Here is a 122,695-nt window from a genome sequence, read left to right on the forward strand (position 1 = left end):
CAGAGGGAAGGCAGGGGAAGGGGCCGCGGGGGGGGGGGGGGGGGGCGGGGATGTAAGAGATAAACCAAAGGACTTGTATGCATGCATACTAGTACACTTGTATGCATGCATAGGACACAGACAGTAGGGGGGTGAGGACATGTGCTGGAGGGTGGGAACGGCCGGGAAGAGGTCAATGGGGGGAAAAGGAGACATGTAATACTTTAAACTATAAAGAATTTAAATTTAAAAAAAGTCAGCTAGATCTTTTTTTATTGAAATTGGGCTGAATTTATCATCAATTTAGGAAAAATAGACATCTTAACATATTGAGTCTCCCAATTTATAATGATGGTATTTATCCTATTTGTATAGTTTTAGATTCTTGTAATGTTTGTGGTTTTCAATACAAAGACCTTTGCACATATTTCACTATACTAATATCTAGTTATTTAATATTTTGGTGATGCTATTATAAGTAATGTTTTAAAATTTTCTTTGTTAATTTTTCATTGCCAGTGTATAATGTATACTGACTTTGTATACTGAAGCTATGATAGATCCACTTTTTAGTTCTAATAAAATTTGTGTAGATTTAAAAAAAACAAACCTAAATAAAGTAATTTAAGAGCAGACAAAAAAGGGGAGAGGAATTATCGAATATCTGGAACACATGGAAAAGTACTAGTAAGATGGTAGAGTTAAATGCAATCACATCAGAAATCACATTAAGGATTTGATGATAAGATTAATACCCAGAATTTTTTAAAAACACCTGTAGCCCAGATGGTGTGGCTCAGTGGTTGAGCGTTGACCTATAAAACCAGGAGGTGACGGTTTAATTCCTGGTCAGGGCACATGCCCAGGTTTTGGGCTCAATCCCCAACCTTGAGTGTGCAGGAGGCAGCCAATCAATGATTCTCTGTCAACACTGATGTTTGTATCTCTTCCTCTCTGAAATCAATAAAACTATATTTTTTAAAAATAAAAACACCTATACATCGCCCTGGCCCATGTGGTTAAGTGGTTAGAGCATCGGCTTGCACACCGAAGGATCTTAGGTTCAATTCCCAGTCAAGGACAGGTTGCAGGTTTGATCCCCGGCTCCAGTTGGGGTACGTGTGGAAAACAACCAATCGATGAGTCTCTCTCACATCAATGTTTCTCTCTCACACACACCCATTTCTTCCACTCTCTAAAAACCAATGGAAAAATATCCTCAAGTGAGGATTAACAAAAACAAAACAAAAAACACCTACAAACCTATAAGAAAGACTTCACAACAGAAATATTGACAGAGGATATGAAGAGGAAATTCAGGGGAAGAAACCGAATGCCTAGTAAATATGAAAAGATCTTCAGCTCTCTTAATGATCAGGGAAATACTAATATAGATACCAAGGAAAGTCACTACCATTTCACATAGTGCTGGCAAGGCTTCTGGGTCCATAATCAGAGAGTGCTGGCAAAGGTGTGAAAACAGGACCCCACCCAGGGCTGGTGGGAGTGTCACCAGGCAGGAGCTTGCTGGGGAGCTGTGTGGTGAGCCTAGGGAAGGTGGAGGTGCCCCTGTCACCCAGGGTGCTGCGGCGGTGTCTCTCCCAGAGCAACTGCGTCACCGTGCACAGAGACACGCAGGCGGATGTTCCCAGCAGCAGGTCTGTTTTCATTGCCCTCAGGGGCATTGAAAGTAAACTGGACTTTACTTATTCAAGGAAATACTATATAGTGGTTAAAATGAACGAACCAGACATGCTTGTTTAAACATAATGTGTCTCAGAAACATGACAGATGAAGGGGGGGAAGCAAATTTCAACAAGATGTAGACTGAATTTCATCATTCACACAAAACTGTAAAATACCAATACTAATGGAATGCACTGTTTATTGATGGAGGGTAGGAAACGCAGCAAGGCAAGTGCTAAGTCTGATCTCTGGGAAGGGAAGGCAAAGGGCTGGATGGCCCTGGCCCTATCTCTACCCCTAAGTTTCCATGTTGAAAGAGGGATCTGAGCCAACAGCACACGGAGCCCTGCTCCTGTCGCCTTTCATGCAGGCTCCACACCTGACCTCCCTGGGGTCCCCTTGGGTGAACGCATATGACCCCCTCCCTTTCAGTGAGCTCCAGTTGTATTCTCATCCCTTGTAACCACAAGGCCTGCCTATACTTTTTCTTTTTTTTTTTCTTCATTTCAACGCCAGTGCTTGCTCCCTTGTAGGTAGCTATTCCATAAATATGTGAGTGAACCTGTCCAGGTAAAGGAGTCGCCAACTCCAAGCTCTACCATGGTTTGGGGGGTCCTTGCTCACGTGTAGAAAGAGCATTCACACAGGGGACCTAGGCTGCAGCTCCCGGTACACAAGTTCCTTCCCACTCGGCCTCAGTTTCCTCCCACAGGACGGGTCTGGCCCCTGCCGGCCCCATCACCCTATGCTTCTCGGAATTCTGTCCTTTCAGGTCACAAACCGCACTCGAGCATTTGGCTCCAGCACCCAACCCCCTGGCTACCCTTGGAACCACAGCCCGCTTCCCCGGAGCTGCCCTGGAACCCGGGCCGCACCGAGCTGGTCACATGAACTGGGGCTGTCTCTGGTGTGACGGGTTTCTTAGATCCCTTTGTGAGCGCAGGTTTGAAAGGGTTCTGGGTTTGAGAGGAGCAGGGGAGCCGGCGGGGGGAAGGCTGTCGGAGCCAATCAAGCCGCCTCCAGACCCCACCACGTCGCCCGGGCTGCGCGCTCCTCTTTTTCCTCTGCGTTCCCGCCTCCCGGTCTCGCCGTAGGGTGCCGGGCAGGCGAGGACCCCAGGTGAGCGGCCGGGGCCCGAGGGGGGGAGGCCCGGGCGGCTCGGCCCGGGCTGCACGACGGGCTGGCCCGGGGCTCAGGGCGTGTCCGTCGCCGCCTGGCTGCTCGCTCGACACTGTTCGCTCCTACCGGCTGTAGATGGAGCTGTCTGGGTTCCTGCAGCCTCCGACGAGCCTCGGAGTGTTTCTCTTTAAACGGCCTGAGAGGGACATGCCTCCCAGGATGCAGTTTGTATCAACATGGCAGCTGCGGTGCAGCTCCCCTGCTGAAGAGGCGCCGGGACGGCAGCGCAGCTCGCAGCCGGGGCCGGGGCCGCAGCCGGGGTCGCAGCCGCGGCCGCACGGGGGCCGCGCGCGGGCCTGGGGCCGGTGCTGAGGGCCGGGCCCAGCTCGAGGCCGGACGCAGCCTGCCGGGCCGCCCGCCCCGCCGCGCGCCCTGCTCCGACGCCGCCGCCGGGCTCGGCCGCTCCGTCCCCGCCCGCCCTGAGCAGGCCGGGCCCGACGGCCGCGCGAGCCCGGGCGGGGGAGGAAGGCCGGGCGGGCGGGCGGCGCCCGAGGCGAGGCCGGGGCCGGCCTGCGTGGGGCCGCGCGGCGGCGGCGGTGGCGGCGACTCCGGGCCGGGCCGGACCGCGCAGGGCCATGGCCGAAGCGGTGAGGGCGGCCCGCGCGCGCACGGACACGCGGACTCGGGGCCCCGGGGACGGCCTGCGCGTCCCGGGCTCGGCGGCCCGGCCTGGGGTCTCGGTAAGGGATGGGAACGCTGCGACGTTGCGGGGGTGGGGGGCAGGGCTCGCGCGCCCCTGTACGGGGCGGGGGGGCTGCGGGACGGAGCGGGGCCGAGGAGCCGGCCGCCGTCCGGGCGAGGCTGCGGGGACGCGCCGGGCCTGGCACGCACGCGGGCCCGCCGGTGGGCGCCGGGGCGGCGCGCTTCGCTCCCTGCGGAGCCGGCGCTGCGTCCGTCGGGGTTGCCGCCGCACGTTTTCCGCAGAGCTCGGCCCCGCGGAGCCTCGCGCGGCGCTGACGCGGCTCTCCCCATTTCGCAGAGCGGAGATACTGAGGCACAGACACCTGGCGGCGACCTGCCCTACCTGCCCCAAGGTCACGTAGCGAGTCATCGTGGCTCGGTGCCCGCGTCCCCAGAAATGCTTGCCTTCCGGGCTGCGGGCCTGGACGGGGTGGGGGCGGCTCTGGCGGCGGCCCCCCCTGGGTGACGGGCCTGGGCCCGGCGCTGGGTGGACGCGGCCCGTCGGGGGTGGGGGAGGGGTGGCGGCCGGGCCGGGGGCTGGCGGCGCCCAGCGGAGCGTCTCCGTCACGGGCGGTCGGGGCGGGGGAGGGGGAGGAGGAGGTGTTGTGACCCTCGGGCTCGGCGTCTTGGCCTCCAGCCCCTGCGTGTGGAGGGCCCCAGGACGAACTTCGGGTGTCCAGACGGATGGGGTCTGGGGAGCGAGCTCCTAAGGGTTTGGGGGCTGATGTGACTCCTCCGGTGGCCGGTCACACAAAAATCTGTCCGAAAATCTCCCCGTAGACCTGCTCTTGGAGGTGCAGCAGCGGTTCTGGGAGGATTGCTGCATGGGTGTCTGTGCCTCTGAGCCTCAGTTTCCCGTTGTGCACAGGAAGGGGTCAGGATACATGGCTTTCTACAGAGCCTCTCGGTTCTTAAATAATGATAATAAAACTCTTTGTAAAATAACATAAAATGAAGATTTAAAAATGTCTACTTCCAGGCGTAGGTCTGCAGGGCCCTATATAATTCTGGGTGAATCACACTGGGTCATACTAGAAAACGGCACAGCTTTCTTTAGAAATCAGACATGTATGGTTATGTCTTTTTCTGCTAACATGGCATGAATCCTAAAGACCCCATTCACTTAGGAGACATGGGGTAGGGAGGGACAGTGAAATCCTATACAATACAGTTCAGAAGAATTCTGTCTCCCCTACAGTTGGAGAATACAGTTTATTAATCTTAGAGATAATATTTGCATCCCTCTCTCGGGCCACTTCTCTCTGCTTAAGGTAATATAAAGCCATTATGGGAAGATAGCAAGGGGCTTTATTTTGGGGCTGGGGAGGGGACATGCTCCTGTGGCCCCCTCATCCCACCATAGTCTTCCGAATCCGGAAAGGGAGAGAGACAGTCTAATAATAGAAAGCAAAGAAATGGCATTTTCCTTTGAGCTCTGATTAGACTAGTTGGTAAAGATGTCTTACCCTGCTGGATTTATTTACTGTACTGGGCTTGTTTTCATTGTTTTGGTTAAACCCCTGAATTACTCAGGGAGACTAACTTGGCCCCCAGGGGATTTTCCCTTCTTCCTACTACTTGTAGGCAAATGCCCTAATCCCCTCTGAGGATGGGGCCATAATGTGCCTATTGTATTGCATTATGCTAGTCACTTTCCCTGTGCCTGAGGTTCCCATCCCAGAGGGCCGTCCAGTCTTGCCCTCACCTGTGAAGAGTGAAGAGTTGAGAGGTGGCTTAGTTGTTGACGAGCCTTCAGCTTTAGGGGTCTGTGAACCCCTTGAAAATGTTTGCAGAATTTTGTGTATGTGCCCATGAACATTTTTTGAGGGGGAGAATCCGCAACTTTCATTAGGTTTTCAAAGGGATCCCTGACCCCAGCTTTAAATGGAAATGTCTTTTCCAGAAGGGCCATCCACCTCCCCCACCATAGAACCTCCCACAGATCTTTGTTTAATCTCCAAGCTTCTGAATTGCAGAGGTAAAAAGGATTCAGAGCACCAACCAGCTGCCTCCGTTGATCAGGCCTCCTGGAGGTGACCTACAGTGTGAACTGAGACCTGGGCCCAGGAGTCAGATCACTTTTTGTGACCTTGGGCAATTACTTATGCTCTTCTGCCTCAGGGTCTTCATGTGCAAAGTGTGGATAACAATTCTAGTAGTCCCTGTTTCATAGGGCTTCATGAAGATTAAATGAGATAACCCTTAAAAATGTTTAACACAATTCATGGAACATAAATGTGGAGTAATTGTTAGGCATCTCCTGACTAGCTGTCACGTCTGTCTGGTTAGCTGTAGAGCTGTTGTATCATACTACCTCCGAATTCTCTTGTCGGAATGAAGTCTTAAGCCTTTCATCCTTGGCTTAAAAATGTAATAGTGTCTTAGTTAAGTGACTCATAAGTGAATGAATGAACAGAGAAAAGAAAGATGGTAATAGAAGTATAAATAGGTTTAGATGATCTTTGATAAAAGACTGAAGGAACTTGATTTACCTTAATATTTTTTTCATAACTCAACAGTTTATACTCTTCATTCATTCAGCAGCCATTTATTAAGCACATACTCTATCTCAGACTGGACACAAGGGATATGTTAATTTTCAAACAAAGAAAATGGGATTTCAGTTACTTTAAAGATCCCCAGTATTTGGTGCATAGGAATTGGCATTTGGTAGGTTAATTGAAGGAAGCTGATGAGGACATGGGCAAACGTTATAGGAGAGATTCTGTTCAGTTTCAGTAAAGCTATTGGTTGTCTGGATAGGTAAATGGGGAACTCACCATGCAGATGTTGGCTTCACATCCCTGATGACAAAAGAATTCCCTCAACATGGACGTGTCAAGGTGGGGAACAGAGAGAGTATGACTAATTGAAATCCCAAAAGGAATCGGTCTTTATTTGGGTTCTCATCCCCTCCAATCTTGACATGCGTAACAAAACGGACAGACTTCAGCTCTGCTTCTAGCCCTGGCAGGCCTCTTCCTCGTTCCCCACCTCACAAACCATAGGGAGGAACCCAGACCACGAAGTAAACCACCTGCCCAAGGGACCTCCCTAGGAGCCATTGAAATGCCATGCCTCTGCCTGTCTCCTTGCTTAGAACAGAAGTCAGCTTGGAATGTCCACAAGGCCAGTCAGCCTCCAATAGGGGCTGTGTCCATATAACATGTCAAAGCCAACCCACACCACAAAACTCTGAGGAATTTTATTGATAAGTCAACAATTCAGCTTTGATCAAATAGTCGGTAAAACTTAAGGTCATTGTGTGTCTTCACTATTGGACAAAGTGGGAAAAAGAACATGGGTACCATGACTGCCTGACAATTCGAGTAGAAGCAGGGGGCCAGATGACTTACCTGTGAGGTAGGTCAGTTAACAGCACTGGCCCCCACCTGAGATCACCTCCACCTTCCTGGAAGACTGGGCATAGGAACAATGCCTGACATTGACAAAATTCTGCTCTGTCGTTTTCCAGGGTTTTATTTTATTAAAGAATGCTCAACTCAGTGAGGTAGCAGGGTGTGTCACATTTTATGGATGAGGACACTGAGAACAGAGGGGTAAAATGACTGGGCCAGAGTGCCATTGGCAGCAATAGGTGTGCACAGGCCTGAGAGCCAAGTGTTCTAATTCAAGACCAGTACCCTTTCTCCTCTCCAACACTACAACTCCTAAGATGGTACCCATGAAAAGTATATTGTGAAGAAGGAACTGGCTCTATGAAGAGAAGGCGGCATAACCATCTTCTATTTGTTGTTAGTGGTTTTGTAATTGACGTCTGAATGAGTGCTAGGTTTTCAGGAAGATTCATATCCACAGAACACATTGCTATCAGTGCCCTATTAATGTGTGTATCTTTGGCATTTATTTTGCTAGCTGTAGCCTGGCCTTTACTCCTGCCCTTTCCTTGAACAGGTCCAACAGCTGGACATGGAGACCCAACGCTCATCACCTCTGTCATTCCCCAATGTCCTGCCAGAAGAAACGCCGCGGCAGGCCCCTGCTGGACTCCCCCGAGAAGCCCTGTTCCAGTCCCGTGTTCTTCCCCCCAAAGAAATGCCTTCTTTGTCTCCCGCTGTTCCCCGGCAAGGCTCCTTACCCCTCACTCCCAAGCAAGAGACCTCCAGCCGCATGCCGCACATCCTCCAGAAGGGACCCTCACTCCTGTACCCTGCAGCCTCTGAGCAAGAGACACAGCTCCAGGGTCCCCTGACTTCCCAGGAAGAGACCCGGTATCCACCCCCATGTGCTGCTGAACAAGAAATCTCACTTCTCTCTCACTCCACCCACCACCAAGAAGCCTCGCTCCACTCCCCTGAAGTTCCTGAGAAAGACCCCCTCCCCCTCTCCCCCACAGTTCCCGAGGCCGACATGGACCCCTTGCTCCAGAGCCCAGTTTCCCAAAAGGAAACCCCCTTCCATATTTCTGCAGCCCAGAAGGACACGCCACTCCCGACAGCGGAGATCACCCGCTTGGCCGTGTGGGCTGCGGTCCAAGCGGTGGAGAGGAAACTAGAGGCCCAGGCCATGCGGCTACTGACGCTGGAGGGACGGACAGGGACAAATGAGAAAAAGATAGCTGACTGTGAGAAGACGGCTGTGGAGTTTGCAAACCACTTGGAGAGCAAATGGGTTGTGCTGGGGACCCTGCTGCAGGAGTACGGGCTGCTGCAGAGGCGGCTGGAGAACATGGAGAACCTGCTGAAAAACAGAAATTTCTGGATCCTGCGGCTGCCCCCGGGCAACAATGGAGAAGTTCCCAAGGTAACCCTGTCCCAACTGGGGCTCCCAAGGAGTGATCTGAATTAGAATATGTTTTAGGAATGTAGTTAAATATAAAAGAAGGGGAAAGCGATGGTTGAGAAGGAAAAATATAATGATACCTGGTTGGTTGTCAGCATCGCTTTTCTAAGAACACCACCCTTAAATTATTTCTCCTGTTGATAAAAGCATCGGTTAATAGATCAGAGGAGGGTCCTAGTGATCAGGAAGTGTTGATTTAGAAGGGTGTTCAGTCCATGATGTCTGAGAGGATGAGCACGCAGAGCAAACCTCGTGAGTGTGAATTAGCCATTCACCACTGGGGAGGGAGAACTTGGGAAATAGTATGGGGCTTGGTTAGGCTCAATGTTTTTTGGTTTTTTTCTCTCCATCCTCATGTGAGGTTATGTTTTCGCTGATTTTTAGAGAGAGGAACATCGATTGGTTGCCTCCCATACTTGCCCCAACCCGGGAATCAAATCTGCAACCTAGGCATGTGTCCAGACCAGGAATCGCACCTCAACCCCCTGGTGCACTAACTAGCTGAGCCACACACAGTAAGGCGGAACTCAGCATTTTTATCAGTTGACTTCTAAAGCATGGTAATGCCAGTAATAATAGGATTTCTAGAGGGAGCCTAAAAACACTAGAGAACATTAGGTTTTTTGTTTGTTTTTTTTATATATTTTTATTGATTTCAGAGAGGAAGGCAGGGGAGGGAGAGTGGGAAGAGAGAGAGAGAAAGAGAGAGAGAGAGAGAAACATCAATGATGAGAGAAGCATTGATGGGCTGCCTTCTGCACGCCCCCTACGGGGGATCGAGCCCGCAACCCGGGTATATGCCCTTGACCAGAATCGACCCTGGGACCCTTCAGTCCGCAGGCCAACATTCCATCCACTGAGCCAAACCAGCTAGGGCAAACATTAGGTTTTAATATTATTTTCCATAAGATTCTGTAAGAACTTGAATGTGGACCAGATTTCTTTTTTTTTCTTTTCTTTTTTTAAACATATTTTATTGATTTTTTACAGAGAGGAAGGGGAGAGAGAGAGAGAGTTAGAAACATCGATGAGAGACAAACATCAATCAGCTGCCTCCTGCACACTCCCCACTGGGGATGTCCCCGCAACAGAGGTACATGCCCTTGACCGGAATTGAACCTGGGACCCCTCAGTCCGCAGGCCAACACTCCATCCACTGAGCCAAACCGGTTAGGGCTGGACCAGATTTCTTGACAGTCTTTTGTGCTGCTGCCGCTTTTCCCAGCCTTTAGGAAAGAACTTGGACTGTATTCTCTAGGCCAGCACTTGTCCAATTTTATTGTGCATGTGAATCACCTGTGTTGCTTACTAAAAGCAGAATCTGATTAGTGGGCTTACAGTGGGGACTGAGAGCCTGCATTTCTAGCAAGTTCTCTAGCTCTTGCTGCTGGTCTGCAAACCAGGCTTCACAGCAGTGAGGGTTATCCTGTTGAGAAGAAAAGAACCAGACAAGACAAGGTCCTTACTCTGGTGTCAGAACAGTGGCCCAAGCCTGGCCAGACCCCTTGGTGACATCCCAGGGCCGTGCTTTTGGACCTTTCCCACTCTGGTCCTAAGAAGAGGTGCTTGAACCAGGCCAGGGCGCCGCGGCCATTTGCTTCCTTGGGATTTGGCAGTCGAGGACCTGTGACAACCCTCCAGTGGGTCCCAGCTGAGCTTGTCCTGTGGTTTCAGGTTCCTGTCACGTTTGATGATGTCGCCGTCCATTTCTCGGAGCAGGAGTGGGGGAACCTGTCCGAGTGGCAGAAGGAGCTATACAAGAACGTGATGAGGGGCAACTACGAGTCTCTGGTTTCCATGGGTAAGGAGAGGGCTTCACTCACTGGGGCTGCCTTGACACAAGCTTGAGGTTCATTTGGAACCGTTGGGATTTCTGAACTCCAGTACTACCAGTAGTTGAGAACAAGGGAAACTGAATGTTAGAGAACACAAGAGATTAGAAAAAACGGTGCTCGTATACGTAAGTATATCAGTGCATCCCAGATCAGGACAGCTCATGAAGTGGTCCTGGCGGAGCCACTGGGGCAAGGGGAGAAGGCTGACTCAGATATCAGGGGTCTCTCACCTTATATTATTTTCCCCATGGGCCCTATATGTATATTTTAAAGTTAGTTTGTCCAGCAAATTGTTACTAAGCAAATGTGAGGTGCTTTACAAGAATCATATTACTTAATCCTCACTCCTCTCAATAAGGGAGCTAGGGATAGAGGTGAGCACTCCTGTTTTACTGTTCAGGTGACTGAACACTCATCTGTTGAGGGCTTATGTCCCCTAGGTTCCATCCCCCTATGTAGAGAGGGGCTGTGACCCAGGGAGGTCCTAGGTCCCCATCAGGAAGTCACAGTTTCACTGAGCTCTCTCTTACCCCAAAGTCTAGGGATTATTGTTGTCTTCATTAAATAAGAGTATTTAAAGATGAATACCTAGGACAACTATAGTTTTATGTGTATCCTTTTCTCTGATATGGAGAACTTTTGGGGCACACAAAAAAGTTTAAAAATATTAAATACATTGTTGTATAGAAATGTTGATTCTTGCTAGAGTTGGTGATTTCATACATACATATCTCTTCATAGGATAACTTCTCTTTTTAATTTGCTTTTTCTTTTTAAAAGTACATACATAATTGTGAAAAATCAGCAATTTAGATTTATATAATAAAGAGCATCCTCATCCTCCCACCACTACCACTCCCCAGAGGTAACCACCTCAAACCCACTGGCCTGCGTGGTTTCCCATATTTTTTGTGCACATGCAAACATAACACACGATGCTTGCACTCATGCACATGCAGTTTGTGGTTTGCACCAATGGGATCCTTCACTCATTTCACCTAATGGCAGGTCACAGACAGCTTTTCATGTCAACACGCATAGGCTTGGGAAGATGAACACTGGGCATTTAATGGGCAACCCCTGGATTCTGTCTTCTCCCTCTTAGAGTGTTGCCATAAAACACCTCTGTGTGTCTGTGCACTTATGAGTATTTCAGTGGCACAGATTCCTAGAAGTGGGTTTTGGAGTTAAGAGGGTGCACATTTACAATATCACTGTCACTGCTATAGTGCCCTCCAGAGGCCCTGTATGTTTATGCAATGTGTGTGACAATGCCTTTTCTTTACACCCTGGCCCAACTGATGTTCTATTTTAAATATTTGTCTTTTCTGATGGGTGAAAAATGACACCTCATTATCTTAATCTATATTTCTTAGATGATTAGTGAACTTGTTTATCATTTCATGTGTTTACTGGCCATTTGCATTCTATGAATTACCTATTCTTTTCTTTGCTTTTTTATTTTTCACTAATTATAGAGACTGTTTATATGTAATTATGGATATTAGCCATTTGCTTTACAAATGGCAAATGTATATGTATAATGATATTTCCTCCATGTTTCTTCATCTTTTAACTTTATTTCCAAATAACTTGAAGCTTTTTTAATGTAAGGAAATCTATCAGTATTTTATGTTATGGCTTCTAGAGTTTATCAGGATAGTTTTGTACTTTATAAAAACTTAAATATCTTGTGCCTTTGTCATGAAAAACCTGAACAGCAGGTGTGACAATGACAAAAGAGCCAGTTTGTGTTGGTGGCAGGTGGAGCCCTACTGCCAGACCCCGCATGGGAGGACATAGTACATGGCTAACACACACATCCACGTGCACATGCGCACACACAGTGGGTCCCAAGAAAAGGGCTAGAAACTTGGCTCATTTCTTTTCCAACATTGTTAGCTGCAAATTAGGGGAGCTGCCATGGTGTCACACTCACACAGGTGACACATTTGCAGCATCCAGTGCAACCTCACCCATATTATATCTTCTTTCCTTCCTTCTTCCCAGACTATGCAATTTCCAAACCAGACCTCATGTCACAGATGGAGCGTGGAGAGAGGCCAACCATGCAGGAGCAAGAAGACTCAGAGGAAGGCGAACCACCTGCAGACCCCAGTGCTGGTGAGTGGCTGCCCGGCAGCCCAGAGATCTGCCTTCTAGATCTTTCAGAGTTACAATCCAGAGTAAACCCTGGTCAGATATGTTAGCCAGCTATGTGCAGGTAGGAGGTCCATCTGCAGGTGCTGGGTCTCCTTGATCACCAGGCTGATAAGTAGGTCTGCTGTTGGGTTCCTTGTCTCAGGGAATTTTGTCATAACCGAGTGTCACCTCAGTTTACAGGAAACAAAACAAGAACTGAAAGAAAGATGGTCACTTGTCAGGGTGCTCATACATGCTAGAGCTCCCTGGAGAAGGGCCACGTCCGGATCCTGTATCTGGTCAGTGGACTAGGGACAGACGTGGCTTTACCAGAAACATCCTCCAATGTGCAGGGCAGTGTCTACACAAGGCGTTAGATGGAGGCAGCAGAGAGGACTGGCCATGTGGCTCAAGTGTCTGGCTGCCTTTGTTTAAATCCCAGCTTGTCTGCTATCAGCAGTGTGAGTTTAGTTACTTGGCCTTTTTGGAGGCCTCATTTCTTCATATATTAAATAGGACTGGTACTAATATGTAGGGCCTGTGTGGTGACGCGTGTAAACACCAGCTGTTGTCATTCTGTGGGGTGTTGTCCCTTCCACACTGGGCCTTCAGTAGCTTGCGCACTTACCCTGTGGTGCTTTCATGGTGTGTAGTTCACTTTGGGAGCTTCTAGTTTGGAGTTACCTTTGGACTTGCATGACTTACCTTGAAGGTCTTCAGTGGAAGCAGGTCCTTGTCCTTCGTGACCAACTGTCATAGGTGATCGTGGAAGGTAATCTCTTTGGGGCCAACGGTCAGGTTTTATTTTGAGGAAATGTCATTGATTCTAGGACCTATAAACTGGCTCTAAAGATGAAACATGAAGGGATGTCATCCCCATGGACTAAGAGCAAAGGTAACTTATGGAAATGACAGAACCCTGTGGAAAAATAAGTGCTGGCAAGTTTCAGAGAAATCAGTGTCATTACTCTCTCAAGACTTGCCTGGAGATTTGAATCAAAGGGAGTGGCTGATCCTGAATTAATCCGGCAGACAACAAAGATGAATTAAAAAGTAGATGAGAATGGGGGGGTTGGGGCAAAGTGTGGCATGTGACAGAGTGATCTTTTGCTTGGAGGAAAGTAAGTATATATATGAAATGTTTGGTCACATCCAAAAACAAGGACTGCGTGGAAATAGATTCAGAGTAGAAGAAATAAGGAAAAAGACTTGTAAGGCCAAGAATGAGAGTATGGGAGAGGTGATTTGTGGTTAAAATCCTAAAATCCAGCCTGATGTTCCAGTGTGGTCTTGTGGTCCAGGTGCCGCTCTTCTAGCATCCAGTTGCAAGGGCTGGAATGAGAGTATCGCTCCCCTTCCTCTGTCCTCTTGTCGTACCCTTTTCACAGGTGAGCCTCCTACAGACTGGGGCCAGAATTGAAAAAGCAAAGAACCCCAACCTACTGTGCTCTGGGCGGTTTGTTCTGGCACATGCACATCCACGGCTGGCGCTTATGTGGGAAGTTGCGGCCTCCCAGAGGCTGCCTTGTACGGCTGGAATGTGCCATTTGTCCCACTAACCATCTCTAGCCACTTGGAGCCTGGACCCGGAGGGAGGAGGGGAGAGGATATGGGAACCGTGCTCCAGGGTTGGCCTTGATCTCACACCTCTGTGTGAAGCCAGAGGCCCTGGCCTCTGGATAGAAGAGTTGTTCTGAGAATCTGCAGTTACCAGAGCCCAAACACGCCCATAACCTGTCTGTTCGAGTGTCTTCTCCCTTACAAGAGGGACTGCAAAGCCAGCCCTGAGCTAGACCCAGCAGTATGATACCAAGGAGGAAAAGTCTAGAAAATTGAGAATGTTCATAGTTCCATAGTTGTTTGCTTAAGGTGGAGATCGCTAAAGCCTGTTGGAAATTTTGATGGGAAAGTTAATGATGTAGAATTGGAAAATGTCAATAACATGAAGTCAGTGATGTAAACAAAAGGGAAAAATATTGGATGCAACCATACCAAAATCATATTTCTCGGTGCTTTGCAGAATTTTCTGAAGTGAGCATGTATTCTTTTTTATTTTTTTTTAATATGTTTTATTGATTTTTTACAGAGAGGAAGAGAGAGGGATAGAGAGTTAGAAACATCGATGAGAGAGAAACATCGATCAGCTGCCTCTTGTACACCCCCTACTGGGGATGTGCCCGCAACCAAGGTACATGCCCTTGACCGGAATCGAACCTGGGACCCTTGAGTCCGAAGGTCGACGCTCTATCCACTGAGCCAAACCGGCTTCGGCATATTCTTATTCAGTAAAAAATTAAAAAAACAAAACAATGCTTGAAGAATGACTGATTTAACAGTGGCAGATTGAACATGTGTTTACCCCATCTTCCCCCAAATCTTACTAAAACAAGAGTGAAGGGACTTTCAAACGAATGGACAAGGAGACAACAGCAACTAGATTTTGGAAGCCTGAAAGCAAATGGCTAGATGATGACTGATTTAGAAAGCTGCATCCAAAATTGGTACTGGGGAAAGCTGAGCAAAAACCTGATTTGCACTCCACCCCACCACAATCAGGACTCAGGAATTAGTACCAGAGACTTCAGGTATCTTTGGAGATGGGATAAAGGTCAGGCTAAAATAGGATTTGTGAAACTGCTGGAGGCGGTCATAAATGCAAGAAGTTCATCAAAAGGTTGATGAACTTCTTGCATTTATGACCTACTAGAATTAGCCTCCAGCATGAAACAGCTTTTACTTCTTTTTTTATGTTTTATATTTTTATTGATTTCAGAGAGGAAGGGAGAGGGAGAGAGACAGAAACATCAATGATGAGAGAGAATCATTGATCAGCTGCCTCCTGCACATGTGTCCTGACTGGGAATTAAACCATGATTTCCTGGTTCATAGGTCAACGCTCACTGGCTGGGCAATGTGAAACAGCTTTTAAAGAGGCCTTTAAGGCACTACCCCTTCATTGCTTCCCCCAAATTCTGTTCTCTGCCTCTCCCAGCCCTGGTAGACGACCAAAAGTAATTCTCTGAGAGGATGAACAAGAGGGTCTTGACATGAGCACTAGGCACAATTTCCCATGTTGAAAATAAGGGAATAAGTAAGAGATGACATCCAGATGTTGAGATCACCATCCTTCTTCTCTAACTTCTCTCCCAAAATAACGCTCCCTCCAATATCCTCAGGTTGGGATATTGGAAGAGTTTTATAGAGAGACTTTTGGGACCATCCAAGAAATTTCCCATTGAAATGACCCAAAGAAATCATCCTACTTGGAGGTGAACGCTACCTGCATGTACCGAACTTTCAGTTCCCTTCTGAGTGTTCCACTTTAATAGAAATGGAAAGCCAAGAACCACAAGACACTCGAGAAAAGCCTCTCATATACAGAGACCAAAGGGGAAAAAGCCAGAAAAAATAAATTTTGAGACAACAGAGACCATGCAGAGAGGGGGAAAAGAGTGTTTAAGTACATACAGGCATATATAATCCTAAGAGAGTTAAAGTGAATGCATCTGTGTCATTCCCTTTTATGACACAAAAGTAGAATGCTTATTTTTTTTAAAAAAAGAATAGGAAGGAGCTATTCAGAATTAAAAATATAATAGCCCTAGTCGGTTTGGCTCAGTGAATAGAGCGTCGGCCTGTGGAGTGAAGGGTCCAGGGTTTGATTCTGGTCAAGGGCATGTACCTCGGTTGCAGGCTTGAGGGGCCACGTGCAGGAGGCAACCAATCAATGAGTCTCTCTCACATCAATGTTTCTCTCCCCCTCCCTTCCACTCTTTCTAAAAATTAATGGAAAAATATCCTCAGGTAAGGATCAATAACAACAATAACAATAAAAGCTCAGTAACAGTGTTGGTATATAACGTTGAGTGCACATCTCAGAAAATAAAGCAAAAAGGCAAAAAAAGAAAATAGGAAAAGAATAAGAAAATGAAAGGATGAAAGTCGAATTTCCAGACATTGGGAATACCAGAAAAAAGAATAGCAGAACCAGAAATAAGGGAATTAGCAACAAAATAGATCAACAAAAATTTCCAGCTACAACTGAAACTGTGTCAACTATAATTGAAAAATAAATTTTACACAAACAAAAAAGAAAGAAAAATTCCCAGCATTGAAAGACATGGTTTTCCAAATTGAAAAAGGGCTCACCAACTGTCCAGAACAATGGATGGAAATAGACCCACACCTTAGATACTGCAGCAAAACATTTCACAGCCACTGAGGATAAAGGAAACCCTGCAAGTTTGTGGAGAGAAAAAACGGGTTCTCACAAAGGAACAAGATAGAATGGCTCTGGACTTTTAAGTAGTATTGGAAGCTACAAGACAGTAAAGCAATGCCTTTAAATTCCTTTAAATTTTAAAATTGGAAAATATCATCCAACTGTTCTAGAATGTGATATCTAGCTAGACTGTTGTAATTTATTATGGGAGTGAAATTGAGACATTTTGAGGTGTTCACAGTCTCCTATGCCTCCATTCTCAGAATGGGGAAGTAAACCCAGAAAGGCTAGGAGCTCCCATATAAGAGAGATGAAGGGAATCCTGGGTGCTGTGGAAACCCTAAAAGACAGCTGTGCACCTGGAGGCAACCAGGCCAGACTGGAGCACATCAGGAGGTTTCAGAAGTTTTTTCTTGAAGTAGCTGAAATTGAGAAATACCCCCCCCCCTTTTTTTTTTTTTTTTTTTTTTGCATTATTTGAGAAGAGAGTTATCAAGCAGGTTTGGGGGGAGAGTTCATGACAATAGTAAGCCAAGCAAAAAAAAAAAATTATTAGCTCCAGGGAAAAGCAAAAAGGATATTGAACAGTGCTTATAGTAGACTGTTGATCCAGTCAGAATTATAAGCTAAACTGGAAGGATCAGGGTCTTGGAAGAATATAGCTGGATGGGGAAGAGACGGTCCTTACCTACAGCTCTTGGAAGTCAATAGATTACACTTAAAATCTAAAATCTAAAATCCTCAATAAAATTCTAGCAAATCAGATCCAGCATTACATTAGAAAGATCATACACCATGACCAAGTGGAATTTATTCCAGGTATGCAAGGCTGATACAATATCAGCAAATCAATAATCATGATACATCCCATAAGTAAATTGAGAGACAAAAATCACATAATCATATCAATTGATTCAGAAAAGGCATTTGACAAAATCCAACACTCTTTCCTGATAAAATTGAAAATTCAAGGAGTAGCAACCTAAGTATGTTACTTAGAGTTATAAAAGTATGTGACAAAACATCAGCTAAAAGAATTGAAAGTGATCGTCTCTGGGGAGCTGGTAATAAGGAGTTGGGGTGGAGGAAAGCTTATTTTTTTTAATTCTTACCTGAGGATATGTTTTCATTTATTTTAGAGAGAAAGTGGGTGGGGAGGGGGAGAAAGAAAGACATCAATCGGATGCCTCCCATAGGCACCCTGACTGACCCTGAAACCTGGGTATATGCCCTTGACCGGACTCAAACCCATGGCCTTTCTGTGTATGGTACCACACTCCAGCCAACTGAAAGACACTGGCCAGAGCGAGGAGAGCTTTCTAAGAACAAGTTTTGAAGAACTGTTCAATCTTCTGACCTGTATACATGTATAACTTTTTTAAAAAGATTTAAAAAGCTAATATACCAAAAATTTAAAAATCTAACAGGAAGTGCAGTCATGAGAAGATTGGAGAGCCAGTGTGAACTGTCATTTCTTTGCTTAGAGCTGGTAGAGGAGGTGAAACAAAGTTTCATCAAAAAGAAAAAAATAACAGTGCTCACTTGGGCAGCACATATACTAAAATTGGAATGATACACAGATGATTAGCATGTCCCTTGCTCAAGGATGAAATGAAAATTCATGAAGCATTCCATATTTAAAAAAAAAAACACTAGAAAAGAAAATTTAGAGAGTGAAAGTCCCACATAATTCTCCCACAAGTCAACAGTTTATGCCATCCAATTTATGTGCAAACTAAAGGCCCAGTGCATGAAATTTGTGCACGGCGGGGGGAGGGGGCCCTCAGCCCAGCCTGCACCCTCTCCAATCCGGAGCCCCTCAGCGGATGTACGACTGCCTCTCGCAATCTGGGACCACTGGCTCCTAACCGCTCGCCTGCCTGCCTGCCTGCCTGATTGCCCCTAACCACCTCTGTCTGCCTGATTGCCCATAACCACCTCTGCCTGCCTGCCTGATTGCCCCTAACTGCTCCCCTACTACCTGATCTCCCCTAACTGCTCCCCTGCTGGCCTGATCACCCCTAACTGCCTCTGCCTCTGCCTCACCCTGCACCCGGGACCCAGGATTCCCTCCTCTGGCCAGTTGCAGGCACCTGGGACCCGGGCTGGCTTCGCCCGGGCCAGCTGCAGCCACAGGGGACCATGTTGCCCGGGCTGCATCCACGGCCGCTGGTGCCCAGGACCTCAGGGCAGGCAGCTTGTCCCTCTCCCAGGCCGCAGCCTGGCTGGTGCCCATTCCCCTCTCGCAAGCTCATTTGTGCCTGGCTGGTCCCCATTCCTCTCTCGTGAGCTCATTTGTGCCTGGCTGGTCCCCATTCCTCTCTCGTGAGCTCATTTGTGCATGGCTGGTCCCCATTCCTCTCTCCCCAGTGTTGAGTGTCTGAGCCATGATGGTGTGAGGGCGTGATGACCATTTGCATATTAGTTCTTTATTATATAGGATAGTAACACACACACACACACACACACACACACACACACACACAGCCTTAATTTTATAAGTGATACATAATTACATACCCATTGTAAAAAATATCCAAACGGGCATAGAAGTATATTATTGTTTGGCAGCTTGTTTGTTTCAATACTATATCTTTGACATCTTTACATGTCAGAACATACAAATCTATCTTGTTATTTTAAGATAGCAGACTAGAGCATTCTGTGCATTGCTTTCATAATTTATTTAAATAAACTTCCATCCTTGTACACTTAGAATGGTTACAAGTTTCAGTGCTTTATTAAATGTTCTTTATAGCCGAAACCGGTTTGGCTCAGTGGATAAGCGTCGGCCTGCGGACTAAAGGTCCCGGGTTTGATTCCGGTCAAGGGCATGTACCTTGTTGTGGGCACATCCCCAGTCGGGGGTGTGCAGGAGGCAGCTGATGTTTCTCTCTCATCGATGTTTCAACTCTCTATCCCTCTCTCTTCCTCTCTGTAAAAAATCAATTTATTAAAAAAAAATGTTCTTTATAAATATACTAGAGGCCCGATGCACAAAATTCGTGCAAGGGCCTTGGCCATGGCCCCCGCCTGCCGCGGCAGCGGCTTTGTCTGGAAGGATGTCTGAAAGGACATTGGTCTAATTAGCATATTATGCTTTTATTATTATAGATTTTGTGCACTTGTCTGAAACTTACTTAGAAGTATATTTTTTGGGTCAAAGGCTATACCCATTTAAAAATTTAATAGATAGTAGCAAATGCCCTTCAAAACAATTGTTCCAATTTATAGACCTTCATCTATGCATGAAACTACCTGTTTCCCCACATCCTTGGCAATAGTAGGTATTATTTATCCTTTTATTATTTGCTAAAGTGATGAGTAGAAAGGACAGTATTTTGATGTTTTCATTCCAATTCTGTAAAAGTGAAGTTGAGTGTATTTTTAGACCTTTATTAACCATTAGTATGTCTTACTTTATGAATTGCCTTTTGCTCATTGTTCTTTTGAACTATTGATTTTTTTTATTATTGATTTGTAAAAGCTTCTTAAATATTAAAGATAGTAGCTCTACTCTTTTAAAATATGTTTTTATTGATTTTAGAGAGAGGAAGGGAGGGGGAGAGAGAAACTTTGATGAGTGAGAGAAGCATCAATCAGTTGCCTCCTACACAGCCCCTATTGGGGATTGAGCCCGCAACCTGGGCATGTGCCATAACCTGGAATGGAACCAGCAACCTCTCAGTGCCTGGGATGACATTCAACTAATTGAGCCACACCAGCCAGGGCAGCTCTTCTTGTTTTATGTATTTGAACATGCTCCCAAGTTTATGCTTTAACTTTGTATAGTATTTGTGTGTAGTATAGCTGTCTTACATTTTTATGTGTTCAAATTTATCAATTTTAAGTTTCTATGTATTCAGATTTACCAGTAATTTTCTTTATCGTGTCTGGGTTTTGTATCAAATGTAGAAATACTTACGTGGCCCATTTTACTCAGTAAACATTACGATCACAGGCCTTGCACCTATGTGCTTTTCAAATTCTATAAAGATATTTGAAACATGGAATAAAATATATTTTGTTCCAGAAAACAAAAATAAAATTGCAAACTATAAATTACTGTTTAATTAAATGTTTACAACTTGAACCATATACCAGATTCATTAATTATTAAATTTAGTGTTCACAAATATTTAATGCATTTGAAAACAATTTATCAGATTTTTCCCATCTCATGAAAGTTCTTATGAAGAAATGTGATTACAGATAAATCATAAATTAAATGTTTCCTATAGCCAAACAATATCAAGGCAAAACTACAAAAATAGTTTCCAAAAAATTACAGTTAATATGGGTTGGGTACATCAAATATGTTTGGATGACTGACTAGACAGCTTCCAGAACGGATAACTGAGGTCCCTGATGTCTAGGAATAGCCGGTTCCTCAGCTCAAGTCAAAAAAAAGAAAGGAAGGAAGAAAAAAAAGAAGGAGGGGAAGAGAGAGAAAGGGCTGTGCTTTTTTCTAATACTAGTAGATTTTATTATTTATGTTTAAATTTTGGATTCATTAGTAATTAATTTTGATATGAAATATATGAAGCTTTTTTTCTTCTAGGAAGCCAGTTGTCTCTAATCCATTTGTTTGTTTATGTATTTATTTATTTATTTATTAATATGTTTGTATTGATTTCAGAGAGAAGGAGGAGAGAGAGAATCATCAATGGTGAGGGAGAATCATTGATTGGCTGCCTCCTGCACGCCCCTACAGGGAATCAAGCCCACAACCCAGGCAAATGCTCTGACTGGGAATCGAACTGTGACCTCCTGGTTCATAGATCAACGCTCAACCACTGAGCAACACCAGCCGGGCTTTAAAACTTTTTGAAAAGCTACCTTTGGATAAACTATATTCCCACAATGTATGTGTCTTCAGTTCATTTTTTCAGTAGGAGAACAAATTACTACTTATAATTGCAAGTTGGTTATCAATACTCTTTCAAAAGTTGTTTGGGTGGGAGACCTTTTGGGGGAGAAACAACTGGTTTCTCTACTACCTACCAAATGGGAGGGGGTGAAAATGTATAAATACATGTTTTGAGAGGAAAAGAATTAAAGATCATACTGAGGAATAGAAGAGTACTAGGAGTTCAGAGAAGAGCACCCCTGTGCTCCCTGAAAGCACTGTGAGAGGTTTGGTAGAGAAGGAAACGTTGGAGGAGGGTCTTGAAGTGGGGGCAGGTGTTGGAAGGCAGTGATCTTCAAGCTGGGATACCCATGCCCTGATGGTACAAGGTCCAAAAGAGACATAACAGATGGCATTGAAGGTTCAATTTCTGGGTCTTTAGTCCATCTGTTCTCATTCATAAAACCCATCAGCTAGAGTGCACAGCACAGGCAACCCCTGAAATGCTGGTCCTTGTCTACTGTATCCCCCGCAATTAAAAAAAACACACAGGTACCTTCCACCCATCTCTACCTTATTATGGAGCATTTCACTTAAGTATCAAAAGCCCTCTGGGTCACAAAACAAAGAAACAATCCTAAATGTTGGGTACATGACTAGAAGTTCATGCTTTGGCGCCTAGGTGGCAAATTCTCTTGCAAGTGAGATCATTTCCAATACTTTGCTTTTAACAAAATTGAGAGAGAAACTAAGTTGTCAGCTAATAGGTCATTGAAAACAATTTTTGATATGTTCACCAGGTGCTTTCATAGAATTATAATTCAGAAATTCAAAGAAGAGAGTGATGATTCCCTAACAAAGTTCCTGCCAGCCCATCTATGTATCTATCTAAATGAACTTTCCCAGAACTTTTATATATAGAAATGAAAAATTGAAATAGCTTGGATTCTGAACTCGGTCTCATTCGAACAATGAGAATATTCATTCTCAGATAAATTAACTAATTGGAGAAAAAAATCCCTATCCATCCTTATAAGATACTTTTCCAACCAGTTTTTTTTTTATTGTTTTCTATCTTGAATAATTGTTTATCTTCCTACTGTTGTAATAAGTAAAGGTAACTTAAGCCAGGGAGAAAAAAAATGAACACTTAGAGCCCTGTGGTTATTAGAAATAAAAGCAAAATTAATCTTTCAATTTACATACACATTTTTGTGGCAGAGTGGTAGATGAGGTGATCAGTAAAAGGCTTCTAAGCATGAAAATGTTTTCTATTAGGATGAAATTCTGTGGGTAAAGTGGGAATGGAAATAGAAGTTCAAGGTGGAAAGGAATGATATATAAAAATTGCAACTATCAAAGAAGAACTTGTTGGTGTGTTTTTTAAGTGAAGAATGGTGGGTTTTAAATTGCTGGAATTCTTAGATTCCATTGGTGACATTAAAGGGTGATAGAAGAGTTTATTTTAAAATATCAATATTTACATTACTCCAGAAATGACATCTTTTGCAGTTACTGAAGCATTTCATATGTTTATTCAAAAAGATGCAGAGGATACATAGTTTTAAAAACATTTAGGGAGGAGGCTAGCAGCAAAAATATTTTAAGGAGTTTGCCAGGAAGATCTTTTTCTAATGCTGGAGTCATGCTGGATTTACTGCAGAGAGGAGGATTGAGGACAGAGAAGAAAGGGACACAGCTCATGCAGCACACACAGTTCCAGGGGAAAACATGGGCAGAACTAAGGAAGCAAGAAGAGGACTTAGGAGAGAGGAGAGACACTGCTTTATCTGAGATTGCGGGGGCAGGGGGTGGGTTCGAGATGGTGACCTTGAGCTAGATCAGGGGGAAGTCCAAGAGGTAAGTTTGGATAGAGAATAGGACACTGATGACTTTGGACAGTGAGAAGAGATCTTTGGAAACTCAGTTCTGGAGGAAAGAAGCCACAGTCTACATTTAAGGCTGGGGGACGGCATGCAACCTGGGAATATTAGAGCTGCTTTATATTCTGTCTACTCCCAAATGGACTTAGTTGGTCAATCAGAGGGGAAGCAAAGGATTTCCAAACATCAGAAGGAACCCAGTTTGAGTTCATAAGGTATGGTTAAGAGTATACTTGGTTGGTCCGCTTTCTCAGTGATGTGGTCCACTTGACCTGGGAGTGATGAGAGCATTTGGCAGAAGAATAAAGAGGAGGCTTCGGGGAGACAGGGACTATCAGCCTTGTCCACTGGTTTTCTGGCTTTCTTTCTTTCTTTCTTTCTTTCTTTCTTACTTTCTTTCTTTCTTTCTGTCTGTCTGTCTGTCTGTCTGTCTGTCTGTCTGTCTTTCTTTCTTTCTTTCTTCTTTCTGTCTTTCTGTCTTTCTGTCTTTCTGTCTTTCTCCTCATCCGAGGATATTTTCCTATTGATTTTTAGAGAGAGTGGAAGAGAGAGGGAAATAGAGGAATATCAATGTGAGAGAAACACATCAATTGGTTGCCTCCTGCACATGTCCCCACCAGGGCCCGGGCCCGGAAGGAGCCTGCAACCGAGGTACGTGCCCTTGACCGGAATTGAACCTGGGACCTTTCTGTCTGCAGGCGATGCTCTATCCACTGAGCCAGACGGGCTGTGGCATAAATTCTTCTCTTTTTTTCCACAGTACTTACCACCTTCTAACATACCATAGAACTTATTGGTTATTTTTATTGCCTTATGTAGGTTATATGATGCAGGGAGCTCTGCTTTGTTCACCAGTGTATCCCAAGTCACTAGAACACTGCATAGTTTGTGCTCAATAAATATCTGTTGAGTAAACATTCAATGAAAGAACAGATATGTTTATGCATTATACATTTATAATTTCCTCAATTAACAAAGTGATGTTCAGCCTGTAAGGGGGTTTATGTTGGCACAACTCAGAGGGAAGAAAATAAAGTGGAACCTCTACCTCACACCATACACAAAACAAAAATAAATTTCAGGTGCAGTAAAGACTTAAGTGTATATAGTTAAACAACAGAAACCTTGGAATAAAATCTAGGAGACCAGCCCGGCAGCATGGCTCAGTGGTTGAGCATCGACCTACGAACCAGGAGGTCACGGTTCGATTCCTGGTCAAGGCACATGCCCAGATTGCGGGCTTGATCCCCAGGGGGGTGTGCAGGAGGCAACCAATCGATTCTCTCTCATCATTGATGTTTCTATCTCTCCCTCTCCCTTCCTCTCTGAAATCAATAAAACTATATTTTTTTTAAAAAAAGAAGAAACTTGGAAATAAAAATAATTTAAAACAAAATCTAGGAGACCAGATGAACCATCTAGGATAGGGCAGACCCTCTTAACTAATGCAAAAAACTCAGGAGCCATAAAGAGAAAGAGGGACACATTCGACAATATGAAAACTTTAAGGAATATGTGTGGTAGAAGGCAACAGAGTCAGCAGACAAATGATAGATTTAGAGGAAGTATTTGAAATGTGATAAGAGCAAATGGGTTATCTTTAACACAGAAATCTAAGAACTCTTAAAAATTGAGCAGAACACGATTGGCATAGAATCAAATCTAAAAGGCTAATAAATGATATTTAGATAAACTTAGGGACATGGAATTAAAGTATCAAAAGTTATCACTTTAGACCCATCTGAGGAAAGTTAAAAGTTCATGGTGTCTGTTGCTGGCAGGGACGTGGGAAAGTATGTTCTCTTGCTGGGCTGGTAGAAATCTGAATTGTCACAGCCTTGTTGAAAAGCAGTCTGATGACATTCATCAGAATTAAAAATACACCTCTTGGCTTTGCATTACACTCCTGCGACTCTCATAGAAATAAAATGCAATTTTGTAGTTAGAGATATAAATAAATGTTTATTGCAGTATGGTTCATCATGGCAAAAGACTGGGAAGAAAAAGTGAATGTTCTTCAGTAAGGGACTAGTTGAAGACATTACAGTATCATTCTCATGATAGTGTGTTTGCAATATTCAAAAGGAATGCATTAGCCTACCTGTAAAGAAAGGTACTAGGTTAGTTACAGGGTTACCTGGGAAGGTCATAACTATGAAATGGGAAATGAGGGGAAGAGGAAAGCAAATTAAAAGGAAAAAAATACTGTACTAAAGGACAAAAAAGTATGCCATAATCCTCTTTATGTAAAATGATGCCTGTGTAGGTAATGACATTTGAAATTAGTCTTCAGACTTATAGGCAAGTTTTAAAAAGAGTCAGGGCAATGTGTCCAGAAATTTCTATGTCTAATCAATGCCAACTTAGTATTACATTTCTTCAGGAAATACAAGAGTTTTTGAAATGTAAATTCTAGGGCAGGTAGAATGAACGTGTTCTGGGTTCTTCTGTCCTCCTTCCCCACCACTCCACCTTCTCTCAGCCCATGACGGCATCGTGATTAAGATTGAGGTGCAGACCAACGACGAGGGCTCAGAGAGCTTGGAGACACCGGAGCCCCTGATGGGACAGGTGGAAGAACATGGCTTCCAGGACTCGGAGCTGGGTGACCCGTGTGGAGAGCAGCCAGATCTGGACATGCAGGAGCAGGAAAACATGTTGGAGGAGTCCACAGAAGGCTCCGGCGAGTTCAGCGAGCTCAAGCAGATGCTGGTGCAGCAGAGAAACTGCACAGGTCAGTCGGGGTAGGGACACTGATGGTTCGACAGGTGTGACAGAAACCAAGCACAATATCAGGTACAAGCTTCCTGCCTCAGGGTTTATGAGCATCTGTCTCTGGGCTAGGGAAGAGGTGTTAAAGCCAAATACTAGGGCAGGCAGGATCCCTCCTTCTACAGGCAGGAGAAGGTCAAATGAATTGGCCAAGATAGTGGCAAAGCTAAAACTTCCCTGTGCTGACATGTCCTTGATTGTTCTTATGTCACACTAGATCTCTCACCTGACTTGAAAATTTCAACCCTTGGAGAGTACTTTTTTTGTTTTGTTTTGTTAATCCTCACCTCAAGATCTTTTTTTCATTGGTTTTTAGAGAGAGTGTAAGGAAGGGGAAGAGAGAGAAATATCGATGTGAGAGAGACACATCAATTGGCTGCCTTCTGCATGTGCCCAGGACCCTTTAGTCCAAGGACCGACTCTCTAAACACTGAACCAAACTGTCTAGGGCCAGAGCACATTTTATATATATACTAGAGGCCCGGTGCACGGATTCATGCACCGGTGGGGTCCCCCAGCCTGGCCTGCGCCCTCTCACAATCCGGGACCCCTCAGGGGATGTCAGGCTGCTGGTTTCCACCCGATTCCGCAGGAGGCCTGGCCTGTGGGGATCAGGCCGAAACTGGCAGTCCGACATCCCCCGAGGGATGTAGTAGTGCGTGAAGCGGCAGGCAGCTGGGGAGGAGCCGCTCCCACTTATCCTGGCCCCGCTGCGCATGCTGCCGCCAGTAGTGCTGCCGCGGAGGCGGGAGAGGCTTGCACCGCAGCAGCTGCGCTTGTCAGACGTGAGCCTGGCGTCTGGCGCCCATCAGTCAGCTGAGCGGCGCTCCCACTGTGGGAGCACACTGACCACCAGGGGGCAGCTCCTACGTTGAGTGTCTGCCCCCTGGTAGTCAGTGCATATCATAGCGATTGGTCGACTGGTGGTTCGGTGATTCGGTTGTTCGGTCACTTAGGTTTTATATGTATAGACTAGAGGCCCGGTGCACAAAATTCATGCACTGGCGGGCGGAGGGGTCCCTCAGCCCGGCCTGCACCCTCTTGCAGTCCGGGAGCCCTGAGGGGGATGTCCACCTATGAAATTTGTGCACTCGTGGGGGGGGGGGGTCCCTCAGCCCAGTCTGCACCCTCTCACAATCTGGGATCCCTGGGGGGATGTCCAACTGCCGCGGAGGCAAGAGAGGCTCCCAACACTGCCGCTGTGCTCACTAGCTGTGAGCCTGGTGTCTAGCTCCGGGGGCAGCTCCTGCATTGAGCATCTGCCCCCTGGTGGTCAGTGCACATCATAGCGACCAGTTGTTCTGCCGTTTGGTCAATTTGCATATTAGCCTTTTATTATATAGGATATTTTATTTCAGAGAGGAAGGGAGAGAGAGAATCATCAATGATGAGAATCATTGATTGGCTGCCTCCTGCACGCCCCCTACAGGAGGTCAAGCCCGCAACCTGGGCATGTACCCTGAATGGGAATTGAACTGAGAACTCCTGGTTCATAGGTAGACGCTCAACCACAGAGCGACACTGGCTGGGCGAGAGCACGTGTTTTAAAACAACTGACTGTGCTTTTTGTAGTAGAATCTAGGCATCATTTTTGTTTAATTATAAAATTTCAGGGTCACTGTTCTGCAAACTTGTGAGTCCAAGGAGAACAGTAGAGAAGTGGGCTTGCACAGCCTCATCCCAGGACATCTTTTGTGGTCATTTTCTGATGCTGAACCAACCATCCATGCATTCCTAAGAAGAAGCCCTACCTGATCATGATGGTGTCTTTCTTAAACACATTATTAGACCTAGTTAGCTATTTTATACAGGAGCTTTATAACTACATTCATAAATAAAATGAACCTGAAGTTTTCTTGAATCATTTTCATCTATATTAGAAACAGTATTGTAGTAGACTTAACAAATGATCTGGAAAGCTTTTGCTCTTTTCTCTATATTCTGAAAGTAATGTATAAGATAGGAAATAAGTATGTTCCTTGAATTTTTGGTAGAACTCACTTAGGTTTGGATAATTTGATTATGTGTGAAAGTCAACCATCATAGCAATTTACATATTCTTTATATTTAGAAATATGTCCACATCCATTTTCTATTTATTTATTTTCCAGTTTTTATTCATTGAGTTGAGAGAGAGAGAGAGAGAGAGAGAGAGAGAGAAACATTGATTTGTTGTTCCCCTATTCATGCATTAATTGGTTGCTTCTCATATGTGCCCTGACCGGAGATCAAACCCACAACTTTGACATATCGGATGACACTAACCAACTGAGTTACCTGGCCAGGGCTTTTTAGTTAGGTTTTTTAAAGTATTATGTTGATTTTTAAAAGTTTTTTCATTTTATCTGTAGATGATTCCTCTGCAGTTTGCCTTTTTGCACCTAATAAAATGTGGACATCCTTGGTCAAAAAATGTGGATCTAGTTCCTTATTTTTATTTTTTAAACATTTTTTATTATCCTCACCCAAAGATATACGTATATATTTTTTTAATTGTAGAGAGAGGAAGGGGGAAGGAGAGAAAAAGAGAGCAACATCAATGTGAAAGAGAAAAATTGATTGGTTGCCTCCCATACATGCCCCAATTGGAGATCAAACCTGCTACCTAGGTATGTGCCCTGACCAGGAATCGAACCTGCAACCTTTTGGTGTATAAGAGGATGCTCCAACCAACTGAGCCACACCAGCCAGGGCTAGCTCCTTATCCTATACTAGAGGCCCGGTGCACAAAATTCGTGCACTCGGGGGGGATCCCTCAGCCTGGCCTGCACCCTCTCACAGTCCAGAAGCCATTGGGGGATGTCAGACTGCTGGCTTAACGCTGCTGCAGAGGCGGGAGAGGCTCCCGCCACTGCGCTCGCCAGCCATGAGCCTGGCTTCTGGCTGAGCAGCGCTCCCCATAAAAGGCTAATATGCAAATCGACCGATCCATGAAAGGACTGGTCGCTATGACACGCACTAACCACCAGGGGGAAGACGCTCAATGCAGGAGCTGCCCCCTGGTGGTCAGTATGCTCCCACAGGGGGAGTGTCACTCAGCCAGAACCTGGGCTCATGGCTGGTGAGTGCAGCAGTGGCGGGAGCCTCTCTTGCCTCTGCAGCAGCACTAAGGTCCCCTTGGGGGATGTCAGACTGCCGGCCACGGGGAGTGGGCCTAAGCTAGAAGTAAGACATCCCCCGAAGGGTCCTGGACTGCGAGAGGGCACAGGCCAGGCTAAGGGACACCCCCCCACCCAGTGCACAAATGTCATGCACTGGGCCTCTAGTTTTTAAATAACTGCATGCTATTTCAGAAGTCTTTTTAATATACCGTGTTGTCTTTCACAAAAGAATAGTGAAAGACACAAAGCAAATTGTGAGTAGATACTAAATTAGATCTTCATAATAAAAATTCCAGATTGTCCTTTGAACAGTCCCCACTAATTCTAGTAGAACCTTAGAAAATTACTAAGTAGTCCTTTTGGGATTTTGAGCCATGAATTTTAGGGCCAGATGTTCCATTCTTATTTCATTAAGAAAAAACAACTCTGATGCTGAATCATTGAGATTCTCTCCCTCTCCCTTCCTCTCTGAAATAAAATATGTAAATATAAAATGTGCTGGAGAGTCTGAATCCTCCAAGGCCCACACTTCCCTCTCTTTCACAAACAACCCTGGATAAACACCAGGGCAACTAGTTACCAACCTCGAAAGCTGTTTCCTCCTTCCCTGTCTTTTAAGCATTGTGTTCCTAGGACCTTCTAGGTTACTTCCTGTCAAGAATCCTGACAGTACTGAGGCAGTGTTGTCTTATGGAGCTCAGTACATCTGTGTTCTGACTATTACACTGCATTTTTTTGGCTTCAGAGGAGTAGTAGGAAGTGCTATGGCCTAGCAGTCACTAATAAACTTACAAGACCTTGCCAGTCAGACACTGCCAGCTTCAGTTTCTCTGTCAGTTGAGGGGATTGAGTAGGTGGATCCCAAACTGCAAGCTCTGGAAGTTCTGACTTTATATACTTCACTTGGGAACACAGCTTGATATCTACAGTCTTGGATGCCCCATGTCTGTGAAATGGGGATAAGATATTGTGAATATGGAAAGAGAATAGGTATGAAGTGCTTTGAAAAAGTTCTCTGTTTGCTTTTAAGAATTCCATAAATGCAGACTGTTATTGCATCTTCCATCTCACAGGTGGGATTAGAAAAGTGAGTGACTTTCTCAGGTCACACAAAGTCGGTCAGTGTGACTAAAAATAGAATCCCCCATTAACCGTGTTTAGGGAGTACCAAATAAGTACAAGGCACTTGAGAAAACTCAAACAGGTGTGGGAGACCACTCCTTTTCTCTAGGACTTACATTCTCGTGGGCCACAGGAACACAGCCTTACTGAGGTCCTAAAGGACCAGACGGGGTGGGAGTGGGGGACGTCCATTAGTGGGAGTGTTTGTGGCACTCACACCAGGGCTTGTGGGAAAGGCAGAGGAAACCCCCTACCCCAGCTTCAGGGTTTGTAGAGCCTGACTGTGCAGGTGAGTCATCCACCCACCTGTGCAGGTGAGATGCTGCAGGGGAAGGCCAAGTTCTCGGTCCTGGGAAGGTGCACCAGCACATGCTGAGGGCTGCAGGCTGGGATGATCAGGGAAGGTTTTAGGGAGAAGAGAGGATTGAAGCTGCGTGTTAATTGATGGGCACGATTTGGAGACATGGGAAGGGCATGGCGGGGGGGCGGGGGGTTGAGTAAAGGCACCTGAGGAGCAATCTCCAGTTGAGTCAGAAAAGATGTAGCCAGTGGGGCTGAGCTGAGTTCAGGTAAAAGAGACCCAGTGACAACTTGATGAGTCAAGACCCTTCGGATACAGGGGGAAGAAACCCAGTCCTTAAGTAGCTTAAATGGAAAATTAGTTTATGTGCTTGAATAACTGGTAGGTTCACATGTATGCCAACCTCAGCACCTGGATCTGGGGGCCCTCTCAACAGGACTCATACTGGTGTTCTTCCCTGCTGATTACTAGCAATGTGGGAAATGGGCACCAGCAACTCGATCTTCCCTGCTTCCCCTACGTAAAGTTCCAAGAGAAGTTCTGGGCTCATTCCTGAACCAAATGGGTATATTGGTTAATTATCCAACCCTGTGGCTGTGGGGATCACAGGTGACGGGCATTGGAAAGTCTTGTCCCAAAGGAAGGAATTAGGGCGACAATATTTGTGCCATGCTTGTTGGTGAGGATGGAGTGATGCTTACCTAGATTCGTGTTACCAGCGCTAGGCAGCAGCTAATGTCTTCTTGCTGTCTCTCCCTCCCTGTGTCTGGAGCAGAGGGGATCGTGATCAAAACCGAGGAACAGGAAGAGGAAGAGGAGGAGGAGGACGATGACGAGCTGCCGCAGCACTTGCAGGACCTCGGGGAGCTGTCCGGGAGATACAGCGCCAGCATGTACCAGACCCCGCTGCCAGGAGAGCTGTCCCCTGAGGGCGAGGAGAGCCCCCCACCCCTGCAGCTAGGAAACCCTGTGAAGAGGCTGGCGCCCGTGTCCCACGGTGACCGGCACATGAGCGACAATCGGAGCTCCTCAAGCCAGCAGCAGCGGAACCGGCGTGGAGAGCGGCCCTTCACCTGCATGGAGTGCGGCAAGAGCTTCCGGCTGAAGATCAACCTCATCATCCACCAGCGCAACCACATCAAGGAGGGGCCCTACCAGTGCTCCGAGTGCGAGATCAGCTTTCGGCACAAGCAGCAGCTCACGCTGCACCAGCGCATCCATCGCGTCCGTGGAGGCTACGTGTCGCCTGAGCGTGGGCCAGGCTTCGCTTCCAAACACACGCTCAAGCCACGCCCCAAGTCGCCCAGCTCGGGCAGTGGCGGCGGCCCCAAACCCTACAAATGCCCCGAGTGCGACAGCAGCTTCAGCCACAAGTCGAGCCTGACCAAGCACCAGATCACGCACACGGGCGAGCGGCCCTATACATGCCCGGAGTGCAAGAAGAGCTTCCGCCTGCACATCAGCCTGGTCATCCACCAGCGTGTGCATGCGGGCAAACACGAAGTCTCCTTCATCTGCAGTCTGTGCGGCAAGAGCTTCAGCCGCCCTTCTCACCTGCTGCGCCACCAGCGGACTCACACGGGCGAGCGGCCCTTCAAGTGCCCCGAGTGCGAGAAGAGCTTCAGCGAGAAGTCCAAGCTCACCAACCACTGTCGCGTGCACTCCCGGGAGCGCCCGCACTCCTGTCCAGAGTGTGGCAAGAGCTTCATCCGCAAGCACCACCTGCTGGAGCACCGGCGCATCCACACGGGCGAACGGCCCTACCACTGCGCAGAGTGTGGCAAGCGCTTCACGCAGAAGCATCACCTGCTGGAGCACCAGCGCGCCCACACAGGCGAGCGGCCCTATCCCTGCACGCACTGCGCAAAGTGCTTCCGCTACAAGCAGTCGCTCAAGTACCACCTGCGGACCCACACAGGCGAATGAGCCGCCGCCCAGCCTGCCTGCCCAGAGGCCTGAACCCAGCGGGCAGGGCACTCCCCGAAGCCCCCAGCCCCTTTGCTGTTGAGCCCCCCTCTCCTTTCATCCCTCCTCCCAAGGACACAGGAGTCCTGAGACCAGGTCGCTTGCCGCCGTGTTTACCGGGGCTCCAGGGGTGGGGAGAGCTTGGACCTGGGGGAACCCCTTCGGGCTGTTAATTTCCTTGACAATAAAATGGATGAAACCAATCAGCACGGGGGGAGTGATTTGGCCGCCTGCCACTGGGAGGGGCGGTGCAGGGGCACTTAGTTGGGGATAGAACTTTATAATTACCTTTTGGATACTGTGGTTCTATTTGATAATAATAGAGTAATTTTTAAAAGATGAGTGTTTCCTGTTTGCCGTTTTTGTTTGGTTTTGAAGGGGAGGGTTTGAGAAGTGGCCAAGGGACATCATATGCCTAGTGTCAGTTCTCTTGAGTCCCTTTTTTGTGCTTATCCCCTATGTTGGATGGCGAAGGGGATGCAGATCCCACTGATTATAAAATCGAAGAGAGACAGGGCTAAGGAGCTTGACACAGTGAATGGGCCTGTGGAAGTATAGAAGCTCCTGGAGCCCTGATGTTGGCGGACAAGTGGGAGTTCAGGGGGAGGCAGGAAGAGTGACAGGTTTAGGAAAGGTGGTCCTACGGCTGAAGCTGGGTGCTTCCCTCAGGACCAGGCAGCCTGCTGAGCTTGAAATATAGCTGGAGGGTGGTGTGGCTGGTGGCAGGGAGGCATAGGGAAAGGGGAGCAGAGGCCCCTGGTGCCAGTCTTAGGGGAAACCACAAAAGAAGACACCATTCTGAACGGGTTTTTTTGTTTGTATGTTGCCCCAAAACTACTCTCTCTAGATTTGTTACATGCATGAATGCACCCTGGTTTCGCTAGGTATTCATTACCAACTGCCATCCAGCGAGGCCTAGAGAAAATGCAGGCATGTTCCATTGCCCGCAGAGCAAATGACTCATTCTGCTCCTGGGTTTGGCAGTGACCCAGAGAGAATTCAGGTAATATGGGCCGGTTCGTGGAGGCTAGCAGAGTGCCCCAATCCTCCATGAGAACTGGGGAGGCCAGACTTCTGCTGAAGGCAGAAAGACTGACTTGAGAGACAAGAAGTAGGCGGACTAAGTCGTGAGTCTGGGAGTGGGGAGGGAGGCCAACACACAGGAGAATTAGAGGGAGGAGATGCTACACTATTATCTGAAAGGACCATAGCCTCCTCTCCTTGTAAAGAGGCATAAACTGAAGCACGGAAAGGTGAAGTGATGCCCCAAAGCTGATACTTGAAAGGATATGACTTCTTTGTTTACACTGCAAATTTGTAAATGGATGGTAGGACATCAGGGCAGGCAGCCAGAGGAGGGGCAGAGGCTGGGTTGGCACAAAGAGCTGGAGAAGTGGCCAGTCTCAACCCGGGTCTCCAGAACCAGCTGGAGAGGAATCACATCCAGAAGCAGGGACTTACATGCAGGAAACAGAGTGCCAAGCACACAGCCGACTACAGGAGCTGGAGAAGTCAGAACAGCTTCTCCATGGAGGGGGATCTGTGGGCTGGGAGGATTCCATAGATGAGGAAAATGAGGAAGGCCTTTGGGTGGGGGTATTTCGAAGTGTGGAAGTGTGGAAAGTGGGCTCCAATTGATGAGAAAACAGTGATTGATTTGGGTGAGAACTTGTGGAGAGAGAACAGGGTCAACAAGGTTGGCTTGGAGTAGACCTGGGGTGCAGAGGGATCTCAGCCTTCAAGACTGGAGTTTGAATTGACCTTTTATGAGAAATCATTGAAGACTGCTGAGCAGGAGAGAACATTGATGCAAATAGATGGCAAAAGACTAAACCTGAAGAAGGAATCCTATCATAGTCAGACATGGGAGAACCAGCTGTATTCAATGGACGGGTCATGACGATGTTGAAGGATGGCTGAGGAAATGGCTCTTTTGAACACCAGCGTATTTGAAGCCTTGAAGAGGTGTTAGCAGAGATTTTTTGAAATATTTAGTGGAGGGCACTGCTGCTCCAAATCTTGACTAGTCCTGGAATTTGAGGACCAAAGAGTGCTGGAAATGTTCTGACTCGAGTGAAAGACCATGATGCTTTGGGATGAAATCCAGGGTAGAAACTCAGAGAGTAACTTCATTTGTTATGCATTTACCAAGAATGGTGCTTACAAGCTTTCTTTTTCTAGGCATCTGGTGTAAAGGATTCAGTATAGTCAAAGACTGGTACTTCTTATGTGGAGCTGGGCTGTCAGGGGATCTCTGTGTCCCTATCTCCCTTTCCTGGGCCTTAACCCTCTCTTCAGGCCTCTTCCTTCTAAGCATCCAGCACCCTGTACTCCAGTGGTCCCTCTCCTCATCCTGACACCTTGATACCATCATGATTCTCACTTTCCACCTGGCATAAGTTCCATAGTGGTCCGAGGCCGACATCTACAGAGATGGTCACTAAAGTGTGGACAGCCTCTGGGGTCAAGCAGATACAGATTTTAATTTAGTTGTGTGAACTTGCACAAATTAACAGAATATCAACTTCCGCATCTGTTCAGGGGGATAACAAAGTTCCATTGTTCTGAGGCTTAAATAACTAAAGAATAAATACATAGCAAAGCATTCGCACCTACTAAAGTTTTTTTTTTTATTATATATTTTATTGATTTTTTTTTACAGAGAGGAAGGGAGAGAGTTAGAAACATCAATGAGAGAAACATCGATCAGCCACCTCCTGCACACCCCCCACTGGGGATGTGCCCACAACCAAGGTACATGCCCTTGATCGGAATCGAACCTGGGACCTTTCAGTCCGCAGGCCGACGCTCTATCCACTGAGCCAAACTGGTTTCGGCACCTACTAAAGTTTTGATAGAAGTTGGCTAGAAGCTAAAATTTCATTATGAGCTTCTAGCTAATAATGCCAGCTTAATTTCGTAAAAACAGAAGTTCTTGTAGGTGGTGGGCTGGCGGTGTATTTTAAAAGAATGAATCTCTGAAAAGGAAATTTCCCCAGCAGGCAGAAGCGGAAAATTATTTTCATGTGAGGAAGTTCAAATCAAACCACATAGGCAACTACACTGGGTCATGGTGTCATGGTGGTGGTGGTGGGGGGTGGGGGGGTCAACTCACCTTGCAGCCACACGCCAGAGTTCGCAGTGGGTAATACCCTCCTTACTGGGTATCTGGTACTCTTTCATAGTGCTTCCCAAGAGTGCCCTTAATTTAATTAGAAAGCCAGACTTTCAAACTCCTAAATTGCCACTTGCCACTGGCCCCATGGGGTTCTGTACCAGAAAGAATAATTGCCACTAATTGAGCACATCTTACTTTAGAAGACTTTGCCTTCTAAACAATGCATCATTCTGCTGTATGCATCATTTTACTTGTTTTATAAGCGAGGAGCTTGAGGTTCAGAGAGATTAAATAGGCCCAAAGTCACACAGCAATCAAATGGTAGAGCCAGGATTTGAACCTGTGTCTTTTTTATTCCAAAGTCCATGTGCTTGGCCACAAAGTTCTTTCCCTGGGACCTGAATGATTATTGAAAAAAGGAAAGCCAGCGCCTCTTTTAAATTATTCCATTTTATTCTTAGATTAAATGAAGGAAAACAACATATCAAGCAGAAGATGCTCTGTGCCATATGTTTGTCAAAATTATGAATGTAGTAAGAAAATAAAACTTTTAGAGGCAAAAATGGCCTTGGTGTCCAGCCTATGGTTTTCCAACTGGAGAAGCTGAGACAAAGGAGCAGGTTGCCTGTGCTGCTTGGTCACTCATGGGGGTCAGCAAATGGAGCAGGGCCAGGGCCTGGCACCTTAGGGATGCTCATTGTCACACAGCCCCCATTTTTATTAATATATGTGTGCAAAGCATTGTGCTGACCTTCATGGAGAAACACAAAAGGATCGGGAGGCCATCCACTGCCATGACCACACGTAGAACCTGGTGGAGATTCTGTGGCCTAATTCTCTAGACTCAGCCTTTGGGAGTCTGGAGAGCTGAGACCATCATGGAGACCTGTAGGCGGCTGTCTTTGCAGAAAGAGCCACACCTCCATCTTTTCTCTGTCCCTCCTGTTAGGGTAGCTTTATCTAGCCAGGTGTCTGTGGGGACCTTTCCTGAGGCAATGTGGTAGTGGCTCTTCAGATTAAGGAATCAGGGCCAGAGGCCTCTGGGCCCTACTGTTGCCGGGGCAACGGTGAGTCAGGCCAAGGCCTCTCCTCCAGCTTTCTGGAAAGAGTTTTGGTGCTGAGGCCTCTTGCTGCTTCCCAGGCACAGTGGGAATCTCTAGATTTAAGTTTAAAAATCGATTCTGCATTGGCCAGTTCTAGTTAGGTTCCTTGAAGTGAGTATTTTTTGTTAAAACATAACAGAATCTAACCTTTTTATTTCTATTTTCTACAAAGGGTAACTCCAGCCTAAAAGTATTTTTTTAAAAAGGAAGGAAGGGAGAGAGAGGGAAAGGGCGGGGGGGGGGGGGGGGGGGCGAAAGGGAGGAAGAAGAAAAAGTGGGGGGGGAGGGGGGGAGGAAGGGAGAGGGGGGAGAGAGAGAGAAAGAAAGGAAGAGAAAGAGAAAAGAAAGAAGGAAGAAAGAGGAAAGAAAATTTAAGTAGTACTGATAGTGAGTGGCATCACGTGAAAACTTCCAGGAAGCAGTCAGACCCTACCCTTGAGTTTGTTAGGGATAATAATCACATCACTGGTTCTTACCATGTTCCAGGCACTGTAAGTGCTGTCATAGTTTATCTTGTGACAACCTGTGAAATCATATTCGTATCCCCTTTTACAGATGAAGTTCAGAGAGATTAAGCATTTAACTCAAGGCCACATAGCCAGAATTTAAACCTAAGTATGTGCTGTTAATTGCTCTTATATACTGCCTCCCAATTTCTTCAACATGGATCTTTAATAAAAAGGCAAGACAGTACTATTTCTCTCTGATTTGCAGCTCTGCCTGTCCTGTGTAAGTACCAGACCTGGCTGAAAGCAGATAGCTCGCTGGCTGGCCAGTCCAGCAACCCTGGGACTGGGACCCAGCTCACCTAACTAGGATAGGATGGATGTGGCTGGACGCCAAGCTAGCCCCCATTTTAAACTGATCCCCCCTCTTCCGGAGGAACTTTGGGAAGAGGCTATCAATCAAGGCAAAGGCTCCCTTTTTGTTTGTCTCTGATGTTGGGACCTAAGAAGCCATTTGTTTAACACTCAGAGAAGGAGTTGAGGGAAGTAGAGTATAAGGAAAATGCACCCATATCCTAATAAAATAGCACTCACACCCTGAGTCTAATCTTTTGGGCTTATACTACCTCTTGGGGTTCTCACCATTCCTTCCCCTACTATTACATGAATGAAATGCACTGCTTCTCTATAAAATAATGGCCAAGTTCTCAAACTAAAACTGCAAGACAGAAGTACCACAACTGTCTATTAACTAGGGTTAATAGAAGGTTAAATTTTAATGACAAAATGTACCAGTGAAAATTACCCTCACAAGTAATGTTATTTAAATAATGAATTTCAGGATAACAAACTGTTTCCTTCTAGGATCAGTATAGTCAAATAACTATACAATCTTTTAAAGGACCATATTCAATCAGTTCTTTATTTTCAGGATACACAAATACTAAAGTTATGCCCTCCAAGGATTGAAATGGATTGGATTTAAGCTAAATTCAATCAAGGAAATTAAACAGGTTATGAAATGTGACATTTACAATTCATTCTCCTACTGAAGGTTTGATCTAAGAACCACAAGATTCCATGATCAAATTTTCTGCATGTAAATTATTTATGCAAATTCTAAGTTTTAAGATAAAAAATTTATCTCTCTATTATCTTCATTGCATGGATGGTCATCACTGAATGTCACATTAATTTTGTCCAAAAGTAAAAGCCGTAAGTTGGTTGGCATAGTTACCCCCTGAGCAGTTTAATAACAAATGTCCCACTAAAATTATTATTATTCCTTTCCCATTTTAACCCAGCGGTTTCCTTTGTTTATTTTGAAGTATTGATGCCTTACCAAGCCAAAGGTTGTAATACATTTTGAAATAAAGCTAGAAAAAATTAAATCCCAAACATTTCAGAGTACCATTAAAAAAGCAAGTCAATATCCAGACCCAATCACACCAATCTCCAGTATATTTGATGCAAACAGTAGACATAGTGAGAAGAAATAGACATGTTTTTCTTGCCCAAATCTCTGCCACTTCTTCAATCGTGGAACAGCATAAACTGCATACAAACTTGCTTGGGTGTTCATTTTACCAAAAAGATTAAGTCAGGTAATAATCGCCTAACAAAATTAATTTAACCCCCCTTCCAATAAAAAGGCCATTGTTAGGTTTTTTCACGCTTTAAAGGGATTTCTGAGTTCCGAACAATAAAAACTTATCTTAGAATTGAATGATCCCCTTATTTCTCCAAGAGAAGGTATCACTTTTCATCCATAAAAGTAACAGAAGAAATCATTTTATTTCCCACCCAATAAGAGGACTTTTAACCATCTCCACACCTTCGAAATTAAGTGGATTACTTAGACTAAGTCTTAGAGTTCATCCCCTCCCTATAGAAACTAAATCTTTCATATATTTTTCAGATTCAGGACACAAAATCTTTATCAGGTTTATAATGATTAGCCAAATTTTCTAGGCTTTATGTGTGTTTTCAAGCTGTTGTTTTTTAGCCTCAGAATCCCTTGTTCAAATAGAACCATTTCCAGAAGCTACATATGTAAAATAATTGGAGGCAGAGGAGCTGGAATTGGAGTGGGTGGTAGCCAAACCCACCTGCTTGGCCCTCTCTGGGGCCTGGAGGCTGCTCTGAGGGGTCTCGGAGGAGGAAGTTGCTTCAAACCCCTGCCCTGGGCAAATCCTGCCCATCCTTCTCCCTTGCTTTAACTTTTCCCAGTCTCAAGCCAAACTCCATATGTTTAATTTATCCAGTGACACATGCCATGCTTACTTAATTCTTTGCTAGGACACAGGATTTCTTAAGTTTATTTCTTCCTTTAAGGGTATACCTGCATTTCTACTCTCTATAATCTCTACTTGACTGAGCAGATGGTCTCAGCAGACAGTGCGGAGTCCCTACAACCTCATCCAGGAATCTAGCGAGCTGACACCTACCAAGAATCCCTGGAAGGCAGGGGAAATGGCAGCACAGATGTCCAGAAAAGCCCTGTCAGAAGCTACAAGGATCCCCAAAGTTATTTTTGCAGCAAACGCCTACACTGTGAAGGCAAGGGAAGATTCAGACGCAAGTTACAGCCCTGCAGGACCCTGGGCCACACAGCCTGACTGCGGGCAGCTCTGACGGCCCCCTCCCTGCTTCCCTGGGCTCAGTGGGCACACCCAGTGGCAGGTGTGCTCAATGTTCCCATGGACGGGCTTCTGTTTCCCTGCTTTCTCCCGGGGCTGGCCCTGCAAAGCACTCCGTAAATGTTAAATGAGTGGGCACAAAAGCCACAGATAACAGTGCAGGAAAAAACACAGGTGAAATCCTAAATCTTCGTCCTGTTGGGATGCAGATAACTTTCTTCATTAAAGGTAACACAAAACCTTTAAAATATATAGTAAACATGTCTTGTATTATTTCCTCTGCTCTTAGGTAGAGCCCCCATCACTACCAAATCCTCTTACCACAGTCGCAAGGTGCCTCCGGCGATGACAGAAGTCCTCTGGGCTGCTGGGCCTTTGAAGGAAGGTCCCCCAGCCCCCTGAGGAGGAGTCAGGGGCAGGCAGCAGAGCTAGACTGCAGGGAGATGGAGCTTCCTGGGCATCTCCCTGGCATCCAGGCGCCCTCCCACCCTTCCTCTGCTGGCTGTGAGCTGTCACGTAGTCACTGGTCTGTTTGCACAGGCTTTCTCTGGCAAAGTCAGCCTCGCTCTGCTGTGAGCTCCTGCTCTCTGCAGCAGCGGCATATACATACACATAGGGCACAACAGGGAGGCGTCGGCACCCCCAGGAAGCGGCCTCTCCCAATCCCAGGTTCCCAACCCCTTGAAGACGTCCCTGGAGTCCCGCAGAGCCAGGTCCCCACTGGGACAGCCCTGTCCTGTCCTCAGCCTCCCTCGTCGACCTCCTGGCTCCATCTCTTCCTGTCTGAGACTCCATGCACCCCTCCGTCTGGGCCCGAGTGAGCACCTGTGAAATGAGGACGTGCCGCGTCTTACCACAGGGGCGCTGGAGGCGATGCGACGGGACGACGGGGGGCTGGGGTTACTAAAAACCACTACATAGTTTTTAATAGATTTATATTTTAAATAAATGGATGTGTAGTTTGTAAATTTGATTTCTAATGACTTGAATTATTTGAATTCCTCGTCCCGATCCTCCGCTCGCCAACCGGCAGACCCTGCCGAGCGCGCCCTGGCCCGGCGGCACCGCCTGCTCCGGCCTCGCTGGGGGCGCCCTCGCCACGTGGGGCCGCCGGCCGTGCTGCCCCCTGGCGGCCGGAGCCGGAGGCCCAAGGCCGGCGCCGCACCTGGCCGCCCGCGGCCGCTCTAGGAACGCCGGCCTCTCGGTGGTGGCGCGAGGTCGCCGTCGGGCGCCTGGGAAGGGCCGTCCCGTGGCTCTTCCTGCGGGGCAGTCCCGGAGCCGGGGCGCTGCACCCGGAGGCCAGCCGGTCTCCCTTGTTTTCTGCTTTCCTCCCACGCCGGCCCGCTGGGGCCCGTGATGGGTGCAGTTGCGGGCGGGCGGTGCGCACACAAAGGGCAGGTCTCTGGGCCCTGCCGGGTGCGACGGAGCCGAGCGAGCCCCACCCCGAGGGCGCCAAGCCGCTACGGAGGACAGGGGTACAGAGGCAATGCCGGGGGGCGCGGGGACAAAGAAGGGAGGGATGGCCCCAGGAATTTACCCGAGTGTCTGGGTTTATAAAATCCTTTCCCGGGCAGCCGTTCCTTTTAACGGAGGTCAGTTAAGCTAGTGGCAGATGCACTTCCACCATGTGCAGGTGGATGGACCTTGAGAGGCGCCCTGGCGATGGGCTGGGCCTTTTCTGGTCCTTGAAACATTTTCAGATATTTGTCTAGTTATGTCCAAGAGGTGGACTTGCACTGTCAAAGGGTATAGACACTTTTTTAAAAGGGTTTTTATGCGTATTGCCAAACCCATCTCCAGAAGGTCCACCAGTTTACACTTGTTCTTTAGTGGGTACCTGCAGGCAGAGGTGAGAATTGGGAAGGCGGTCCCCTGAGGGAGAGGGAGGACACAGAATCACCTGGTTCTCTGTGAGTGCTGACCGACCGTGGCATTGGAACGGTGGCCGGGGCCAATATTGTGAGGCCTGATTCAATGCTTTGGGAACACTGGGCCAGAGGAATCCTTTGAAAATGCACATTTGCTCATAGTGTTCCGTGGTGTTTGTTTTGTTTTGTTTGTTTTGTTTTGTTGGTTAATCCTCACTGGTTGGTTGGCTGCCTCCTCCTTGACCAGGAATTGAACCCGTGACCCTTCTGTGCGCAGACAGATGCTCTAACCACCGAGAACATCAGCCAGGGCCCTAAGAGTAGCGGTTCCCATTGCTCTTGGGGTAAAATCCAGAATCTCCTGAGGGCCCACCAGGCCCTGCCTGCCTCTCCAGCCCTATCTTGGGCTGTGTAATAGCCTATTAGTTTCCTAGGGCTGCTGTCACCAAGTACCACAGTGTGGATGGTCTTATACAACCGAAATTTATTGGCTAGATAGAAGTTCAAAATCAAGGTGAGGTCAGGGTTGGTTCTCACTGGAGGCTCAGGGAGAATCTGTTCCACCCCTCTCACCCAGCTTCTGGTGGCGGCCAGTAATCTTCGGCATCCCTGGGCTTGGAGACCTATCACCCCAATATCTGCCTCCATTGTCACCTGGCTTTCTCCATTGTCACCTGGCTTTCTCTGTGTCTCTTCTCATAAGGACAACAGTCATATTGGACAACAGTCTTATTGCACATCCAGTATGACTTCATCTTAATTTAATTACATCTGCAATGACCCTATTTCCAAGTAGGGTCACATTCTTAGGTTCCTGGGAGGACATGAATGGTAAGACACTATGCAGCCTCCAGGAGGCAGGGGCCCGGGCTCCACCCACGCTGCCTGGTCCTCCTGGACTGCTCATCCCCCAGCTAGCTCCCCTCCCCCCCTGCAAGGTATTGTGGGAATGTCCCTTCCTCAGAGAAGCTCTCCCAAGCCCTGCAGACTAGGGTCACCCTGCCCTGTCCTGTGGGCTCACAGCACTCATCACATGGTAACTGAAGAAGTATCTGAGTGACAGTGTGTCACCTTTGCATGTGCCTCCTCTGCTATGATATGGCCTCCACCAGGACAGGAACAGGCCAACTGGATGAACAATAACAAACCTAAATTCGTGGCCAAAGAGGCTATCACGATAGGACAGGCCAGAGATGACAGGTCCCAGGAAATCCACTGCAGGAAGCCCATGAGGAAGGCCTCAGAGCAGTGGCCCCTGCACATGGCAGGGGATAGGTCTGCATTCAGACCAGGCTCCACCCGTCCCTAGGTGGCACATGAAATAAAACCCACCGCTGACCATGGCTTACAAGGCCCTATATTGTGACCTGCCCCACCTCCCTGACCTCTACTCCATTCTGTCCTGCCCTGTCCCTTTCCTGCAGCTGCACTGTCACTGTTTATGCTCCATAATCCTGCCTCGCTAGTTCCTGCCTTAGGGCCTTGGCAGTGATTCTACCCAGAGCCTGGAATGTTCTTTATCCAAATTTCTACATCCTGGTTTCTTATCAGTCAGACTTCAGCTCAGATTGTCACTTCCCTGAGCACCCCATCTAACTTCCACCGTCTTCCATCACACCACCCTGCTTTATTTTCCTATAGTGTTTTCAGTGTCTGCGGGGATCTGGTTCATGTATTTGCTATCTGCCACCTTATAACTCTGGGAGTAGAAGTTCCATGAGGGCAGGGACTGTGTTTGTTTGCCTTGTTCACTGCTGAGCCCTCAGTGCCTAGAGTAGAATTTGGGAAGCAGTGGGTCCTTACTATTTGTTGAATGAATGAAAGTGACTTAATTTTCATTCATTCAACTTGTTGGGGAGCACACGAGACTTGGTTGGGAAGTTTGTAAGGAGGACATTCTGAGAAAAGGGAAGTGCACAGAAGGTCCCCTGCCCTGTTTATCGGAATTCCGACTTAAGGGAATGCCGAAGGTGGTGCCCTAATTATTCCTTGACCTTTCCAAACAAGTCAGTGCACGTGCAGACCCCCAGATGTTTACTGGAATCCTTATGCTTAAATCTTTGGGTGTCCTTGCTTAAAGAACACTACAAACATGTGTGTTCTCCCAAGATTACTTACCCTACTGATTGTATCTTAAAGATAAACTTTATCTCAAACTGCTGTTACAATAAAAGCCTAATGAAGCAGGTAATTGAGGCTGCCTGGTTCCTTTAGCCAGGCAGTCCCTTAGCCCTCTCTTTCACAGCAAACGTTGTGTCGGAGTAATCCATTCATTCTTCACTCAGGGTCTGCTGGTCAGCCCTGGCATCAACCGAATGTCTTTCATCTGTAAAAAGGAGGTAATCTTAGCTACTTCATGGGAGATAACAATTTTACCTGCTTCAAAGAGTTCTTGGGAGGAAGCTGTCCATGCAGTGCCCCCAACAGAGTAAACACTCGATACATGTGAGCCTTGATTAATATCTTAGATTGACACACATCCTAACTGGAGAGGTAGTAGACAGCAGATGAAGCTATGTCCTCATCTGCAAAAATGGAAACAAGTATTCATTTAAAAGCTTGAAGGAGTTTTATGTAAATTATGCATATTTCTCAAATTAGTGTTCCATTGATCCTTTTTGTCATAAAGCAATTATTTATGACAATAGGAAATTATGTCAATAGGAAATAGAATTGCTTGCCATTACTAAAAGGGAATATGCTTAAATTTGTAGTATTTATTGGTTGTTTTGATTTTGAAAGTAATACATTTTATGCAGAAAATTTGGAGACTATAGAAGAGTATAAAGAAGAAAGTTTAAAAAGTCACCCATATATAGAATGGAAAACAGCCACTGTGGAAAACAGTATGGAGTTTCCTCAAAAATTTTAAAATGGAACTGCCTTTTGACCCAGTGATCCCACTTCTGGGAATATATCCTAAGAATCCTGAAACACCAATCAGAAAGAATATATGCACCCCTATGTTCACAGCAGCATTATTTATAATTGCTAAGATCTGGAAATAGCCCAAGTGCCCATCGGTAGATGAGTGGATAAAAAAGCTGTGGTACATTTACACAATGGAATACTATGCAACTGTAAAAAAAAGAAGGACCTCTTACCCTTTGGGACAGTATGGATAGACCAGGAGATAATTATGCTAAGTTAAATAAGTCAGTCAGAAAAAGACAAATACCATATCATCTCACTAATACGTGGAATCTGATGAACAAAATAGAACCAGAGGCATGGATATATGATACAGATTGACCATAGGGAAGGTGAGTGGGGGAGACTGGATAAAAGAAGGTGAAGGGATTAGCCAACGAATATATATGCATAGCCCATGGACACAGACAACAGAGTGATGAAGACCAGGGAAGGGGTAGGGGGCATGGGCTGGATGGATTGGGGCAAAGGGAAGGAAATGGGAGACATCTTAATAGCATCAACAATGAAAAAAACACAGAAGTCACCTATAATCGCTCTCTATATTTTTTTAGCCCTCGCCTTTATGCCATGGAGAAAACCATGCAAATGTAATTGTATCAGAGAGGAAATGCAATGCCAGCAGGCCGGTGGAAGGGACAGCTAAGCATGTAGGCTGTGATTATCTTTTCATTAAATCTGCATATATACTGTGGTGTCCTCCCAGTTCCGGATTTCACGTGTCCTGTCCTTGGGGCTGTTTTCAGTCTTGGGTTTCAGTAGATGTTCTAATATTTACTAGGACAAGTCCTCCAACACTGCTCTGTTATTTTCAGTTTTCTTAGCTTCCGACATCTATTTTGTTTTGGGGAGTAAATGGTCCACGTTTTGTTTACTAGGCCTGTCTCCCATTTATATCTCAGGTAAGGGATCAGTTTTAAAAAGACAGCATTTGAAGTAGAAAAAGGACTAAGAAGGTCTGGGTGGTTAGGAGAGGAGGGAGGCTGGGGAGGTGGGCAGTGAGTGACATCAGAGAATAGTGGGAAGAGGAAAGACAGGTGGTGAATAAAAGAGGAGAAAGAGAGCAAAAGGAAAGAAGGATGCGTGAAGAAAAGATGATAGATGGAGGGCAACTGACAAGTGAACAAGGTGGGCCACGCCCTCAGACCCAGAGCTTGGTGTGGGAAAAGGGCTTTTTCCCTCTCAGTAACAAGAGGGTACTATCTCTCACTGTGAGCAAAAGATTGTGACCAAATTATGGATGGATTCACCAAACTTGGGAAAGAAAGTGGGTTGGGCTTCAGAGCAGAAAGGCCAGTTTGGAATGACAATGGATATGAAGCTAATGATGCAGCTGCTGTGATGGTTTATATGGTCTGGGTGTGGCTATATGAGTATAAAGGTGTGAGTGAGGGAGAAGCACATACCTGGGGGTATAGCTCAGGGGTAGAGCATTTGACTGCAGATCAAGAGGTCCCCGGTTCAAATCCGGGTGCCCCCTTTGGTGTCCCTTTTTCCAGGATACCAGGCTCCCAGCAGCCTTCCCTGGTCTCCAAAGATCCAGCAACCCCACTAGAATGAAATTAGGACCCACCCTCTCCTCTTGACTCTGTGCCCTCTGTTAAAAGATATCTTCACATTCTTATTTCATCCTCAGAGGAAAACTGCAAGATAGGTGTTTTCATAAGTAGTCCTCTTCTGATTGAGTACTATCTCAATCCCCACCACCATCATCATCCTTATCATGGATGATGGTGACACAGAAATTTGAAGTACCTTGTCCCAAATCACAAAGTGACAGAATCAAGAGTTAAATGATGCCGAAGCCGGTTTGGCTCAGTGAATACAGCGTCGGCCTGCGGACTCAAGGGTCCCGGGTTCGATTCCGGTCAGGGGCATGTGCCTTGGTTGCGGACACATCCCCAGTGGGGGGTGTGCAGGAGGCAGCTGATCGATGTTTCTGGCTCTCTATCCCTCTCTCTTCCTCTCTGTAAAAAAATCAATAAAATATATATTTTTTTAAAAAAGAGTTAGCCGAAGCCGGTTTGGCTCAGTGGATGGAGCGTCAGCCTGCGGACTGAAGGGTCCCAGGTTCGATTCCGGTCGGGGGCATGTGCCTTGGTTGCGGGCACGTCCCCAGTGGGGGGGGGGTGCAGGAGGCAGCTGATCGATGTTTCTCTCTCATCGATGTTTCTGGCTCTCTATCCCTCTCTCTTCCTCACTGTAAAAAAATCAATAAAATATATTTTAAAAAAAAAGAGTTAAATGACTACCACTAGTCATTTAACTAGTAGTTTGTGACTACTTCACAAAAGAGGAAACCAAGGCAGTTATAAGATAAACTAGAGGCCTGATGCACAAAATTCGTGCAAGGGTAGGCCTTCCTTCCACCGGCTGCCGGCATCGGCTTCCCTCCGGCCGCCAGTAGGCACCTAGGACCCGGGCTTCCCTCGCAGCCCCAGTTTCATCCGGAAGGTGGTCCGGTCTAATTAGCAAATTACGCTTTTATTATTATAGATGACTCTTGGGATGTAATGTATAGCATGGTGACTATATTGTGTATTTGAAAGTTGTTGAGAGAGTAGGTCATCCAAGTTCTCATTACAAGGGAAAAAATCGTAACTATGTATGGTGAAGGATATTAACTAGACTTATGTGATTTCTTTTTACTTTATTTGTATAAAATATTTTCAAGTTTTATTGTGATATAACTGACATAAAGTTGTAGTTTAGGTGTACACATAATAACTTAATATGTGTACATATTGTAAAAGGATCACCACAATAATAACAGAGTCTTAATTTTTCTCTGTATGCTATTTTGTACATTTTCAATTCTGTGCCGTGTGAAAACATTACTCATACAGGATGCAGAGAAAAAGGAACCCTCGTGCACTGCTGGTGGGAATGCAGACTGGTGCAGCCACTGTGGAGAACAGTATGGAGTTTCCTCAAAAAACTAAAAATGGAACTCCCATTTGACCCAGTGATCTCACTTCTAGGAATATATCCCAAGAAACTAGAAACACCAATCAGAAAGGATGTATGCACCCCTATGTTCATAGCAGCACAATTCACCATAGCTAAGATTTGGAAACAGCCTAAGTGCCCATCAGCAGATGAGTGGATTGAAAGACTGTGGTACATCTACACAATGGAATACTATGCTGCAATGAAAAAGAAGGTGTTCTTACTATTTGCAACAGCATGGATGGAACTGGAGAGCATTACGCTAAGTGAAATAAGCCAGTTGGAGAAAGATAAGTATCACATGATCGCACTCATTTATGGAATATAATGAACAACATAAACTGATGAACAAAACAAATCCAGAGACAGAGAAACATCGATCAGACCATCAAACCTTAGAGGGAAGGTAAGGGAGGGTGGGGGTAAGGGGGAGAGATCAACCAAAGGACTGGTATGCATGCATATAAGCCTAACCAGTGGACACAGACAACAGGGGAGTGAGGGCATGAGTGAGGGGATGGAGGGGTAATGGGGGGATAAGGACACATAAAAATTAAAAACAAAAAACATTACTTATATAAAAGCTAATGAATTCACAAATTTAGGAAATCTCATTTCAAGTGCTCTGACTTCCAGAAGCCTCTTGGGTCCTCTCAAAGCTCTGGCTTAGATCTCCTCTGCTTTTCTGGGCAACCCCATTATAAGAGGGGAAGGAGTTTGCAGAGAGGTAGGGGAAGGGGACTGCTGATTGTCACAGGGCGGGAGAAGGGTTGGTCCTGAGGCTGCAAAGCCTGAACACCCATCCTCCAAGGGCAGCTGAGTTGCGGCAGGATGAAGTGGTAGTCATTTAACTCTTGATTCGTCACTTACTCTGTGATTTGGGGCAAGTTGCTTCAATTCCCTGTGTCACCGTCATCCATGATAAGGATGGTGATGGTGGTGATGATTGGGTCAGTACTACCACAAATAATTTTTTAAGTCATACATATGAAGGTCTTAGAACAGTTTATCTAACACATTATAAATGCTCAATAAACATTATAATAGGTGTATTGGGTGTGGCTGCCCAGTAGAAAAGTCCTGAGGAGGCCTACCCATTCTAGCAGGGGGTATAGCTCAGGGGTAGAGCATTTGACTGCAGATCAAGAGGTCCCTGGTTCAAATCCAGGTGCCCCCTATGTTATTTGACTTTTACTCCAGTGGAAGTATAGCTCCTTGTTATTCCACAGGCCCAGCCTCATGGAATCTAAATTTCCAACACTCGTGTTAGAGACTTAAGTGTCTCTTGTGACATTCCTCATGCATTTCATTTTTACCTCCTCAGCCATACTCATTTGCTGGAGAGGTAGAGGAAGTCTGTCCTAGACTTTCTCTGTTTCTCTGGTGCCTAATTATTACCATCCTGGTTTTATTTGTTTATACCAAGCTTGCTTCAAAAAATAGGATTTGAGGCAGCTTACAATAAAAGATGCAATAAAAGTCCAACTGATCAAGCAGGTATAAAAAGGCAAGGGCTGACTTATACGAGGCAGTCAAAGTCATAGAGATGGAAAGAATCATGGGGGCCAGGGGCTGGAGGTGGAAAGATGGGGGTTATCGATTAATGGGGACAGTTTCAGTTGGGGAAGATGAACATTTTCTGGAGCAGGATGGTGGTAATGGTTGCACAACATTATGAATTACTTAATACCACTGAACTGTACACTTCAAAGTGTTACGTGTATTTTACCACAATTTTAAAAACAGAAGGCAAGCCCTGGCCAGTGTGCGCAATAGTTAGAGTGTAGGCCCAGGCCTGAAAGGGTCATGGGTTCCATTCCCGATCAAGGGCATGTGCCTGGTGCAGGTTCTATTTCTGGACCCAGTCCAGGCACCTGTGGGAGGCCACCAATCAATATTTCTCTTTCTCTCTCTCTCCCCGAGACTCCCCCCACCCTCCCCACCCCCGCTCCCTCTCTCCCTTCCACTCTCTCTAAAAATCAATGGAAAAAATATTCTCAGGCTGGCCCAGCAGCCTTGGCTCAGTGGTTGAGTGTCAAACTATGAACCAGGAGTTCACAGTTTCATTCCTGGTCAGGCCGGGTTGAGGACTCAATCCTCAGTGTGGGATGTGCAGGAAGCAACCAATCAATTATTCTCTCTCATCCCTTTCCCTTCGTCCCTGAAATCAATAAAAATATATTTTTAAAAATATTCTCTAGTGAGGATTAACCAAAAAAACAAACACACACAAAACTGAAGGAAAAAGAAAAGGCAAGGACTGAATATTTAGGAGAAGTTACAAGATGAATACAAAGCTTATTATCTCTGAGCTTTCTGGTTATCAAACAGAAGTGAGAACATACTAATTCATCAATTGAGTAAAGTATTTTATTAATCTTAGCTAGTTTGGCTCAGTGGATAGAGCATCATCCTGCGGACTGAAGGGTCCCAGGTTCAATTCTGGTCAAGGGCACATGCCTGGATTGTGGGCTTGATCCCCAGTAGGAGGTGTGCAGGAGGCAGCCGATAGGTGACACTCTCTCATCATTAATTCTATCTCTCTCTCTCCCTCTCCCTTCCTCTCTGAAATCAATAAAAATATATTTTAAAATATTTTATTAGCTCTGAAAACAGCAGGCATTTATAAGATAGGTGTTTGCCAGGGTAGCCCTGTACAGTCACACAGGCTGTGTGTTGCACAACTCCACCAATTACACAGTCCCCTACGATTGCACAGCATAATGACACTAGATATTGGCCATATTTTATCGCTTTTACAAAACACACACACACACACACACACACACACACACACACACACACACCAAAACAGAATAGTAGACTGGGTGGCTTAGAACAGTAGAAATTTATTTCTCAGTCTGAAGGTTGGAAAGTCCAAGATCAAGGTACCGGCAAATTCTGTGTCTGGTGAGGGCCGTTCCCTGGTCTGTGTACAGCTGGCTTCCTCACGTGCCAAAGGGACAAGAAGATCTTTTGAGCTAATTTTGTAAGGGCACTAATCCCATTCATGAGACTTCCACCCTATGATCTCATCACCTCCCAAAGGGCTCACCTCAACATATTGATTTGGGGGTGACACAAACATCCAGTCAATAGTACATATGTGTATGGCTCGGGAAGGATTTTTTAACACAACCCCCAAATCACAAACTATAGAAGATAAATTTGATTACACCAACATTTAAATTTTTACGTGACAAGAACTCCTTAAACAAGAGATTGAATTTTGCAACATACTAGTATATGATGGAGAATGGATTTGTCCCAGAATATAAGCAAAATGGAAAAGTTCTAGAGATCTGTTGTACAACAATGTGGATATAGTTAACACTACTGAACTATCCACTTGTAAATGGCTAAAATGGTAAATTTTGTGATGTGTTTTTCCCTTCAATTTAAAAATTTTAAATTATTTTAAAAATAAGAATTTCTATACAGGAAAAAAAAATAGTCAGCCCAACAGAAAACACACAAAGACAGGTTAAGCAATTCACAGAAAATGTTATTTTTATAACAAATAATCATATGAAAAGATGCTTAACTTTGCTAGGAATCAGGGAAATGAAAATTAAAACAATAAAGAGCCCTGGCTGGTATGCTCAATGGTTAGAGCATCAGCCTATGCACCAAAGGGTCTTGGGTTTGATTCCCTGTCAAGGGCATGTACCTGGGTTGGGGGTTCACTCCCCACCCCTGGTCAGGGTGTGCCAGAGACAACCAATTGATGTGTCTCTCTCACATCGATGTTTCTTTCTCCCCCAACCCGCCTCTCTTTCACTCTGAAAAGCAATGGAAAAAATATCCTCTGGTGAGGATTTTTAAAAAATGTTTTTAATTAATTAATTAATTAATTAAGAGGCACCATTTTCACTCCCCTCCCAAAACTTAGATAAGTTGAGATTTAATTAGATTAAGAGTTGGTGAGAAGAAATGGTATTTTTATTTGCTCACAATGGGAGTATACTTGGAACACTCACTATGAAGAAAATGTTGGCAATAAAAATAGTAAATATAAAAATTACATAATACTATAATAGTAAAATTAAAAGTGTGCATACAATTCAGGAGTTTCACTTCAGGGCCCCTTTGAGAAACTCTAGCTTAAGTGTATCAGGAGATATGTACAAAGATGTTCATTGAAGCATCATTTGTAAAAAAACAGAAAACATTTCTAGTATGTCCATTAATAGTAGAATAGGTAAATAAAACCTTTTCATTCCTATAATGTAATCAAAGTAAGCAGTTCAAGGTGGTTTAACTGAGAGTCCAAAGTAAAATCGGTACAGGCGCCAAAGGCAGGAGTGAGACAGAGTGCCCTTGTCTGATAACTAGATTCCTCACCCACCACCGGGGACAGAGGGTCAGGTTGTTGGAGATGAGACTATTGTTGAGAAACACTTTTCTGGAGAGAAAGAGTCGGGGTGCTCTTCCCCGTTGGTGACATGTCCTGGAGTTGGGGTCTGCAGTGAGGTGTGTCCAGCTCTGCAGGCAGAGAGGGGCCAGGTAACTCTCTGGAACCAGCAGGTACTACCAGAGTGGGTGGGAATAAAAGGCACATGAGGGTTTCCTGTACCCAACAGGAGAAAACCATTTTGGAGCGACATCAAACTCTGAGCAAGAGGATGGGGTCATGGACCCAAACAGCGAGAGGCTGTGACACGGATCCCTGGAAGCCAAGAGAAAAGTACATTGCCAAGTTATGGAAGCAGTCAAATGTTCCCAATGGAGGCCTCACGGGAATCCCAAGAAAACACTCCAGGAGTAATTTCAAACACTTGCCAGTCCAGAGAAAGCGAATCTGTCTTACTACGGTACTCCTCTAGTGAGAGCTTTCTTACTCTCCTTTGCCTCTCCTCCTGTAATGCCCAGTGTTCAGAATCCCCAAAAACCCCCCAGGAAGGAGCCAAGACCCGCTGTAACTGCAAGAGAACCTTTATTCGTGCTAGCACGAGCTCTCATCTCCAGCGCTCACCGGGGACCAAGAGAGATTCTCTTGCCAACACAAAGGCTTTAAGGGGGTCTCAAGCAGTGGGCAGGGAGAGTGTTTATGATTGGTCAGGGGTAGGGTGAGGGGTCCAGTTACACAAAGGCACACTGGGTAGCTTGCTTAAGGTGGACTGAGTCCATCTCTCTACATTCCTATTGGCAGGTTCATGCAATTGTTACATTCTCGCGGTTTTCTAAGAAAAAGGAGTTATATACATAGTTACACAGGGTGGAGGGTACAGTACATTTTGTGCTGTCCTGCTCTGCCCTTTCATTCCCCCCTTGTCTTGGGACACCCGGCTCAATCATGAGACGGTTTGCATTTTTACTTTGTCTTTTACTTCTGGTTAAGGTTTTTAGTACTACAGTCCCCAACAGTACTGTCCACAGTGAAGTCCAGTTCCTCTCCTGCAGGTGTTGAGTTTCCTCCTGGCCTGCGTGGAGCCCAGGCTAGGGATCTCACGGGTGAGGCCGCTGGCTGCCAGGATCTAGGCCGTTTCCTGGTGCAGGAGCTGGGAGTGGTGTAGCCAGGTCTGGACACCATCTACTTCAACAGCTGTGGGCGTGCTCAGGATAACAGTGTAGCATCCCTTCCAGGTTGGGGTGAGTCCTTGGGCAGTGAACTTCTTTACCTACACCGAGTCCTTGGGCTGGAAGGGTTGTACAGGAACAAGCTTATGGGTGGCTTTCTGGGTATACTGCACAGCCTGTAAGGACTTGAGTAAGGGAATGGTTATGAATTCCAGCTTTCAGTTTCTTCCTGTCCCTGGAAAGGAAGCGGCAGGGGGAGGTCTATCATATATGATCTCTAAAAGGGGGAAACCCCTACCGGTAGGGGGTACACCTGGCCCATAAGAGGGTGAAGGGTAGGAGGTTGGTCCAGTTTTCACCGGTTTCTAGGGTAAATTCAGTTAAATTCTTTTTTGAGTCTCGCGCATGGCTGTCCTAAGGCTTGAGCTATATTTTGAGATATCTTGGCTACAAAAGGCGGGGCTGTTATCTGATCCTATGACTACTGGCAGCCTGAATCTAGGTATAATCTCCTGGAGTAATCTCTTGACAATTATAGAGGCAGTTTCTGTCCTAGTGGGGTATGCTTCAACCCAACCCGAGAAGGTGTCTATGAGAGCTAGCAGATACTTATACCCTGACGCTAGTGGCTTAATCTCTGTGAAATCCACCTCCCATGCTCTCCTGGGGAATTTCCGTGGGGCCCGAATTCTCAGGGGGACCCTCTTACCTTGCTTAGCATTTACCTGTGCACAGTCATTACTTCTAGTGACTATGCTTTTAATTATTTTATCTAAGAGTACCTGCCTTGTAGAACTTCAGAAGTCTTGGTGACGCTAAGTGGGTAGCTTGGTATAATTGGGTAACTAATGTCCAACCTATAGCCTCTGGGACCAACAGTCTGTCATCTGGTAGGGTACACCAACCATCCGGTTCTTTAATGGCTTGCTTCTGTTCTGCCAATTCCTCCTCTTGTTTGGTGTAGGAGGGGGTCTGCATAGGTCCAGGTACGGCAGGGTTACTAAAACTTGTAAAGGCCCCACTGGTTTTTGGGCGGCTTCCTTGGCAGTTTGGTCTGCGGCTCTATTTCCTCTGGCTTCAATTGTCTTCCCTTTCTGATGTCCTTTGCAGTGCACTATTGCAACTGCCCTTGAGAGCCAGATGACCTTTAATGTGGCTAAAATGTTTTCCTTATTTTTAATTTCCTTTTTTACTGCAGTTGGTAACCCTCTTTTCTGGTGGATGGCACTGTGTTCCTATTGGAGGGCCTGGATTAAGGCCAAAAGCTCGACCTTTTGTGCTATGGTTCCCCTATTTAGGGACTGCGCCCAAATGGTGCGGTTCAGGGTGACTACTGCTGCCCCTGCACATCGGATGCCATCCTGAACATAACTGCTCCCAACTGTGAACAGTACCTTGTCTGGTGATGATAGTGGGGCATCTTTCAGGTCTGGACGAGCCGTTTGTACTGCGTCTGTTACCTCTGTGCAGTCATGAATGGGTTCCTCTGGCTCATTATCTGGAAGCTCTGGAAGCAGGCTGGCAGGGTTGATGGCCAGTGTCTTATGGAACCGGATGCAGGGCTGGTCCAGGAGAAGAGCTTGGCACTGGGTGATCCTGGTGTTTGACATCTATCTCTCCAGGGCACCTCGAAGGAGGGTCTCCACACCATGGGGTATTATTAGGGCTAGTTCCTGGCCCAGAGTTTGCTTATCTGCCTTCTTTACCAGCGATGCTGTGGTGGCTACTGCCCGGAGGCACGCTGGCCACCCTGCTGCCACGGGGTCTAGTCTCTTAGACAGATAGGCTACAGGTCTCTTCCAGGACCTAGAGTCTGAGTGAGAACCCCTTTGGCAATGCCCCTTACCTCACTCACGTGGAGGTGGAAGGGCTTCGTGACGTCAGGCAAGGCTAGGGCAGGTGCTGAGATGAGAGCTTTCTTTAGCTCCTCAAAGGCCCATTGTTCTACTTCGGTCTAGTTCAGCGGCTGCGTTCCCCCAGTACTTGAGTCTAGAGGTTTAGCAATCCCTATGAGCCCCGGTATCCATAGGTTGTAGTATCCAACTGCCCCTAATAATTCCCGCTTCATCCCCCTCAAAGGATATGATGGCAGTCCAAATAGTTTCTGTAGGAGGTCACATCTACATAGGGGGTACGGGCATTCTGGCATGACCAGAAATGAATGAGTTACCGTGTTCTTTCCGAGGTCCATAGTCCTTTTTGATGTCTAAGGAAAACAGGCAATTTGTCCGGTGGCTTCCTGGACTGCTGTCTTCTTAGAGGTTACGGGTCCCATAGGCCCTGTCAAGACTGAATAGGCTGTTTCAGTGTCCACCAGGAAACTAACAGGTTTGCCCCCCACTTGTAAGGTTACCCTGGAGGCTTAATAGAAAGGAACCCCGGTCCTGTCAGTCCTTTTCTTCTAAGTTAAAGACCCTTGGAGTCTGAGTCTCCCCTTTCTGCTTCTCTAGCTAACCTGCCAGGACATTTTCTCTTCCAGTGCCTCTGCTTCTTACAATAGGCATACTAATTCCTTCCTATTTGCTGCTGGCTTTTTCTTCTTTCTAATATTTCTCTGTTCTTCTTCTTACTATATATAAACTTTTACAAATTTTATAATTTTAAATTAGTCTCTAAACTTTTTTTATGTCTTTCAAAAATGTATAATCATGCCTCAAACCTTTTATTACTTTAAAATATTTAGAAAAGGCAGAGGGAGAAGGGAGCAGGCTCAGCCGCTTGAATTTCAAACTGTTATATTTTTCCTATAGATAAGCATCTCAGATTCTGATAAGCCTGGAATGGGGAATTTCTAGCTGCCGCCTTTAAGCCCCCTAACAGAACACGGTGAAAAGTGTCCAAGGAGTTGCCGAGGGTTCTTGGGTCTCATTGGGGCGGAGGGGGTCACAAGGGAATTTCCCTCCTTGTTGCTGCCTCTAGTCACTTAAAACAATCCCTGGAGGGGAGGGACACCGGGTGGGCGGAGGCAGGGAGCGCGGCGCGGGTCCCACCGAGGCGTTTTCATCTGGCAGTCCACTCTCTGTTCCCACTGGGAAAAGTGCTTGCCTCCTGCTAACGAAGGTGGTGTGGGGGAACCGGTGACCCCTACACTGTAATCAGACTCCCTGACCTTTCTGAAAAGCCACTCTGCTTGAGTGTGTTTCTATTAAAAATTACTGATTTCAAAATTATAACTTAAGAGTTGCCACACACACATAAGGACCAAGTGGCCTATAAAATATTTTCCTTTTCTTTTAAAGGTTTTACAATGTACAATAATCATATCAAACTTAATGGCCAATTGAGACAAACACTTCTGAGACCGTTCCTCCACCACTGATTAAGACTGGGTGGTGGCGGGTGTCAGAAATAAGATTCACTTAGGTTTTGAGCTTGCTGGGCAGACTTGGTGACTTTGCCAGCTCCAGCTTCCTTCTTATAGTTAATTTTAGAATGTGGTCCCTGCTTTAAATCTCTTTGGATTACAATTGTTATAACTTTATATCTTCAAATTAATAAATATAGACAGAAATGTTGTTAGGCAGGCCGATTCCCCCTCTGACAGAGAGAAAACACCCCTGGGAAAAAAGAATCCCAGTGGCCACTCGGGGGGATTGCTACCTGTCAGAGCACTCAGCCTTAAACAAATTAAATGTGTTGTTGTTTTTTTCTTCTATATATGAACAAATAATTATAACCAGGCAGACAACAAAATATCAAACAAACATCTGTCCTTATATCATTTCAGTAGATAAGTATTCTTATATTCTTGGGATCTAAGCAGATAACAGAAACACTGCCTCTAAGTCCCCTGATGGGGGCCTCCCTTTCCTATCGTCGCTTTTTCTGGCTTCTGCCATAGGCCAGTGGGCGGGACCAGTGTGTTGAAGGAAAAATCATCCTGCAGTCCGGCTCGGGGAGGGACAGGTTACACATGGAGCGTTGTTTCAGGAGAGGCAAAACCTTGATAAAAGTTCCGTAATTCAATCACACAGTCCAAGGTTAAACTGGAAGGGAAGAACCACTCAATGTCCTCTAAGAGGATTTTAACAAACTGATAACAAACTGACAAAACCTTGACAAATCAAAATTCAATAAATAATATATACATAGAGGGCCCAATTATGACAGAAAATATAAGACAAAAAGACAAAACAAACAGTCCTGATACCAACATGACAAAACACAAAACAAACACCTGTTGAGAGGGAGAGCCTCCAGCCCCTTCCGGGGGGTCCCTCTCTCCTCCCGCAGGAGAAGATTTCTTGTGAGCTTAAAGCCTGGGTGGCCTCCTGAAAGAAAAGATTTTTAATCCAGTTACAGATGCTATTAGAATCAGGATGAGAGAGGAAGGGAAAGTCCAGGTTATGTCCTCTCTGAGGATCCTAATAACTGAAAACAGTAAGTTAAACAAACGGTTAACGGGGTCTATAAAGAGTTAATAGTAACTTCAGCCTTAGTTCCACGTTGGACTATGATGTCACAGGCCTGTAAATCTTTCCGCCCTGTGAAGTTGTTAGCTGGGAGTCTCCGAGCACCAAAAGAGATAAGGAAGCTGTAAATAAAAGTTCCTTTGTTCTTTGAAATGTTATAAATGGATACTTTTAAATCAACCTTAGAACTTTAAAATTCAATTTAATACAGTAAATTCACAAATCAGAGCAAACTGAAACCTTCATTTATACAAACAGAGGAATTTTTATCATCTAAGTGGGCTTATTCCCTCTCTGACGGAGAACAAAGGACTGAGAAAAAGGTGTCTCAGCAGCTGCTAAAGACCTTTTCTATTCCGCCACAGCAGGTCCGCCCTATCTTTAAATAAATTAAACAGCAGAAAGAGATAACAAATATTTTTACATTTATATTTATATACCAAACAGTCCGAGTTTTTGACTCCTACTAGATATTTACCAGAGTTTAAACAGACACCTGATTAATTTGCCTGAGGAAGCTTTATGGCCTTCGGGGGGGGGGGAGATTAAGCTCCCCTTTCCACTCACTTGGAGTGGACTGAGTCTGTCCCATAATGTCCGTCAAGAGAGTCCACAAAACAAAACAAAAACAAATCAACACACACAAACAGAGGATCCTTAAGAAAATCCTTCCAACGCGAGTCCGTTGGAGCAGAACCAGAAGCGTGGACGACGGCCTCACGCCGACCGGCGGGAGCGACCCACCTCGTCCCAGAAACTGAGGGGCATACACATCCCTCCTGAAAGAGGATCGAGACGTCTCCCGATGCCTCTAGCCCGTGGTCCTCCAGCACGTCTGCCTAGACCGCTTCGGGCACTGCCAGAAATTCAGATTTGAGCTCACACAAGGGACAAAAGACAAACAGACACCTACCGTGGCCAGTCAGGTTCTCCGGGTTTGGGGGTCCCTCGGAGGGCTTGGGGATCCCGGACGCGCCCCCAAATGTAATGCCCAGTGTTCAGAATCCCCAAAAACCCCCCAGGAAGGAGCCAAGACCCGCTGTAACTGCAAGAGAACCTTTATTCGTGCTAGCACGAGCTCTCATCTCCAGCGCTCACCGGGGACCAAGAGAGCTTCTCTCGCCAACACAAAGGCTTTAAGGGGGTCTCAAGCAGTGGGCAGGGAGAGTGTTTATGACTCCCATGATTGGTCAGGGGTAGGGTGAGGGGTCCAGTTACACAAAGGCACACTGGGCAGCTTGCCTAAAGTGGACTGAGTCCATCTCTCTACATTCCTATTGGCAGGTTCATGCAATTGTTACATTCTCGCGGTTTTCTAAGAAAAAGGAGTTATATACATAGTTACACAGGGTGGAGGGTACAGTACATTTTGTGCTGTCCTGCTCTGCCCTTTCACTCCCTCCCTCCCACCCTAAATGCCAGGGTAGGAAGTGGGCCTCTGTGATCCATCCCCAGCATGGTCGGCTTTTGATGGAGGTTGCTGAATTTCCCAGGGCAAACAGAATGTAGGGAGCAGGGAAGAGGATGTAAGAACAAAGAACTGTGCACGTGGGCCAGCATCATGGTGGAAACCCCCAAGGCACGGCCTCAGCTAGTCAGCGGGAGGTGGAGGCAACTAGAAAAGGCCTCAGCACAATTTTTTAAAATGACGCAAGATGTAGGCTTCGTATGAGGAAACAGGTGACCCCATAGTACTCAGCCAATGAGGAAACGGAGGAGGGACTGAATAAAGGGGCTGTGCTCGCTGCCCCAGGTGTGCCTGTACAACCAGACAGACACCGCTCTGGAGAGCCTATTAAAAGTCTCATCTTCGTTGGCAAAACCGGTTTGGCTCAGTGGATAGAGCGTCGGACTGAGGGGTCCCGGGTTCGATTCCGGTCAAGGGCATGTACATTGTTGCGGGCACATCCCCAGTGGGGGGTGTGCAGGAGGCGGCTGGTCGATGTTTCTCTCTCAATGTTTCTAGCTCTCTGTCCCTCTCCTTTCCTCTCTGTAGTCAATAAAATATATTTTAAAAAAAGAAAAAAAAGTCTCATCTTCACCATATTTCTGTCTCTGAGTCTGTTATTTGAATTTGGACAGGTGAGCATTTCTCACACTAGGAATGAATGCTAGGTGGGGAAGGAGAGACGAAGGACCATGTCCCAACTCTCCCACTTCTAGGGAAGAACAGAAGTTGGAATCGGAATCCATTTCAGAGTATTGATTATTACATGAGATTGGATATTTTGGTTACTGAATTCAGACAACAACCCTGGGACTTTCTGTTACCTATGATCATTAAAGTCACTTGAACAAGAAAATATTTCACCGAGAAAGTTTAAAGGGTCAGCAATGAGAGACAAAGATGAGGTTGCTTTTCTTTTTTAAAAATATTTTTTTATTTATTTTAGAAAGACGAAGGGAGAGGGATAGAGAGATAGAAATGTCAATCAGCTGTATGTGCCCAGAATGGGAATCCAACCATGACCCTTGATTCATGGGCTGATGCTACACTGGCCAGGCTGAGAAGGCTAAAAGGGCTAATGTAACCCTGATATTCGGGGCTAGTGACCTAAATCCAAGCCAGCAAGCTCAGTGTACATTCCTGATAACCTATAATTAAGTCCCTCTCTCCTTCCCAGATACTGGTCTTGCAGAACCTGTTACTGTGAACAGCGCACTGCCCCGGAGGGAGGGTTATTAACGCTGGCGCCAGGCCAGACCATCAGATATGGCCTGGAGACCCCCAACACCTGGGGGCCTTCTTGCAAGGCCCTCGAAAAGGACCGGAAGCATAATCCATGTTTGTGGGACAAAGAGCACAGGGAGGGAGATATAAGGGAGGGCCCCATGCATGTTCCTTCACTCAGATTTGGAAGGCTGTTCCCTGAGTCCGCTGGCGTATTAAACAGTGTCCCTCCTTTTTTTCTCAGAAGCGTCCTTGGTTTTCTTTGGTCTTCTGCAACAAGGCGCGGTTGCTTTTCTTATTACCTCTCGAGTCCCACAAGTCCAGTGTTACCAGATCAAGAGTGACACAGATAGCTCTCAAAGACATGGTGTCATGTGCGGAAAAATTTAAGATGCAGAACTACACATTCAGCTGAACTGAAAGGTTCCAGGTTCGATTCCGGTCAAGGGCATGTACCTTGGTTGCAGGCACATCCCCAGTAGGGGGTGTGCAAGAGGCAGCTGGTCGATGTTTCTCTCTCATCGATGTTTCTAACTCTCTATCCCTCTCTCTTCCTCTCTGTAATAAATCAGAACTACACATTCAGCCACTTGGGTTTTAAAAATCTAGACCAGTGCTGGATATTGTTTATGCATATTCAGTTATGAACATAAAAGTGATACCGAATTTTTGGACTGGAACCCGGATTCTTTGTCAGCCGGAATCGAAGAATGAATCCACAGACAGGAAGTGGTATAGCAAAGGTGGAGATTTAATGAAGAACAAGTACAGACTCCCACGTAGGGAGGGGGAAGAGTCCCACAGAATGGACTCCCACATGGGGAGGGGGAAAGGGGTCCCACTGGGGTCCTCTTCCTAACGGCTTATAAAGGCAGCAGATCCTGGTGCCTTGATATCCCCTCTGATTGGTCACTATTCCCTTAGTCTGGTTACCATAGTAACTCCTGGACTCAAAGGTCAAACCCCCTCCTTCCTTATTGTTTTCCTATTCCCTTTGGGCTTTCTTCCTCTCCTTCTGAATGAAGGGCTTCCTTCTCTTTATTTTGTAAATATGGCCTTTCTTGGCTACTTCCAGTTCCCTTGTCTTATGGAAATATACCTGTTGCTGCCTCCTTGTCTTATGGAGATGTAACGGCACCTGGCTTCCTTGTGTTATGGAAATGTAACTTTCTCCCAGTCTGCAGCCCCGTGCTTTTTCTATGGACCCTAATTCTAAAAAATCCCTAAGCCTGCTTATGTCCCCCTAAAATTCCTGCTTCAAAAGTATTAAAAGGGGACTCGTATTTAAAATACATAAAGAGCTGTCAAAATTCTACAAAATGTCCAATTAGAAAATGGGCCAAAGACATGCACAGACATTTCACTGAAGTGGATGTACAGATGGCAAATAAGCATTTGAAGAAGTGTCAACATCATCACCATTAGGGAAGTGCAAACTGAAACCTCAGGGAGATGTCACCATACACCTATCAGCAGAACTGAAATACAAAAGGTGATAATATCAAATGCTGGTGAGAATGCAGAAAAAATGAGACACTCATATTCAGCAATAAGAATGTAAAATGATAGCTGTAACTGGTTTGGCTCAGTGGATAGAGCTTCGGCCTGCGGACTGAAGGGTCCCAGGTTCGATTCCGGTCAAGGGCACGTACCTTGGTTGCGGGCACATCCCCAGTAGGGGGGTGTGCAGGAGGCAGCTGATCGATGTTTCTCTCTCATCGATGTTTCTAACTCTCTATCCCTCTCCCTTCCTCTCTGTAAAAAATCAATAAAATATATTAAAAAAGAATGTAAAATGATAAAACCACTCGGGCAAATAGTTTGCCAAGTTCTTACCAAACCAAATATACGCTTAGTACATGTGATAGTTGATTTTATGTGTTAACTAGACTGGGCCACATGGAGGTCAGATATTCAGTCAAACACTACTCTGGGTGGGTCTGTGAGGGTGTTTTTAAACAAGATTAACATTGGGGGAGGCCTGTTGTCATGTCAAAAGGGTACATCAAGAAGCGCTGTGAAGAGGCCCATGTGATAAGGAACTGAAGCCTCCCCCCACAGCCAGTGAGGAACCAAGTCCTCTTTCCAGCATCATGTGAGTGTTCAGAACTTAGGCTGGATCTTCCAGCCCCAGTCAAACCTTCAGATGAGCATCCCCAGCTGACATCTTATCTGCAATCTCATAAGGAACCTGAACCAGAACTGCCCAGCAAAGCCTCCCCCAGATTTCTGAACCTGTGAAACTGCAAGTTATGATAGAGATTTATCATTCAAAGCTGCTAGATTTTGTGGTGTTTTGTTATGCAGCAGTATCTAACTAATGCAGAGTCATTTTGCCCTAGGCCCAACCAAGCCTCTGGACCTCTTGGGGAAAGCACAAGAAAGACAGTGATTTGGTGAATACAGAGAAAGTCAAAGAAACAAAAAGTTTAGAAAATTTATATCATCATGGATGGGAGGGAATGGCTAAAGAAAAGACAGGAAGGGGGAGTGAGCAGTGAGGGCAGGATACAAAAGACAGAAAGCTGAAATAAAAAATGAAGTTCAAATGCCTTGAACAGGTGTGGGAACTAGAGGAAAATTGGAAGAGAAGATCATCTTGGTCTCACACTATGGATTATTTGAAAGTGATTTCAACTGAAAAATAGGTAATGAACAGTCTAGTCCTTGCTCATGAAGCATCAGCTTGCCTCTGGGCTTCATCTGTTTGATATACCAAGCCAGGTACAGGCTGTGCTGTCTCAAATGGAACTGGGCAGTTCTAAATATTATTTGTTGCTAAATGTTAAAATATAGCATAGTGTTTTGCAGATGCAGCAATAAACAAGATGAGCTGATAGGAACTCAACCACATAAAAGTAGCCAAATGCAAAAAAAAAAGAAAGAAAAGAAAAGAACAAAAAGGAAATCAACATGTAATTAACCAAATGCCTCCAGGAGGCAGAGCTTTGGACATGAATCCTGGGTCTCCTTTACTTGATCAAAGTACTTAAAACTACCTTGTGACAGCCACATCTGGTTCTTAAATGGAGCACCCCCAGTAGTGAACCCTTTGAGTTCAGTTAACAGCACTTCCAAGCTGGTGCCGAAAAGGGATGGTACCTTTTCGGAAAAGAATGATAGTTATGGTGTAAGGAATGCATGCACAGTTGAGCAGGACTAGCAGCTTGCTGCTGAGTCAGAACCAACAACCTGTGTGTGAATGAAGTGTAAAGAACACTAGTATTGGTTACACAGTACTGTTAATAAGAGGGGGTATAGCTCAGGGGTAGAGCATTTGACTGCAGATCAAGAGGTCCCCAGTTCAAATCTGGGTGCCCCCTTTAAGAGTCTCTTTTCCTGTTCGATCTAAATTGACCAAATCAGTTTTATGCAGGCCATACTGCAGTCTGCTTGCAGGAGAAGACTGGCTAGAGCCTAGCAAACAGCACATTTGTGGCCATCCCTTCTTATTCGGGATCCAGTGAGGTGCTAAGCACAGCCTTGAAGACCAAGGGCAAGTCTAAATGTAACCTCAATGCCTTCTTTGAGGATCTGTTTCCTGGAACCCCAATGATACTAAGTTGAGTCTCATCCAGGGTCCAGTCCAGACACAAAAACTGAGCCAGTTATGGGTGATAAAGGTGAAGGAATTAAGGAGACACACACATACACAAACAACCCATAGACACAGACAATAGTATGGTGATTCCTGGAGGGATAGGGAGGTAGAAGAGGGGGAATAAATGGTAATGGAAGGAGACTTGACTTGAGGTGGTGAACACACAATACAATATACTGATGATGTATTATAAAATTGTACACCTGAAACCTACATAATTTTATTAACCAACTAGAGGCCTGGTGCACGAAATTCATGCACGGGGGTATGTGTCCCTCAGCCCAGCCTGCACCCTCTCCAATATGGGACCCCTCAAGGGATGTCCGACTGCCCATTTATGATCCATCCCAGTAGAATCGAGCCTAAATGGGGAGTCGGACATCCCTCTCACAATCCAGGACTGCTGGCTCCCAACTGCTCACCTGCCTGCCTTCCTGATTATCCCTAACCTCTTCTGCCTGCCAGCCTGATCACCCCCTAACCACTCCCCTGCCAGCCTGATTGATCCCTAACTGCTCCCCTGCCAGCCCGATTACCCCTAACTGCCCTCCCCTGCCGGCCTGGTCACCCCTAACTGCCCTCCCCTGCCTGGCCTGGTCCCCCCCAACTGCCCTCGCCTGCAGGCCTGGTCCCCCCCAGCTGCCCTCCCCTGCTGACCCAGTCACCCCTAACTGCCTTCTCCTGTCAGCCTCATTGCCCCTAACTGCTCTCCCCTGCTGATCTGGATCCCCCCAACTGCCCTCCCCTGCCGGCCTGGTCACCCCTAACTGCCCTCCCCTACCGGCCTGGTCCCCCCCAACTGCTCTCCCTTGCAGGCCTGGTCCCTCCCAACTGTGCTCCCCTGCTGGCCATCTTATGGCGGCCATCTTATGTCCACATGGGGGCAGGCATCTTGTGTGTTGGAGTGATAGTCAATTTGCATATTACTCTTTTATTAGATAGAATTGAGGCCTGGTGCACTGGTGGGGGCCACCTGGTTTGTCCTGAAGAGTGTCCCGGATCAGGGTGGGGGTTCCCTTGGGGCGTGGGGCGGCCTGGGCAAGGGGCCTGTGGTGGTTTGTAGGCTAGCCACGCCCCCCGGCGACCCAAGCATAGGCCAGGGCCAGCTGGAAACAGGTATCTGGGATTTATTTATCTTCTATAATTGGAACTTTGTAGCCTTCAGCGGAGGCCAGGGCTGGCCAGGGCGGCAGGAAGCTTGGCTTCCTCCATCACTGGGGGCAACCCAAGCCTCCTGCTTGCTCCAGCTCTGTGGCTGCCACCATCTTAGTTGGGTTAATTTGCATACTTGCTCTGATTGGCTGGTGGGCATAGTGGAGTGGATGGTCAATTTGCATGTTTCTCTTTTATTATTGTAGATGTCACCCAATAGATTCAATTTAAAGAAACTGAACCAGTTATTTTAACAGAATTTAATATAAATAATTGTTAACCAGTATATCAATTTCCTGTAGCTTCTGTAATAAAGTATCACAATGTGGGTGATATAAACAACAAATTTATTGTCTCACAGTTCTGGATGCCAGAGTCTGAAATCAAGGTGTCAGACAGGCTGTGCCCTCTCCGAAGGCTCTAGAGGAGGGTCCCTCCTTGCCTCTTTCCAGCTTTTGGTGTTTGTTGGCAATCCTCGGCCTTCCTTGGCTTGTAGCTGCTGCATCATTTCAGTCTCTACCTCTGTCTTCACCTGGCTGTCTTCAGCCTGTGTGTCTCTTCTCTTCTTATGACACCAGTCACGTTGGATTAAGTGCCCACCTACTCCATGGTAATCTCATCTTAAATAATTCCATCTTTGAGGACACATTCCAAATGAGGACACCATCTTGCACAAGGGGGCTGCAGGGATGCTACAAATTCAACATATCTTTTGGGGGACACAATTTAATACACAATAACCAGGAATTCGAAGTAAAGGGGCAGGAGGGAAGACTAAGTATCACAGAGGTACTTTCTGTAGAAGCAGCCACCCCTCGAGGGCGGGGGACAAACAAAAAGGACGAACTTCAGTCTTACCAGCTCGGGGAGTATCTCTGGGGATCAGGGACTCAGGTCTCTAAGGTGATGCTGCTGTCCCTGAAGAGTCATGACGAAGCTGGGCCTGTGAGCACCACACTGCACGTGGCCATCACTGTTGCTACTGGATGGACAGCGGCTGCCAGGTGACACTGACAGGAACCCAAAGCAGGAACAAAAGCAAGTGCTTCTTCCTGCTCCAACCTTCCATCTCCTTTTGCAGCTCTACTGGCAGGACCAGCCAGAAAGCCACCTGGCGAAGGAGAGCCTGGTTTACAGAGGCTCCAACCCAGCATCACAGAGCAGAGCACAGAACGGTGGACGTGGAGCCTAGAGACTGTCATTTGTTCATCTCCCCCAGCAGTTAAAGGGTTGACTGTTTGGAGATTCAGACATGGGGAGGGGTCAGCATTGTGCAGAGAGCTCTGATCTGTAGCCAGTCAAGTGTGTTCTCTCTTTGAGGTGCTCCATGCTTGGTCAGGCCATGAGGCATTTTGAGTCTGTTTTCAGATGCTCTGTACAAAAACTACTATGTAGATGTGAGTGTGGATCCTTCCAGCTGTCAGGGAGGGCTCCCCAGATTACTGCCCTCCTCTAGGGACTGAAGGTGGGGAGGTTGTGGAGCTGTGGGAGGAGGGAACCTGTTGCTTCTTCTAATGTGGGGAGATGAGTTAGCATAAAGCAGGTCTGGCAACTCAGCCAAGCTATGTGGATGGAGTATCTAGGGCAGAAGCTCAGGGTGTGGCCACACAGGGAAAGGGTGTTCATTGCACCTCACTGGTATGGCAGGGGGTATAGCTCAGGGGTAGAGCATTTGACTGCAGATCAAGAGGTCCCCAGTTCAAATCTGGGTGCCCCCTCACATTTTAGTCTCAATGGTCATAAAGGTCATAAAAGAGTTCCAGTTTCCTCTCCTCTTTCTAAATCTGATGTCTAGTCTTCCTGCAAAGGGCGAAGAAGCGGAGGAGGCCCTTCTTGCCCAGAGCAGGGCAGCTCTGCTCAGATGATGTGTTTATCCCACTGCTCTGATCTTCCCACTCTCCCCTCATCTGGCCCCCTGCTCTTCAATGTGAACTTGATCTCCTGGCTGAGGTTGAGGACTCTGACCTTTGCAAGTAGCCAGAGAGAAGCCTGAGATTACTTACAAAAGAACTAATAGTGGACTGCTGATCGACTTCTCAATAGTTGCAAAAGAAGCCAGAAGATAGTGCAACGACACATTCCTTATGTTGAGAGGAAATAACAGTCAGCTCTGAATTCTATTCCCAGCTAAACTGTCCTTCAAGAACAGACCAAAGCTGAGAGTTTACCACCAACAAATTCTCACTAAAGTAAAATTTAAACATATACTTCAGAGAAAAGAAAAATGATCCCAGATAGGAGGTCTAAGATATAAGAAGGAAGCTCGACCAAGGAAACTGTAATATATATCAGTAAATCTAAAAATCATTGACCATAGCGCTGGCCAGTGTGAGTCAGTGTGAGTGTCATCCCGTGCACCAAAAGATGGTGAGTTTGATTCATGGTCTGGTCACATATCCAGGTTGTGGGTTTAATCCCTCGTATGGGAGGCAATACATCGATGTCTCTCTCTGTCTCTGTCTCTCTCTCTGTCTCTCTCAAATCAATTTAAAAATTATTGACCATATTACACAATATTGTCTAATTTATAGGTTTTTTAAAAGATAGAACTAAAATACTGGTTAATAATAACATAAGGAACGGGGTCATAAGATTTAAAGTGTTTATGTAATTTGGGAGGAAGATAAAGATATTGATTAGCTTAGATATTAAAATTTGCATGCAAAAATTTTTATGGTATCATTTTAAAGGTTGTGGTTTTGGCACTCTCCCTCTAGGTATGGATTTAATTTTGTTTACTATGTTTCAGATTGATTTGGGTCCTTGAATGTAAGGATTGATGTCTTTCATTAGTTGTAAAATAGCCTCAGCCGTTTCTCCTCAGATTTTACACTGACTTCATTCTCTCATTTCTTCTCCCTGGACTCCATTTAAATGTACATTAGATCTTCTCACTGTATCCTTTATATTTATCATTCTCTATTCTGTTTGCCACAAATTATCTCTCCATTTTTTATAATGGAAAAATGGACAATTATTTCCAGTGTTCTAGTTTAACAATTTTCTCCTTGGCTGAATCTATTAATTGAATAGAACGCAGATAATATTTATTAAGTTTTTAATTTTTGTTGTTGATTTTTAGATAAAAATTTTATATGTTGCTCTATTTTCAAACCTTCTTAGTTACCTTTATTTTATTTTATTTATTTTTTAAAAACATATATTTTTATTGATTTCAGAGAGAGGATGGGGGAGAGAAACATCAGTGATGAGAGAGAATCATTTATTGGCTGCCTCCTGCGCACCCCACAGTGGGGATTGAGCCCACAACTCGAGCATATGCCCAGACTGGGAATCAAAATGAGACCTCTTGGTCATAGGTTGATGCTCAACCACTGAGCAACACTGGGCTGGATTAGTTCCCTTTAATGCTTTTAAGTTTATTACTGAAATTTTCCAGCCTGGCTTTTAACTCATTGAAGACAGCAAAATTGTTATTTTACAGTGTGTTTTCAGTAGTTCTAATACAAAAAGTTCCACCTGGCCAGTGTGGCTCAATGGTTGAGTATTGACCTATGGTGGTTCTCTCTCACCATTGATGTTTCTCTCTCTCTCCCTCTCTCCCTTCCTCTCTGAAATCAATAGAAATATAGTAAAAATAAAAAGTTTCCTGTTTAGATCTGTGGTCTATTGTTTCTATTGATTTTCATGGATGGTATTTTCTTCCCTGTGTACATAGTGATCTTTGGCTATGCGTTGAACATTTGATTCAAAACTTTATTTGTAGAATTTTAGGCTGGGAAAAGATAATATAATCCTTCATTTGTTCTTGTTGTTGTTTTTTCAGCTATCTGTGGACGCTAGCAGTCAAGATACTTCAATATAACTTCAACTAAGTTTTCTGGACCATTCAGATGACACAAAGACCAGCTACAAATTCTTGTAGTGGCTGATTTCTCTCAGTTCAGCCTTACTCCACAGGGTGCTAGCCCAAAGCCAGAGATAGTTTTACCAGTGTCCCTACTCGAGGTGACCCTGAATTCTGACTTCTATCCTCCAAATTCCTGAGAGGCTTCCAAAAGTTCCACCGAGCCTCTCAGCTGCCTCTTCTGGACTGAACACCACACTCGGGCACAAAGCAATCTCAGGTGTGGAACTTTAAACGTTCTGTCTCCCATCCTTTCCATCTAGTATTTCCTGTCTAACTAGTTAGCTCTTTGATGCTTTTAACGAGATGTTTAAAATATTTTCTCAGCTTATGATTTGTCCTTGTAGGAAATATTGTTTCAAATTACCTTGTTCAATAAGGAACATGGAGCCTCCTTTGCAGGATTCTTTATACCATTTATATGTCTTCAATATATATTTTTTGAATGAAAAAAATCATTATATAAAGTAGGGTCTACTTCTAAGCAATTTCACCAAGGAAATACTAACCTAGAGTAAAAAAGAAAAAGTGGTAGGAGAGAAAGGAAGTGGAAGAGAGAGTCAGGTGGTCAAGTCTGTGGTAGTGACAGCTCCCCTGAGAAATTTCCAGAAAGAGGACAGAGCCTTTACTTTTTAAAAAATTATGTTTTTATTGATTTCAGAGGGGGAAGGAGAGATAGAAACATCAATGATTAGGGAACCATTGAATGGCTACCTCCTGCATGCCCCCTACTAGGGATCGAGCCCACAACCTGGGCATATGCCCTGACTTGGAATCAAACCATGACTTCCTGGTTCATGGGCTGACACTCAGTCACTGAGCAACTCTGGCAGGGCTACCGCCTTGACTTTTGACATGGTTATTAAATCCTTATAGTCACCACTGGGAAGTAGGAAGATGTATTTCCATACTTCACAAGTGGTAGCAACAAGAACAAGGGGTCAGCCTTCTTTCTGGAAATTAGTGAGGTTGAGAAAATGAAGGTATTAATAGAAAGAAAGGGAAATCCCCACACAAGCCATGAAGGACAAGCATCCCGGTCCTGGTGGTTTGGGCTCACTTCATCAGTCTCTTCAGTTTAATGTGACCACAGTAGGTGGTCAGGGGAGGACACATGGAGCTGGTGCCGATCCAAATCCTAAATTTTTACCACAGTTAATAGTCAAATGTGAAAAAAAAAGGCAGAAATTTCAGCACCAGCTTCAGTAACTAAAGGGGTCAAAGAAATAGGGGGCACCTGGATTTGAACCAGGGACCTCTTGATCTGCAGTCAAATGCTCTACCACTGAGCTACACCCCCACTTACATATAATCTTTCATTAGCACCTTTTCTATGGCACTGCATGCAGGATAGCTGCCTGTCTGCATGTCACTGTTTTTTCTGCACGTCCCAGAACATGGCAAGTCTTCTCACTGTAGTCCACTGTCTTGTCCTCAGCGCTCCTCTTCCTCAGGTTGTGGTAACGGCACCAGCCTTTACACCTGGAAAGGCCATTTGAGTCTACACTAGTGTTTCTACCTAAACCAGCACATACTTATCAGAACAATCATGGCCAGTTCCAGGTCCTCAGTGAACCTCACACTCAGTGCAGGGAGAGCCTCGCCCCTATTCTAAGGTCTCAAGAAGGGTGCTCATTGTTCCACTCATTCATTCAGTCAGTCACTCAACAAACGCAGAGCAGGTGAGGTACCAGGTCCTGTCAACCATATTGAGGGCACAGAGACTGAAGACATGGTCCTTGTTCCAACAGGAGACAAAATCATGAACCAAAGACTTTGCACAAGAGTGGCAGAAGCCCAAGAAGAGAGCCGTGGGAGCAGGGAGTAAGGCGCTACCCTGCCTGGAGAGTCAGAAAGGGCTTCCTGGGGGAGATGGACAAGGAGGAGTTTGCCAGAAGAAGCTGGCGAGGATTTCAGGCCAAGGGAGGAATAAGAACAAAGGGAAAAGTGGGTCAGGCATGTCCGGAGCTCAGGAAGGCTTCAGGTGATGTCACACATGTGTGCTCATTGACCCGGGAACCATTTTGGCTTCCTGCTAAGGCAGGAGTGGGACTTGGCCATTGTCACTGGAAGAAGGCCTATGACACACAGCATGACAAGCCATAACCTCATTTAATTCTCACAACCACCCTTGTGTTGTCTAATTCTAGCACAGGTTTGGCCAGAACAGAACCCAGGCCCAGGGAGCACCAGAGCACAATACGGGCCCTAGAACACAGCACAGTCAATATGGGGAGTGAGGGGCCATCGGGGGCCAGGGGCCAATATGGGTGACAAGAGCAATCATTTGCCTCTTTATTTAGCACTTCACACTAAAAGTGAGTTGAGGAAGGGGGCACCCGGATTTGAACCGGGGACCTCTTGATCTGCAGTCAAATGCTCTACCCCTGAGCTATACCCCCAAGCCTGCTTATGAACCTTAATTACACCTCTTCAACTGTGCACCTGACTCCTATTTCTGGCCTCCTACAGTCCAGCTTCTGGGAGCAGGCAGCCTGCCCTATGACATCCTGGCTCTCACTGTCATCACTCGCTCACTCGTCCGCCTCTAAACACCTGCTGACCACCTTCTATGTACCAGACTCATCCTTCCTCCATTTTTTCACCTCCCTCTCTGGCTCCACTTTCCTGTGCCACCCGGTTCTGTTTGCCCTACAGTGGGCAGTCATTGCTTTCCCAGCCTAAGAGAGCCCTGGTCCCCTCTGCCCTCTCCTACTAGGGCACTGGGGGGCAGTAAAGTCTGTGTGGATAGAGGAGCAGGTCTGGCCAGGACACCACACCCTGAGACAGAAGGCCCCTCTCTCCCTTTCCACTACCCGCTTCACTCACTCAACCCCTTTCATCCACTCAAGTTGACCAACGTGGTGGAGGAGAAAGGTGAACCAGCCCAACTCCCTCTCAAGGGGAAAACTGACTTGAGGAGGAGTAGAACCCTGGTAACTTGCTTGTGAGCCCTAGGGCATGGATAAGGCTGCACAGCAGAGGCAGGCAGCTGTGTGAGAGCAGGGAGAATGGGGAGGCAGCCAGCAAGGAGGCTGTCCTCTCATCTGAAAGGTTCCTACTAGTGTGGGACACAGCCAGAGAGAGCGCGACCCCTCACCCTCCACATAGATGGAAAAGCCAAGAAAGGTACTGAGTGCTCTCAAGCCTTCCCAGTGCCACCCACCCATCTCCGCTCCACACGGAAGCAGTCTCCCGGGATGTCTATGCTGCTCACAGGGCTTTGGGGAAGTAGCTCTTTTGTCCAGAAATATGGAGGAGGGTCCAAGCTCCCGTGGGCTGGTTTACTTAGCCTGGAGATGATTTCAAACTTCCTGTCTCTCCTAAGCCTTGGTTTCCAACATGAATTGGCATCAGAATCCCCAGAGGAACGTGTTAAAACTGAAACCCCAGATCCCACCCAGACCTATTGAAGGAGACCCAGTCTACACCTTTCCTAGAATTCCTGCAGGAGGAGCCACCGGGAAGCATCCAGTAAATGAAGCAGCCTTGCCCCAAACTGCTGGTCCACTGTTTGCAGGGGAGAGAGCATAAGCAGCCCCCAGAGCAAAGCCTGACCTGGCTGAGGGAGGAGCAGAGCTCTCCCTTGATGCGTCTGGAAAGCCTAGAGAGGGTGCGATGCAAGAAAATCACTGCTCAGTTATTTAAAGTCTGCTAAGACCACAAGTCCGACCCAAGTCCCATGAGGACCTCATGCCTCAAACCCCTGGTGTTCATTTGAACCCCACGCATGATCAAACCCCGGCTCCATGGCCAGGCTAAGCTGGAGGTGGAGGGGCATCTCACGGAGGGATACCTCAGCTGGGCCTTGCCTGCTCCCTAGCTCCCTGTGCTGCCACCCCTGCTTAGGGCCTAGCCCTGCTCAGTGGCCAAAGGCTCCTTGCATCCCAGGGAAGGAAGCAGTAACAGCACTCACAGAGACAGAAACTTCCTGCAGGCTCCGGGGCCACGTGACACCAGGGCAGGACAGCAAGGAGCAGAGGCCAATTCATAGTCCATCCCCATGAAACCTTGGGCAAGTCATTTAACCTCCCTGCCTTTCATTCCGTAACATCGGAAAATGGGAATTGAGGGCACTTCTACCTTCCTGAAGACAGAGGGCTGAGAAATGATCTGAAAGTGCTGCCAGCACTCAGATCCACAAGGCTCATCTGATTCAATAAAGGAAGAAAACCAGGGATTTAGGGCCAGTCTGTTACCCAGGGACACGGGTGTCTCATGGTTCCCCTTCATGACAAGCTGGCAGAGTTCTTCCTGCCAGTCTTCCAGGTCCTGAGACTCATGGCCATATCTTCAGCCATCACAAGCACCTGACTGTGCCCACGCCAATGAGTTACAGCCATTACAGGAAATAGCTCAAATCAGCTTCAGTCCCTACTCCCCATCCCCAAATAAGAGTGCATTGCTGGTCAAAAGCAAAGCATTCCATTATGTTTGCTTCAGATAAAAGGCAGGGAGCAGTGGCTAAAAGGATGCAAGGTCAGGGCTCCTAGGTGCTCGTCCTCTGTCCTAGGTACAGACACATCTTCTGTGATTTTCTTACCTGAGCCAGTGCTCATCCTCAGAGGTCATTCTGGAGTAATGGGTACAATCGTACCCATTCCACCCGCCACAGAGGATCTTCCTGCTGTGCCTCACTTTTCTTCTGACATTAAAAAAATACTTTTATTGATTTTATTGAGGGAGAAATAGAAACAATAATGATGAGCGAATCACTGATCGGCTGCCTCCTGCATGCCTCACACTGGGGTTCGAGCCTGCAACCTGGGCATGTGCCCAGACCAGGAATTGAACCGTGACCTGGTTCATAGGTCAATGCTCAACCATTGAGCCACACTGGCTGGGCATCTTCTGAAATAAAAAAATGTATTATTTTTTTAGAGGAGATAGAAACATTAATGAGAGAGAAACATCGACCAAATGCCTCCTGCACACTCCCTGCTAGGGATCAAGCCCACAATCTGGGGATGTGTCCAGACCGGGAATTGAACCTCTTGGTGCATGGGTCCATGCTCAACCACTGAACCACACAAGCTGGGCTCTTCTGACACTTTTTTAAGCGCTTTGAAGTCAACTGGTTACTAACATTAGGAGCCAAGAGGCCAGGCTTTGCAGCTACGGGCCCTCCCTCCGCTGAGTCTAAGGCGCCTGTTGAATCCAAGCAGGACCCTCCACCTCCACCTGGTTCCTGTTCCTGGGAGGGCCTCCCTCTTGCTGCCAGGAGCAGGGGCAGCCGCAGGACCCAGAAGTTCCTGTTCCTCATCATGGATCTCCGCACCTCCACAGCTCCTGAGGCTCAGCTTCCCCCTCTCTTTTTTTCTCTAGTTGTAGGTTTTCCACTCTGCCAGCTTTCCGGTGGTTCTGGACGGTGTGCGCTCTGTTTTCCAGTTGTAGTTTCAAAATTGTTGTGGTAGGCAACAGTTAGGTGTTTACCTTATGCCGCCATCTTGGTTTTTTGTTTTTTTGTGTTTTTTTTTAATTAATTAATTTATTTATTTTTAAAATTTCTTTATTTTTTATTTTTATTTTTTTTAATTTCTTTATTGATTAAGGTATCACATATTTGTCCTCACCCCCCCATTCCCATCCCACACCCCTCCCCATGCATGCCCTCACCCCCCTGTTGTCCTTAACCACTGGTTAGGCTCATATGCATGCACACAAGTCCTTTGGTTGATCTCTCCCCTATATCCCCACCCTCCCCTACCCTCCCTCTGAGGCCCGACAGTCTGATCCATTCCTTCTTGTTTCTGGGTCTGTTCTTGTTCATCAGTCCATGTTGTTCATCATTTCCCCTAGATGAGTGAGATCATGTGCTACTAGAAATACACTTATAAGAACCAAAAATGAGACAAGCAATAATGGTTATTTTTTTTTTTTTTTAACAGAGAGGAAGGGAGAGGGATAGAGAGTTAGAAACATCGATCAGCTGCCTCCTGCACACCCCCTACTGGGGATGTGCCCGAAAACCAAGGTACATGCCCTTGACTGGGATCGAACCTGGGACCCTCGAGTCTGCAGGCCGATGCTCTATCCACTGAACCAAACTGGTTAGGGCCCCATTTTGTACTTCTTAATCCCTTCACCTTTTCATCCATCCCCCCCAACCCTTCTCTCCTATCAAATGGCAGTCTGTTCTCTGTATCTGTAAATCTGTTTCTTTTTTTTTTTTTTCTTTTTAAATATATTTTATTGATTTTCTTACAGAGAGGAAGAGAGAGGGATAGAGAGTTAGAAACATCGATGAGAGAGAGACATCGATCAGCTGCCTCCTGCACAACCCCCACTGGGGATGTGCCCGCAACCAAGGTACATGCCCTTGACCGGAATCGAACCTGGGACCTTTCAGTCCAAAGGCCGATGCTCTATCCACTGAGCCAAACCGGTTTCGGCTGTAAATCTGTTTCAATTTTATTTATTTATTTTGTTCTTTAGATTTGTCTTTCTCTAGCTCCATTCATGCTTTTGTAAAAGGTAAGATTTTTTTTTTCTTTTTTTTTTATGGTCAAGTAGTATTCCATTGCATAAATAAATGTACCACAGCTTTTTTATCCACTCATCTACTGATGAAATTTGGGTTGCTTCCATATATTGGCTATTGTAAATACCAATGATCATAGATGTGCATATGTGCGCATATATATATTCTTTAGAATTAGTGTTTCGGGTTTCTTTGGATATATTCCCAGAAGTGGGATTGCTGGGGGGGAGGGGGGTGTTCTTGAGTGGTTACAGTTTCCAGCCTAATTAAGTTTCTGGGTTTATAACTCCTTTTACTGGACACTCACATGATATTCCCAAGGGAGCAGAAAGGCGAGCACCTGAAGGACCCCACCACGTGTTACATCTTGGTGTGTAAATGACAGCCCAGTCTCTGGATGTGTCTCCCGTGTTTCAGAAGAGAAGAAATCATGAGTTGGGACAGATGCAGCTATTTTTATAAGATTCTGCTTATCTCCCTAAACCATCCATACCAGGTCAGCCCCCTGTTTTCCCTGGGTAAGGAAGGTATTTCCCTATGTGCCCACACAAGAATCTTGTCCCAAACTTTAGGTCATCTTGAACCAACTTTCAACATCTCCAATATCTCCAGAGTTCTTTGTGGCTGATTTCAGGAAGTCCTAACCCACAAGGAAGTTAGCTACGGTGGGAAGACCCTCAGTTTTACAGTGAGAAAGACGTGGGTTTGTATATTGCCTCTAACATCTGCCATTTTTGTGAAACCAGGTAAGTCATTTGGACCCTGGGAACCTTAGTGTCCATATCTAAAACATTGGTGTGTCAAAGAATTGCTGTACAGAGTTGTATAAAACCATGTGCATTGTACTTTAGGAACAAGTTAAGGGATGTTCAAGGTCATTTTGATTCTATATGATTTTTGCCTAATACGCTTACTTTATGCTGAATCGCTGGAGTTTACAGGGAAGTAACGCAGGACCAAGATCAGGCCAAGAGAGTAAATAAGACTTGAGAGAAGAGAGCCAAGGAGACTCCCAGGTAGGGAGAAAGAGCTGCGTCAGTGGAAAATCTGAGGCCAGGGGACATGGGAAGCAAAGCAGAGAAAAAGAATAAAACATGTGAATGGAGAAAGACAAAAAGAAAAAGTAAATGTGTCTGTCTCAGAGTTTTGGTGGCCTTTGGTAGTAAAAATACAAAATAATGTCAACCTGTTTACATCACATAAATATAAAAATATTTTAAATATTTAAAATAACATCCATGCCGAAACCGGTTTGGCTCAGTGGATAGAGCGTCGGTCTGTGGACTGAAAGGTCCCAGGTTCGATTCCAGGTCAAGGGCATGTACAGTGGTTGAGGGCACATCCCCGGTAGGGGGTGTGCAGGAGGCAGCTGGTCGATGTTTCTCTCTCATCGATGTTTCAAGCTCTCTATCCCTCTCCCTTCTTCTCTGTAAAAAATCAAAAAAATATATATATATATATATATATATATATATATATATATATATATATATATAAAAGAGATCAGGGTTCAATTACTGGTCAGGCCCATGATGAGGTTGTGAGCTGGATCCCCATTGTGGGACTTGCAGGAGGTAGCCAATCAATGACCCTCTCATCAATGATGTTTCTCTCTCCCACTCCCTCTCCATTCCTCTCTGAAGAAAATAAAAATATATTTAAAAAAATAAAATAAAATAACATCCATGATTTTAGCCTAGGTGGATAATAATCACATGAAAAATTTCACCTACAATCACAGTAATGTGATCACTGCACAGCTGACAGGTTATCAGGTGTGCCTAGATTAGAACTGCATCTACATGTATTGGGGGTGCAGTGACCTTTGGCTTTGGGTTTGGTGTTTGGACAAATTTTTCTGTTCATCTGTGACTTCAGTCTTGGCCTTTGCAAAGTGGGAAAGGTGAGCGCTCACTCAGTGTCATTCTGGCATCTTAGACCTGAGCATGAGTAATGACTGTGCAATTGGGAAGATTCCCATCATATCCCATCAGTGCATCAATCTTCAGTAACAGAAATATGGCATGCCTTTCACAGATATTGTTAATCTCTGAATATCTACTTTCAGGTACAGGTGTTCTAAATTCTAGAGGTAACCCTGAAGGGTCTTGATTGAACCCAAAACCCTTCGGTATGCAGGCTGACGTTCTAACCTCTAAGTGACACCAGCCAGGGATTTTATTGTATTTTTAACATTACAAAAGTAAAGTGCTACAGTAATTATTGGAGATTATGAAAGGTATTGATTCTATGGAATAAATGAGAAGTTTTAAATAACTAAATAAATATATTAACAGTTAATGTGAATATTGGAAAATGTTATCCAGATAACTTTAGAAAGAACATTATATCTTTTTTTAGCTTATAGATGTTCAAAAAATATTAACATTACCACAAGGTAAAATAATAAAGATTAGATCATATCATAATTCTAATTACTGTAGAATTATTTTGATGCAATTGCATTCATAACACTAAGTAAAATAGTCTTTAGAAACTAATGTTTAATTATTTATTTCCATTTAGTCTATGAATCTTAAAAAAGAAAAGCCCTATTTGGTGATTTTTTTTTTTACATATTAGGAGGATAAATTAAAAATAGAATGTCAGCATGGCTACCTCAAAATTTCACAAGGAAAAACATACTCATGTATAACACATGTAAGATAAATCATTTTTTATTGAAACATGATTGAAATATAGAGAGCATTAAAAAAGTTGAAAATTTAGATAAAATGAGACATCCCAAATACATTTGTTCTCTCTAAACAACACACTTTATAAGAATGCTTTATAAGTCAATGCCTCATCGTTTGGGATCTGTGAAGGCTAATATTTTTTTAAGCTTGTAGAAATAATTGCTATCCACTGATAACCATTTTCAGCAGTTGAAGGAAAAGGATTTTTGAGATTTACCCTAGCTATGAATTCTAAATATTGATTTCCTTTAGAAATATTCCTAAAATTTTTTTCCTGATTTATATTTCATGTGTACCAAAAAGGTGAATGAAATTATTAAATATGCTGCCACAGTGTATGGTATATGTGACTTTTAGATGAAGAATCAACCTTAATTTTTTAGGTTCAAAAGGATAATGATTAATTCAACCATGTTTCCGCTTTCCTTACCTGGTGAAAGATTCCTGGGTCCCACCTACATAGTGAAGCTGACTTCAAGTAATATTTATGGAATGTAAAATCAGTGAAGAGAAATGCATGAAATTAACATTGACGGTAGAACAAATATGGTGCAGACTATGAGCAGAAGCATACTATAATTTGTTTATACATTTTAGTTTATAATAAAAAATGGTTATAGCTTTAAAAGATGTAATAGAAAATGACTAGCTGCAGGCAGAAAGATTGTCAACCACTTCTGCCAATAACAAATTATATGACACACAACAGATTTTGAAATTGTCTTGTCATGTACATATACAAAATATTCAAACAATATGGAACAGCAGCTGTTAGGTCCTTCAAAGGCTTATAGAACAAAGAAGACCTTAATTTTGCATTTTCCCAAGTAAGACTTACTAATAACCAATAGTTGCTTGCATAGAGAGCAGTTTGTAGGAACTTGCTGAATAAATTGATGTGCCTACATGATTCCTGCTGAAAAGATTTCCCTTTGATTCTACTTTAGGGAAGATTCTACAGTTGGTATGACTACAAGGAAAGTTAGATACAGATGGAAACTGAAATTATTTTCTTAACTTGAAAACCAATTAAATTGTTCCATTGTCACATTTCTTTTTAAAAAAATATTTTTATTGCTTCCAGAGAGGAAGGGAGAGGGAGAGAGGGATAGAAACATCAATGATCAGAGTGAATCCTTGATTGGTTGCTTCCTGTACATCCCCTACTGGGGATGGAGCCTGAAACCTTGACAGGAATCAAACCCTGCAGGCCGACACTCTATCCATTGAGCCAAACCGGCTAGGGCATAGGTCCAAACTTTAGGACAAATTTTTCTCTAGTGATTGTGTGTAGCAGCAAGAACAGACAAAAAAAATATTAGAAATTGGAGATAAAAATATGAGTACAACAATTTTTAAAAATATATTTTTTAATTGATTTTTTACAGAGAGGACGGGAGAGAGAAAGAGAGTTAGAAACATCAATGCGAGAGAAACATCAATCAGCTGCCTCCTGCACACCTCCTACTGGGGATGTGCCTGCAACCAAGGTACATGCCCCTGACCAGAATCGAGCCTGGGACCCTTGATTCTGCAGGCCGACGCTCTATCCACTGAGCCAAACCGGCTAGGGCATGAATACACCAATCTTAAATCTACTTCTGGAAACATGTATGTTCTTGAAACTGCACAAAACTTCAGTCGGCGATATTGCTTCAATGAAATGCCATCACCATCCAAAAAAATTTCAAGACTAAGAATTAAAAAGGAGTAAAGTCTTTTTACCCTAATAAGTTCCTATTAGAGGAAGGTCCATTTAATAAATTGATAGCAATGTTAACATATTATACTGGCAGAACTACACTTGCTGGCTAAAGAAGCTCAGTTGAAAATACCTTTTTTAGTAATGTCCCTGTTTAATGGCCATAGAGGTATCCAGCAGTTGACGGGGCTGTGAAATTACTGTTCTTGCGTGAACGTCAACTTTAAATTTTTTAAATCATTTTTAATAGTAAAGTTATAAAAATTAATTTCCTTCCCAAGAAAATTCAGGTTTTTCTCCTTTTTTTTCTAGAAGTTCATTCTGTCGTGGTGATAGTTTGATTCATAGAATTGCAATTTTTAATTGCCAAACATTCCATTTGACCAAAATGTATATTCAGGTATATTCGACTTACGTGCTGTACGTGTAGCTACTGTCTAAAAATAGCTTAGTATACAGGTGCCCCAACAGGATGGTTCTCATACTTTAGTGATTTATGCACTTTGTTATGGACATGGACTGGATTCGGTTGTTGAAATACAGGCTTGGGTGGCCTCTGATTCGTGTTCACCATGTGCGAAATGAGGGCTACACTGGAAACTCCTGGTCACGTGGTTGTCAACCGGAAACACACAACCTCCATAGAGAACACGTGCTTCCTTCCAGTCCGTTACCACGGACCTAGCAAACCATAACCTCAGTGATCCGGATGTAAGGACAACTGTGCACTAGCTTTTGGTCCTAACACGGGCCACGTGGGATGTGAACCGCTTCATCTTGGCTGCCACATTTGCAATTTATGCAATTTACGAACGTCCTCTTCCTCACAGCCGCGTGCCCCTGTGCCACTCATTCCAGCCAGCAGCCTCACTGCGCCCTTTTCCACCTTTCGGAACTGGGCTGCCTCCCGCCCCAGCGCCTCCCTTCAGGCGGTGCCTGCTTATTGGACCTCCAGGAAGAAAACACTCCCCTGACGAGCACTGGTTTGCGGCTGCGCCCTATTCTGCAACCTGTTGAGACTCTCGAGTCTGAGAAAACGCCACACTTGGTTCCTAGAGCAACCACCGCGCAAGAGCCAAGACGGTCCTAGCCGCGGGGCGAGGGTGTCCGCCGGGCCGGCAGGGGGCGCGCTGCGCGGCGGGTGGGAAGGCGGGCGGCACGTCTAGGCCGCAGCCGTGCCCGGCGTGCGCTCGGTGCCCACAAAGCGCCAGCTGAGGGGCCGCTGGGGGCCGAGCGCAGCTGAGCTTCCCCGTCACCCGAGCTCCTCAGGCCGGCCGGCCCTGCCCCTGCCGCGTCCCCGCGCCCCGAGCAGCCGGGCCCGACGGCCGCGCGAGCCTGGGCGCGGAAGGCAGGTCGAGCGGTTGCCGTCTGTGTGGGTCCGTGCGGCGGCGACAGCAACGACTGCGGCCCGGGCCGGACAGCGCAGAGAGCCATGGCCGAGGCGGCCCCAGCTCCGGTAAGGGCGGCCCGCGCACGGAGTGCTGCACGCCCGGCGGGGTCTGGGCGCCTCGGGCTCTGGTGCCGGCCCCGCGGGAGTGGAAGAGGGCGGCAACCTGGGCCTGTCAGGGACGCAGCCCGAGCGGCGGAGCCTGGGGGTCGGGTGGAACCCCGACGCCCAGCGCGGGTCTGGGAGGGCTCGTCTCCTCCGGCGTCCTGAGGCCGCCCTCGGTGTGAGGCCCGGGGCTCCCCGGCCCAGCGGAGGTTTCCTGGGAGCGCAGGGTGTCAGCCCCGGCAGCCGGCCGGACGCAGGGCGGTGGGCATCGTGTGGCGTTGCCATGGGCCATTCAGCAGCCCTGGGCGCATCCTCACAAAATCACCCTCGGTGCAGCCCACCTGAGCCTCGCACAGCCACAGATGCGGGGGGACAGGGAGCCCCGGGCCCAGCACGCGGCAGTGCCCCTCTCCGTCAGTGCCCACGGCGGGCTTACCTTAGTGTTCGTTCTAGGGATGTTGACTGCGGGCCTGGGGCGCCAAGCTCTCCGCCTGCTGCTAGGGCTGCAGGTGACCAGCTCACACAACACCCCGGTAGAATGAGCAGGGACTAGACAAGTTACTTGGGGCCGAAAAATATGCCTTGGATTTGCGAACTAAGGTTTTGGTCTCCCCGAGGAGAGCAGTCTCAGTGGGTCAGGAGCCAGACTGGGCTATTGAGGAGTGACTGGAAAATGAGAAAAGCAGAGGAAAAAGAGGGAGCAGTAACTGGGGTGGGGAATAGAGCACAGGGGAATGCCATCTCTGCTTTTGGATCTTCTTTTCCTTTTCCAGTCGTTTAAAAACATATGGTAGAGGTGAGCACGTGTGTGCCAGCCCTGGCCAGTAGAAATACAACGGAAGCCACATGTATCACTTGATATTTTCTAGTAGTCACATTTACAAAGTAAAGACAAATAGATGAAGTTCATCTTAATGATCTATTTTATTTAACCCAGTGCATACAAAATGTTTCAAAAGTGTGGTCAAAAGTAAGGAATTGATCGAGTTTTGCACCCTCCGCCCCCCATATTAAGTCTTTAAAATCTGGTGTGTATTTTATACTCACAGCACATAGTAATCAAAATAAGCACATTTCAAGTGCCCAGTAGCCACAGGTGGCTACCACATTGAACAATGCGGGTCTGTCTTATGGAGAAGAAATGTTGACCATAAAAATTAAAAAAAGAACGTACCCAAAAAAGTGGAAGGAGTTGGCATTCGGAGCATGAAGTGGAGAGATTAGTTTTAAAGATGATGAACCTTTTTCTTGTGGGAAGGAAAAAAGAAAGCATGGGTTAAGTTATTAATGAGTCTGAGGTGGGAAGGGGTGTGAAGAAAAAGGAAAACGCTCAGAGAGTTTTTATCTAATTTTTTTCCATGTCATCTGAGCGTGAGGTCTGGCCCTGCTGCAGCAGCAGTACCTGGGAGCTTGTTAAAATGCAGAATCTCAAGCTTCCTCCCAGACCTACTAAATCAAAGTCTGCATTTCAATGAAATCTCCAGATGATTCTTATGCACATTAGTTTGAGGAGCGCTGTAGTAAAAAGTGTAAGGAGAGGGCATGGGGTTTGTAGTGGCCACACATGGAATGGGAAAAGCAGTATGGGGGTTGCCACGCATTGTGAGTCCGTGCTGAGCTTAGGGACCGTTGATGTGTGGTGACACCAGTTTACCTGGTTCTGTGGCTTACCAGCCTGCTTGCAGAAACAGAATGAGAACTGTCAGGACTGATTCCAGCCTGGAGGTTAGCCCAGCAGGTGAGGCAGAAAGACAGGGTTGAAAGTGGCTGAAGTGCTCAGCTGAGGAGGAAAGCAAAGCTTGGAGCAGTCTGATAAACCAGCAGCAAATGGAATGGTCAAGGGTTTAGTGGGAATGCAGAGCAGGTGAAATGAAATTAAGGTAGGGGATGAGCTGAAGAAGTGGGAGGTTGTGGCCATAGAACCGGTTACCATAGCATCAGAAGTCTTTGTAGAGGTCATGCTCATCCAACCTCCTGTTGTAGGAATTTCTTTTTTTTTTTTAAATATACTGTTTCAATGTACATTCAGTGATGGGACAACCTGTTACTGTCTTAGAAGATCTAGTTCAAAAGTTACTTATATAGACCATAGTTTGCCTGCCTAAAAATTCCATGTTGTTCTAGTTCTGCCTTGTGGAGTAATACAGTATTAACATTAACCAATTATGTTCTGTTTTATAACTCTCCAGACTCAACTTTCAAAGCTTGTTCAGCTATTACTGAATAGTATGGTTGTGGCTTTTTTTTTTTTTTAACTATGTTTTTATTAATTTCAGATAGAAAGGGAGAGAGAGACAGAAACATCAATGATGAGAGGGAACCACGGATCAACACCTCCCGCACCCCCACCTCACCCTCCCCCGCACTGGAGATCCAGCCCGAAACCCAGGCATATGCCCTGACCAGAATCGAACCGCAACCTCCTGGTTCAACCACTGAGCCACACCTGCCAGACATATGGTTGTGGTTTGTAAGAAGGGTGATGGACAGGGCCAGAGCCCAAGTCAGTAAGCACACTGAACTGGGTGAAACCTGGAAAGTTCCTGGGGCATGTAGGACTTTCCATGTAGGCCTTTCCCACTAACAGAGAATGCAGCAGCAGCAATCTTGAGCCTGTGAACAATTGGCTAAAGTTCCTTGCATCTAGGGAATATGCCAGGCTGCTTCTTGATCTAGTTTCACTCACTGTCTTGACCTAATCCATCCCTGACCCATCAAAACAGTTCTCTTGACTTGAGATGCTGATGAGCTCCATGAAGATGAGGCGTATGCAGGCAGTACTCAAACTATATTTAGATGACTCTCAGATAGCCAGTTAAGCAGTTCTTATCTTGTTTAAATTTGGATTAGGGCTTCTTCTAACACTCAGTGCCTTGTCTCATCTCTCCACTGCACACAGACTTCTGAATGGGATTCCGAATGCCTTACATCCCTACAGCCCCTTCCCCTCCCCACACCCCCAGCAGCAAACGAGGCACACCTGCAGACTGCAGCCATCTCCCTGTGGACAGTGGTGGCAGCTGTGCAGGCTATAGAGCGAAAGGTGGAGGTGCACAGCCGGCGGCTCCTGCATCTAGAAGGACGGACAGGGACAACAGAGAAGAAGCTGGCCAGCTGTGAAAAGACAGTGGCTGATCTCGGGAACCAGCTGGATGGCAAGTGGGCCGTGCTGGGGACCCTGCTGCAGGAGTACGGGCTGCTGCAGAGGCGGCTGGAGAACTTGGAGAACCTGCTGAGGAACAGGAACTTCTGGATCCTGCGGCTGCCTCCTGGTATTAAAGGAGATATCCCGAAGGTAGTGCTTCACTTCTAAATGGGAAGTCATAACATTAGTCCTTAGTAAGGGATAGTCTTGGGAACCTTGACCTTGTTTTATGTTTATCTATTTGGGAAGCATTTCATGCTCAATTTAGCAGATCATTTGAAGTGTTAAACTTCAGTTTGGAAAACTCCAATACAAAATTGGCAATCTGACAGGTGTATTTTTTCTCTCTTTTGCTTTCTCTTATTCATTACACCCAAGTCACTTTTTTCTTTGTTAACCTGTCTGCCACAACCTTGGTGTGGAAACTAAATTAAATATCATTAAATCAGTCCATTTTAATTTATTGGCAATTCTGGTGAAAAAAATTGGAGGGAGGACAAGGGAAGGGATGTAGAGTAAATGGTTAATGTAAGGGTTTCAGGTGATTTGTAGGTCTAGGGTTGATGTAGACTTTGTCCTTCAGCTCCTTTACAGAAGTGTTTTGCAATGCTGGAGCCCAGCCTTTCTGAATGGAATTGCCTTTAAAACAAAATGAAATAAACATTATTTTTAAGCTATGGAAGACAGCCTTGAGGCAGCTTGTTCCCAACCATGCCTGTTTATTTATTCATTCATTCAACAAATATTTCCTGAACACTTACTCTTTTGCTTGATATCTGCTCCCTGAAGGCATAGCAATGAACAATTCCTGTAAACTCCTCTAGAGTTTGAATTTTAGTAGAGAAAGAAAGATAATATAAACAAACAAGAAAATGATTATATTTAAGTGCTTTGACAAAAATGAAGGTGCTATCTGGTGATTTATTTTAGATTGGCTGTCAGAGACAGTCTCATAAAGGAGCTAATATTTAGGCTGAGACTGATTAACAGGAAGGACCCAACTGTGAGAAGTTCTGAAGAAGAGCTTTCTGGCAACAAGAATACCTAGTGCAAAGTGCCTAGGGAAAGTAAGAAGGCCAGTTAGCAGGTATGCAGTGAGTAATCAGAAGCGTGACTAGTAGAGCAGTGTTTTTCAGCATAGGCATCATTTATATGGTTTTAAATTTTAGAGATTGTGATTTAATAGGTCCAGATGGGACCTAAGCATGAATAATTCTTAGAGCTCCATCACTGTTTCTAATATGTACTAGATTTGTGAACCACGGGTGTAGGGCATTGGAGACCAAGGAAAGGAATTTGGATTTTACCTTAATACTCTAGGGAATAAATTGGAGGGTTTTAAACAGGAGAACATCTGGTATATATTTTGAAAGAATCACTTTGGCTGCTACATGGAGAATGGATCATGGCGGTAAGAACAGAAATGGAGAAAAGAGGCAGCTGTAATATTTGGGGGGATGAGAGTGGCTTGGATGAGGGTAGCAGTAATGGAGCTGGAGACAAGTGGACAGATTGAGGATGTTTTGATGGTAGAATTGATGATAGGACTTACTGGTAGGAATTAGAGAATGAGGAGTTAATAATAATTTACTGTTCTAAGTGTTTTCATCATTTTCATAAGAACCATAACTTGTCCAAGATCATGTCGTTACTATATAAATAATGGAGTTGTATTTAGCCCAGAGCATATGCTCATAGAGACCTTAGGTTCACTGACACTTAGGCTTGAAGAACTGGATGGATGATGTTGACATTTCCTGAGATGGGACTATCTTGGGGTAGGAAGGAGTTAGGAGTTTTCCTTTGGCAGGTTTGGGATGCCTGTGACACATTCAGGAGAGGTGTTAAGTGGTCTCTGAAGCTCAAAGGTAAGAAATATTTGGGAATTGTTGATGTACAGATTGCAGTATAAATCGTGAGCCTGGAGTGGTTACCACAGGAGAGAAAGTGGAGAAGCAAGAGAAGGAGTCCAAGGACAAAACTCCAGTGGGAGGAGTGGCCATGAGGTAGGAAAAGGAACAAAACGGAAGCATGTGGAGTCCCAGGGATGAGGAAAAAAAGCGTTTCAAGGAGAGAATTGCCATCTGAGTTGGGTAATGTTACTGAGAGGTCTAGAAAAATGAGGATATGATTCAGCAACATCCGCTGGTGACCTTGATAAGAGTTGTTTCAGTGCAGTGGTGGAGATAGAAGACTGAATGGAGCAGGTTGAAGAGTGAACGGCAAAGGGGGAAATGGAGAAAATGACGTTGACTGACTCTTTCAAAGAAGAGGTACCTGGGAGGATCTCAGAGTCAGTGTCTGATGGAGAACCTTCCCCACAGTGTGTTTAATCTTTTTTGTGTTCGTTTGTTGTTGTTTTTTTGTTTGTTTTTTGGTTAATACTCATCCAAGGATATTTTTCCATTGATTTTTAGCAAGAGTGGAAGAGAGAGGGAAAGTCAGAGAGAAATATCGATGTGAGAGAAACAAACCAATCGGTTGCCTCCTGCACAAGCCCTGACCAGGGCCTGGGCCAGGGAAGAGCCTGCAACCAAGGTATGTGCCCCTGACTGGAATCGAACCCAGGACCCTTTGGTCCACAGGCCGATGCTTTATCACTGAGCCAAACCGGCTAGGGCCCCACAGTGTGTTTTATTTTTGTTTGGAGCCCCTCCAAAAGTTCTTTTGGATAGTTTAAACTTAGCATTTGCCATAAAAATAGCAGAAAGGGTAAGTTAAAGTTACTTATTGTCTTTCCTGGGTAAATGGGTAACATTTAAACTGTCCATCTTAAATTCTAAATTCTATAATAATAAAAGGGTAATATGCTAATTAGACCAGATGTCATTTCAGACATCCTTCCTGACAAAGCCAGGGCCAGAGAGAAGCCAGCCGGGTTCCCTGGTGCCTGTGGGCGGCCTGAGGGAAGCAGCCCGGGTCCAGGGTGCCAGAGGGAAGCCAGTGCCAGCAGCTGGGGGAAGGAAGGCCTACTTTTGCACAAATTTTCATGCATCGGGCCTCTAGTAATATCCTACCTAATAATAGACAAATATGCAAATTGACCATACCTCTGACACACCCACAAGCCACGCCCACCATCCAATCAGAGCGAGCATGCAAATTAACCCATCCAAGATGGCTACAGCCACAGAGAGCAAGGTTTCCTAGGTAACAAAGGAAGCCAAGCTTTCCGCCTGCCCTGGCCAGGCCTAAGCCTCCACTCAAGCTACAAAGTTTCAATTATAGAAGGTAAACAAATTCAAACAGAAATGGCGGCAGAATGGAGCTTGAGAGAGCAGGCCAGGGTTGTCCCCGGCAACAGGGGAAGCAAAGCTTTCCACACACCCTGGCCGGCCCCAGGCCTCCGCTTAAGGCTACAAAGTTTCAATGATAACCCCAACAGAAATGGCTGCTGGCCCCGGAGGGAGCCCCAGGCTTGGCTCTGCTCCAGGCTACAAAGTTTCAATTGTAGAAGATAAATAAATTCCAGATACCAGGGCCTCTGCTTGGGTTGCCAGGGGTCGTGGCTGGCCTGCAAACCACCACAGGCCCCTCGCTCAGGCCGCCCCATGCCCCAAGGGAACCCCACCCTGATCAGGGACACCCTTCAGGGCAAACCAGCTGGCCCCCACCCCTGTACCAGGCCTCTATCCTATCTAATAAAAGAGTAATATGCAGATTGATCATCACTGCAACACACAATATAGCTGCCCCCATGTGGTCAAAGATCCTGCCCCCATGTGGACACAAGATGGCCAGCAGGAGAGGGCAGTTGGGAGGCACCCGGCCTGCAAGGGAGGGCAGTTGGAGGTGATCAACTCTCCAGGAGAGGGCAGTTAGGGGTGACCAGGCCGGCAGAGGAGGGAGGTTGGGGGCAAACAGGCTGGCAGGCAGAAGTGGTTAGGGGCAATCAGGAAGGCAGGCAGGCAAGCAGTTGGGAGCCAGCAGTCCTGGATTGTGGGAGGGATGTCCGACTGCCCGTTTAGGCCCGATCCCACCTCCGTGCACGAATTTCGTGCACCAGGCTTCTAGTATTAAATAACTAGAGGCCCAGTGCATGATTAAATCATGCACGTGTAGGCTGTCTCTCCGCTGGTCGGGACCCAGTGTGGCAGGCAGCTCCGAAGTCCCTGGGCCCCTAGGGCGAGGCGGGGCGGGGGCATGGTCCTCTGGCGGCCGGAGCCCAGGCCAGGGTCTTGCCTTCGCCTCCCACCCAGGAAGGCTGGGGCCGCCTCTGCCTTCCGGCTCCCTCATGAGCCCTCCCTCAGCCAGCCCGGGCTGTGTGGAAACCTGCGTCCTCTGCGGACACCGCCGCACACTCCTGCGGCCCGACCACCGCCAGACTCCTCCCCGGGAGCTGCACCGCCCGCCCGCCCGCCCACGCCGCCTCATCAGCCGGGGCCTCCAAACGCCCGGCTCACTGCCCCAGAGGCCCCTTCTGTGCTGCAGCACAGCCATGGCGCAGACGCTGAGCTCAGCGTCCTGCCAGCCCAATCACCACCCCAGCCACCCCAAGTCCCGCCCCCTGCGCCTCCCGCTGGCCCAATCGAGGGCATAGCAGAGTGATGGTAATTTACATATTACCTTTTTATTATGTAGGACTAGAGGCCCGGTGCACGAAATTCGTGCACGGGGGAGGGTGTCCCTCAGCCCAGCTTGCACCCTCTCTAATATGGGACCCCTCGGGGGATGTCCAACTGCAGGTTTAGGCCTGATCCCTGTGGAATCGGGCCTAAACCTGCAGTTGGACATCCCTCTCACAATCCAGGACCGCTGGCTCCTAACCGCTCACCTACCTGCCTGATTGCCCCCTAACTGCTTCCTTGCTGGCCTGATTGCCCCCTAACTGCTCCTCTGCGGGCCTGATTGCCCCCAAATACCCTCCCCTGCTGGCTTGATCACTCCCAAGGCTTTTATTAGTATAGATATGACCCTGCACAGAAAATTTTACTAACCCTGCTTTACAATAAGGGCTTGACGATTGAATCATTAGGACCAGACACCAAGATTTCCTTTCTTTGAATAGTGGAGGGAATACTTATCTTGTCTTTAAGTTGCCCGGAAATTAAAATGAGATAATGACTTAGAAAAGTATAAAAGCACCATATAAAGACAACTGTCTTTTTAATGAAGTGACAAAATGAAAAACACTTTTTATTCTCCCCTTCCTTCCTTTACAGCTTTTATTTAAACTTTGAAATTTATAAAAATTTCACTCCAATTTTCATTTCTTTACATTCAACATTATTTTGTATTGGTTTCAGGTTTTATATTAGTTACAGAATAGTGGTTAGACAATCATATACTTTACAAAGTGTTCCCCGATATTTCTAGTACCCACCTGGCATCATACCATCATTACAACACTACTGACTGTATTCCCTATTTAAGTGACAATGGGTTTACAGGTTCCTTTCAGTCTTTCTTTTGTGTTTTTTGTCCTTCCTTTTCTTTCTCACTTCTTCCCTCATTTTCTTTATATAGTATCTCAATTGGCCATCAAAGCTCAGTGAAGGCACTGGGACACGCTCAATCCATTTTACAGACCAGGAAACTGAAGCCAGTTCCAGTTGGCTGTGGAACTTGACTCAGCGCACAGGAAGCCCTCAGAGCCATGCTCTTTGCGCTTCCTAAGGGGCAGCGGCCCAGCAAACAGAACAAACCTTCCAGTCAGGCTTCCGAGCCTCTTTCTCAAGCACCTCTTCATTGCGGATGCTCCACATTCTTTCCTCTCCCCCCATTCTTTACTGCCCCCGCTTCTCCGAAGCAGGTGGAAGGCTTCCCACTCACTGCCTAGGCATGCTCTGCTATGGGACAGGGTGTAGCGAGCTTGCTTTTGGGTCAAGGCAGGAGCAGTAGTCACTGCCTCTGAAGTGTGAAAGCCGCCTGAGTGAGGCCCATTAGCACTGGGAGCTTCTCTGAATCATGTCAGTCAGTCCAGTACCCTGCAGTGCAGCACCCCTTCACGGAGGTGGCTCCACCCCTCAACCCCCGCCTCGGGTGAGGGTCCTTGCCCCTCTGCCAGGAGTCCTTCCATGCCCCTTGATCCCTGGCTGGGCCCACCCATGTCTTGGGGGCACTGCAGAACCTCTGTCTCTCTGCAGATGAGGGAGATCCCTGCCCTAGGTCTCCGCAAAGCTATGAATCTGTGGCCAGATGCCTGGTCTGGGTCTCAGCAACCACATGCCTGAAATGTTCACAGGGACCCTGGGAGGGGCTGGGCGAGTCCTGCCACGCCCCCGCCCCCCCCAGGGTGGCGATCTCCCTGGGGACCCCCAGGAGCGGCTGGCTCGGCCCGGCCACGCCCCCCCCCCCCCCCCCCGGGTGGCGATTGCTGGAGGGACCCCGGGGAGCGGCAGGCTCGGCCCGGCCACGCCCCAGGGACCCCCAGGAGCGCCTGGCTCAGCCCTGCCACGCCCCCCCAGGGTGGCGATCGCCCCCGGGACCCCCGGGGAGCAGCTGGCTCGCCCGGCCATGCCCCCCCGGGTGGCGATCGCCCCGGGGAGCGGCTGGCTCGGCCCGGGCACGCCCCCCAGGCTGGCGATCGCCCGGGGACCCCAGGAACTAAGAGGATTGGGCGCCGCCATCTTGGTCTTATCAACTGCCGGATAGGTCACCCGGAGTCCCGCCCCCAGCCTTCGCAGGCCCAATTATGGGCATAGCGGAGGTGCGGTCAATTTGCATGTTTCTCTATTATAAGGTAGGATGTTATTTCTCTTAAAGATTTCTTAATGAAATTACATACATTGAAAATTTGCTAGATTGGTATATGGGAAGTAAACTTTTATGTCCTTGCTTTGTTGAAAATGTTCTTATTCTGCCCTTTTGAATTCCAAGTTCAAAATAATTTTCCCTCGGAAAACTTTTTAATTTTTAAAATTATGGTTAACCATACATAAAAGTTACTGTTTTAACCACGTTTAAGTGTACAGTTCAGCGACATTAAGTGCATTTACATCGTTGCACAACCATCACCACCATTCATCTCCAGAACTTCCCAAACTAAAAAAAACTCTATTCCCATTAAACACTATCTCCCCTTTCCCCCATTCCCTGCTCCTGGCACCCACCATTCTACTTTATTTCTCTGTGAATTTGATGACTCTCATACAAGTGAAATCATACAATATTTGTCCTTTTGAGACTGGTTTATTCATAATATCTCCTGGTTCATCCATGTTATAGCATATCAGAATTTCCTTCCTTCGTAAGGCTGAATAATACTCAGTTTTTCTCAGAATTTTAAAGGCATTGGTCCTTTGTCTCACAACATCAACCAATTAATTCTCATTTGTTTGTAAGAAATCTGTGTTTTTTTTCTCTCCAGAAGCTTATATCTTCTATTCATACTGGTTTTTCTAAAATTTATTGAGGATATGTCTGCATGTAGGTTTTGTTAAATTTGTATTGGGCAGTTGTCATGACCTTTTAATCAGAAGTCTGGGAAATTTTCTTCTATGAATCTATATTTATAATATTTCATCCCCTCCCCATTTTTTTCTATTTTCATCGTGGAACTAATTTGACAGGTGATAGATTATTGTATTTGTATTTTAACTTTTCCTTCATGTTTTTCTTTTTCTTTTTAAACATTTTTATTGATTTTTAGAGAAAGGGGGAGGGGTTTTTTTTTCCTCTGTTTTTTTGTTTTATATATATACTAGAGGCCCACCGTACAAAATTCAGCAAAAGTAGGCCTTTCTTCCCCCTGGCTGCCAGCACCAGCTTCCCTCGCGGCCCCGGCTTCATCCGGAAGGACGTCAGGTCTAATTAGCACATTATGCTTTTATTATTATAGATTTTTTTTTTCTTCCTTCGTGCTTTTCACTTTTTTAGAGTTCTGTGACCTTCCCTTCTAGCCTTTCTAATTTTTATTTGAACAGTTATATATTTATTTTTCAAGAATATTTATTTTCTGGTCCTTTTTAAAAAACAGCCTGAATTTTTTAAATGGATGCAATATGTGTTTGAATTTCTCTGGGACTGTATGTTAGAGGTTTGTTTGATTTTCAGTTTATTGGGTTTTTTCTCTCTCTAGGATTGCTTGTAGTATTTATTCATCGTGGTGCTATTAGTTTTTATATTGCATAATCCTCAATTACGTATTCATATTTTTAAGTAGAGGATTCCATTGATTAATAGGTTAATTATAGGAAGCTGACATGTCTTCTCAGCCACTGCGTAAGTCTGTTTAACCAAAGGGTCTTCCGTTTGCAGGACAGGGTTAGGTCTGTAGGTGCTTCATACAGATGGGCTTCACTTTAAGGTTCTGTGGCAAGGAGTAAATAGGCAGTGCAGGGACCACCCAGAGGTCAGGCGGAAGATGGTACCCAGTTGTCAGCCCATAGGAATCCCATGCCGTCTCCAGGCAGGTGAGAAATTTCTTTACAGGTGAGGTTTGTGGTTTCAGTTTTGTGGTAAAGGCTGCTGCTACCCCACTCTGCCAGGGCTGATGAGGATGACAGTGGGGGGCCCACTATTCTAAAGATAGACCTTCAAACTGCAGTTTATAATCACTTGCATTCCTACTCAATGTATCTTCCAGCTTTCAGCTTGGAATTCTCTGGGTTCCTCATCTGCAGTTCTTTCCCATGTGCAGGGAGGTGCTGCTTCCTCATGCACCTTAGACCCCAGCAGGAGCCCATCCTCTGGGTCTCAGAAAGAAACTCATCAAGAATTCTGATCTATAATGGGGGAATAAGGACACATGTAATACCTTAATTAATAAAGAAATTTAAAAAAAAATAAAGAATTCTGATCTAGTGATGGCCTTTCCTTCTCATTCTTGGTGCTGTTGTAGATACAGTCCCTCTCGATCTTACATACTGTCATTTCAGTGGAACTCTGAGAAGGAAGGGAAGTACATGTGTGCTTAGTTCAAAACCTTGAACCAGAAGCCCATCCTGATCCTTTATTTTTGTCATTATTTTATCATCTGTATTTTTGTTATAAACTATTACAAATCTTTTGTGTAGTAAGGTTAGATTAAAATAAACTATTGAGTATCTACATTTGCCCTAAGACCAATTTTAGGTGCTGAGCAAGATGTAAAAATGAGCCCAGCCAGGGTGGCTCAGTGGTTGAGCATCGACCTATGAACCAGAAGGTCGCAGTTCGATTCCCAGTCAGGGCATATGCCTGGGTTATAGGCTTTATCCCCAGTGTGGGGCATGTATCAGGCAGCTGATCAATGATACTTTCTCCTCATTTATGTTTCTTTCCCTTCCCCTCTGAAATCAATAAAAAATATATTTTTAAAATGATATAAAAATGAGCAATTTGTGGCTCTAGCCTGTTTATAATCTACCTGTCCTTTAAGACTAGCTAGAGTCCTATCTCTTCTAGACTCACCACAGCCCCAGTATAGCTATTTCCAAAATTTATTGTTCATGTCATTAATTTGAATACAGCTAAGCGCTCCTTTTGAGCAGAAAGCTTATTTTTATAATCCTGGTGCTTTGGATAGGCTTAGTACTTAGTGAGTATTCAGAATATGTTATGTTGTGTGAATTAAATACTATTTCTCATTTGTACCTATCTCTGAGTGACAATAGCCCTGAAGCTTATCACCTTTCTCCTTGAAAACATTGTAAACTCTTGGAGGTTGGATCTGTGTCTTAATTTTTTTTTCCTTTAACCTTTCAGCAGCTCACATAGTTTTTTATAACTAGAAGGCACTTAGTATAGGTTTATTGAATGATTGAATTGCAGTGGGAGGGACTAACCCCAGTGTCATTGTAATTTCAGGTGCCTGTGACATTTGATGATATTTCCATCTACTTTTCCACTCCAGAGTGGGAAAAGTTAGAAGAATGGCAAAAAGAACTTTACAAGAATATCATGAAGGGCAACTACGAGTCTCTCATCTCTATGGGTGAGGCTGAGTTGGCACCTTGTGAGTAGGTGATAGCAGCCCCAGGAGGGCTCGGAACAGTCCCTTTTCCTCCAGTGGTCCTCATTTTCATGCTGTCCTTACACACTTCAGATTCTGCTTCCAAGCCACAGATACCTAGTTCACCCTTGCTAAATAGGAAATACAATTTCTCCTTGTGCCAAACATAGGACAGTGAATGAAGTTCAGAGCTATGCAGTGGTTTCCATGGGTAGCCTTCACTTTGGGAGGGCCTTGATTCCTCCCCTTGAAACACACTGTCACTCTTACTCAATGAAAATAGCAGGTAGGCTGTGCCAAAATAGCCTGTGTGCTTTTCCCACACGTTACCTCTCTTCTTACCTACTTTCCTAATGGATCTAGTTGGAGGTGAATGGATGGGGAGAAGTGATCTATAATTTAAAAGAAATCCGCTTGGACTGTGGACCCCAAAGCCTTCAGCTCTCTCTGGCCAGTTGCTCAATGGTTAGCACGGGTTCGATCCCTGGCTCCGGTCTGGGAGGCAACCAATTGATGTGTCTCTCTCACATCGATGTTTCTCTCCCCGCCCCCCCAAACCCCCTCTTCTTTCCACTCTCTAAAAAAAAAAAAAAATCAAAGGAAAAAATAATATTTAATCTGGGGTAAAGATTAAAAGAAAAAAACCTTCAGTTCAACCTTGATGGCAATTAGTTCATTCTGACTTATCTCTTTGTTATACACCCTTTCCCTTCTTACTCCTAGATTATGCCATGAATCAGCCTGATGTCTTATCTCAGATTCAGCCAGAAGGAGAACATAATACAGAGGATCATGCGGGGCCAGAGGAAAGTGAGATTCCCACCGACCCCAGTGAAGGTAAGTGAGAGGAAAGATTTGCCACTCCGTGTCTCCCTGTATACCTGTCACCTAGATTTTACTTGGTCAGAGATGATGGCTCAGGACTTGAGAGACCACCTTGTCCCATGTTTTCACCCATCAGTACCACACATCTGAGGACTGCTAATTGCATCCCATGACAAAGGTTGTGAACCCTAGTTATGTCCTTAGATGGCAGAGCAAGCAGTGGTGCTCATTTGGAAGGAAAGTGGCTTCCTGGGAATGTACACCTGGTCATTGAGAAGTGCTGGAGGGGCTGGGATCTTCAGGGTCCCTCAGAGAGATGCACTCAACCAAATGCTGCCCAGTGTGGGAACCAGCTATCATTGAGTAACAATCCCTAATACATTTTTTTCTTAAGCTGCTTGATTTTGTGTGGGAAAGACTGCTAGCCATTGTCCACCTCTGCTAGCAGAAAAATCTCATGCCATTTTTGTTCTTTGCTGGATAGAAAGCTCACAGAAACTTCATCCTCCAGATAATCTCTACTAGGTGAATGTCTCTTACAACTCCACCCCTGTCTCATATACTGTTATTTTATTCTAATATTTTATTACAAAAAATTTCAAGCAATTAGAAAAATAAAAATAATTTTACATTGAACCCCTAGATACCTGTCACCTAGATTTTACCTAGTGGTAAAAAAAGCCCCTCAAGTCTGTCTATACATTTTATAGTTTATCACATATATACCATCTCTACACCCCTCTATCCATCATCAACTCATCAATTCTATTTTCATTATATTTCAAAATCAGTAGAGACATCAACACATGTCCCTCTTTGTAGTTTAGCATGAATATCATTAATCTAGAGTTCAGCTTTGTTTTTTCTTTTGAGTAAATTTTACATATAATGTAATGCTCAAATCTTAAGTGAACATTCTTTCTGTGGTAAGGATATATCTGCCACATATTATTTTATTTTTAAGAATGTGTGAGTGATAGTATTTAGGCAATATAATAGGTTGAATTTGATTAATATCTATGTCATGAATATATGTAATGAGTCTTATCACAAATAGAGATGAGTGACTTGATCAGAAAGATGCGTTATTTTTATTCTACTTTATTAGTTACCTGACATAGCCCTCAGCAAGTATAAAATCAGTGTGTCATTTTATTTTGGGGGATGAATGGAAAAGATGTAAGTAATTTGGTTTTGTAATGATGTCTGAAAGTTTAGCTGTCATCTTGTCAACTTGTGGATAGTCAATTTATATATGTTAATACATTTTTACTTAAATAGTGTAAGCTTTGAATTTACTTAATACTGTGGTTTGATTCTTTACAGTTTAGTTTTTATTGGTGATTAACAACCTAGACATTTATCAGAACTGGAAGATAGGAGTCATAGACTTGGACAAATCAATATATAGCACTGAAAAGCCCCTCAAGTCTGTCTATCTTTAGAACCGTTTATATTTCCCCCCTTTTATGTTTAACTATATATTCAAGAATTTTTATTAAGTCAATTATTTTCTTTGTGCTGTTCAAATTGTCAACTTGGCCAGTGAGAGGATGTTACATTGTTTCCTATGTCCTTCCAGTACTGCTTCAGTACTTGTTTTCTTCAAACATGATTTTTTTCTTATGGAAATTTAAGGAATAAGTTATTACTTTTATTTTATTTTTTAAATTAATTTGTTTGTTTATTGTTTTTTGGTTAATCCTCATCTGAGGATATTTTTCCCATTGATTTTTTGAGAGAGTTGAAGTGAGGGGGAGAGACAGAGAAAGAGAAAAATTGATGTGAGAGGAACACATTGATTGGTTGCCTCCTGCATGAGCCCCAACCAGGGCCAGGAATCAATTCTGTAACCGAGGTATGTGCCCTTGACCAAAATCGAACCTGAGACCCTTCAGTCAGTGGGCCGACTCTCTAACCACTGAGCCAAACCAGTCAAGACAGTGTTTGTTTGTTTGTTTGTTTTTAAAAATCCTGGCCAGCATGGCTCAGTGGTTGAGCATTGACCTATGCACCAGGAGGTCACAGTTCGATTCCCAATCGGGGCACATGCCTGGGTTACAGGCTTGATCCCCAGTGTGGGGTATGCAGGAGGCAGCCTATCAATGATTCTCATCATTGATGTTACTATCTCTCTCCCCCTCTCTCTTCCTCTCTGAAATCAATCTATATAATAGAGGAATATGCAAATTAGCTGGGACCGAACAACAGGAACCTGAGGCTGCATGGCGCCTGGCCAGGGCCAGGGACCTCAGGCCACACCCCCTGCCCCGCGGGGCTTGACGGGACCTCAGGCTGCGCCCCTCACCTGGCGGGGCTTGATGGGGAACCTTAGGCCGTGCCCCTCGCCCAGCAGGGCTTGACGGGGGACCTGAGACTGTGCCCCCCACCTGGTGCTGGGCCAGGAGACCTGAGGCTGCGCCCCCCACCCGGCGGGGCTTGACAATGACCTCAGGCTGCGCCCTTCGGCCAGGTCTGGGTATCCTGCATTTTCCAAGTGTGTACGGGTGGTGGGTGGGGACTTTACTCTAAGTCTCGTGGTGCGCCCCAGACTCTGACAGGAGGGAGATTTTCATATACATTTTACTAATTTTCTTTCATCTCTGATACTTCTATTATAGAGAAAGGGCAAATCGCAATATTAAAATATTTCCTCTAATTAATTCCCTTTTAATGTGCACGAATTTCGTTCACCGGGCCACTAGTAAATATATATATATATTTTAAAAAGTTCCAGGCTGTGTTTGGGGTCCCAAGACCACCTTCAGGTTTGGTAACTCATTAGGAAGACACACAGGACTCTGCATATAGTCATGCTCAGGGCTAAGATTTATTGCAGCAAAAGGGCACAAAGTAAAGCAGCAAAGATAAAAGGCACAAGGCAAAGTCTAGAGGAAACTGAAGCTACCAGAGGCCTCTGGTCTGTAGAGGACTCACTTAATTTCTCCAGCATGGAGTTGTGACACTTGCAGAGTGTTGCCTCCCAGAGAAACCAATTAGAGACTCAGCACCCAATGTTGAGCTAGGCATGTAGGGAGCTAGACATGTAGGCACCCTCTGCCGAACACATACCAAAATTCCAGACTTCGGAAGGAAAGCAGGTGTTCAACATAAACCACACTATATACATTGTAGGCCCCCTGAGGCACTCTTAACATTTAGGGAAAGTGTTACGTCAGCACAGGCAACTGTTTGCCAGCAGGGGCCAACCTTGCAAGCATGCCTTTCTAACAGAGGCCGATGCAGATTTCTGCTCTCCTTACACATTAAAAACACCCTGGTTCCTTTCAGTGGAGAATAGAATTAAACTGTCTGGTCCTTAAGGTGCATAACGGATCATTTCACATGAATATTAGGTGGAGGATACTAATTCTAGGCCACTTCAGTGACAGAACTAGTAAAATATCTTTTTGATAGATTATTCTCCACTTAACTTTAACTACTTAAATCATTTTTCATCTTGTTCTACACCTGATCTTAGCCAAAAGGCCAAGAAGCAATCATCTTGTTCCCATAATTCTTATAAAATAAAACCCATAATTTAGTATTGTATTCCCATTTTAGAGCTTTCAGAAGTACATTGTAATTAAATAAAAAGATAGATGTAGAATTGAATTAATTTTATACTCTCCATCACCATTGTCTAAATCTGAGAAGGGAAAGATAAATTATTATATCCTTATATGGAATAGTCATTGATACCTAGTATCCTATATAATAAAAGGCTAATAAGCAAATCTACCAAACCACAGAATGACCGGTAGCTATGATACACACTGACCATCAGGGGACAGACCCTCAATGCAGGAGTTGCCCCCTGGTGGTCAGTGCGCTTCCTCAGGGAGAGCGCCGCTCAGCCAGAAGCTGGGCTCACAGCTGGTGAGAGCATTGGCATTGGTGGAGCCTCTCCCTGCTCTGTGGCAGTCAGACATCCCCTGAGGGCTCCCGGACTGCGAGAGGGTGCAGGCTGGGCTGAGAACCTCCCTCCCCCCCACGAGTGCATGAATTTCATGCACTGGGCCTCTAGTCTTAGATAAAATTGCATGCAATTAGAGAGTGGGAGAATACAAAAAAATAAAAACATGAAATTTTCTGAAATTCTTCTTTAATTCTATTACTAGGACTAAACTGCAGATCAGCTGTGTGTATGTGGCCATTATTTGGTCACTGGTAGGTTTTGTTTTGTTTTAATCCTCACCTGAACATATATGTACTTTTTACTTATTTTTTTAAAGATAGAAACATTGATGTGAGAGAGAAACATCAATCATGTTGCCTCCCGTACATGCCCCTACTGGGGATCAAACCCACAATCTAGTTATGTGCCCCAACTGGGAATTGAACCTACATCCTTTTGGTGCATGCTCCAATCAATAGCCATTCAGCCAGGATGGTTACTGATAGTTTTAAAACTGAACTCCAGGTTTTTAAAATTCTTTGGAAAAAAAACAAGAGGGTCAGATGGAATAATTACTAAAAGTCATTATCCAGCCAAGAATGACCCAAAAGTAAAATAAATTTATTTCTAAAAAAAAATAAATAAATAAATAAAATAAAATAAAATAAATTTATTTCTAAATCTTGTGGTTCTGAGGAGACTTCTTTTTTCTTTTTTTTAAGAAATGTCCAGTTTTGGGTGTTTTTTTTACTTTAAATTATTTTTATTTTTCAATTACAATTGACATACAATATTATTAGTTTCAGGTGTACAAGCCAGTGATTAGACATTATATAACTTATTAAGTGATCACCCTGATAAATCTAGTAAGCATCTGATACTATACATAATTATTACAGTACTAGAGGCCCGATGCACAAAATTCGTGCAAGAGTAGGCCTTCCTTCCCCCAGCTGCCGACACCGACTTCCCTCTGGTACCTGGGACCCGGGCTTGCTTCCCTCCGTTGCTGGCAGGCACCCGGGACCCGGGTTGGCTTCCCTCTGGCCGCTTGCAGGCACCCAGGACCTGGCCTTCCCTCCGGCCTCGGCTTCCTCCAGAAGGACCTATGGTCTAATTAGCATATTACCCTTTTATTATTATAGATTATTGACTGTATACCTTGTGTTGTACTGTACATCCCTGTAACTATTCTGTAACTACCAATTCTACTTCTTAATCCCTTCACTTTTTCCACCCATCCCTCCAACCCCCCCTCCCATCTCACAACCATCAAAATGTTCTCTATGGGTCTGTTTCTGTTCTGCTTGTTTGTTTATTTTGTTCTTTATGTTCCACATATAAGGGAAGTCATCTGGCATTTGTCTTCCTCTGTATGACTCATTTCACTCAGCATAATACCCTCTAGGTTAATCCAGGTCGTTTAGGTGGCAACATTTCATTCCTTTTTATGGCTGGGTAGTATTCCATTGTATATATGCACCACTTCTTTATCCATTCATCTGTCAGTGGACACTTAGGTTGCTTCCATATCTTGCCTATTGTAAATAATATGTGTTTTGATTTAGTGTTTTGGGTTTCTTTGGATAAATACCCTGAAGTGGAATTGCTGGATTCTTCTTTATCTCTTGTTATATAGCCTTTGTTTTAAAGTCTATTTAATCTCTTGTAAGTATTGCTACTTCAGCTTTTTTTGTGTATCCATTTTCATGAAATATCTTTTTCTATCCTTTTACTTTCAGTTTGTATGTGTCTTTCCATCTGATGTGAGCTGGGGAGACTTCAATCATTTTTGTTTTAGATGTATCACCATTATCCCATGTTTATCCCTCTTCACTCTGGTCCAGCAAGACCATCTTTTCATAAACAAAATCAGTGATCTAGGCACATCCCAATATAATCCTTTTATTTTGGTTTATCCTATTTGAGAACAAGAATCCTGGAAATGATAAAACTTAGAGGTTTTGAATTATTACACAAATATTTAACACATTCACCTATTACAGCCCCACACCTGTTTCACAGAAAGTTTCAAAATATTAGTTTTTATATTTTTACCCATGACATTTGCATGTATCAAAAATTTTTTGTCTGCTTAAGCCTTAAAGAGTCAGATCTCAGTACCGGTTTTAACTCAGTTTATACCTTTGTATACATCTCAGAACCTCAAGGTTCCAGCTCCTTTCAGACAGCATGGCCCTTATCTGTTTAAAACATACACACAACACAAAATCAGATTTTCTCATAGTTAAAATAATAGTCAGCCAGTGTAGACATTACAGTCTTATATTTTCTTGTGATCAGACTTTCTATTATTGACTACCTCTCAAACCTTAAAAACTCAGCATTTATCACCTTCCTCTTACCTGATCAGTATTCAGTTTTTCTGGTTTCTCTTGCTTTCTCAAGAGCCTGTTGTTGGCATAAACTAATGATTTCACGTTCATTTTGTGTGTCTTTAAGTGTCCACTGTTGGGATTCCTGAGTCCCGTGAGGGATGTGCTTTGAGTGCCACTGTGGTGACCTGGCCAGCAATTGCCATACTGTCACCACATAGGTATCTGTATCAGGCCTGTATCTTAGTATCCAAGTTCTCCTGATCTTTTATTTATAAAAGGTCCTCAGGTTATATACTCCCACCACACTATAGTTGATATAACTATAATCTATGCACTGTAGGGTTAAGACCTAATTAATCCAGTAAATATTAACTTACTTATACTGATCTAAGTTAAGTGACCAGAGAAACTTTTAGCATCATTATTCAAAAAGGATGGTTAGCTTTCTGGGATTTCCCAAGTTCAATGAAGAAATACGTAGCCAATGAACTGTACTAACAACTTACACTTCTAGAGAACTGGCTTAGTTTTTTTCAGTTCTGCATAGCTTTTATGGTCGGCCGCTAACTAATATTGTACCCAGAGGTTGGAGAGAATCCAAATGCCCATCAATAAGAAATTCTTGAATAAACAGTGTTACAGCTGCACAGAACAGCTATGAGAAGGAATGAGAAAGATCTCTGTAAGTTGCTGTGGACATGTCCAGAATATATCGTCAAGTAAAAAAAATCAAGGTACAGCACAGTTTGTCTAGTGTGCCACACAAGGGGGGGAAATATCAAGATGTATACATACTTGCTTATATTTTCACAAAGAAACAATGGAAGATGAGAACAAAAACCAGTGAGAACAGCTATCTCTTCAGGGAGAGAGAGAGGCTAGAAGTGGAAACTAGACCTCTCTGAATGTACTGTTTTATAGGGTTTTGTTGTTGTTGTTTTTAATCCTCACTCAATGATATGTTTTATTGATTTGAGAGAAAGAAATATCAATGTGAGAGAGAAACATCAATCGGTTGCCTCCCATACGCACCCCAACCAGGGACTGAACCTGCAACCTAGGTATATGCCCTGACTGGGAATCGAACCCATAACCTTTTTGGTGTACAAAACAATGCTCCAACCAACTGAGCCACCTGGCCAGGGCTACAGTTTTGATTTTGTAAATATTTTACTAAAATTTTTAAAGATCATGTTAATGTCATTAGGAACCAAAATTTTCAGGGTGAGCGAGAAAAGATACAAGTATTAACTCAAAGGATTTAATTTAAATCTTAAATATGAATATAAACTCATGACACTTTCCTTTTTCTAAAAGGTATGTCTTTTATAGCTCCATCCATTGAAAAGACCTAGAAGCAGTGACAACCTATTAGCAGTTAGCATCCTTATCATCCAGACTGTGGTCTCTAAATTCCATTGATTGTGCGCTTGAAATGTCCAAGGTGAACCTGGGATAGTTTGTCATATCAGAAATGGAAAAAAACTCACAGATGTTTGTTGATGTGAAATGACAGAGAACAGATTTGAGGGGGCTCCTGCTGGCCAAAGGAGGGACCATTTGAGCATTAAAAAGAATAATGACTACAGTGGATTGGAGCTCATCAAATATATAACATTCTATGAGTTTGTAATGATAAAAACAAATTCAAAGCCACTTGATTCACTTTGAGGTTTCTAGAGCACTAACTTGTTATTCAAAATTGATGCAGAGAAGCAATTAAGCATTTTTTTTAAAGGCTTTTTATTGATTTTTGGAGAGAGAGAGAAACATCGCTGTGAGAGCAAAACATCAACATTGATTGGCTGTCTCCTGTACACCCCCTACTAGGGATTGAGCCCACAACTCAGGCATGTGCCCTGACTGAGAATCAAATCAGCAACCTTTTGGTGCACGGGAGGACACCTAACCAACTAAGCCACACTGGTCAGGGCAGCAATTAAACATTCTACAAGTCTTGTGTTGTTGATGAATAGAAAGTTCATCCTATGGATGTCTATTAAAAGATCCTTTTCCTTATACCTACCCTTTCCCCTCCTGCTTCTTTCTTTATATGTGTGTATATAAAACCTGAAAGAAAAAGAAAAGTTAAGGTCAGAGCATGTTTAATACATTTCAATCTTGTAGCTCAAAGTGGGATGTTGGAAAGGCAAACTGCCATATGTGCTAAAACCTGTGTCCAGTCTCTGTTGTAACCTGACTGTCTTCGTTGTTTTTTTTTGCAATATGACTATTTTATTTATTTATTTATTTATTATTTATTATTTTTTAAATTTAATAAATCTTTATTGTTCAGATTATTACAATTGTTCCTCTTTTTCCCCCCATAGCTCCTCTCCATCTGGTTCCCACACCACCCTCTGCCCTTACTCCCCCCCGCCCTGCCACTGTCCTCATCCATAGGTGTACGATTTTTGTCCAGTCTCTTCCCGCACCCCCCACACCCTCTCCCCCCCCCCGAGAATTGTCAGTCCACTCCCTTTCTATGCCCCTGATTTTATTATATTCACCAGTTTATTCTGTTCATCAGATTTTTTTATTCACTTGATCTTTAGATTCACTTGTTGATAGATATGTATTTGTTTTTCATAATTTTTATCTTTACCTTTTTCTTCTTCCTCTTCTTAAAGAATACCTTTCAGCATTTCATATAATACTGGTTTGGTGGTGATGAACTCCTTTAGCTTTTTCTTATCTGTGAAGTTCTTTATCTGACCTTCAATTCTGAATGATAGCTTTGCTGAGTAGAGTAGTCTTGGTTGTAGGTTCTTGCTATTCACCACTTTGAATATTTCTTGCTACTCCCGTCTGGCCTGCATAGTTTCTGTTGAGAAATCCGCTGACAGTCGTATGGGTGCTCCCTTGTAGGTAACTAGTAACTGTTTTTCTCTTGTTGCTTTTAATATTCTCTCTTTGTCTTTTGCTCTTGGCATTTTAATTATGATGTGTCCTGGTGTGGTCCTCTTTGGATTCCTTTTGTTTGGAGTTCTCTGCGCTTCCTGGACTTGTAAGTCTGTTTCATTTACCAGGTAGGGGAAGTTTTCTGTCATTATTTCTTCAAATAGGTTTTCAGTATCTTGCTCTCTCTCTTCTTCTGGCACCCCCATAATTCTGATGTTGGTATGCTTAAAGTTGTCTCAGAGGCTCCTTACACTATCTTCATATTTTTGGATTCTTTTTTCTTTTTCCTTTTCCGGTTGAGTGTTTTTTGCTTCTTTGTATTTCAAATCTTTGACTTGATTATTGCGATCCTCTAGTCTGCTGTTAGATCTCTGTATAATATTTCAGTCAGTGTATGCTTAATTTCTAGTTGGTCTTTTTTCATATCCTCGAGGGTCTCGCTAAATTTATTGGCCTTTTCTAGAAAATTCTTGAAAAACCTTATAACCGTGGTTTTGAACTCTATATCCAGTCATTTGCTTTCCTCCGTTTCTTTCATTTGTGATCTGTTCCTTTGTCTCCACATTTTGGCTGCTTCCCTGAGTTGATAGAGTGGCTTTGTGTGCTAGATGTCCTATAGGGCCCAGTGGCTCAGCCTCCCCAGTTACCTGAGGTGGACACTCTTGGTGCACCCCTTTGTGGGCTGTGTGCACAGTCTTGTTGTAATTAAGCCTTGATTGTTGTTGGTATCACTGGGAGCCATGGTCGGCAAACTGCTGCTCGCGAGCCACATGTGGCTCTTTGGCCCCTTGAGTGTGGCTCTTCCACAAAATACCACGGCCTGGGCAAGTCTATTTTGAAGAAGTGGCATTAGAAGAAGTTTCAGTTTAAAAAATTTGGCTCTCAAAAGAAATTTCAATCATTGTACTGTTGTTATTTGGCTCTGTTGACTAATGAGTTTGCCGACCACTGACTGGAAGGAATTGACCCAGGCCAATTGGCTGTGAGAATCCGCTGTGTCTACGCTGAGAGAACTTCTGTGCTGGAGACACCCTTATGAGACAAGACTTGCAAGAGCCTCTGTGCTCAGCTTGGATGGGGCGGAGTCTCAGGGCAGAGCAGATAGCATTGGTTTCCTGTCAGCCCTGCCCTAATAGGTCCCTGTGTCTCAGTGTCCCACGGTAATCGCTGCAAGCACTTCTGAGAGAAAGCTGCCCTCGAGTTCCACCCGCTGCCAGACAGTCCAGTTTCTCCCCGTATGAGTCTAGGTCCCCAGAGTCTCGCCCAGAACTGGAGTTCAGTGCAGTCGGGAGCTTTTGTCTCCCTCCTGCTTGAGAAAGCCAGCCGCGTACTCAGTTGCCCACCCTCTCGCCTCGGTACCTCTGCTTTCTGCAGTTCCCCTGAGTCTCAGTGTGCTTTTCTCTTTCCTGACAGTCCAGTTTCACCCCGTATGAGTCTGGATCCCCAGAGTCTCGCCTGGAACTGGAGTTCAGCACAGTCAGGAGCTTTTGTCTCCCTCCTGCTTGAGAAAGCCAGCCACGCATTCAGTTGCCAGTCCTCTCTGCGCGCACATCTCAGTGCCTCTGCCTCCTGCAGCTCCTCTTGAGTCTCAGTGTGCTTTTCTCTTTCCTTCTAGTTGTAGAATTTCCACTCAGCCAGCCTTCCTGTGGTTCTGGGTGATGTCCGTTTTATCTTTTAGTTGTAGTTTTGAAATTGTTGTGCGAGGCAGCAGTTTAAGTGTTTACCTATGCCGCCATCTTGGTTTCTCCAACCTGACTGTCTTTGGGGCCTTAGTCTTGTTCAAGCTCTTATTTCTGCTTGGGGTATACCTTAGATTTCAGTGGTCTCTGACTCAAAGGCATTGGGAAAACCAGTGAGTTCTCAATTTCTAAGGATAAAGCCATAACCAGCCTATAAGGCTTTTCTGAGAAATAATAGAGAGAGCATGAATTTACTCTCTGGACCTTGTCAGCTTGCCAGCTTGGTCTTTTAGGCCAAGAAAGGTTATATAGGCCTCGGCTGGAACAAGAAGCATAGCTCTTTCTTGCTGACCAGATGAGGCATGTTATAAGCTTCTGGAGGCTGTTCTTTTTTCTTTCTGAAAGAACCTCCAAGGTCTGAGGAACTTATAAACACTATTTTTCCTCACCCCAGCATTCAGAAAACAAAGACCTGTGTAATTTAATAGGCAAAGGTAATACGATGTCTTAGAGAGAGCCTAGAATTGGGAACCTGAAAAATAGGTTTCTGAGGAGTCAGGTCTGCATTTAAACTTACCTAACTTTGTAATTCTGGAAATATATTTGTTTTTTAATTAACATTTAAGAAAAAATTGTTGGTCAATCTTGTTTCTTTGCTTTTTTTTCCTGCTGTATTTTAAAATAAGTCATTGAACATATGGTACTTACCATAAATATTTATTATCTACTAGTGGCCCAGTGCACGAAATTTGTGCATAGGGCGGGGGGAGGGGGGGCCGAATGGTCCCTCAGCCTGACCTGCTCCCTCTCCAATCTGGCATCCCTCTCACAATCCAGAATCACTGGCTCCTAAGCGTTCACCTGCCTGCCTGATGCCTCTAACTGCTCTCCCCTCCTGACATGATCCTCCTAACTGCTCCTCCTGCTGGCCTGATCCCCCTAACTGCTCTCCCCTGCTGGCCTGATCCCCCTAACTGCCTATCTGCTCTCCCCTCCTGGCCTGATCCCCCTAACTGCCTATCTGCTCTCCCTTCCTCTCTGCGCCTTCATACCCCAGTGCAGGAGTGCTGAGAGCTCTCCACTGAGGCCCCGCCCCCGTCCTGATGCCCTGCTCTGGGGGCGGGGGGCGCCACAGCAGCTCATGTCCCGGTTGCGCAAGTCCCCACCCCCGTCCCCGCCCACCAGCTCCTGTGCGCACACAGCCTGGTCGTGACTGTGACACCATTAGGACCAATTAGCATATTACTTCTTTATTATATAGATTTAACTTCTGTGGGCCCTCTCTACTTAAATGAAAGAATATTCCTTATTTCATAAAAAAGCTATGAAACAAAAAATGGAAATATTTTTAAAGTAATTGTGCTAATGAAATGGAAGGTACTATTGATTTTAGATTCTTTTTTGAAAAATATATTTTTATTGATTTCAGAGAGGAAGGGAGAGAGAGAGGGAAACATCAATGAAGAGAGAGAATCATTGATCAGCTGCCTCCTGCATGCCCCCCTATTGGGGATTGAGCCCGCAACCCAGGCATGTGCTCTTGACTGAAATCAAACCCTTCAGTCTGCAGGCCCGTGCTCTATCCACTGTGCCATACTGACTTGGGCGATTTTAGATTATTCATGGGTGTCATCTCCAAAATAAAAATTTGCTTGTTTTGAAATGGGCTCACTGGAAATAGTGAATCAAGCTGAGTACATCATGTAAAAATAAATAAATTTGGCTTCATTTTGAACTAGTTCTCTAGGTGTTGTAAGCATTTTTAAAAGGCTGATTCCATGTTGTTGTTATAGTTAAATTTGGGAACAATATGTAGTATTCAACAAACCAACATGATTATTTTCACTTTCTGATTCAAGTCCCTGAAGGCCATTCTCTTTTCCCCCCTCAAATAGAGCCTGTCATTTCAACATCAGATATTCTGTCTTGGATTAAACAAGAGGAAGAGCCCCAGGTTGGGCCCCCACAGGAGTCCAAGCAGAGTGACATATACAAGGGTACCTATGCTGGTGAGTAATGAATCGAAGAGACCTTCATGCCCAAGTCCAGCTATGCCAGGACTGACTGAAGACACAGCAGTGAAATGAGTTGTGGAGGCAAGGAAGTGAGAGAAGAATGGGAAAAGGGGGAAAATGACATACTCAAGTAAGTTAGAAATGAAACAAATCAAGATACATTTAAAGTGAGAAAACACACTCTTTTTTTAAAAAAAAAAATTGATTTCAGAGAGGAAAGGAGAGGTAGAGAGTGATAGAAACATCAGTGATAAGAGAGAATCATTGATTGGCTGCCTTCTGCACACCCTACACTAAAGATCTAGCCCACTTCCCCGGGCCCCGACCAGGAATCAGACTGTGGTCTCCTGTTTCATACGTCGACGCTCAACCACTGAGCCACGCTGGCCGGGCAAGAAAACACACTCTTAAGTGTAAAGACAAATTAGAATTGTCAGAGGAAGAAAAATAAGTGCATACAGATAGACCGAAAATATGAGGATGGGAAAAGACAGAACAACATTTAAAGATCATGGAGAAAGGATAGAACAAAAGGGGGGAGGGGAGCAGGACAAGCAGTGGAGACAAAAATGTCATTGGGGAAGCACAAATGGGACTAGCGATAAAGAGCTGGACCTCAGGAGAAATGATGAAGGCAAACAGAACAAATTATCTTCTAAGGTAGGTAGCACCATCTTTATTTTGCTATCTGAATTATAGAAGAGAATCTCAAGATCAGATGGTACCTGATTGTTTACATAACTTAATGCAACCTGATTTTTAATAGCCTCTATGCCCTATGTTCTTTTAGAATCTAGGAAATAAGACAGTTTCTGTTCTTCAAGATATTTATATTGGGGACACACATCAATACTAGGCCTGCCTGTTGTTAAGTGTCAGGGGTGAGTGATGGGTGACTTATATTCAAGAAATGAGAAGTTTGGAGAATATGCATCGGTTTTGGTTTACATTTTTAGATAAGGCCTAAAGAAGGATGTGAAGCCAGAACTGGGCCTTGGATGATTGGTGTGAAGTGCTGGGTATAATTCGGAAGAGGTGGATGCATTCTACAAAAGGAAGGACAGAGTAAGCGGAGATGTGAAGCAGAAATGTGTACTTCATTTTCAGGGTCAGTAAAGAGAGAGCTAGCTACCATGAAGGATTTATCTGGCAGAATACAGAGGAATGGGAGTAGATTAATGAGTTTAGGCCTGTCACAATAGGCAACAGAGACTCTTTCAAAGTTTGTGAGCAAAGGAGGAACATAATGAAAGTAATGCTGGGAAGATTGATGTCAAGGTTGTTCCTTTCCAAACAGGGAGCATTGAAGATGTTCAGTGTAAATTCTCTGATGATTTGCCTCAGGGACCATGGATGGCTTGATGATTATCTCAGCCCTACACTGAGCTTCTTATCGGAGCCAACTGAGAGCTCAGAGCAGTCTGTGAGAGCTGGGGAGGAACTCTCAGTTGCTGTGAGAATTTGATGGGTATGACTCTGAGTCCTTTCTTTCAGATGAACAGCTTGTCATCAAAGCCGAAGGCCTCGCCAGAGCCTCCTTGTGCCCCGAGGTTCCTGTCACCTTCTCTTCTCCACCAGCAGCAGCAGCAAAGGATACTTTTTCAGATGTGGCTTTCAAAGGCCAGCAACCTGCATCCATGACACCTTTTGTACATCCAGCCACTGACCTGGCAGAAGCCTCTGAGGGACAAGTGACGTTCACTCAGTTGGGTAGCTACCCCCTGCCGCCCCCTGCTGGAGAGCAGATGTATTCATGCCACCACTGTGGCAAGAGCCTCAGCCAAGACATGTTGCTGACCCACCAGTGTAGCCACACTGGTGAGCACCCCTTATCCTGTGCCCAGTGTCCCAAGCACTTTTCTCAGCAAGCCGAGCTCGGCAGCAACCCCCAGGCCCATGCCAGTGAGACGCCCCCCACCTGCCCGCACTGCGCCAGGACTTTTACTCACCCGTCAAGACTCACCTACCACCTCCGAGTCCATAGCAGCACTGAGCGCCCTTTCCCCTGTCCTGATTGCCCCAAGCGCTTTGCAGACCAGGCCCGCCTCACAAACCACCGGCGAGCTCACGCCAGTGAGAGGCCCTTCCGCTGCACGCAGTGTGGCCGGAGCTTCAGCCTGAAAATCAGCCTCCTGCTCCACCAGCGCGGGCATGCGCAGGAGCGGCCTTTCTCCTGCCCGCAGTGTGGCATTGACTTCAATGGCCACTCAGCCCTGATCCGACACCAGATGATCCACACAGGCGAGCGTCCTTACCCGTGCACAGACTGCAGTAAGAGCTTTATGCGCAAGGAGCACCTGCTGAACCACCGGCGGCTGCACACTGGAGAGCGGCCCTTCAGCTGCACGCAATGCGGCAAGAGCTTCATCCGCAAGCACCACCTCATGAAGCACCAGCGCATCCATACGGGCGAGCGGCCCTACCCCTGTGCCTACTGCGGCAAGAGCTTCCGCTACAAACAGACGCTTAAGGACCACTTACGTTCAGGCCACAATGGAGGCTGTGGGGGTGAGAGTGACCCATCTGGACAGCCGCCTGACCCCCCAGGTCCTCTCTTAACGGGGCTCGAAACCTCTGGCCTAGGCGTTAACACTGAAGGTCTAGAGGCCAATCAGTGGTATGGGGAAGGTAGTGGAGGGGGTGTTTTGTGAACCTCACTCCCGGTTATCCATGCTTACCCAGGACAAGAGAAAGGGACATGAGCTCCTCCACTCCGGAAGTAATCACTATTGATTGACACATTGATGCATTTGGGGTCCTGTACACTTGATTAGAGACATGCTTGAGTTTGGGAACTTCACAGCATTACAAGTATACCACTTTTTTTTTTATAACATAATATTTTTTTATTTCAGAGAGGAAGGAAGAGAGAGGGAACTTCAATGATGAGAGAGAATCATTGATTGGCTGCCTCCTGCATGCCTCTCACTGAGGATGGAGCCTGCAACCCAGGCATGTGCCCTGACCAGGAATTGAACCGTGAGCTCCTAATTCATAGGTCAATACTCAACCACTGAGCCACCCTGGCCAGGCCAAGAATAGCACATTTTGAAACACAGAAAGAGCCCAGCATCCCCATCTTTTAAAAAAATGAGACCTAAGCAGAAGTTGCAGAGAGATAGGAAAACATGATTTGGCCTTTGGTAATTCATCACAGGGTAATAGATTGAGAATGATTGCAGCTCTGGGTAGAGACAGGCACATGGGAAGAACCTCCAAAGCTTGAAGCTCATCTGAGGCAGAGCCTTAGACCCCTGATGATAATACAGTTGTTAGAAGAATGCTCAAGCCTCGGTCCATATTCCTGCTCCTTCCAATACTAGCTAAAGTCCACTCCTGTGCTAATGGACTGCCTCTTCCCAAATGATAGCTCAATATGGCCTTCCTAGACTAATTCTTTTAAAGTACATTTTGTTAAATATTGGGTGAGCAAGAAATCTGACTTTAAAAGCTTCTTAAGGAGAACAGTGCTTAACTTTCACCAGCTTGATTTGCAGCATTAAGCCTCTTACTGGCATTTAAACTGCTAGAAACCTTTGCCGAGGTCCTGGTTTAAAATGTTTGGAACAGTGTTCTCAGCCCCAGCTATAAAATCTAGAAATTGCAGAGAAATGACAAAACAGCCTAACATTTATGCCTGAACCACGTTTCTTAGAGGTACTTACTTCCAGTTCTTATTATTTATAAGCCAATAAGATGGCTTGTCCATTTCTAGTGTCTGATATTCTTGACAGCCCTCAGCAGAAAAAAATCACTTTCCAGAAGCATTATGGAGTTTCAGAAAAGCTGGGTGCACTGGCACACCCAGCTTTCGTCTCCTCAGTAGTGAGGTGCTGGTGTGATAATGCAACTTTCTTGAGCCATTAGAAAATATTCACCCATCTGGCCATTCCGGAGTTGGCAGTGGACGGATTGAGGGACTTCATAGATCACTGAGAGCTAAGCACCAGATGCAGACAGGGATAGCCTCTTCCTGCTGGTTTTGCTTTCAGGGACCGTGGCTACCATGTGTCCTTTTGTTGGGGTCATTCATTCCCCTGGGAGTCTCTGAGCCTTGTGCTGCTCCTAAGTGGCTTTGCAATTGGGTGTAAGTCCCTTTCTTTTCCTTTACAGATCTCATATTTTCATCTGCGAAGTGAGGCTGGTGAAAGAGAAAAAGCTTCTAAGAAAAATTTTTTTTATATCTTGTGATACATTGCTTCTTTTGCCAAAATCCTATCTCTGTCTCTGGCTTCTATCCAGGCAAAGCCAAATAAGAAGCAAAATCAAAGCAGAGACATTCCTGCTGAAACTTGACTGAAATCAGTTTGATTTGTTATGTTACTCCTGCTTGGAGCCTGAGGTGGAAGGCAGAGAATACAGATACCCTAAGTATTAGGCAGAAAAGCTGATTATTATATCCACACTCTTTTGTTTCCCCTGATCTTCCTGGGATGCCTGGAAACAAGGTCTATGAGTAATTAGGACACTTTGTTGATGAAGTAGTAAGGGAAGGACCCATTTTTTCCTTATCACCTAGCACCGCCTTTACCCTGCCTGGTTGTGCATAACCACACAGGAAAAAGCGTCATTACCCCAGCCAGCTTTGCCCCTGGGAAGGCTCTGTCTGAACATGCTGCTCTTCAGGATAATCACAGTGATAGCATCTACTCTGTGATAGTCACAGTACCAGGAATTGTGGGAGACCTCTAAGAAATGTTTGTGAGACCATAAGAATGTGAAGGTGATGAAGAAACCCGGGGGTATAGAACAAACCAAGACAGATGAGGAACAGAATGCTGGCATATTGGGAGCTTTCTAACTAGGATCTAGACTCATACTATGAGAAAATTGGGGGTTCTGGGAATTCTAGTTTCACAGGTGACCCACCAGGAACTTGAGTGTGAGATCCAGCTCTGGTTTTCACCCTGATCTTAAAGAAAAGGGAGAAGAATTAAAAGTACTACCTTTAGGTGGTACGTTCCCTTTTCTGAACAGATTTAACCTTTTGCACTCGGATGTCGAGTGTGACTCGACACGGTTAGCATCGGTAGCAGGAATCGAGAAAAAAGCAAGCGAGTGCAAAGGGTTAAGCATTTAACCACAGTATGCTGGAGAAGGAATTCTAGGTATGATGTTGGACTAGGTAATATGGAAAATTCTTTTTACTCAGTGATTTACTGAGGATATGGAGCTTACTAACAAAAGACCTGTGGGTTAAAATGCCACAGATAGATCCCACAGTCCCTTCTTCAAGGAACTGTAGTCAGCAGGGTCCCAATCCATGGGAAGAAATAAACACAGTTTAGATAGCAATGAAGCGGAGTGAAAGGGGTGGGCAGGACCATGCCAGAAAGATGGAAGTAGGGGTTTTCCTAATCTTTGGCCCTGGTACACACTAGATGTTCAACTATGGTGCATTCTGGTCTCTCCCTCCACCAGGTAGAACTCCAGGCCATCTCCAAATTGGAGAGTTTGTTTGCCTAAAATTCAAGAATGGGTGAGTAAAATGGATCAGTGGAAAAGATTTCAGTGTATGGAGAAGCTAGGTCCAGCCAGGGCTCCTGAGCGAAACCAGGCATTTAACTCAGCAGTTAAAGAAGTACCTTCAGATTGGGTGTCATGGGCAGATTTGATAGCAAAGAGGAAAAGCCAGAAACATGCTCATTAGGCTGCCCTCTGGACTAAGAAATCTGTATTATCACATAAATGGGCACCATCTCGCCAGAGTGGATCGAGGTGTTGACTGTAACCAGATTCACTCTGCTTACTAGGTTTTTCATTGTCACCATAATGTGAACCTATGGTTCAGCCACAGATGTGAAAATAAATGGAAGTTTATCTAGAAAGTGAAAGCTGATGACTGCTTCTTTCTGCTGGATATTTGATGTTGGCAACACCATAGCTGGGCTCTGGCTAGAACAGTGCTTTATATAACTTCCCTCATCAGGAACAGCCCGCAGAGTTCCCACTGAAGGGCTGATGGGCTGCTCTTTGGAGCATTTTTGAGAGATTGAGTCTCCCTGCCTATCTCAACCAGGACCAGACCCTATGCCCTTCTGGGGAATAACAGATGCTCACTGTCTGCAGAGGCCTTGTTGGTATAAAGGACCCACGTTCCTTTATCTGTTCATTCTAAATGGTATGGAGAATCCAAATTTCTTTTTTTCTCCCTGACCAGAATCGAACCCTCAACCTTTCCGTTCACAGGCCAAAATTCTAACCACAAGAAAACTGGCTAAGGCAGAACCCAAGTTTCTGCTCGGATTTCTCTTGAGGAAGGGCAGGAAAGCACCCCATCCCTTCCTCCATGTTGTAGCTTCCCTCAACAGCTAGCACCCAAGGGCTGCTCAGTAGCAATGAATAAAAGCATCTTCCCACAAGGCTCTCATAGACCAGGGGCTCTGTTATCTTCAAATACATGTTTTGTCTGTGTGCTTGGTAGATATCTTTGATCCTGTTCCCTTGACTACAAAGCAAACAGCATTGTACACAGGAGGACATTTTTTGACTAGGGAAGTGTCAAGCTCTTACAAGCAGAAGGTAGTCAAGTTAGGTCGGGGATGGGAGGGAGTAGGAGCGGGCAGTGTGCAAGGCCTTAATTTGAGGCCACATTACGTGGGTTAGTATAGCTTCATGGTTTAGAGCAGTGGTTCTCAACCTTTCTAATGCCGCGACCCTTTAATACAGTTCCTCATGTTGTGGTGACCCCCAACCATAAAATTATTTCGTTGCTACTTCATAACTGTAATTTTGCTACTGTTATGAATCGTAATGTAAATATCTGTGTTTTCCGATGGTCTTAGGCGACCCTGCTAGCGGTTCTCAACCTGTGGTTCGCGACCCACAGGTTGAGAACCGCTGCGGTAAAGCCTAAGACCATCGGAAAACACAGATATTTACATTATGATTCATAACAGTAGCAAAATTACAGTTATGAAGTAGCAACGAAAATAATTTTATGGTTGGGGGTCACCACAACATGAGGAACTGTATTAAAGGGTTGCGGCATTAGAAATGTTGAGAACCACTGGTTTAGAGCATGGACTCAGACCTAGATTCAAGTCCTGGTATCAGCAAAAGTAACATACTGTACATGCATTATTTAACCATCATGGGCCTAGTTTCCTTATCTGTAAAATAGGGAGAATGATACCTCTGTCTCTGAGGTGTTAGGTTAGGGGATACCTGTGAAAGTGCTGAGCTCGGAGCCTGACACATAGAAGGTGTCAGAATGGCAGCCATCAAGAGGTGTGCAGGACCAACCAGAGAGGGCCATAAAGCCAGTTGAGCCTGAAGCAGTGTCAAGAACCGAGGCTGCTCTACGTAATCACGGGATTTTTTTTTTTTTTAAGTACATGATTCTTAATGTCTCAGCTTTTTGCTTCCATGCAGCCTGTTCTGTTACTCCATCTTTTCTGTACTTCTGGCTCCCACAAGTTCCTGTGTGCCATAATACCGTGTGGCTCTGGTTCCCTTGGTTTTTCTTAGTTCAGATTCTAAGGTGTGGGGTCTGGCCCTGTCCTTTCTATATCAGGCCACAGAAGTTTACAGCCAACCCTTAGATTGTCTGCCCGTCGGTTATGTGCTCATCTTGGTTCAGTCAGCTGTAGTCAGGAGGGATGGTCTTGTGGTCAGCTGTAGTCAGGAGGGATGGTCTTGTGGTCAGCTATAGTCAGGAGGGATGGTCTTGTGGTCCCTGCACCAGGATCTGTGACTTGGGAATGGGCAAACAGTGGCACATTACGGCATTTCCAGTACTACCAGGAGAGGAGAGCATCTGCTTCACCTGCATGAGGGTCCCTGAAAAGACTTCTACTTCATGAGCACTATTAGAGACTAGAGCTTATTGTCTCTCATAAAGGACCTGAGATGCTGTTTAAATAACTTACAAAAGGAGTAATTTGTCGCTTTGTAGGGTTCTATTCCTCCCTTTCTGGTCCTGCTCCAATTTTTTTAAGTGTGTGTAACTCTGACCAAATATATATATATAAAATTATAACAATGGTTGTTCTAGGTGTGTGTAACACACACACACACACACACACAATGACTTTTGTCAACTTGGCCAAATTGCCTCTTCAAAACAAAAAATTATTTCAGTCCTAAGACGATCCATCCACTAAATGCAGAAAGATACGGTCTAGTCAAGGAAGCCGAAAAGCAGTGTGCTGCAATGCTCTGAAAATTGCCAGGTTACATTTTAAATAAAAGAGTTAATAAAACCTCAGTGGGCAACATGGCTTTGTTTCTGTTTATTAGCAAAGCCAGTATTTGCTGTGAAATCTTGAAACCGGTCTAAAAATTCAGTTAACCAAGAACGGAGGCCACATGCTGTTAGGGATGTGGCTACTCCATGAATAATTGTATGGTGGGAAGACCACCTGAGCAGGGGTTAAAAATGGGATTCTGGTCTTAGCTTAAGATCTCTACCTTCCTGATATGGAGCAAGACACTTAATTTGTGGAGATCTCATTTTCTTAATTCTAATGTGCACATTGAACAAGATGGTAATGTAAGGTCATGTCCACCTCTAAAATCATAGACTTCAAGATTTCACTTCCTGGTCCTTGTCTGGTTTCTTTCCAGCTTCTGCCCTACTAAGTGATTGCTTCCACCCAATAGAATAAGCACCTTGACGAGTTAAGCATCATTACTGAATAGACTCATTCTACTAGTATCCATATTTTAATTACTCCAAAGCCACACAAACTGACAAAACGTTAGCAAAACTATAAACTTTTGTTTTAAATACACAGTATGCAGTTGATTGCATTTTTTAAGGATAGGAAAACACACCAAATTAACAATGGTTTTTCTAGAGTGCTGGGGTTATTCAGTGGTTATTTTCCCCTATAAATTCTATGTAATGTAAAATATCTTGTGTATAGCATTCAGAGAGGAAGGAAGAGGGAGAGATAGAAATACCAATGATGAGAGAGAATCATTGATTGGCTGCCTCCTGCACACTCCCTACTGGGGATTGAGTCCGAAACCAGGACATGTGCCCTTGACTGAATCGAACCAGGGACCCTTCAGTCCGCAGGCTGATGCTCTACCCACTGAGCCAAACCAGCTAGGGAGTGTATAGCATTCTTAATGCTTTTTTAAAAAAATATATTTTATTGATTTTTTTACAGAGAGGAAGGGAGAGGGATAGAGAGTTAGAAACATCGATGAGAGAGAAACATCAGATCAGCTGCCTCCTGCACACACCCTACTGGGGATGTGCCCGCAACCAAGGTACATGCCCTTGACCGGAATCGAACATGGGACCCTTCAGTCCGCAGGCCGACGCTCTATCCACTGAGCCAAACCGGTTACGGCAGCATTCTTAATGCTTTTATAAGGACATGGATTATTTTAATGAGAATGGTCCTGGAACTGAAGTCAGAGGCCAGAGTTTTAATCTTGCTTTGATTTGTCATGTGTAGTGTGAAAGTAATTCACACTTTACTAACTTTACATTGGTGTTGTGAGGCTCAAATGAGGATGGTCTTAAAAAGTGCTTTAAAACATATTAAAGGCCTGAGAAGGAAGTGTTGCTGCAGTAGGTACGGAAGAATTACTTGCTGGCCAGGTAAACAGTCTCTGGGATGCTGGTGCTGCTCATTCAGGATTGGACAGTGGTTGCTTCTTCACTTCCGATTTGCTTGCCTGCGCTGGCTGGTGGGGAGAAGCTGCCTGAGAGTGCCACTTGGGAAGCAGTGGGGAAGGGAAGTACATGTGGGCAGAGATTGAAAACCAAGTGGGATGCAGAAGATACCAGGTAGACCTATATACTGTAATGTGTTGACTTTTACCAGCAACTTATGCAAGATCACCAGTTTTATGTATATGAGGAATTATAACAAATTGGGAAGGCAGAGATTGGGTTAAACAAGCAGAATCCAAAATCAGGGATGTACCTAAAGCTATGCACATCAAGCCAGTTCTTGGCTTTGAATTTATAGTTATTAAAGATTATACAGGAAAAACAGTATCTACAAGCTAACCTCATGAGTAAGCAGGATAAAAACAATGCACAGGAACAATGAAATCATATTTTATTTTTAACCAGTAAGTGATCATTTAGAATCACCCTCAGGGTGATCTTGTGGGGCTGAGCCAAGGACCTGAGGAAGAGCAGGAAAACTGTTAATGCTGGTTCTTGGCTGAACATTATAATAACCTGGGGAGCTTAAAAAACTACGTATGCCAGGGCCCACCCAGGCATGATTTCATTTGTCTGAGATGAGGTGTGGATGTTTTTGTTTTTTTTAAATTCCCCCAAGTGACTCTAATGTGCCTGTGAGTTTAGAAGATCGTGGAAACAGAAAGTGAATTTTAGACTGGAAATGATCAGTTAGCCTGCTTTACTTGAGCAGGAGCCATGCCCTGGAGATTAATAAAGGGTCTTTGGACCCACAGCGGGGAAGTCATCATTTGATTCTAGAGGCAGGGCTCAGAGGAAATAAGGCAATGGGAATGGTTGTTGAGAACGTTCTGGCAGATCTCAGTAGTTAGGTCAGCAGCTCTAGAGGCTGTGGGAGAAGCAGCATTCACTTGGGCTGGGCCCACTGCAGGCACTGTGTCCAGAGAGTGGGTACACCGAACACTGGCAGCATACCGGATGGGCACAGGTGGTCCCCGGCTCGCACCTTTCTAACCTCTGTGGTGGTGAGGCCTTGCCAGAGCAGTTTGCCGAAGAACAAAAAGAGACCTTGGTGACATCATTACCAGCTTGGATTTAACAATAATACATGGTTTTAATATCTTATTTGCTGCTTTTAGGAAAAAAACAACAACAGTATTCTTCATGAACACTAGATTTTATTTGGAAATATTTTTGACCATTTTTAGAAAGTATATCCACACTTAAAAGTTGAAGGGTTTCCCACTGAGAAGATTCAAGAGAACATACTGCAGTTATTTCCAACATAAACCATGTCTTCTGCATAAAGTGTTTTTAGCTGTAGGCACTGGTTGCATTAGAACTGTTGAGTAGGGAACTCAGTCAGTCACCCAAGTGATTAGAAAAGTACCATAGAGCTATTAAGAACTGAGGAGAAGTCAATGAACTTCACTGTCCACTGTGCCAAGACTTGTAAGGAAGATGATGAAATGCCTCTTTGAAGTAGGATGAGAATAAACTGAAGAGAGAAAAGGTCAAATTTTCTCTGAACTGTACATAGGTATAAAGCAGAAATGTTCAGAAGTTAGAAAAAGAGGGAGTGAAAATGTGTGTGTATTTTGCACTTAAGTTTGAATTAAATGGTGGCAAAAGGTGGATCTAAAAAAGGCAAAGATGTTGAAAACTCATTAGCAAGAACAATTGATCTTGAAACAGTATGATACAAAATATTTGACCATGATCCCCACATTAATACTTGGTGTCTCTTCTAAGTCTTGGAGCTTTACCACCTGGCCCCCAGTGCCCCTCCCCTCCACAAAGCCCTGCCTCTGATTTGTAGTCACACTTAGGATGTCAGTGACTTTGAAAACTAAGGAGTTACCCTTCCTTGGAGGTTGGCATAAGGGACAGTGTCCTAGAGTGAAGACAGGTGTTGTAATCACGGACATGCCAATGGGCCAAGGAAGCTTGAAGACCCCCCAGATGCCATCTTCTTTTCTCTGCCTTATTGATTACATTGTAGTCCTTAAGCCAACTTGTGAAATTAGGCATGGGAGACACCAAGATAGATGTGCAAATCAGTCACCCTCTTCACTCAGCTAAGGGTAAATCTAGAGGTTTTCTTCAAATAAAGCTTGTAGTTGTTGAAAGGACTTGAAGTGCACAGGAAGCATCAGGGGATGGTACAGTTCTCCAGAGAAACAGAACCAAAAGGCTATAAAGAGATTTATTATAGGAACTAGAGGCCCGGTGCATGAAAATTCATGCACTGGAGGTGGGGGTCCCTCAGGCCGGCCTGCCCCCTCTCACAGTCCAGGAGCCTTCAGGGGCAGGAGGCGACCCAGGGATCAGGGAAAGGCAACACCCCCATCACACCTCTGCTGCTGCCACTGCCGGCAGCGCAAGCCTCGGCTGACCCTGGTTACCTGAATCTCGGGCGGCCCTGGGCGGCTGGGCAGCTGCCATCCAAGGCTTGCCTGTGCCTCAGGCCGGCCCTGAGCAGCTGGGGGGCTGAGGGGACTGGGGGACTCTGGAGGCAGGCGCCCCAGCAGGGCTGAGGGGATTGGGCGCCACCATCTGTGGCTGTGGGTACTGCCATCTTTGAGGGTGTGGCAGTCAATTAGAATATCCCCTCCTTATTGGCTGTGGGCACTGCCATATTTGTGAGGGTGTGACGGTCAATTAGCATATTCCCTATTTATTAGATAGGATTAGTTCCTGCAGTTAATGGAGGCCAAGAAGTCCCTCAGCTGGCCATCTGCAAGCTGGAGACCCAGGAGAGCCAGTGGGATAATTTATTCTGAGTCCAAAGGTTCAAGGACCAGGAGCACTGCTGTCCAAGGGCAGAAAGGATCCATGTTCCAGCTCAAGGAAAGCAGGTTAGCCTTCCTCTGCCTTTTTGTTCTATCCAGGCCCTCAGTGGATGGACAATGCCCATCCACATTGGTGAGGGTGATTTTTGCTCAGACTACTGATTCAAATGCAATGTTTTCTGGAAACACCCTCACAGACACACCCAGAAATGTTTTATCAGCTATCTGGGCATCCCTTGGCCCACTCAAGTTGATGTGTAAAATGAACCCTCATGCCAAAACCGGTTTGGCTCAGTGGATAGAGCGTCGGCCTGCAGACTGAGGGGTCCCGGGTTCGATTCCGGTCAAGGGCATGTACCTTGGTTGCGGGCACAACCCCGGTGGGGGGTGTGCAGGAGGCAGCTGATTGATGTTTCTCTCTCATCGATGTTTCTAGCTCTCTATCCCTCTCTCTTCCTCTCTGAAAAATCAATAAAATATATTAAAAAAATAAAATGAACCCTCATGACACATACATGTTCTGGTATTTATGAATTCCCTCTCCTTTGGCCTCCCCCACATCCTGTAGTTCAGCATCAGATGCCCTGTCCAGAGCAGTAGCTATAGAATTCCTAGGTAAGGAGATGAAAAGCAGTCAATTCCCACCTGAGAGAGTGAGAGGCCAGCCTGGGTCCTTCCTTTATGAGAATGTTTATTAACAGTGATACTTGAATCTTTAATCCACTTTATCCCGTTGCTCATTCTGCTCCTCAGTAAGTTAGGTAGCTGCCTCCTAACTTACCCAGTGACTTATACAAACAAGCCTAATGACAGACACCTCTTCCAGCTCAGGACCTCTCCTGCCCTCTCCTCTCTCTGCCCACGGGTCACTGGAGCACCCAGGAGAGGCCCACGGCCTGTGCTGCTACAACAGCCCCCTCCTCGTGTCTCTCTTGTCTTCTTTCTGGGAAGCCCCCCTAATCCCATCATTCACTACCTCCTGCTAGATCCACTTCCGGTCTTTGTGGCCTGCAGCTGCTAGACCGAGTGGTTGTAAAACGATGCTAGTTCAACGAAGCCTGTGCATTTACATTCTGTTTGAGTTGACAGCTCTGCTCAGGACAGTGAACTGAGTTGACCCTCCAGCCTCGGGCAGCCACTCCCTGGCTGCAAGGGGGACAGTGTGGAGGACTATGTGAAAACCCACCCTCTGGGAGGAGAAGTGGAGGTTCCACCAAGGTGTCTTATTGTGTAAGAAGGGCAGTACCTACTCAACTGCTTTATACTGAAAAGATCCCTTAAAACGTTGGGACTAACCTAGCCTCTTTTCTGCCTGTAGGAAGGGAAGGTGGCTGACGACCCACAGGTCTGAGTGTATCTCGCTGGTGGAGATGATTTTCCCTGGAGCTTTTCAGACTCTATTTGCCTGGTACCCCTAATGATGGTGGACATGATGTTCATAATCAGGGAGGCCTGTGGCCAGGGAACAGAGGGAAGGAAACACTGACTCTGGGGACATCATCTTGGCTTGCCTGAATGCTCCTTGAGGATACAGTACCAAGTTCACGAGGCGTTCATTCTGAATCCTAGACGTGTGACTAGCAGAGGAAGTACTTGATATTTGTCCATCTGAATATGGGGTTCTAAGGACATATCTCCCTTGGTCCAATAATGCCCTTTGTTTTACTAAGTGCAGTAGAACAAAAGGGTGCCAGTCTGGGGTAGTAGTTCTGTGGCAGGTCTGTCTCCATACAGGCAATAACAAGCCTTGGAGATCACTATCTTTACAAGATAGGGACTAGGAATTTAGGAAGACAAAGTAGAGGACTTACCTTTTGGTGGTAACTACCTTTGTTGAGTACATACTGTGTGCTAAGCCCTGTTCTCATCTCATTTGATTCTACATTTGGTGAGTCGGCATTATTTTTTCATATATTTATATATGAAGAGACAAAGTGAAGCTCAGAAGTTAAGTAACTTAACAGCCAAAGCTAGTGATTGGTGATTTTGGAATTTAAACTCAGGTGTATCCAACCTCTGCCTAAGCAGTACCTGGCACATAGTAAGTGCTCAGCAAATATTTGTGGAAGGAATTAATGAATTTTCCCCCTTCCCCCTATCTTCTCCATTCGCCTACCCTGGCCTCTTCCTGGTTCCTCTTCTGCCTTGGCCTGAAGTTTCAAAGTAACTTTGACCTACATTTAAAGGTTTGGAAGAGGCCGCTATTAAAATGCAGTGCACCTTTCCTGGGAGGAAGAGTTCAGCCCTCCTCTGACACATTAGCCCCATCACTTCTCCGTCATCCATACCAATGCAAAGGCCTGGAATTGGTCCAGGTAAATTTGGATTGGGAAGAGAGAGAGCGGGGAGATGAAGCCTGCAAACGAGAGAGGGAAAGGAGAAAGGCCAAAGAGAGAGTCTGGAGACACAATTATTCTTGCAAAATTTTCAAAAGGGTCCTTC

The 122,695-nt window shown here is 45.4% G+C and overlaps 2 protein-coding genes and 6 non-coding genes across 8 annotated transcripts; 6 read left to right on the forward strand and 2 right to left on the reverse strand.

The window, feature by feature from the left end:
- Positions 1-3,351: 3,351 nt before the first annotated feature.
- Positions 3,352-32,723, forward strand: ZNF777 (zinc finger protein 777). Its single transcript, XM_054726223.1, has 6 exons — positions 3,352-3,524; positions 7,441-8,289; positions 10,003-10,129; positions 12,174-12,287; positions 25,742-25,993; positions 31,331-32,723. Exons 1-6 carry the CDS (start codon positions 3,420-3,422, stop codon positions 32,479-32,481), a joined length of 2,598 nt encoding a protein of 865 aa, XP_054582198.1. The 5' UTR covers positions 3,352-3,419; the 3' UTR covers positions 32,482-32,723.
- Positions 18,062-18,168, forward strand: LOC114227225 (U6 spliceosomal RNA). The gene has a single exon (XR_003613291.2). It is a non-coding gene; the product is annotated as a U6 spliceosomal RNA (small nuclear RNA).
- A 13,310-nt stretch (positions 32,724-46,033) lies between the features above and the next one.
- On the forward strand, positions 46,034-46,105 carry TRNAC-GCA (transfer RNA cysteine (anticodon GCA)). Its single transcript has one exon. It is a non-coding gene; the product is annotated as a tRNA-Cys (tRNA).
- Positions 46,106-48,679: 2,574 nt separating this feature from the next.
- Positions 48,680-48,751, forward strand: TRNAC-GCA (transfer RNA cysteine (anticodon GCA)). The gene has a single exon. It is a non-coding gene; the product is annotated as a tRNA-Cys (tRNA).
- Positions 48,752-66,576: 17,825 nt separating this feature from the next.
- On the forward strand, positions 66,577-66,648 carry TRNAC-GCA (transfer RNA cysteine (anticodon GCA)). The gene has a single exon. It is a non-coding gene; the product is annotated as a tRNA-Cys (tRNA).
- Positions 66,649-70,026: 3,378 nt separating this feature from the next.
- Positions 70,027-70,098, reverse strand: TRNAC-GCA (transfer RNA cysteine (anticodon GCA)). Its single transcript has one exon. It is a non-coding gene; the product is annotated as a tRNA-Cys (tRNA).
- A 1,030-nt stretch (positions 70,099-71,128) lies between these two features.
- TRNAC-GCA (transfer RNA cysteine (anticodon GCA)) lies at positions 71,129-71,200 on the reverse strand. The gene has a single exon. It is a non-coding gene; the product is annotated as a tRNA-Cys (tRNA).
- A 9,684-nt stretch (positions 71,201-80,884) lies between these two features.
- ZNF398 (zinc finger protein 398) lies at positions 80,885-110,499 on the forward strand. The gene is made up of 6 exons (XM_054726391.1): positions 80,885-81,136; positions 84,072-84,467; positions 94,047-94,173; positions 94,915-95,028; positions 107,729-107,842; positions 109,343-110,499. The coding sequence occupies exons 1-6, from the start codon at positions 81,113-81,115 to the stop codon at positions 110,497-110,499; spliced, it is 1,932 nt and encodes a 643-aa protein (XP_054582366.1). The 5' UTR covers positions 80,885-81,112.
- Positions 110,500-122,695: the final 12,196 nt, after the last annotated feature.

Source organism: Eptesicus fuscus, chromosome 14 (assembly GCF_027574615.1).
Source record: "Eptesicus fuscus isolate TK198812 chromosome 14, DD_ASM_mEF_20220401, whole genome shotgun sequence".
Lineage (NCBI taxonomy): Eukaryota > Metazoa > Chordata > Mammalia > Chiroptera > Vespertilionidae > Eptesicus > Eptesicus fuscus.

What these genes read in the sequence shown, in the direction of transcription:
- ZNF398 (XM_054726391.1), top strand. Translation starts at nt 81,113, where the DNA reads ATGGCCGAGGCGGCCCCAGCTCCG. An exon ending in CCGAGGCGGCCCCAGCTCCG is followed by an intron (nt 81,137 to 84,071) that starts GTAAGGGCGGCC and finishes CACTGCACACAG; the next exon opens with ACTTCTGAATGGGATTCCGA. An exon ending in ATACAAGGGTACCTATGCTG is followed by an intron (nt 107,843 to 109,342) that starts GTGAGTAATGAA and finishes CCTTTCTTTCAG; the next exon opens with ATGAACAGCTTGTCATCAAA.
- ZNF777 (XM_054726223.1), top strand. Translation starts at nt 3,420, where the DNA reads ATGGCCGAAGCGGTGAGGGCGGCCCGCGCGCGCACGGACACGCGGACT. An exon ending in ACCTGCAGACCCCAGTGCTG is followed by an intron (nt 12,288 to 25,741) that starts GTGAGTGGCTGC and finishes ACCTTCTCTCAG; the next exon opens with CCCATGACGGCATCGTGATT. An exon ending in GCAGCAGAGAAACTGCACAG is followed by an intron (nt 25,994 to 31,330) that starts GTCAGTCGGGGT and finishes TGTCTGGAGCAG; the next exon opens with AGGGGATCGTGATCAAAACC.